The sequence below is a fragment of the Cucurbita pepo genome, chromosome 1, assembly GCF_057944985.1.
Source record: "Cucurbita pepo subsp. pepo isolate OVF chromosome 1, ASM5794498v1, whole genome shotgun sequence".
NCBI lineage: Eukaryota > Viridiplantae > Streptophyta > Magnoliopsida > Cucurbitales > Cucurbitaceae > Cucurbita > Cucurbita pepo.
In genome coordinates this window covers 3,613,348-3,735,243 of record NC_141798.1, presented here as the reverse complement: position 1 = coordinate 3,735,243, position 121,896 = coordinate 3,613,348, and the positions used below count along the sequence as shown (strand labels likewise).

Below are 121,896 nucleotides of genomic sequence, written 5' to 3'. Positions count from 1 at the left end.
TTATTATTATTATTATTATTATTATTATTATTATTATTATTACAAAACTTGGGGGTTCTTTCTTCTTCTTCCTCCTCCTCCTGTTTCTTAATCACCCTTTTTCTTTTTAATTCATTTCTCTTTTCTCCTTGGAAGAATGTTCGTACCAATTATGCACTTTTTTTTTCTTCTTCCAACAAAACTCACATTCAATGGTACAAAATTATTACTCCATTTTAATACAAAAATTCTCTTCTCTTTTCTTTTGTTGGTGTTATGATTTTGATATGATGTAATGTTCTATTCATTTCTTTTTCTATGTATTAGTACCATATGTTTGATATGACGTTTAACGAGATAAGAAGTGTTTATTGTTCATAAAAAAGCATCTCTCTAATATATATATACATATATAGTTCGTGTTTTTATTACATTTTATATACATAAAAGAATAGAGTGAAGATAATATTGAGAATTTTTTTCATAGTCAAATCAGCTAAATTTGACAAAATAATAGTAAAAGGAAAACTCTAGAAGTGTTTGTAAATTTGGAAAAAATTAATCAATGTAAAATGACTAAAAACTCCTTCTATAACCGAGTGAAGTTTATTCGTGATAGAAGACCATCTCGAATAACAATAAGAAAAAAATAACATATTAGTTTGTCTTACGATATCAGTCAATCGTATTATTTTTTTTATAAATATTATGGATTCAAAGATTCATTCAACCATGAAAAAAAACAACCATGTCAAATTTATTAGAACATTTAACAATTTTTTTTAAAAAAAACATCTCTCTCCAATATTTCATAAATATTAATATTCATACATGTTAAAATAATAATAAAGTATGGAAATTAGAGGGAGATTTAAAAATAATAATAATAATTTTACGATAAAAAATCATTAAAGAGAACAAATAGGAAATAACATCTCTCTTGAAACTTCTATGATGAAATAATTTTTGAAAATGATTTGAAATTTGTCTTGTAGTTGTTTTTTCTTTATTTTTGCTAAATTATATCTATATATATATATATATATATATATAATAACCGTTATTTTTAAAGTTTCAATAATAGTTAATTTTGTTAAGCATTTTTGTCCCCCGGTTTATGTTTTTCTCTCTAATAAAAACACTTTAAATGAAATTAAAATCTCTTTTACAACCTTAATATAATGGTGATACATCTATTCACTCAATTTAAAAAAAGTGGAGGAATAAATATTGATGGAATAAAAGAAATGAAGAGTCGAGAGTAGCCAATAGCACGTCTCAATAAAGCAAAGCATTTTGAGTTTGTTTCTTCAAAATATGCTAAATTAGTACTTTCACAATATGAATCAAGGTACCATTTCATTTTTTTTTTCTTCAAATTATGCCACTTTAGTACTTATGAAACTATTACGCACCTCTTATTCCCTTCGTTCATTCCATTTTTTTTCATTCTCTATTTTCCATCGCTTCCAATTATTCTTTTTTTGGTATAAATAACTATTGAATCTTTTTTTTTTATATATATATAATTGATGATCGTCATCAAATGCAATTTCTTCCAATGATTCAATTGCGTGAAATTCATACTTGTTTTATGAAGGAAGTTTCTTGCACTTTGGTTATTCTTTTTTAATTATAATAATGTTTATAGTATGGATCTAAGTCGATCAAATCGAAGCATATTTCTTAAAAAAACTAATCAAATCCTAATTAGTTTGGTTTCTTTGAAAAAAGACCATATCTAACCTAACTCAACCGGACATGGTTTGATTTTGGTCCAAAACATGTCGAGTTGGGTCAGTTCACATTCGTGTTTTTAGGGACTCCTATACCATAGGTTTCAACAATTCTTAAATTAAATGAATGTGTAGAGCCGACAGTTTTCATTTTACACTCTACGGGCCCATTTAGCTCATGGTCTTGTGGGCTTGTGGGCTTGTGGAAGGAGTTGATATGGGCCTATAAAGCCCATGTTTGGTGGGATAGATTTCTTTTTTATTGTTATTATTTTTAAGAAAACTCTTTCTTTTTAAAAGCTCACAGTTATTTTTTTTTTTAATTATTTCTCCCTCCACTTCCTTATTTTTCTATTATTATTCTTTTGGCCTTCTTTTTTCTTTTAATATTTATATTGTGTTTTTGTTTTTGTTGTTTTTTTTTTTTATTATTATTTGTATTTTAAATTCTTTTTCTTTTTTCAATTATTTTGTATTTTATACGTGATTTTGTTGTTTTTTTTCGTTATTTATTTTTTATTTTAGTTTTTCTTGAAATAAATAAATTTTTATCTATGAATCATTTTCAAATAGTTTATAAAAGGTCTAGAAAGAAGAAATGACAATAAATTAAAATAAATATATTTTATATTGAGGGGAGGGAGATAAATTGATTATATTTGCTTTTTGGAATATGACAGGTATATTAATTCTTCAATATAATTTTATTAAATTCATTTATTTGAGATTAATTATTAAGATTTATTACTAAATAAACACAAAAACCTAAAAACCTAAAATTTAAAGCATAAGGTATTTTAACAAATGAAAGTTAAATTAAAATTAAATTGATTAAATATATTTAATAATTTTTTTAATAAAAATAAATTAATTATAATTAATATAATAAAATGGTTAGAAGTAAGTCCGATAACAAATAAAAATATTATTTATTTGCCTAAAATAGCATTCTCGCTTTATCTAATTGTCTAACATCTTATTCTTAAACATCGTATTTCTAGATATCATAAACAAAATGTTCAACTAAACACTCTAAATGAAGAAAAAAAAAAACAAACAAATAATGCCATATAGAAGGCATTTTCAAAGTGAACTATAATTTTTCTTTTTTTGAGGAAATCCACGAGATTAACCATTATGTTTTACCACTATATATCAGCTCCTAATGCTTAATTAGAATCAAACCAAGCCTAACTGGTCAGTGAAATATATTAATGATTCATGGTTACTTAAGCACAACCAATTCAACCCTACTTTACTTTCAAGATTATTAATATATTAATGATTCATGGTTACTTAAGCACAACCAATTCAACCCTACTTTACTTTCAAGATTATGTAATAGCATGTAATCATTCAAACATGTAGCGTCTATCTTAAAACATATAAGGCCTTTTAGGATTCGAATTGGATTTATGGAGTTATATTTAAAATTATTTTAAATAACATGAATGTTCCATCAAGACTCTAATCTAACTTCAATAGAATTTCTATACATTCTTGGTAAGTTTAATTATTCTAATTTTGTGAAGGCGACGGTGAAGGAGCAAAGCTGACCGTTCGTTTGAAAATATTTTTGAGATCCTGAGGCCCCCTGGAGAACGAGTCTCCCGCCCTCCCCCTTTTTCTGCTCCTTCTTCAACAACTTCTTTTCAAACCTCAAATTACACAGCTTTCAATTCATAACAAAACCCCCTTTCCATTACGCCTTTCGTTTTTTTCCCCCCTTCCCATTAACTCTCAGTTTTTCTTCTCTCCCTTTTTCGGAAAACAGAGAGGGACTCTGTTTGAAGGAGCTATGCAAATCACCTCCTGGGGTTACGCCCACTCTCTATATTGTTTATCTTACTTCTTCCATTACAAACAGATGTTTTTTTTTCCAACTTTCAAATGGTGGGTCTCAAATTAAAGCTCCATTGGAAATGGAAGACTCTGTAAATTTTTGATCTTCTTTCCGAAGAACTTGGAGGCGGTGTCGAAAATGGAAGACGACATGGACAAGAAATCAAGTTGTGGCCTTTTGAACGCTGTGTTTGGCCGCCGTGGATTTTGGATGAGACGAACTGCCTCAAGTGCTTCATTGCCAACAATTGATCCAATTAACGACCTCGCTAAAGTCGTGAGCAGCTGCAGTTCGAGGCGCCGGCGAGGCGGCTCCGATCAGCCGTTGTTCATCCATGTTCCGGAGGAGTCCAAACCAGCGAACAGGGTGGGTCCGAACCAGCAGAGTCAACAGAGGACAATGCATTCGAATCAGCAGAAGGGAGTTCCAATGAGCAAACAGAATGCGGGTTGTAAAGTAGCGCCGCCGCCGAACAAAGTGGCAGCGACGGGAAATGGGTATGTGGAACAAGGAAGAAAGGTGCCGAAGGAAGCCATTGGCATCTCCGGCGAGCTCGAGCTCATGATCAACGATCATCAAAAATCGAAGGGAATTAATGGGTCGCTTCTTCGAGCCTCCTCCAGCAATTTCATGCTCTTTGGAAATTTGGGTAATCTCATCACTACTCTGACTTGTTTCTTAATCAAAGTTGGATTTCTAGAAGGAAAAAAAAAAAGATTGAAGTTGTTTGAAACGATGAGACATAAATTGGCGGTTCTTTTTGTAATTGTTTCACAGTTTGAGATTTATACAACAAGAAGAACGGTGTATGATATGAATTTAGCATGATTAATGGTTTTTTTGTTGGAAAAAGATTGATTCTTTTTTAAGGATGAATGTGACTATGATCACAGGTAACTTGAGACAAGGAGGGGGTGGAGGAGGAAATGCACACAATGTGGTTGATTATGCGCCCAATATAGGTAGAGAAGAGACTCAAGTAACAAATGATAAATACCCAAATGGTGGGATGGGGAATATAGCCGAGCCTCAACCGAAACTAAGTGCCGAACAGTCGAGTTCTCTTTGTCGAGCGTTGTCAACTCGAATGGATCCCGAGCAACTGAAGATCATGGGGAATGAAGATTACAAGAATGGAAGATTTGCAGAAGCCTTAACTTTGTATGAAGCTGCAATTGCGATCGACCCGAAAAAAGCATCGTACCGAAGCAATAAAAGTGCAGCTTTAACAGCTCTTGGCATGCTTCTTGATGCAGTTTTTGAGTGCAGAGAAGCCATTCGGATCGAACCGCATTACCACCGAGCTCATCATCGACTTGCGACATTGTATCTTAGGTATTGGTATCACCTTAAAACATCATTTACCTGTAAGAACACATTAAGTCTTGTACATTTTTTTAAATTGAGAGTACTACAGATTAGGAGAGGTAGAGAAGGCAATGTATCATTACAGACAATCGGGGCCCGAGGCCGATCACGAGCACTTAGCAAAAGCCAAAGCTGTTCAAGCTCATTTGAACAAATGCACCGAAGCACGACGATTACGAGATTGGAACACCCTGATTAAGGAGACTGGCTTTGCAATAACATCCGGGGCTGATTCTGCACCACAGGTGCTTGGCTTAGTTATGAGTTGTTTACGATACCAAAGCCCCGTTTGATAATGATTTCGTTTCTAGTTTCTATTGTTCGTTTACTGATTGATTGTTGTGAATTATTTGCAAAAAGATATTTGCTTTGCAAGCCGAAGCCTTTTTGAAGCTTCACAAGCACCAAGATGCTGATGAAGCCATATCAAGAGGTCCAAGCTTTGAGGTGGATGCCTGTACTAAGTTCCTTGGTCCTGTTGGTAATGCCAATTTACTGCTGATTCGTGCTCAGGTCGACTTGGTTGCAGGCAGGTTCGTGTTTTAGACATTCAACTGCAACTAGCTGCACTAAATGTCAGAACGAAATAACTTTACGACTAAAATTAATACGAAAAAAGGTTGACAGGTCAAAAGTTTGAATCTCACTTAATCGTACTCAATGGTGTATATCTGCAGATTCGATGATGCACTGGAGGCAGCACAACGAGCTTCTCGGCTCGACACAAACAACCGAGAGACTAACGTAGTAATGAGGCGTGCTCAAGCAGTTACAGCTGCTCGATGGAATGGCAATGAGCTATTCAAAACATCAAGGTTCTCAGAGGCCTGTCTAGCATATGGAGAGGGACTTGAGCATGATCCATACAATTCTGTGCTGCTGTGCAATCGAGCTACATGTCGGTCCAAACTCGGACAGTTCGAAAAAGCAGTTGAAGATTGCACAGCAGCCCTTAACGTTCGCCCGTCCTACAGCAAGGCTAGACTGAGACGAGCAGATTGCAATGCCAAGGTAGCTCATATAATCTTCCAGCATTTGTTTCATGATGTGTACAAGTTCCTCTAATGTGATATCATGCAGTTGGGAAAATGGGAAGCATCAATACAAGACTACGAGTTCTTACTCAGAGAAACTCCCCACAACGGGGAAGTCAGTGAAGCTCTCGCCAATGCCCGGATGCAGTTAAAGAAGCAGCAATCGTAAACTACAGGGGACCAAATTGATATATCGCCATAATCATGCATCAATGAGCACAACCCACGTTGAAAAAGGCCACCATTGTGGCCAAGAACCACCAGGAGCTGAAAATTTTTAGTGTAAAATCCTGGTTTTTTAAAGAGAAATGAAAGACCATAGTGTAATGTTGTATATGACCTGTAATTTCTCAGCAGAAGTTGGTGCCTAAGGATCTGGCTTTGACCAACTTATTTATGTATAGAACTCTACTTACATTTTTCAATTTGAAACCACAGATATTTATTGATTTCCTTTTAAGATTAAGATTGAAAGATAACACGAAAAACAGAGAAAAACAGAGCTAATTGTTGTCCTTTGAGAGCAAATGCATAGCCTTCATGTGGTGAATGGCACCGGAAGGATCAAGGCTTTTGGGGCAGTTGGCTGTGCAATTCTGTACAGTTCTACATCTATACAGCTTCGTCTTGTCTTCAGCTATTGCTTGCAGTCGTTCCTTCTCGAACTCGTCTCGACTATCAGAGATCCATCGACAGGCATGAAGCAAGGCAGCAGGGCCAAGAAACTCCTCTGGATTCCACCAATATGGAGGGCATGAAGCACTGCAACAAGCGCACAGAATACACTCATACAACCCATCCAGCTTCCTTCTCTCCGCTGGTGATTGCCTGAACTCTCGCCCATCCTTCGGCAACCTTTTGGTCTTCAACCATGGCTCGATCGACCTATACATAAAGGGTAATGCTTGTATTAGATCACTTGTATTTGTGTTCCATATAGAACAAAAAATTGGATGACATTACTTGTATTGCTGATAGAAATTAGTGAGATCAACAGCAAGATCTTTGATGACAAACATATGGGGAAGGGGCGTTATAATGGTGGGTTTGGAAGTGTCAGTATCAATAGGTTTGAGGCAAGCCACAGTGTTGGCTCCATCGATGTTCATAGCACATGATCCGCATATACCTTCCCTACAAGACCTTCTGTAGCTCAAGCTTGAGTCTTCCTCTGCTTTTATCTTCTGTAAGGCATCTAATACCTAAAATAAAGCTACCCAATAAATCAAACAACCAACCAAGCTTAGTGATTATGAAGATTAAATGATGCAATACCATTGAGCCACATTTAGAGAGATCAATGAAGAAAGACTGAAGGAAAGGCTTGTGGTTGGGATGCTCAGGACTCCACCGATACACTCTGAACTCCTTTTGATTGGATTTAAATTTGATATGGGCTTCCATGGCTTCTTGTGCATGTTGCTGAGCCGCAGGATGGCCGTCCAGTACTCCAAACTTTTGGTTTGCCGGCGGCTTAGGGAGGGCCTTGTTGTAGGCATTGCGGAACCAGGTTCTCAACATATTCTCTGTTTTGTGAATTTGTCTGGAGAGGTTGGGGTTGAAGAGGGTTGTGGCTGTGCATTGACGGTGTGTTTATTGGTTGAATTACACGTGGTAGCTTTGTGAATATGATGTGTCTGTTTGAAATTTGAACACAATATGGAGCTATAAATGGAGTTGGGCCTGGTGTGTAATGCTTACATGGACTATAATACTATTGAAATGGATCTCTAAAGGAGGGCTCAATTCAATCTAAATACTTTTTCATATTTGGTCAAATTTTATAGATCTTCCTGACCATTATCATATTGAAGAGGCTAATGCCTCCTATTTTTTTTAATTATGTTGATCTTATTAGAGTTCATGTTGAGTAAATAATAGAGTGAAATGAGTGAACTTTTCAGGAGATTTAGAATTATTCATCATATTCAATCAAAACTAAGCTCAAATCATAACAATTTAAAGAGAGTTATATATAATTTTTGGAATTTAAAGTGTAATTGGCATTTAAAATCTGAATTCAACATCTTATTCAAATTCTGGGCATGAGTCGTTACTAATGGTATCTCTCTCAGTAATTTGACATATAAAGAAGGGGTATATAAATGAACGGAGACCACATCTAAATGAAAGAACCCTAAGAATAAAGATGTCTCAAAAAATGCTTGAAGGAAATAAAAGTTATTACTTTTATCAATAAGATGCACCTTCCTATTTGGTGGTTCAACCATAGGAATCCAAGGGTTAAGCGTGTTTTACTTGGAGTAATTATATGTTGGATGATCTTCTAAGAATTTTTTCGAGTTGCATGTGAGTGAGGACAAAACATGCTAGAATCATTTGTGTTGGTATGTACGATAATTTTCACACTTAAAAAGCAACAAATAGGTAATGTGACCATATTGCACGAAAATGTCAGAATCATCGATTAAAACTTTAATTTTAATTAATTAAATTATATTTATGCTTGGTTATCATATATTATAATATATTTTCCACTTTCTTAATATAAAAAATGTGTATGCAGCTATTTAAAAAATAAAAATAAAAAAGATAAATAAAAAAAGCATTTAAATTTTCCTTTATTTTCCGTACAACAGCTTTTACATGCTTTCAAGTTTTCTTTTTCTTTATTTTCTTTTTACATAAACGAATATGTACTTTTAGATTACTAAAATTATGAAGCAACGTGATAGAGAGATCTACACCAATAATGGAACATACTCTCACAACAATCACAATAAACTCATTTAATTCAATTTCTATCGGAATTAAATATTCTTTAAATAATATATAAAATGAATAATATCACACTCGGGGAAGAATAAAAAAAAAACGGGTGAACCTAACACAAAAACTACGAAACATGTACGTTTTTTAAAAGAAAGAAATTAGAGAATTGACAAAATATTTGTAAGTTCCTTTTTGGGATTTGGGGAGTGGAGAAAAAAAGAGTGGAATAAAATCCAAAATTGGAATTGAATAATGGAGGTAATATGTATATGACCAAAACATTGAATTGTTTCAATCAGAAACGCAATTAGGGAAACAAAATACCCAATAACATATGGCTCACCACTTTGTCTTATTTGATTGTTTTTTGGGCAAAGTATTTTGGCCTATTTCCTTTGCTTTTTTTCTTTTTTTTTTTTTCTTTTTTTTTTTTTTAACCTCACACTTCCCCATGACAATAATGCTTTGCCAAATTCAACGCCTCATGGCGAAATTGCATCAAATTACACCCACACACAAAAATATATATATTATTTTTTCTTTTATATATATATATATATTTTTTTTTTATTTTTCCCAAAAAGAAAAATAACTAAGAAGTAAATTTGAAAATAAAAAAAGATTTGGTTTTTGAAAAGGAGAACTTTATTTTTTTATTTTTTATTTTTGATTTTTTAAATGGGCAATGACCGGTTCTTGAGGGAAGGGGGACCTAGGGGGTGGCGCGGATCTGATCTAATTATTCTCTCCTTTTTTTTACTCCTTTATTATTTTTTTATTATTTTTTTTTATTATTATTTTTTAATTATTTTATTATTATTATTATGGGACGGCAACGTGTTTTCACTTTTTTTTTTTTATTTATTTAATTAATCGATCCAATTTTATTAAAATGTATTATATATATATAATATCTTAATTTTAACCAAAGTAAATTCAAAATTTTCAACTAGTCTAAACAATTAAACATTCTGGTCAAATATATATATATTTTTTTTTTTTTGTTTTAAACAAATTATTTCTAACATATCTTTATAAATATAATTTTTTGTCTTCCAAAGATTGGATGTCTATTTCTATTTCTAAAATTTTACTTTTCTATAATATAACTCCTTTTATCTCTTGATATTTTTTAAAATAATAAACAAAAAGAAAAAATTGTAAATAAAAAATATTATATCGAAAATGAAAACACAATTATTTTTAACTTAACCATTAAAAAGAACATTAGACCCACAAAAATATAAAATTTCACAGCTGCCTCCCATAGGAGTCTAGGTCGTGTCTCAGTCCCAGTGTGGTTGATCATTCTCTTGGACCAGTAATTGATCATTGCCTTGATAAGCTATTGTCTCACCAACTAAATAAATAGAAGTGAGCCCCTTCTCGAGCAGATTTCTCCTTTTGCTCCTTAGCGTATGGGATATTAGCAACCGTTTCCAGCAGTTGTTCCCCTTCCAATGGCAGATTGTTACGCATTCCTCACTCGTCTGCCACTAGAACCATCACTTCCGGTCCGAATTTATAAACAAAATATTTAAATTTTAGACCACTAAAATAAACCAAGGGATAGAGATTCAAAACCTTCTACTTGAATAGGGAAAAGATTAAAATCCTACTCTTCGAAAGTTATCAACGTCATAACATACCGAGTTGATTTTGGTCGTTTCTGTAATAATTCAAGCCCACCACTGGCACTGCAGATATTATTCTCTTTCGGTTTTCCCTTTTGTGTTTCCCCTTAACGTTTTCAAAACATGTCTACTAGGGAGAGGTTTCCACACCCTTATAAAGAACTCTTCATCCTCCTCTCCCACCGATGTGAGATCTCACAAAGAATGTATCGTTCCTCTCTCCAATTAATGTGAGATCTCACTGTACACCCCCTTTCTAAGCCCAGTGTCCTCGCTGACACTCGTTCCTCTCTCCAATTGACGTAGGAACTCATAGTTTTTGCCTCTAAATTTCGTTGATATGATTGTGAAGCAATGATTAAGAAATAATTTGGAGAGACAAATAGAAAATGGACGAAATCAGCTTAATTTAATCAAACCCCTTTCATTTAATCAATTTCAAAACATTTTGAAAGGGTTAGCTTTAGATCTTAAGGTGTTTTGACTTAACACAAGGGTAATGATTGAAAGAGTTGAAACTTTTGAAGAAGGAGTCGAGAACGGAAAAAGGAAAAAAAAGTCTACTGAAAACGACATGTATGACCCAATATAAAGCTCATTGATAGAGCCAAGGAGGGTGCCTCGTAAGAAAAAAAAAATAAAAAAACAATTAATGCATAGCAAATGCATGTTATTGTGTTATATTGTGTCCGAAGGAAGTGACTTATCATCGACATGATTAAAGTGAAAACTATGCGTTGAAAAACATGTAAAGTCCAAGAACAAAGAAAGAAAGAATAATATAATAGCATAAAATAATTTCCCCATCCCTCTTGAAAAGTTCGTTCATTGCCCCTACTCCAAAGAAACTAATCTCCTGGTTTCCCAACTCAAATGATAATCTATAAAATGTAACGTGATGGCGATGCCACATGGTTTTCAAACACCTACCTTGCTACCTTAGTTTTGTCAAACTAAGGTGGTCGTGGTGAGTAAGAAATGATATCAACTGCTGTTACAGTTTTTAGAGGACTTTATCCATTTTAAACTTTGAGCTTTTTGGACATTTGTGAATGCTACTACTAATATCCTTCACCATCAATAATCATTTCGCTCTAGAACGAAGAATCTGCCATCAATTGGAGCTTTGAAGAATCGAAAATGTTAAAGATCTAATTCTAAGTGGTTTAATCAAAATGAAGTTGTTGTTTGAAAGTTTGATATATTCCCTTCTTCTTTAACACTTTAATTGGTTTGAAAATATGGAGTTGGGGAATGGATTGATGCCATCTTCTATGTCGTTTTTTTCAAACATTGCTTTGTGTTTGTTTTGTTTCCAACAATGCTTTCTGGACCATGCCTATGACCTACAATTTGGTTCCAACACAAGACACAATTACCTAAAAAGCTTCTTATCAACTCATCCAAAAAAAAATAATAATCTATGCATGGGAGTTTCGATGCATAACTTCATTTTTTTTATATATAATATTTGTGGGTTCTGTTGGTTCATAATTTGAATTCAATCAAATCTTCATAAAACTATTATTAAAGCAATTTTCATCGTACTTAATGGAGAGAAAACTAGATTTTTCTGGTTGGGTCACGTCATAATCTGACTCTCCATGCATTAACTTAGGTAGTTTACTTAGGTAGGAACTAAAGGTGGTTAGAATATACATGACGAGACTTCTAGAGGCACAATTTGAATGAGAATGTCATGTATCATGTGAAAAACTACTAAAAATACCTATAAGATTTGAGATTAATGTTGTTTTGAATGTATTATGTGTTCACGCATGATTAATAGGATTGAATTTGGATCGAATTTTGAATTAAGGACTAGAAGTTGACAAATAATATGGTTTAATCTTGTGTGGAAAACAAATTTAGAAGCTACAAGAATGGTAAAGTCAAGATGTGGGGTATGGTTAAATTAGATGTCCCATGACAACTTAAACTATTCCATAAACAAACTAAAAGCCAAACTAGGTTATGGTCCACTATTATTATTATTATTATATATTAGTAAAGACCAAAGTTTCATAATAATCACAAAACCCACTAGTGCCACATCACCTTCTTTGAAACAAGAAATCTTAAACTTCTCCTCCACCCCACCAACTATACCATAAACCATAATTTGTGTAACAATTTTCAACCCTCTCCCAACACACCAACAACTCCCTCCCTTTTTTAAATGTACAACTCGCAAGTCAATTCTCAAACCTAAATGAAGTCACAATGCTCTTGTAGAGTTAGGGAATGTGTTTTGATCGATAAAAAAGAAGAACCTATTTCAACCGATATAAATCTAATTGTTGCCTTCAAATCCGATTTTGCATGCTTCTTGGTTGTTTTAGTAGGGGTATTTTGAGCGTCTCCTTCAAAGCTTCAATTCCCAACCGTGATTGACTTATTGGTGATAAAGGGTTTTAAAAGTTTAGGAAGGAATATATGGAACCAAGATTATAATAAGTTAACGTGTATGGAAGAAAAGTGAAACTTGTAAGGGTTAGGGTTAGGGTTTGGTTTGGTAGATAGAGCTAAATAGAAACAGATGTTATTAGCTTCTTTATGGTTCTCATGGTTGCAACAACCTCAAAATTCATGTCAATATGAATTAAGTTGATATTTAATAATATGAACTAAATTGCAATAAATACAAAGTTAGTATATGTGGGCTATCATTAGCCTAATCTTAGCTTCTTTATGTTTCGCATTTAGTTACTTCATTCATATTAATATTAATATAGTATTTATAAGATGAATAATGAATTTTTAATAATAAAATCAAAATAGATATTTTATATATAGAATATGTAACACCTCACCCATGTTGTATTGTACTATTTTGTTGCGTTCACATAGGAAATCATAATCCCTAAACTTCTTAGATTCACCAATTGATTGTTCTCTCTCTTCCATGGCTACCCCACAACCATCCTTAATTATCTTTTCTTTTTATAAAATATAAATATTTTTAATTCTTTTTTTTTTTTTTTTTTTTTTTTTTTTTTTTTGTCTTAAATCGAGTGATGAAAAGCCTACAACACAACACTGTCTCTTTTATTTATTTATTTATTTTATTTTATTTTATTTCCATATTCTGTCTCTCTCTGTCACAGAGGAAACCCTAAATCCTAAACTTTGGTGGGCATAAAAAGCACAAGAGTTGAAGGAAGTTGTAAGGTTGTTGAAGGTTATGCCACATTTTTTGTTCAATTCCCACTTCCCCTTTCTTCTCTATTTTCCTCTGTTTTCAACCAAACCACAAACTCACCGCCTCCTCCTTCCATGGATTCCGGCAATAGTGGGAGTATGCAGTCCTCTAGTGGCGGCGATGAGGAGTATGAGTCACGCGCCCACACCATCCCGACTACGTTTTTCACCAACCCACCAACCCACGCGGCTTCTTTCCCTGCAAACTTCCATCCACCTCCGCCTCCTCAATCCTCCTCCACCTCCTCCTCCTCTGCCGCCATGTTTGATCATTTGTCTACTTTATTTGATCCAAGATCTTCCCTTTCAAACCAAAACCCACTTCTCAATCTCGATATGTTTTGGTCCCGGACTATGAGATCTGATCAGGTTTCGCCGGATCTCCCTGGCCCACCTCCTGATTCCTCTGCCACCGCCGATCAAAATTTATCCTCTATCTCTAATTTCTCCGGTGTTCAGACTTTTTCTCAACCATCTGACGCTACTAATTCCTTCCAACCCACCCACCAGTCTGAATTGCAGAATATTCCCAACAATTGTGGCGGTGGTGCCAACGTGGCTCGGAGCTCGAAGAAAAGGCCGAGGGCCTCTCGACGAGCTCCGACGACGGTGTTAACAACAGATACTACCAATTTCCGCGCCATGGTCCAGGAATTCACTGGGATACCGGCACCGCCATTCACAGCCGCTTCCTCCTCCCCTTTTACAAGAAACGCTGCCAGGTTCGATCTGTTTGGCGGCGGGGGAGGCGCCGCCAGATCAGCCGCACATTTGGACGTTGTACCATCCACGCAGACTTACCTTTTGCGGCCACTTCCACAAAAACCGCCGTTTCTGTCTCCGTCACAGTCCACCTTCCTCGCCGGTACCAATTTGCAAAACCCAATTTTTGACATCCACAACATGTTTCAATCCAACCCCAAATTCATCCCTTCCTCCAATGATCAAAATCTCAAAATGGGTCTTTTCGACGAGTTCGGTCTCAACAACCACAGCCATGACCTCCCACCCGCCGCCCAAACCTTACAATCGAACAACAACGCCCACAACCCACCTCCGGCGACATGGGTCGGCGGCGGCGGTGGAGAATCAAATCAACAAGGTGTTAATTTAAGATCTGGCAATGGAAATATCAACGGAAAACTGATCCGGTACGCCGCCGGCGCTGCATATTCAACCGGATTTCTCGGCGATAAAGCGGCGGAGAATTTAAGAGCTAGAAATGAAGGTATGGTGGAACCATGGATTTGTTCTTCTGATTAGATGCAAAAAAAAAAAAAAAAAAAAAAAAAAAAAAAAAAAAAAAAAAAGGGAAAATTATGAGAGAGAATTACAGTAGAGAACGAATGATCGTCCTTAATTAACCCTCGCCATTATCAAACATAATCGAAACACCTCATTTTCTTGGTTAACTATCATTATTGTGTAAATAAAACATATCTATTTTCAATTATTCCCTCATAATTCTTATTATACACCAAATTAGTTGGAAATTGAAATTAAATTAACCCTCCATTTCCTTTTTCTCTCTCCTCTTCTTAAGAAAAGAGTAATTAAAGGCGAGATTTTTGGGGATGCCTCAGCCGCCACAATCCATTCACAGTTTGATTATCATATTCTATTAATTTTCATGTTTGTATGATCCCAATTTTTCCTTTTATGCAAAATTCATCATTTCTTATTCTTTTTTCTTAAAAGATATACAAACAATCGGACACCTTTTTTCTTGTCTTTTCTTCTTGTTATTTTGCATCAAAATATGTCAATTTTTTTACATGCTTCTCTAGGTAGTAGTGTTCTTAATTTCTTTGGTATCAACCCAAGTTCATGATTGTGTCACGTATCATATCTTTCTTTCATCGTGCGATATTGATCTAATGGGTCTTTTTTATTTTATTTTATTATTATTATGCTTGGTTGGGATTTAGAGCATTGGGAATGGAGAGGACCCCATATGTCCCTCCATCTGAAATTCAAATGTTAAAAGAATGGAAGGTGAGATAAAAGTAAAAAGGGGTTTTGTGCAGGCAGTACTCTTTCTCTCTTTTGAGAACTGTTGCTGTTTCAAACCTTTATTTGTTTGCATGAAATGGAGGGATACCCAACAAAACCCTTTAATCTCTCCCCTTTCCATATCAATATCAAAAACACAAACACATTGATTGATATATCATTATCTTTTTCACTTCAATCATACCCATCCTCACAACCTTTCATTTTAAATTACCCACAAATCCCTTTTCCTTTTACCCAACAAACTTCCATCCTTTCTCGTTCATACCCAGTTCCCAAGTTAAGCAAAGACATATAAGATCGTGTTTTCAACCATACTCAAAACATGTGAGATCTCATCTTGGTTGGAGAGAGAAACAAAACATTCCTCATAAAGGTGTGGAAACATCTCCTTAATACACGCGTTTTAAAACCGTGAGACTGATAACCATATATAATGGGAAATTTGTGGAGTTAGTAGAAAAGGATGTGACCTTTTGATCAGCCACTTTGGTTAAGAAATGGGAAGCCACGTTTTGTGGTGTTGAAAACTAATGGGAAGTGTTAGACATAGGAAATGGGTAGAGAAAGAAAGAGAGAGGGTGTAATAATGGTGATAGCAATGATGGTGTCTTCTTCTGTTTGTATAAACCCACAACATAATTAAAGAGAGAAAGAGAGAGAGAGAGAGAGATGAAGACGATAATGTCAAAGGGTGAAACAGTGAAAAGGCAAAGGGCAAGGCCAAAGGGCATCTCAAAAGAAACTCTCCAATTTTGAGCCTAAGTTTGAAAAGATACACAACTTTTGTTTGTCCCCACTCCAATGCATGCCCCTCTTAATCCCAAACCAAACAAACAAGCTGACAAAGTTTTGAGATTAACTAAGGAAATTAAACTTATCCCTATAAATAAATTATTCAAAACATAATAATAATAATAAAAATAAAAGACAGAGAGAGAAAGTCAATTATGGCCTTATATTCCCCTCCTCCACGTATATATATATATATATATATATATCTAATATTCTCAGATTTTCTTGTCTGCAATCACCCAATTTTGTTCTAAAATAATCTTTTCTTTCCTTTCCTTTCCTTTCCTTTCCCACACTGTTCCTTTTATAAATAAAAAAATGAGAGAAATTTGTTAATTTTTTAATTAAAAAAGTACTTTTCAAGTCCATTCATGATCACCATCATGATTAACAGCTTGTTTTAAATATAATTCAAGACGTTGAGATTAATTGAATCGCTTTAAGGATGGAATATTTAATATTTTATTCATATTTGTATGATACCATACAGAATTATTGGTTTGTCTCCAATATCAATGCAAAATTCACAATAACAAATTAATGACATTTGAAATTAGAGTTGTTGAGAATCCCAAATTAACAAGGCAGAGGGATATGAGTGCAAAATTTATGTCTATAACCTAAATATGGGTAAGGACAAGGAATATTCCTTGTCCCCGCCACATTTGCTTTATATGTTTTTTTTAAACAATAAATTCATATAATATAGTATTTTAGTTGTATTAGGAAGCATAGGAATATTCACTTTTAATTTAATTTTTTTTTTTTTAAGATTCTTTTTTATAAAAAGACTAAACATGTTTTTTTTTTTTTTTTTTTTTTTTTTTTTTGTGAATTTCTCAGAGGTAAAAAAAAAAAAAAAAAAAAAAAAAAAAAAAAAAAAATCTTTAACTTTTGAGGAAATGGAAAATCAAATGAAAATATCGTGAGGATTTTTTTAATTAAATTATAAAATTTATCAAACTAAAAAAAGAAAAGAATGCTCAAAGATCTAACTCCATAACCATAACTTTATATGTTTAGCTTATCAACCACTAAAGTTTTAGAATTTTTTTTTTCAAATTTTGATGAAAATTACAAAAGTATGATTTAAGGGAAAAAAAAAATGAAAGAGGAAAGAAAGGGCAAGTAAACGACAAAACTTTATAAAACAAAATAGTCAAACACAAAATTATGTTTAAGAATCTTAATTATTGAAGCCTTTTTAGAGTTAGGGTGAGCTAGCATGAGTGATTTGATGTAGGTGGTTTGTCCATGGCTTTAGGTTAACCTTTTTTATTCACCCATATGCAAAATAACTCAAATATAAACTAATATTATCATACTCAAAAATAGCCCACCAAAAGTTAGTAAAACAGATGTAAAAACAAACCCGCCTAGCTCGCCCAAACATGTACGCTACCCGTCGTCTAAACCTAGTATCGCTCGAACCAATTGGACAACCTGTCGTCTAAGCCAAACTATAATTATGAATGTTAGGTAGATAAGGTCGATTAATGACTTCGACATAAGCTATTTAGGCCGTGTGTAGATGAGTACTATATATCCAATTTTTAGTTCAAACTGGAAAACAAAGTTCAAAGCTCCCGAATGAAATGATTTTTATAAAAGAGGGCCAAGAATTTATTTTATTATTCATATAATATATTTATAAATATATTCCAAATCAGGATTTCTCGAAGCACCACTCAGAAGAATATATTATTTTTCTTCTCCTCTCTTTTGTTAAAATGTTTTTATTATTATTATTATTATTATTATTATTATTATTCTATATTCCAATAATTTAGCATCCAAACAAGCTAAAATATTTGTACGAACTTAAATTTCAAATTATATACATGGGCTGTATATCATTATTTTGAGATGCGTATTGTAAAAGAAAGCATCAAATAGTTTTGAGAATAATATACAACCATATCTCAATCGAGCTAGATATATGCTGTCGAGTACAATGCCAAGATAGAACCGAATATCAAATATATATTGTACTTTTATAAATAGTAACGTCGTTGAGTTGGAAAAAGTACAAACCAATCTCGTTATCTAAATCCAACTTTGCATCTGGGTGACACAACGTCTTCTATCTAAAAAAAAAAGGTGGGATGAAATGTTTAACTAGTTTTAGCTAGTGATCTCGATGGCTATGGGATAAAAGAATCTCGAATAACAAAACTTCTTTATGCACTATCAATTTATTGTCGACTAAAGATACTCAAATTAATATCGCATATTATGATCTAACATATTAATTAAAGTAGTGTCGAGTGAGATGAATGATGAATTTGTCTATTAATATGTTTTCTCAATGTTCTAGGGTTATAATACTACTGGACATGACAACGAGAGTTAGAAACTACTAGTAAGTTATTGTTCGCTTTGACTTATTATAGTATCGTCGTCAGCCTCATAGTTTTAAAATACGTCTATTATGGAGAGAGTCTAGGCTTCCTCCGGCAAGTGTCTTGTTGACGGGGTTGATGGAGAGGGGAACTTAGTAATCCTTATTTCATTTTTAGCGAAAAGAGTTCGTGGGTCCACGAGAAACGAAATGATATTTTGGTTGACAAGAAGTGGAATGGCATTGTTGGGAAGATGATGAGATGGGGGAGAAAGAGCAGGTATGACAGAAAAGTAGTATTGTATGTGACATTTGCAAGCAACGTGGAGGTTTGGGATTTAAATTAAAAAAAAATTGGTCAAAATTAAAACAGAAGATGACACAAAAGTAAAGACAGGGAAGTCCGTCCAAGCTCCCAGTGGTCCTTAAAACAACAGAATTTGGGGTATTATGAAGGAAGCGAGTGGCAATGTTTTGATGGGCTTTATCCATTTTTCTTCTGCACCTCATGCTTTCAGCTGCAACCGCCAAGTTGGACCGTAAGTACATCATCATCATCATCATCATCAGACCTCTCCCTTTTGTTCTTGAAGTTTGTTCTTGTTCACGTAGAATTTGAAAAGGAATGATGAGTGGATCCACCAGTTTGGAGTCAAATAAAGAAGAAACGGAAGATTCCGCCATTGGAAACATCGACCAGCAACCTGCCAACTGTGATGGGGAAGTTTGGTTTGAATGTACCTAGCAGAGAATGATCGCATGAAATTATAGTCCACCAAGAAATAAACCGTGCCTCAGACAAAGAGCTTCCATTTCTCTCATGCCTCATCTTAGTGCGTTTGCCAGATTTATTGGAAAATGCACTTAAAACATCAAATGTTTTGTGTCGGCTTTGGACTAAAATTCTGACTTTCTTTATTTATGCATCAACTCAACCTTCCTATTTCTTTCATGCTAACTTCAAAGTAGTTTTACTTTGAGTCGTCATAAATGGTATAAATTGTGTACATTCGTTTTCCGCAACTCAATCATAGAAATTTCATGGTTAAGTGTGTTCTATTTAAAGCAATTGTATGTTGGGTGATTTTCTAAAAAATTTCTTAGGATGCATGCGGAAAGAACTCGTGTTGGTCTGTGAAGAGTATATAACATGACTATGTCATAGAGGAATGTCGAGGTTATCTGAATTTTGGAAGCCCTCATTCATGGAGCAAAAGCAAAGGCGGTTAATGGGCCTATTTTGTTGTTCACTATGAAAGCCTAGTCCAATTGAACCTAATTTTGGGCCTCCTTTTTACACGAATTTATGGATCTAAATGTTTTGAAGTTTTTAGTGCAACCAAGAACATGGATGTTTGTGTGGCCTCCTATCTTCAAAATTTCAATGTGAATTGGACCTTATCAGTTATGGTTTTAATTAGTCCAACCAAGAACACGTTAGGCGTTAGCGTTCACTTGTCCACATGACCGAAGCGTGTAGGTTGGATTTGAGCGCTTTTTCAAATTTGCCCCAACCTCCTCACCCCAACTCTCCAACATCGTTAACTCCTCTTGCTTTGAACTCTCCGCTCACAGTTTCCTCTCATCCCCATCAATGGCTGCCACCTCCAATTCGCTCATCTCCTTCACCAATACACCATCCCTGAACAAACCCAGATGCCTCCTTCCTCCACCAACCTCTGTTTCCTTCTTCAGATCTCCTTCTCTTTCTTTTCCTTCCAATAAGCTTCCCACTGTCCGCTGCTCTCTCAATGCCGACGTCCACGCCGATCCCATTGAAGGGAAACTAGATGTTCCCATTGAAAAGAGTGAGCTCTCTTTCTAATTTGAAATTGAGGGTTTTTCTTGTTTTTTTCTTATCTGATTTGATTCTCTCCTCAGGGTTTCCTGCTTTTCCTACTGTCATGGATATCAATGAGATTCGCAATATCTTGCCCCACAGGTATTCGTTAAAATTCCTTGTGTGTTTGTGAGTGTATGGGGTTTTGAAGATTCTTGTATTTCTTTCTTATGCATTGTGTTTTGTTCTGCTGTAGGTTCCCGTTTCTTTTAGTGGATAGAGTGATTGAATACAATCCTGGGGTTTCGGCTGTTGCTATAAAGAATGTTACTATTAATGATAACTTTTTTCCTGGGCACTTCCCCGAAAGACCCATCATGCCCGGTGTTCTCATGGTTGAGGTAATTTCTAAAGCTTTAAACTGAAATTGTGGGATTAAGTGGAATTGTTGATCTGTTTACTCTCTGTGAAATGAACTCTTTTTGAATTTATGAATTATAATTACAAACAGCAAAAACTTTTAATATTTGGATAGAAATGGAGTGGTGAGTGATACTAAGACTGGGGTTTGGATGTCAGTGAAGTATGCACCCCGCCTTCATGGAGTAAAAGGGAATCACTATTTTGTTCCCTACTCTGATTGGAGACAAGTAGTTGGGTGCAGTTTTTAATTAGCTTTTGTAGTTGGGTTTCTCTTTGTTCAGTAATTTGTAGTTGGGTTTCTAGTTGACCAATAAATCTTTGATCGAAAATTAATTGGATTTTGCATTTGTTTCTTGAAACATGATCCTTATTTGTTAGTTGTTAATTTTTTTAATGATAAAGAAACTAACCCTTCACTGATAAAGGAGGCTAGCCAAATAACGAAAACCAACTATGAAAACCAAAAATGAAACCGTGCGAACTCTATTTCATGATAGACTTTCAAGAAACAAATGTATGGAAGGCGTGAAGATTAAAAAACATTGGATCAAAGAGAATTCAAAGAAAAATCAGTTGAGGAACTTTTTGGAAATTGACTTGCACCATTTCTGTGTCACTGTGTATTCAACAACCTCTCCATTCAGAGATAACCTGCATGAGTCTGCCTTGTTTCAAGGACAAGCTCAGAAATGTTTCCTAGTGTTGAACACGAACCAATTTCTCTTCTGATTAGTACCTAAAGATGGTAATAGATTGTGGCAATCAGGAATTTTTGGAGTCAGAACTTCGAAAACGTGGTTTACCTATGGAAGGATTTTTTTTGCTGGTTTCCATGTCCTATTCATAGGAGGAAACTTCTCGCACAAGGTTGGAAATTGGAAGGTTTCTTTCTCAGTTTAGTTGATGATCATTTAGGACCTAAGAACATGAAGGATGAATTCCTTTAGCGTTGATGAAGAGGATGAAATCCTATTTTGCTTGAGAATCTTTTCACTCATCTGCGAAATGTTTCATTTACTGTTTCTTTTGATGAATATTCTGTGAACTGTTTTGAGAAATTACTAATTGTTTGAGAACAGTTATCTTTGCACTTGGTTGCAGTTTTGCCACAAATGAAAATTAGGGTGGATTGGTTGACTGTGAAGAGAGGTTTTTTCTTTTTTTGATAAATTAGTGTCTGTATAGAGGATTTGCAGCTTATTAGTATATAGTTGGGATATCAGTGTTAATACTCTGATGAGGCATTTAGAGAATAGGGTAGATCAGTTATTTCGGCCATTTCAAAGTTTATAGCCCCGCTGTTCAGGTACGTGCGCATCATTTCGTAAATGTTTTAGAGGTGGTTGTGACCACCATCTTATTGCCAACTGAATGAAACGTTCTTTTGTTCTCTACCGAATTGAGTAGCTTAGGACATATGATTTGGTATCTGTAGACCCTTCCGACATTAAGGCAATGGTAAAGTGACCCTCACCTAAGTCATCTTGAACGGATGCTAGCTTTTTTGACCTTATAGGCTAGTCCTGCAAGTTTGTTGCCAAGAAGGGAACTTTGCTCTAGCCTTGACCAAACAGGTTAAAAGGGATAGTTTTCACCAAAATCATGAAGTTGAAACTGTCACTTAGAATTTGAAGGTTGCTATGAGCCTATGATTGCATCTTTGGAGCTTGATATCCCTCTCCTATTTAGTTTTTAAAATGGGTTATCTTATTTGTAACTACTTGAAGTCATTTGTAAGTAAACTCTATTTGCCGTGGAGTTTTGCATTTCGGTGTCTCCATGTATATTTCTCCTTGCATCTCCTCGATTTTGTTTTTCATGCTCTTCATATAGATCGAGTGTGTGAGTTGAGTGATCCTAACCGGGGCACTGTTGATGCGAGGAGAAGACCTTAACATATTATAGTCACTCTCCCATTGAAATGAGACATCACTGTCGGAACAGGGGACTTGTGTATCCATCCTTCATTCATTAATATCCCTAGATATGATGTCCTTGTTGTTATGGTACATAAAGCTCTCTCAATGCTCGGTTTGCAGGCAATGGCTCAAGTAGGTGGTCTGGTTATGCTGCAACCAGAAGTAGGAGGCTCTCGCGACAATTTCTTCTTTGCTGGAATTGACAAAGTAAGGTTCCGCAAACCCGTGATCGCGGGGGACACATTGGTCATGCGAATGACTCTTGTTAAGTTGCAGAAGAAGTTTGGAATTGCGAAAATGGAAGGGAAGGCATATGTCGGAGGCGAAGTCGTGTGTGAAGGAGAGTTCTTGATGGCCATGGGCAAGGAAGAATGACCATTTCTCCCGACTACCTCGGTTCGGTATGTACCAATGCTTGTAGTTTCGATTTGGTTCTTTTGTTTGAGATAAGAATTTGAGAGTTAGGATTGTTCCCTTGAAGGAATATAACTGTGTGAGATCCCATTGAAAGCTATAACATTATGGACTTCTTCAAATCTATTGTTTCAAACTTCATCCTAAAATTACTGCAAAAGAAAGATGAATAATATACAAATTAATATCAAGATATCAAAGTCGAGTAGTTAGGCCTATCCAATGTAATTATCTTAAGTGAAACATTGGAATGATTATCAAATCAATTTATTCAAATTTATTAAATTTCAAACATTACTTGTATCTTCCTTCAATAATTCAATTCATTTTAAACTCTAAATAATAAATTGCTTCAATCATTTAATAAATATATATAAATATCCTATCCACACAAGGAAAATAGTATAAAATTGTTTTCTTATATATCAAATACTATATAATCATGTAGCATAAGATTAAGATGTGGACTTGTCTTCTTCCATCTCATCATCCATCCAACGGCCCACATTTGTTCACTCCCTTTCTCTCATGAACCCTTCAAATTATCATATCAGTTTTTAAAAAAAAAAAATTAATAAACTAACTTCAAAGACTATACATTTAGATACATTTTGATTTAAAATTATATTTTTTGAAAAAAAAAACACAAACTTGTAACATACCCTTTTTTGTTTGTTTATAATGATTCATTCCCCTTCATCTTCTTATTCCATCCCCTGCCTCTGTCTCTGTCTGTGTGTGAAGATGTTACTAGGGAACCCACGGCCGCAGATTAAGAGAACGGCGAGTGTATCGAGAATCACGGTGGATGTCAGGCAGGAAAAGGGTCAACAGCCGTACGATGATCAAAATCCGGACACCAGAGAAATTTCTGGTCTTGAGCATGATGTGATGAATTACACCTTTGCCTTCGCGTCACCGAGAGGCCGGAGAAGTCTCTCCCACAATTCTTCTCTTCACTTTCTACGTACTTGCTCCTTCTGTCAACGCCGTCTCTCACCCGCCCGTGACATTTACATGTACATGTATGTATGAATCAATTATATCCATTTTTCTTATGTAACCCTCCATAAACTTGATTTTTAGTTGTTGATATGCAGGGGAGATACTGCTTTTTGCAGCATGGAGTGCAGACAGCAGAGTATGGAACAAGAGAAGTGCACTACTGCCGGCGGCGGTGGCAGCCGAGCTAAAGAAAGATGAGACTGTGGCGGCGCTTTAAAAGTATTGTATTTGTTTGAATGTAAAAAAGAAAACGTGCAAGTTTGTGCCATCACAAAAACAAGGAACTTATTATGAATCTTGCTTCTCGAACTTGTGAATTTCATATACATAAACTTAAAAGCTGACTAACGTTTTTTTTATTTTTTTGTTCCTTTTCATTCCATCTTTTATGTTCGAGTTAAAAAATACGTTTGAGTGTGTAACAGCTCAAGCCCGAATTAGTTTTTTTTTAGATTTTGCTTTAAAAATAATTTAAAACTGATCTAGTAGGAAAAGTTTTAAAAAAATGGGATAGAATTTTTCAATTTTTCAATATGACCAGTAGAACCAAAAAGTTGAAAATGGAAGTGGACTCGGGCCTAAATAGGCCTCGAGCTTACCAGGTTAAGGCTAACCCAACCTTGAGCCTAGCTACACACTTGGATCTGGAGTCCAATCCAACCATACTTAGGGCTCAAATAGGCCTTAAGGAAGCCACATCTTGGGCCAATCCGACCCACACACTTATGCATCAAAGCGTTTATGATAAACAGTGTGCAATTTCCCCCTATCTTCTTAAGTAAGTAAATTGGTAAACGAACAACATGCATCACGGATACAATCATTACAAAATTCCAAACGTTTTGGAAGAAATTTTTAAAGTCACTATCAAGCAAGTGGTACTGGTAAGGAATCCTTTTACCATTGTGTTTGGGCATCAAAAGGTATAGCATTTGGCCATGGACCACTTCTATTGTCTTCTTCACTCAAATTATTGGTCACATTTTGTGGTGTCAGATGTAAAGCCCATTTGGATTCCTTGGAAGTATAGGTTCCTTATGAAGAACACAAGAACATAAAAAACACAAAAACCTATTTATTTATAAATATCAGTAATTCCATTACAGACATGGCTTCCCCAAAAGCCCAAACTAATTGCATACTTTTCACAAACTTATACACCAGAAAATCAATTAGCCTATCAAACTCAAACTTCCTCCCACTTCACTTGTACTCCAAAATCATGTTGTTCTCAGGTGCCAACCCAACACAAGCTCTCATTATATTCTCCAGCATCGCACGCTGCTTCGACAGAGCGTTCACCACGGGTGTGCCTGGTGGAACCTGTTATTGCCATTTTCGAGTCAGAAATACGTTCAACGATGAAAGTTCATGATTTCAGAAGGCAAGTGATTGTGTAAAAACTTACAAGAGGAGCCTTTGTAAGGTAACTGAGGATGGTGGCCACAGGGTGGAAAGAGTGAAACTTTCCCTACACAAACCCAATTCAGTTGCGTTTTAGAGTCATTTCAAAATGGCAAACAAAAATGGCTTAGAGAATCAAAACTGACCTCTCCTTCAGCCTTGAATTGAATACGAGTGCTGAGTTCAGCAAGAAGAACCAAATCGAGTATGATAGGAGCGGCTAAGAGAGAATCCTCGCAAGTGTTGTGCAACACTATGGTGCTTTTCCCACCCATGAATATCTCCGAGGTGTACTCATCCATGGCCCTCTTACTGTCCCCCACGTAAGGAACATACTGAAAATTTCCATTCCAAAACCAGGGAGGATTTAACAAAATTTCATAACTTTCAACAGTTCATAAGATATTCATGTCTGTATTCACAAATCTTCGGAAATCTTAAGGATTATACCTTGATGACCACCACATGGTCAGGGTGCTCGCCAGGCTCAAAGAGGATGCCATTGCTGGAGACCATGTCATCCACAACATTACTCTTTGAGATCTCCTTGGATCTGAATGTTTGAGGGGCTGATAGGTTCATTCCATCGTTGTTTCCCAGATGGTTGTAGCTCACTATAGATGTTGGCTGACGACAACAAAGTCCACAACATATTTTTAAGAACACCCAAATTTTTATGACATGATCAGATCACAAAGTTCAATTAACAGAATCCAGGTACCTTAATACCAGCACCAACAAGAAAATCTACAAGCACAGATTTCATCTTGGTCTGACCACTCTTAAAATCATCCCCTCCAATCAAACTATTTCTATGAATGGCTAAGTCAATCAACCCTGTTAACAAGATCCCATGAATTTCAGTGAATTCGGCTCGAAAAGGAATTGAAAAAGGTAAAAAGTAGCAAGTTTTATGGAAGATTAAGAAAAAGGGGTACCTGGGACAAAAGTGTTCTGTGGGCTACCATTGATGAAAGGGACATTTTCAAGGACACAAGCAATTGCATAGAGGGTGGAAGGAGATATCTCCGACTCGTTTTTGTCCACAGAAGCCATAAGATTTTCTATTGTGTCATTTAGCCCCACAATCACATTACTGTACCTCTCTGTGTTGGCAGTCCACAGCACTACAACTCTGTCCACTTTACTCTTCTCCTTGAATTCCCTAATAAATTAGAACACAATCAGCTTATTATTATGAAAAACTTCAAATTTAAGATTTTGAACTGACATATACTAAAAAGGTATATATTACCTAATATCCTTAATGATTTGCTGGACTTGTTCTTTCTTGGTGCCTTTTATAACGTTATTGGCTCGTGAGGTCTGATTCGCAGCAACAAAATCAGGATCAAAGATTCCAGGTAGAGGAACCATGGACTCCATGTAGGGTCTCAATTGCTTTTGCAGATCAATATCAAGGACCTTAGATCTGGCCATGGCGTCAGCCAAGTTCATGTCACTTATGTCCCACCCTCCAAACACAATATCATCAGGATTAACCTGCCACATATTTAAAGCATAAAACAATTACTATAACCTCCAATGTTTTTGTTTTAAAAGCAGATATTGAATGTTCTGATGTAATTACCATGGGTAGGAGGCTCTTAAATGGAGCATAAATCTCCTCGCCATCAATAGAGCCAACTCTGATGGATGATGCTTGCGTTAAAGAGCCAAAATAATTGGCTTGTTGAACTTTATCCTTGGTTGCCCAAGAGATTCCTCTGAAAAATAGGACCCATCATCCACAATATTATATTAAAACTATTTTTATATAAAATTGAAGACCAAAATCGAAAAGGAAAGCTTACTCCCGGTTGGCTATGATGCCTGCAGTAAGAGTAGAGCCATTATTTCCACCCCATCCAACGAGCATCATCCTATCAAATTCATAAGTAAGAACACAAAGAAAAGGAAGAACACAAGAAAAACAGAGAGAGAGAGAGAGAGAGAGAGAGAGGTTAAAGAAAAGCAAACCCTAATTTGGGGACACGGATATCGGTTTTGAATTCATATTGAACAGATTTGGGCTTAACGATCCACTGATAAGTCCCGCTTCTGTTCTCATGAAGGAGCTCAGTAGTTTCGTAATTGTACACGGAATGAATCTCATCATGGGTGTACTTAACATTGGGGGATTCAACCTTAAAGCTGTCGATAAACATTATAGCCGACCGAACAAAACTCAGTTAGGGCAAAGAAGAACAGAAAGAGAAGGAAGAAGAAGAAGAAAGAAGAAGGTGTGTTCCCTTTTTCTCGGCTGTTAACACCTCCTGTTTCTTTCTTTCTTTCTTTTTTCTCAATCGCTCAACGAAGCCTCGAGAATGTTGGTGCGGTGCTCCCCGCTTGAAGCGGGAGCTCCGGATTTATAGAGGAATTAGGAAGGGCGGAATGGACACGCGTCGAAAGATGTGGTGGCGGGGGGGGGGGGGGGGGAAGAGAGAAAGAGACACCCCAGTAGTGAATGGTGATGATGTTGTGGGTCGTCGCGCTCCATGAGAACGGAACAGAGCGTGAAAATGGCGGAATATGCGAATGAAGGAGATAACTGTAAAAAGGTACTTTTTTTTTTTTTTTTTTTTCTTTTTCTTGGGTTAGGGGTCCCGTATGGGTTACACGTCGATGAAGAAGAAGAAAGAAGGTGTGGAAGATGACGTTTAGGAATGGACTACAGGAGGAGGTTGTGGACCTCAAAGCTGCCGGAATGGAACAACCCATCGTCTTCATGTGATAGGAGGTTAGCCTCCTCATCCAGCATTACTCAATTATGCTTAAATTCACTCGTTAAAATATAAAATTATTTATGAGGTTACTCCGATTATCTCTATTTTTTATGGAAACTCGAAGAGAATTTTATTAGAATAGAAATTGAAACTGGAGATAGGAACAATTACGAACTATCTCTTATAAAACTTATATTCTATCCAATTAAAAATTACATAATTATTTTTTTATTACCATTTTTAAGCATATTCTTTTCTATCCAAAATCACAATTTTTGAAAAACTTTACTTTGACCATAGAAAAAAAAAACTAACAAAAATAAAACATTGAATGTCACATAATATTATCATATAATTTTGTAGAAAAGAAAAAGAACCGTAAGGTCCCTATCCCAAAATTGAAATTGGAAAAAAGTTTTTTTTGGATGGAAATAGAAATTTCGTCTTATTTTTAAAAGTCCCTACATGAATTTTCTTTTACACCTTACCATCCACGTCTCATCTAAACAAAATTTTGAAACTTTTTTTTTATTTTTTTTATTTTAGTAAAAGCAGTAAACTCTATTGAAAGTTAGACAGATTGAGCTGGGGAATCAAGATAAACACAGTGTAATGCCTTATGCTCAACCCAAACTCAACAAGTGAGTCGGGAATTGAAACCCAAATTCTATACATCGTGACTTATTACATAATCATATTATTTACTTGTCTCAAATTACTCACAAGAGTGAAGACTATTTTCATAAACCAATATGGGTCATTTTAGCATGTTTGTCCTCACTCAACATGAAATTGTTTTAGTTAAACCACCTCATTCGTATAAGTAATAGCTATTCATATCACTCTCATTTGCACGTAAGAGTAGAATGATTATCATTTACAAGTTTAAAGACAAACGGGTATTTTGAAAATTCAAAAAAAAAAAAAATTGGTCCAAATTTCCATGTCCACTTATATTCTATAATAAAAAAATCAATTTATTTTTACTTTAAAAAAGAAAAAGAAAAAGAAAGGAGTGAATATACATAAATGCCCCCGAAGAAGGAAGTTATCATCTGGTATGTGCCACTGCCTTTCAACCTCAAGTGGTCACACCCTCCTGTCCTGAGTTGTCTTTTCGATCATAAATTGCATCAAGTGGAGTTCCAATAAAGCCTAATTGCTTAATGGTGAAGCCCTTCTACTACTACTTGTTGATTGGCCATGCATGGGGGCGTCCCATTCATCTTCAACTTATGGTGCTGTTTAATTCTTGAAGATGGTATACAAATCAATTTTGAATAGCATCCCCCCTCTTGCATTCTTCTTAATCTTCTCTTTCATTTCTAATATTGACTAAGAGTAAGAACATAAAATGTTTAACTCAAGGGTATTTTTGGGTTTTTAAGTTTTTGAACCATTAACCAATGCAATGTCATTGTGTTGGTTGAAATCACAAATCAACCCAACATCAAAACGTAAAAAGAGTAATTTTTTTAAGAAAGAATTCCCTCTTCTTTTTGTCTCTCACTTTCTCTCACGTCTCAAACCTTCTCCTTACTTCATCCATGGCTCCACCAAAATTAAAAAAAGTGTAAATGATAGTTGGGAAGACAGAGAGAGTGAAGAGGACTGTGGGTACCAATTGCCTCTTGGCAAACTCTCCGCCATGCCCTTTGAGTGGCCACCAAATGTTTCATTTCATTTTCTTCTAATCCACCCCCACCTATTCCACGTCACTCTCGAGTCCCTACCCCGACACCCTACATACCATCCACAGTATTTCTCGTAATTTTCATACGCACACATATATAGTTACCACGACTTCTATGCATACAAATAAATAATCGTCTCAAGTCTAAATGGTTACAAAAGGTCCCACAATGCTTCAGACAAGAATATTCGGAACACACCCAACCCGGGCTGGTGAGCTATGAATGGATTGAGTTGGGTTGGGTTGGGTGAATAGATGAGCTTCTGGATTGTTGGGCTTCTAAATATATTACACACTCAATTATCTCAATCCTCAAAAAGTTCAATAAAGATGAATAAAACTAATGCTTCCCATTTCAATGGGTTGGCATTTTTTCGAACAAATGTTATTGATTTGCATTGCTTTATTTCAACACAAACACTAGAATACAAATCTCAGCAGATAAAATTATCAAACTGAATAGAAACTAACCATTGAAGGGCTTGTCGCATTATGTTCCTTACATTAGTAATTGTTAAACAGGAACAGCAGGCCTCACTGCTTCAAGTGCTTTCTTGATTCTCTCCACAGCATCCTGCAATATACTGAGGGATTCAGCGTATGAGATTCGAATGCAGGTGTCGTCACCGAATGCATCCCCCGGAACTAGAGCAACCTGAAAAAACAGCAGCAGATAATGATATTACACTGAAACAAATGGTATTAGAAACAAATGAACTGATACACAAATTTTATCAAGAAGCCACCCGATTGGAAATTTGGATCAATTCAATCTCCAACTAAGATGGGTTTGAATTTTGGAAGAACAATGACAAAAATGATAATGAAAGATGTGATGATTTCTGATGAACTTTACCTGGCCCTTCTCAAGCAGATATCGGCAAAGTGACTCTGAATTGTTGATTACACCAAATCCTTCAGCTTCAGCTCCGTAGTAAGAGCTGAAATCTAGGAAGAGGTAGAAAGCTCCCTACAAAGAGTTATAGAATCTTCAGACATTACAATAACAACATCAATTATAAAAGACAAGATCGAGAAGGGTCGACAAGGAATGCGCGAAACAAGAAAATGTTGAAGTTGGCACCTGAGGTTCTGAAATCTTGACACCTGCAAGTTCACCAAAGCTTTTGACCAAATAATCACGACGTTCTCGGAATGCTTTCACCATTGTAGCAACAGCTTCACCCCCAGCATAACCCATTCCTAGAGCTGCAACGGCTGCTTTTTGGGATATGCTACTGGCTCCTGAAGTAGACTATCATAACAAATATACAGAGTAAGCTGAAGATGGAAAGAAACGTTCTGACATTTAACAATTCCATCAACAGATTGCAGCAAATTTTCTAAAAAGAGGAAGTGAAATTATTGCATAAACATGTTGGTTCTTGTGGCTGAGTGACATAATTCAATGTCTCAAGTAAAAGCTAAAAGATTTCCACTAGGCATTCATCCTTTACACTTTATGTTGCCTAGAGGCTTCAACACAATAAGCAAGAATTGAAGAACAATTGAAGATTGCCTTACCAAGCTAAAAGATGTAAGAGATTAGAAATACTAAAGTTTTAACATACCTGACTCTGGATTTTTCCACATGCAGAAACAAAGTGCTTAGGACCAGCAATATATCCAAGTCGCCAACCAGTCATTGCAAAGGCCTAAAACATTACATCTTCAAATGTTAAGCAATCGTGTTGCAAAAATATGGAAATCAGAAACGAAGTTTGACATAGCTGGTAGTAATAAAGATCAGAAAACAAAATTTCATTTACCTTAGAGAACCCATTAACAGTCAAAGTCCGTTCCCACATGCCTGGTAGAGATGCAAAGCTTGTATGAGTTGCTGGAGCATAAATTATGTGTTCATAGATTTCATCAGACAACACCTGCAAGAAAGTAAAGATGATTTAAGACAAACAGTCCAATAAGTGAAATTCAACACAGCTAAAGAAACCTCACCAGAAGTCTAGGATGTTTAGCGACAATTTCAGCAATCTTTTCCAGCAATTCCTTTGGGTAAACTGATCCTGTTGGGTTGGAGGGAGAACAAAGAATAAGCAGCCTCGACTTCTCCGTGATCTTTGCTTCAAGAAGCTTTGGATCCAAGAGAAAGTTAGCCTCAATACTCGTTGGAAGAATCACAGGAGTTGCATCAGCCAGCCTTGCCATTTCTGGGTAACTTACCCAAAATGGAGCTGGAATTATAACCTGAGGGGAAAAGGATAGAGTAAATACATCACAGACATGGCCACAATAAAAGCCAAATGAACAATTCTACAAATGGATCGAGCCCCATTACACTATATTGGTATTGGTATTGGTAAAACATGGCTTATTGCCTCAATATTTCCCCAAGAATAAGCACGTTGAATCTAGATTGAACTATAACCTCCTGTCAGATTGGCATGGAGCTATTACATTCATCACAAGATCAAGAAAACCTTTACCTCATCCCCTGGAGAACAAACAGCAACGACGGCTTGCAGAATACTTTGTTTGGCTCCATTACTGACCAATATTTGATCTGGTGTATATGAAATCCCATTCTCCTCTAGAGACATAAAGAGAACCAAGAGCTTGCATCATAGATATGAAGCTAGTATACAACTCAACCACATCTATAAAAACTTGTCCTATAAACACAACTAACCTTTCAGCTTATGGCAAATTGCTTGGCGGACTTCCAACGTTCCTGCATTGGGCGTGTATCGAGTGTATCCATCCCTAATTGCATTGATTCCAGCCTAACATTCAATTGGCGGTAACAAAATCAACTACCACATGTAGAAATGTGAAAACATACAAGCATCAAAAGAAAGTTAGAACAACAAACAAGGAAGTTGTAGGTTAAGATAATACCTCAACAATTGGGGCAGGTGTATCAAAATCAGGTTCACCGGCAGCTAACCGAATCACAGGTACACCAGCTTGCACAAGAGCTGTAGCCTGATCGGTTATAGCCACTGTCTTGGAAGGCTTTACAGAATTCACTCTTGGGCTCAAAGATATGTCCACGCTGACATTGTCAGAAACATGCCCAGCCATTACTGGCTTCACTTTCTTAGTATATTGCACAGACCTATTATCAAACGGAAAGCTGTAAGGGACAACGAAAAAGAGAGATAACAACACATTCCCAGCAGTTATAATGGCAGATAAAAATGACCCAACACAACGCAGCAGAAGAATTCAAATTACAAACTACAAAATCACACAAACACTTGGTCAATGAAACAATTTGATAAACCATCAATGGAAAGGGATAAAAAAAGAAGAAGACATAAGCAGGTAGAGCATACTTGAGGGACGGAGCAGGAAGCCGGGAGGGGAAAGAAATAGATCCAAAAGCAGTGTCTGAAGCAGAATCAGCTCCAGGAAATTGGTATCTGAATCCGAGACGAGAAGGATTAGGTAAAGTGTGGAGGGAATTAGCCATACCAAGAGGGAGGCGTCCCGATTCTGTAAGGAACAAGTAAAAGAAAAACTGGAAAGAGGAAGGGGGGAGAGAGAGATTTAAGTACCGAAAAGCCGCGATGAGAGATGAAGAAGATGAAGGAGGAGGAGAAAAATGAGTAGGTAGAGGAGAAGGGGAGTTGGTGGAAATGGCGGCTGTCGGAAATTTCGATCCAAAGGCGGAGTTAGGTAGCGCTGGGTAGTTGCCGTAGTTGAATTCAGACGTCAAAACGAACCCAATTTCTCAAATCGATTTTATATATATATATATTTTTTTTTAAGGGTTAAAATACGATGAAAATTGACATAAATGGGATAAAATATATATATATATATATTTGGTGTAATAATAGATAATACTACCAAGTCAATTTTTATCTTTTATTTTAATGAAAAACAATTTCAAAGAGTAAAAATATATTTTTAAAAATAGTAAAAATTAAAATTTTCAAAATCTACCTCCGTAATTGAGATCTACTTTAAAATTCGAGGGACATTTGTGTACTTTAACGTTAATTATAAATAATTTAGTCCAATTTGTAAAATTGTTTAAATATAAAAATAGAGAACAAACAAAACATGACGGTTTTCTCAAATACTAAATTAAAATAAAGAAAAAGAAAAAAAAAATGATTCCATTAGATTTCTCAATTTGGTATTTTTCAATCTCCACTATACTAAAAGTCAAATGATTATAATTTTATTTTTATAGTTTTAGAGGTTAAAATTGTATTCTTACAATTTGATAATTTTACAATATATATTTTTTTTTATCAAATTATATGAATTAATTATTGTGTTTTAATCTATATAGGTTAAATTTTAATTTTTCTAAATTCCCATTGTAGTTAAACTCAATACTAAAAAAAAATACAAAAATAGTTTAAAGCTCGGCATAACAAAAAGTATACATATATATAAAAATATATATTCTTGAGTGGGTGAGTAAGTATTACTATTTAAATGTTCTAACCAACGTCATTATTTTTTTTTTAATTTTTTTTCTACGTTAGTCTGGATTCAAATTCTTGACTTTTTAATAAAAAAATACATACCGATAGGGCTTTAACCTACCTTTTGGAATGCATGGATGCTATCAAAATAAATAAGCATGATCTCGATGCATCAGAAACATACTTCGAGCTATAATAACTTATGACGATGCAAGTATAAATAATAACCTAGTATTTTTAAAATACATATACATAAAAGTGATGTTTTTAGTATTTCTCCAATTTGGATCATAGAATCCGAAATAAAATTTCAAAAATATATTTGTCAACCTACATTCACTAAACTCGATAAATCCAAAAATATGGGTAAGTTTGAAAATAACAAAATAATTCAAATATTAAAAAAAACGATGGATTTATTTCTTCGTTGAAATAAATAATATTGTTAATATTGTAAAGGGGTGAAGGATATTATTAATTGACATAGATATAGTATTTAGAACATAGTATTAATTTATACATAATCCAAGTGTCGCATAAATATGAGGTTTGAAAAGTAAAGAATATAATTCAACCAATCAATTTCATAGCCTAAAATAATATAAATTTTTATTTTAAGAACACACTTTACGCTGCCTTAGATTTTGAGGAAAATGTCAGAAAATGCAAGAAAATAATAAAAAAAAAAAAACACACAAATAAAAAGTTCAAAAAGACCAAAAGAAGCCAAAAGTTTATTCTGCCGGTATCCTCACCCAGCCAGTGTAACAGACAAGAAAGCTTTGCTTTTTTTTTTTTTTTTTTTTTTTGCTTCAAATTTTTATTAAACTCTAAATAAAACAGAAAAAGATTGGTTTTTTTTTTGGCTACACGATGGAGCAGGCATTCGGGTTATCATCACTGAACATGGTGACAAAGGAAGGGTCTTCAAACTTGACAACAGAGGATGCCACAGCATTGTCCTCTACATTTCTGACATACCCAGGAGGGGCCTTCTTATCATAAGCTGGAGCAGCGTAGGGATGCGCCACTAAATTGTAGGGCACATATGGCCATATCTCTGCCTTTTTCCCTGTCGACTTTGCCTTCTTCAACACTTTGCTTGCTTCCACATACCCTGTCACTGTCACCTTCAGCTGCTTTCTGTTTATCTTCACCGATTTCACTCCTCGTAAGGAAGACAGGGCTTTCTTCACTTTAAGCTCACACCCATCGCAATCCATAGCCACCTTAAGCTCAACGGTCTGCAACTGGTGGTGCTTATTGTAGCGTTTATGGCTAATGCACATCAAGTAATGCTCGGATCCATACTCCAACGAACCCCCAACCCCCATTTTCAATCTCTCTGCCACCACACACTATGATTCATCCAATTTATATTACAACAGGAAAAGAAGAGGAAGCTTCGTGATTGGAGAGCTTTAGCATACAATCTGCTTTCCCTAAAGTGAGATTTTAAAAGCCTTTTCTCGTCGGCTTCTTTGCTTTCAGATACTAACTTGGAAATTGTTCAACTTTCGTCCAACAAGTAGAAGTGGAACATTTTTTATTTCTTTTAGTGATGGAGCGCATTGAAAATATGAACATAGATAATTTGCAATGAGTACGTCAAAGCTCTTGTGCTAGAGAAACCTCTCATTTTATATATATTTGGAATCTAATTCTTCATGTCCCCCACTATCTATTCTTCAACTTTCATTGTTTTTGTAGCTTCTCAATTTGATTTTGCCATTGATATTTATAATGATTGTAATAAATGCTCACAACATTTCGTATTTTAATTATACTGCTTCACACAAGCTTACAAATTAAAGAAGGCCTTCAATCAATTCATAAGTTATCTAGAATTATAATTGATAATTAGGAGAGATTGTTGAGGTTCATGTGAGCTTTCGGAGGAGCAAGAACATGTTCTGATCTACCCTGAATTTGGCACAGTGGAGGGGATCTCCCTTCAACATCATTTGAAGTCCTCCAAAAGATGCGTAAACCTCTCTGTAAAATACACCCAATTCCGACATCAAAATATGTTTTATGAATCGAGTTAGAATCATGCATAAAGTACTTCCACTTAAACTTTTAGGAAAATCAGCAGCAGAAATGGGTGAGCAAAATCATGGCAATTCACTTACACTTTCAAGTCTGATCCTGAGCCTTCATCTGCGAGTTTGTACAGCTTCCCATGCATGATATACTCGAACTTATCTGCTAGTGATTTCTTCCCTTCCTGCAAACTTAAGTTTAGTTCAAAAATATTACTCCTGCTACTACAGATTTCAATTATGTTCACAATCTTCACAGCTGAAGTTACGGGTTTTTGCTTGATATTAGTGCCTACTCGGCACTTCCCATACTAAGAAACATTTGCATAATTTTGTTTTTAGAACATAAAGCTGTTTGCTTGTAGTCACTGTTCTGTTATTTACTTTTTGAAAAGTTTATAGAAACGGTGAGATCCCACGTCGGTTGGATAGAGGAACGGAGCATTCCTTATAAGGGCGTGAAAACCTCTCCCTAGCATATGTGTTTAATCTCCCAAAAGGGGAAGCCCAAAGATGACAAAATCTGCTATCGGAGGGTTGGGCCATTACAAATGGTATCAAAGCCAGACATCGAGCGGTGTGCCAGCGAGGACACTGAGCCCCGAAGGGGGATGGACACCGGGTGGTGTGTCAGTGAGGACACTGAGCCCCGAAGGGGGGTGGACATTAGATAGTGTGTCAGTGAGGACGTTGGACCTCGAAGAGAGGTGGATTGTGAGATTCTACATCGATTGGAGAGTGGAACGAGTGCCAACAAGGACGTTGAGCCTCGAAGGGGGATGGATTGTGAGACCCCACATCAATTGGAGAGGAGAACAAAACATTCCTTATAAGGGTGTGGAAACCTTTCTCTAGGAGACATGTTTTACAAACCTCGAGGGGACGCCCGGAAGGGAAAATCCAAAGAGTACAACATCTGCTAGCAGTGAGCTTAGGCTATTACAGATCGTTACGTAAAGTCCTTCTAATTTCAGCATCAGAGAGATTATGAAATCATTGGTCATTTCTTTTAGAATCTGTAAGATACATATGGATGCAGATATCTAGCAGCAAGGTGTTTCCGAGTGTTCTTTTAAACAATGAAGAGACATGGAACGACTACCAGATAGCACCAAGATTGTATGAAATTCAATTAAACATTGAGGGGAGAAATATTACTTGACCACTATAGCTGGTAACAGGAGCTCCATCATAATTCAGCGTAGGAGACAGGACCATCAGAATCTTGTCACCTTCATCAATTGGATATATCTCTGTATTTACATCCAGCAGCATATACATGGAAAGCTTCTCACTCCGTGCTTCAATTCTAGAAACTATAAGAACAATTTTATGCACCCAATAAACATCATATCAAATCATTCACAGCAAAGTCAAGATGGTGCAGAAGTTACTGTCTACAAAAGAATGGAGAGCAGTTACAAGCTTCATGAAAGTACCTTTATCATACTTTTTACCATCTGGGTTGACGCACTTGACCTTGAAAATATCATCAAATAGAAGCTCCGCCATGTTTATGGAGAATTTACTCCTACAAATGCAAATCTGAAAGCCAGGGAAAGAAGCCGCCAACTAAAATTGGGAATGAAAAAACTCACTCAACAGAGACACAACATTACATTAGATGGAGATTTGGAGAATACCAATAACAACAAGAGAGTATAAAATCACTGCGATACCGCAAGGAGGCAAGCAGCTCCGGAACGGGCAGAACAAAGACGACGGCGGCGGCACTGAGCTGCTGAAAGGAATAAGGATGAGCCGGTGTGAAAAGACGAAGAAGGGGAGTTCGAGAGAGTGAGAATATTGAGTAAGATGAAAGGGTTTAGGGTTTAATGTATATTTTAATTTAATTATCTTGGAAAAGTTACTCTTGTCTGTCTCAATGATCAAGGACCTATGATCCTAACTTAAATCAGTTGATATGGATCTTTTATCATCAAACAATTTCACTAGTAGCACAATCATATAACATATACATGATAGAATAATACGCATATCCTTTTGATACTCATATTGTAGTCTATAAAAAAAAATTTGGTGGTGATATGAAATAATGTGATAGTTATTGAACGAGTAAATATAAAAAAAATGATATTTTTATAGAAATTTAATGTTTGTTTTTTTTTTTTTTAATAGTTTTGAAATGTATACAAAAGATGGCGTAATAAATAGATATATTTTTAAAAAATATAAAAAAGTTACATTTTCATTTTTAGTAATTTGGCCAAAAGAACCAGAAAAGGAAGCAGGAAGGAATAATGGCGCTTATAGTTTGTTTCACTGGCACAGAGGTGAAGGGGTATTTTCGACATTTCGGTAGCGAAATATTGGATTTCAATCGGACAGGTCTCTCCCATGCTTTGGATATCAATTTCACATCGAAGAAGCAAAAAACCCTAGAAGTCCCCAACCAACCCCTTCCTCGTCTCTCTGTTTTCACTTCTACGCCAAGATTTTACTGATGAACTTGTGTTAAAAACAACACATTTCCATTTTTCTTTTTCAAATTTCATTTTCTTCTTCTGTTTCTTCTCTCGTCTTCGTTTGTTTTCAGGTTGCAGCGACGAGTTGAGGCTGTGGTTTCGTGGACCTGTTTGCTTCTGTATTTTTTTTTTTTTTTTTGGGAGTTGTGATTGATATATTGCAGTTTTTTGGGTTTCCTTGAATGGTTGCTGTGCTTTTTCCCTTTTATTCTCTAATGGTGGGGTTTCTTTTATGGAATTAGGGTTACAATTTTCCTTTCATTTCCTCCTCTAAAGTAATTGCTGGCCTGTTCCTTTTCCCATCCGCAGCGTGAAGCTAATATTTCCGTGAGTCATTTTCAAGTTTGTTTCCCATTTTTTTTGTTCAAGTCTTCAATCATTTTTTCGCGTCATTGGGTATTTTTCGCCGATTCTTATCCCTCAGGGGTGTGTTTATTTAGCTCCTGCATGTTTTTTTTTTTATGAACTCTTTCTCGATGCTGACTTTGCTTCCTGACATTTGCCGTTCTTTCAGGTTTGAAATTGGTGTTGCTTCCTGACTTTTGCCATTATTTCAGGTCTAAAATTGGGGTTTTGGAATAGCAAGATGTCTTCCAAGTCGAAATATCCAATTCTCGAAAACCGACCGATTGATCAGTGGAGGGTAACGGAGTTGAAAGACGAGCTTAAGAGACGGAAATTGCCCATCAGAGGTCTGAAAGAAGATTTGATCAAACGGTTGGATGAATCACTTCGAATTGAAAGGGAAAATGCCGAGGAAACCAATGGTGTTGATGATGCCCCTCCAGTTACAGATACTGACAATAACCAAGAGCATGCATCTATTGTTTCTGAAACAACGAAAGAAACAAATGAAGATGCTACCGTGATTGAGAAGGTGGATGGTGATGAAGTTCAGGTTGAGAAGAATGGCAGTACTGCAGCTGTGGACGAAGGGATACTTCAAGATGGGGTTAGTCTCAATGGTTCACCTAGGGTGGAAGAGGGGTCGGCTGTCCATGTCACTACTCTGGAAACTAACGTTACCGTAGCTGAAACTGTGGCAACTGAAGGAGCGTTAAGTGTGGAAGGATTGCAAAACATGGAAACCAAGGATAACGAGGATTCAAAGCCCCAGTCGGAGGTTGAGGAATCCAAGTCCCAGCTGGATAGTAAGGATTCAAAGCTTCAGATGGAAATTGAAGATACACAGCCCCAGCTTGTTGATGTGAATATGGAGGCCCAGGTGAAGAATGAGAATTTGAAGTCTCAACATGCAAATCTCGGGCATGACTCTTCTGATCCAGACAACCAGGTATCTGAGGTCAGCCCTGTTATAGGGTCTCAAGTAAGAACTGATTCTATTTCTACTGATTCTGTGACAATTAATGAAATGATTGAACTAAAGGAAAATATATCTGCTGACCATGTAAAATTAGAACTAGATGTTAAGCAGGAGATGGTGGAACCACCATCCAGCATTGTTGTCCCAGATGCTGGCGAATCACATCCAATGGATGTTGAAGAGCCACCTGTGAACAAGAATGTTGAAGAGTCACCTGCAAACAGAGATGTTCTGGAGGCACCTGTGAACAAAGATGTTGTAGATTCTTTTGTGAAAGATGTTGTACAGCCCTTTGTGAAAGAAGATGTTGAGGAGAAACATGATATTAAGGACATGATTACTGATCTTCATGAAAAACATGATGATGTAGATGTGGGGTTATCTGAAAAGCTAAATTTAGATAGAAGTTCTGGGGATGATTCAATGGAAGATGCTATGGAGATTAAAACCGATTCAGGGAATAATCCTGAAGAAATGGGAGAGAAGAATGTAAAAATTGAGGGCCCTATATCCAAAGAGGAAAAGTTTGCAGACATTGCAGTGCGAGGCTCAACTGCAGACAAGAAGATTCTTGATATAGAGAGTGACGTTTCATCTTTGCCTGCTGAAAAAAGAAAGATACTTGGTAATGATTACTTCCACGCTCTCTCTCCTTTCCCCCAAGCCTGACCCAATCCTCCGAACTGAAAGAAAATAAATAAAATTATGAAGTTTTCTCAGCCTAATTAAATATTTAGGCATATAACATAAGCTCATTTTGTGAATTGTGATTTTCATTATAGATTCTCTGTCGTACATGAACTTTTCATCATTAAGATAAATTTATGTTTAGGAGCTTTGAATTAAATCTTTGCTTGTTTATAATGTTTTCTACTTATTCATATGCCAATTTAGTGGATGTTGCTTTAGTTGGGTATAATGAATTATTATTATAACCATTGACATTTATTATTTGTTCAAGAAATAATTCTGGTCAAGAACACTGCTAGCTTTCTAACAATGGAATTTACATATTTCTGGTTCTTTAGTTTTTGGATTTTTTCAGTTGATATTTAGTTTGCTGCAGTCTCTGCATTGGTTTTTCTGCAAGAATTAGGTAGCTAAATGATGTTAGATAATGACGGAGGAAAATTTGATTTGTGCTGCCTTTCAGTGTTTGTTTGGAGTATCTAATATCAGGCAGCTAAATTGGTTATTTGTTGGGAGTATCTAATATCATAATACGCTAATACTTTTGTTGTCAAGAGTCATTACTGTGCTATTTTTGTTAGTTTTTCTGCAATGTAGTAGTGATGAATAAAGTGTACAGTATATCGTTAATCTGGTTTAAAAAATATTGTCGGAAACAAATATGTAAATCATTTCTTTTCCTTTTCTTATTTGTACCTCTTTTGTTCATGAAGGTCTTCTGGTATGAATTCCTTAGACGACCTGCAAATATAATGGGTGAAAGGGTGTTTTATGTCTCTGAAATCTTGTTTTCACTTGAACTAGTATTTTCTCTGACTATAGTAGTAGAATAATCTCTCAGGGATATACATTCATTTCCAGCTTAATGGACTGGTTTCTGTCTCCATATCTGTCCATCTACAGATATCTCTTCCTCAGCACCTTTTGCTGAACATCTCATGAAGCATCAGTCAATATGAGTTTTGGTGATCGATTCTCCATAGTCATCCAAATTCTTCTCTCTATCCACGTTAAAATGCTCCTTTATGTTTAATTTTAGTCTCTTTAGCAAACTCCAAGTTCTGCCCAGAATGGATATCTGTATCTTAGTTTTATATATCCAAAAAAGTTGCTCATTATTGTAACGATTGAGACAAAGAATAGACCTACTATTAGCCTCCTTTTTTTTTTCTGGACAAGCATTGCATATAAATTTTCCTAGCTAACCTTGTAAGATGAATTTTTGTCGTCTTGCATACTCGTTGCTGCAAGATTTTTTTTGGGTATTCTAATCTCCTTAATCTTCCAAGCCAACTTCTGTCTGTAAATTCATTCATTAAAATCATGATTTTACTCGCCTAATCCAATGTTCTTTGATATATATGTCTAATGCAAGGAACAAAGGAAAATAAGTTCTGGTCATTCTTGTAATCATTCAGTTGTAGTGAGGGAAAGGTGTCTTGACAAATTACTTGGCAGGTAAGCTCTGATAGGAGGCTGTTTATAGAAAGAGAGATGGATTTATGGAGGGGGTGTTAAATTATTCGTGTTAATAATTCATTTACAAGCCCTTTTAGTATGTAGTGTTCTCTTTTATTCCAATGGGTTTTTTTTTTCCTTGAAAAAGAGATAGGTTACAACGGAGCCATTTTCATTTGCACCTTGAGGATAATGATTGTAGGAGGGTAAAAGGGTAACCCCTAGGCAGGTTAGCAAGGAAACAAGGAAGTTAGCCACGATAAAATTTCAGAAGTTATCACTATTCATCAAGTTACAACGTTTCGAATTTGTATTTCATCTGATGTGATACTGTTTAAGATCAGTTGAAAGTTAAACGTACACTTTTTGGTTCCCAAGTCTGTGTTGTATGACACACAGTGCCTCCTAGGTTTTTCCTGTTTAACAGAAAGAATGATCCTTCTCCCTTTTGCGCAAATATTTGTGTCTGGCTCAACAGTAATTTTGTTTTTTCTTTAAGGGGTTCGTAAATGGGGATGGGGCTTAAGTACTTGATGTGCTGTTTGATTGGGGGACATGAAATTCTTATTTATTATTGATTCAATTGAAGAACATTATAATGCATTGAATTTTCTTCAAATGTATATCAGTTGTCTTCGTTTTGTTATGTCTGATAAGATTGTTTGGCAGATCAAGTTGGGGCTGGAAATACTGAGTCCGTAAAGAGACATCGTAGGTGGAATGCCGAAAACCTCAAAATTCCAGAGCCCCAAAATGCTGTTCATACATCGACTAGTAATTCAAAGGACATTCTTCAATCCACTGCTCCAAAACGCACCTTTTCCAGATCTGACTCCACAGCTAGTGAAGATCCATCGAAGGAACGTGTTGGTGAGTTAAAATTTGAAGATTTAACTTTTTAGTTCTGGGCAACATCTGGTTCACTTGTCTCGTTTATGCCTTTTGTAGTTCTACCATCACCAAAACCTCCCACAAATTCACTAAGAATCGATCGTTTTCTGCGTCCATTTACCCTCAAAGCTGTGCAAGAACTTCTGAGTAAGACTGGTAGTATCACCAGTTTCTGGATGGATCACATCAAGACGCATTGCTATGTAACTGTAAGACTATTTGCTCCTAGTTGTCAGGATCTAATTCTTCCTGCTTATAAGAGCTGCATAGTTTTGAAATTTTATTATCGGACCCAATATCAAGTCTTCTACTTATTGCTTGTAAATGACTGTCATGATGCAGTACTCGTCGGTGGAAGAAGCCATGAAGACCAGAGATGCTGTTTACAATCTGCAATGGCCACCAAATGGTGGGCGCCTTCTTATAGCTGAGTTTGTTGATCCTCAAGAAGTAAAAATTCGAGTGGGAGCTCCACAGACTCCTACACCTGCAACAGTTGCTCCACCGGTCTCTACCATGCCCCCACCCAAGCAACCTGAGCCTTCTCCTCGTCTACCAAAGCAGCAACATGCTCCACCACCTTCTCTTCCACCACCCCCACCCACAAACAACCTTCCTCAATCAAGGGAGCAGCTTACACTCCCACCCCCGCCTGCCCTTCCTGATAAAGTTGACACTCCTATTGTCACCTTGGATGACCTCTTCAGGAAGACCAAAGCAACTCCTCGCATCTACTATTTACCTTTATCCGATGAACAGGTGCAGGGAAAACTTGCAGCAGGAAGGGGAAAGGACATTAAACAGTAAGCTGAGACAATGCCGGAGTTTAGGTGTTGTATTCTGGCTGGCTGTTGCAGCTGCCCTGTTGTTCGTTAGCGAGTTAGATTTTGCAAAGGTAAAAGGCATAGACTGGCATGTTCGAATGTCTTGAATGCTTGCAGTGGGAATTTCTTTCTGTTGAGCTGAAATTTTAGGGGGGGTCTGCAATCGAATCTGTTGAGAGGTGGCTAGTTTTTTTTTTTTTTTTTCTTGAATATTAATTTGTAGGATATTAAATTGACTTCAAAATTTGGATTACTTTGTATTTTGTTATGTAATCATGTTGTCCTATCGGAACAAAGGACCCAAGGATGAGATAGATTTGTAGAATCCATATAATGCCTCCCTCAAATTTCTGAAGCTAACCTCTTTGGATCTGATCGGCTACTTTGCTTTTGACTGTGTTATAAATTGACAGATTAATTGCCTTTTCTACCTCCACGGTATTTCATTTTTCGTCTTTACTGTTCAAATGGTATGTTCTTTCTTCTTGCACTTTCTTCCTAGTGTCTTTTTACTATGTAAAGGAAGAAAGAAATACATAAATATGTAACTTAAGTTAGTTTTGTGCGTTCGACACGAACCCTTGCCCTTGCCACGCTCAAGTTATGATCTAAAATGCCAAGAACTCCTTGTCTCATCATCGTTCTTCTTCCCTTGCTTGGTTGTTTTTATAGTGCAAAATCAATCTTAATTAGTGTTTGATTGATTCTTATGGTGCAAAATCAACTTTAATTAGCATTGTTTAAAACGAAATTCGTTTTAAGTTAATATTAAGTTATATTTGAAAATCCATATTGATATCTATTTTACTCGTTTTTGTATTAATATAATTAGCTTATCACATGCCTACATTATGCCTATTGTCACATAGCTTGCTATCGTCCATAAATTAAACAATTAATGATAGAATACTCACAAAAATTACCATAAATGATAGAATACTCACAAAAATTACCATAAATGATAGAATACTCACTAAAATTACCATAGTGTTTTGAAAGTCTAAAAATCAAAATAAAAAATAAAAATGAATGTTTTGAAAGCATGGCATGATTAATAATCTTTAGTAAAAGTGAATAAAGTTCATATTTAATCAAATTTTTTTTAAAGCAAATCTGAATTAAAAAAAAAATAAAAAAAAAATAAAAGAGTTAAAAAAAAAAAAAAAAAATGGCACCAACAAGGTGACTTTTATTTTTATACGTTTCTCATTAATAAAAAAAAAAAAAAAAAAAAAAAAAAAAAGAAAAGAAAAGAGGAAAGTGCCGTGAAGCGGCTTACATGAATCGCAGATGCGTTTTAAGAGTCCCAATATTTTCATTTGTTTGCGCCAAAAAACGTCCCCAAATTTGTTCCCTTTTTTCTCTAAAACCCCTTCTCTTCCTTCTTCCTCTGCAACTCTCTGTTTCCTTCCAAGCTTCAATTCCTCCTCCTCCAACACTCCCTTCTTCCGATTCCATTTCTTCCTTTCAACAATACCCACTACCTAATTTCCCCTTTCACTCTCATTCCGCCCTTCCATTTCCCTTTTCTCTGCATTCCCTCCACCCTCTCGCTCCTCAACCTTCCTCTCCTTCCATTTCTTCCGCTCCTACTTTCCTGGCTCCAATTGGGTTTTCTTCTCCTGCTTCTGGGGGTTCTTTTTTGGGCATCCGGAGGTCTTTGTTGCTGATTTCACTTTCCGGATCTTTCTTCTTTTGCTTGCTTGCTCTCTAGGGATTTCTACTGTTCGTTTTTGTGATTTGTTCCACGGCCTAGTTTCGTTGCTTCTGTACTGGAATGAATAGTGTGTTCAGTGAGCAAATACTTGCTGATAAGCTGTCGAAGCTCAATAGCACGCAGCAGTGTATTGAAAGTATCCTTTTTATTTCGTTCTTCTTCTGGAAACTAATGCTTTTACTGCCTTTTAGTTATTGTTGCATCGTTTCTTATCTGTTTCTAGATTGGAATATGACCTGGGTTCGAACGATTGTGTTTAATTTCCGTAGTTTTGGGTAATCAATTCTATCAATATGTTGAACTTTGAAGTTCTTATCTTCAAATCGATAATTTGCTGCTTATTTTGTGTTGTTTTGGCCAACCTTTTCCACTGCCTCTTATCTGCAGTGCTATATCTCCTTTTAAAATCTTTCCTAGCAGCATCCTTGTTTCATGTTTGCTTTTGAAAGCTTTAGTTTCAAGTCCGTTGAGATTTCCTTTTACCATTCAAAGGTTGGATGGGGATCTTATGGAAATTGCCTATCAGACTTCATACATCGTTTCTTCTTGAAACGCTATCAACAAGGGTTTTTATAATTAGTCTCTTTGGTGTTATTGCTTTCCTTATCCTGTTCTTTTTGGTGTTAGTTTGTGCCACCAATGTTGAATTAGCTACAAAAGCCTTTCTGTTTCCTTAACCATTTTCCTATAGCTTTGTCACATTGGTGTATATTTCATAGAGGCAAGGCTGAACTGGTAGTTGCAACATGGGATAAACAGTTTCATAATTCAGAAATGATTCAGAAAGTTCCTCTTTTGTATCTTGCAAATGACATCTTACAAAACAGTAAGCGTAAGGGAAATGAATTTGTCACTGAGTTCTGGAAGGTTCTTCCAGCAGCGCTCAAGAACGTCCTTGAGAACGGCGATAACCATGGAAAAACTGTAATTTCCAGATTGGTAAGTTGTTTTCTTTCCTCTTCATGGATTAATGGTCTCAACCTTCTTGTGTGTTGTTAGGTTTTCCTATGAACTTTGCTGGTGATAACTGATAAAAATCAAAGATGAAATTGTTGCAATTTAGCAGAAGAGGCGCTCCTTTTTGTTGGGTGTCTGCGATTGTTGTCAGTTATGTCTACTAAAAACGAAAACAAATTGCCGATTTCTTGAGCATTTAAACGGTTCTTAAAGTACTTCCAGGACCTCATTTTATGCATTTCTTCCTTCCTTTGAAAATGTCAATGAAATTGTGCTTGCGCATTCTTAGGTTGATATATGGGAACAAAGAAAGGTATTTGGATCTCGCACACGAAGCCTCAAAGATGTAATACTGGGGGAAGAGGCACCTCCACCTCTAGAGTTCAGTAAAAAACGTACTCGATCAGTCAGAATTGTCAAAAGAGATTCACGGTCGATTAGAACGGTGAGTTACCATTTTATCTTCAGCTTCTTTTTCCATTTTTGTTTCTTTTGTGTGCCACCAGGAATTATGGCAGACACTTGTTTGATTCTCCATGGCTGCTGTAAACCTTACAATGCCTTTGTAGTTGAGTTGACATTATACCATTAATTTTGGATGCAGAAATTGTGTATTGGAAGTGCAGCCGAAAAAATTGTATCGGCATTTCACCTGGTCCTAAGTGAATATGCTAATGAAGAAACCGAGATGACCAACTGTAATTCTGCGGTTCAACGTGTAAGGAAGATGGAAAGCGACGTTGATTTTGCTTGTTCCACGGGTATGACAACAATGATTTAATGTTATTCTGTCCTGTCCACATTTTTCCCAACTTCATGTTCTGTATCAATTTGTTTTGGAAGAAATTCAAAATTGTCTTTTTAGTTGAAATTTCCAAATTATATGGTCGCTGAGTTTCTACCACTATCCACCAGCAAAGAATCCCCAACGTAAAAAGTTGGCCAAAGAACTTGAAGAGGAAGAAAGTATTCTGAAACAGTGTATCGAGAAACTACAATCGGGTGAAGCCAGTCGGATGGCGCTTATATCTCAGTTAAAAGAAGCTCTGCACGTTCAGGTACCTCGATCTATCATTTCTCAATGCCCTTTGGAAGTTTGAACAAAATTCTATTTCTGTATTACATTATGGACTCACTGATAAATTCGGGAAACGGGACAATCCAATTGTAGGAATCGGAGCTGGAGAATATTCGAACTCAGATGCAGGTATTTTCTTGACAGAAATAACCTGTTTTGCTTCTGTATCAACTTTACATTTGATAGAACTTCAACATGAATATGTTGGATATCTCTATTTATGTATGAAAATGATGGGTGTTCGTTTATATGGAAAAATGATGAATATCTCTATTTATGTATGAAAATGATGGGTGCTGAAAATTGAAATCTTTTGGAATCATTATGTCATTTCAAACTTCAAAAACTACAGGTAGCTCAGGCGCAGGCAGAGGAGGCTAGAAATATGCAAAACCGGCTAAATGATGAAGGCTATGTATCAAAATCTTCCACCAGTGATTCAAAAGCAAAAGCAGGACAGACTCCTAAGAAGTCTGCTGCAGCCATTGCCGCAGAGGTTGCTGACAAGCTCGCAGCTTCTAGCTCCTCTCAAATGATCATGACATCAGTTCTCTCCACATTCGCAGCTGAAGAGGCAAAGAACACTGGTCTAACAAAGACCAACAATGGATTGACCGTGTTCACACAGAATCCCATGAGTTCCCCTGCTAATTCTATCTTAAAACCTGAGGCTGAAGACGCAAAGAACACTGGTCTAACAAAGACCAACAATGGATTGAATTCGTTCGCACCGAAGCCCATGAGTTCTTCGAACTCTATCTTAAAACCTGAAGCGTTGGCCATTGGTTCAGATCCTAATGTTTTCATGTCTATGCAGCCGCATCCTGCTCCCACTAACCATTCATATCAATCTGTTATGGTGCCCCAACCAACGATACAGAGCCAAGCCCATAATTCGCAAGCTCAATACCAGATGTTTCCAAACGCTCCTTCCCAGCAATATTTGCAGCTCTCAAATGGAGTCTTAACCCCATATGGTTATGGTAGTCTTCCAAGCTCAACTCCGATGCCACCACCACCTATGCCCCATATGGTTAGTCCGGTGGTGCCCTTGACCCAGCAGATGCTGCAACAGCCATCACCTATGATACAAACACAACAAGTTCCTTTCACGCAGCAACCTTTAGCCCCTAGCTTCCGACCGCTTCAGCCGCCTGGGATGGTGTACTATGGGCATCCTCCCCCTTCTCAGTGATAATTTTGTGCTAAAGGTATCTTCTCTTCTGCAGTTCTTGATTAGACAATGTCATTCAATGCCATTAAATTTTGTTCATGTACATTGGCACCAATGAAATTTCACATGGCCACAGATAGCATTCATGGGCCCTTTTTAGTTTAAGAAGGCCATTAGGTAATATGTAAACATCCTTGGATACTTGCATATGCTTTAGCCTCAGTAAGTTCAGTTTGATGCAATGAAGCTCATGTAAATTTAGCATCGTCAGAGTCGACTTACTGTACATTACTTTATCCTTTGAATGCCAGGTCAAGTTTTAGACGTACCACACCAGTCGTTGCACGTAGATTTCTGAATGTATGAACCTGCGAATGAAGCAAGAGCTAAATCATATTGAGCTGTGGTGGTAAGGACTTGCAATTTTTAGTACATATGTTATGATAATTACGTTAAGATCACTATCTTTCTCCCTCTACCCTACTTTGTGGGTGAAGATGTAGAAAGTATGGAAACGATGTTTACTGGTATGAAGCTACACTTCTTGGAGATCACTCAGCCCTATGATTTCTTAAATAGGTTCCATATGGTTCAGCTCAATTTTATGAGTTGAAATCGACGACAAACCATTGTACTGGTAAAAGAAAGAGCAGACGACAGACGACGAGCTAGTCCCCACGAACATCTGTGTTCTTCATCGTTGAAGATGTGGAAGTGCTGCTAGCAAAGGCTAGTAGGTTCCCTGAATACTGTGGCAGCCTGCCTTCATGAAAGTGTTCTGAAAGAGAGGTTCTTTAGCAATCAATAGGGTTTCTCTCTATGAAAAGATATGAATGAAAATTCAAAGGCTCAAAACATTGATTCTGAGAGCTTGTGAAGCTCCGGAGACATAATGGGCAAACTAAAGGAAAATGAATGAACTTAGAAGACTTGATATTCACACATAATTAATTATCAAAGTAGTTTAATTAATCACAATAGGTACAGATTTTACCAATTTTTCTTTTTTCATATATTATGTTCAACTTTTTTTTTTTTTTTCTTCAAGGAAAAATAAATTAATACTCATTCATAATTATTCTTCTCAATCATTAGATTTCCATTTCCATTTTTAATTTATTGTTCTTTTCTTAAGAACAAGGAAAAACAAAATTGATAACTATTTTCCAGCTGAGCTGAATTAGGTTAATAAGCAAAGCTAATTTGTGATAACCTTAAAGTAATCAAACAACTCCACATTTAATAAACGATTAACTTTGCTGTAGCCAATGGATTCTACATAAATCATAATCCCTTTAATAATAACCCATTAAGGAAAAGCTTAGTTTATTTAACTATATCTTGTTCATTGTAGTAAATAGACCCCACAACCACTAATGTGCACACCTTACATATTTTATATACTTCAAAGAATATGGATCAATAATTCTTTGATAAAAACATCCATCAACGTAACTTCGGTACAAAGGAATGCACTTCATAATTCAACATTAGAGTTGTACTCGAAAGGAAAAAAGTATGCACATAATTGTAGTGGGTACCACACGCGCTCTCAAGCTTATATCAAGTTACTTCAATGACGTTTTTCACAATCTATTTTAATCGATGTATTAAAATTTAACCATTTATCGAGTTGAATCGAAAGGACCCAATCCAATCGTTGTAGTCAATGTTGTAAGCGTAGTGTGATTGAGATGTGTTATTTAAGAGTTGGGCGGTGGAGGGACCTCACAACACAAAGAAGGAGAGCCACAAAGGTAGCTTTTTTTGGTTTGGTGGGTGGCTTCAATTCATATGATAATTAATAATAATGAAATATACATTATTCTAACATAGCTTCACATGCAAGAACAAGCCCATTGGTTTTGAAACCAAAAGGAAAAGAGAAAGGAAGGAAATGGGTAATGAAACTCTGTCAACCACAAATGTTTTTGAGACAACTTGTAGGGTTATTATGCAGCAATGTGTCAATTACAAACCCTTTTTCTTCGTTTTTGTTTATGAACATTATTTAATCAACTGCCGAAAGTGAATGGTGATTTGTATTTGGCTTACCATTTTGTTCATATGGAAGAACATGGTGGGTCTTCATGTTTCACTTCTTTCTCCTTACAATAAGACATGTTTTTGAGTTCAATCAACACCATGTTTCAATTATTTTCATTAAGAAAGTTGAAAGTTATTATCTTTATTATTATTTTCATTCAGAAAGTTTAAAGTTATTATCTATATTAACAATGTGCATCATCCTTTTCCATGGTTCAATCATAGGAGCTTCATCATTGAGCGTGCTTTACTTAGTAATTTTATGTTGGGTTCTCTCTTGGAAATTTTCATGAGATGCATGTGAGCGAAAATTAATATACCAGAATGACCATATCGTGAGAGAGACAGGAAGATGTCACGACTATCAAGTACCGAAATTCAAATTTAATTATTAATTCGACTTCTAGGTATGATCGATTGCAACTTTTAACAACTATATTTCAAACAAATTACTGTAAAATGTAAAATAAAATTGGAATTGAGTGATAAAAGTATAAAAATAGACATAAAGTAGATCCAAATTGGATTAATTTGACTTTTCATACAAAAAATTATAAATTGTTTTTAGTGGGTGGCACTATGGCTACTACTCCCACTTTTTAAGTCAACTTATAAAACGAATGTTCCAAACAAAGAACTAATGGAAGACATCATTAAAACTTGAGACATTTCACATGGTTGCCTTCTAAATGCATCTAAAATTGTCTAAAAATCTCAATCGGTTAGCTCCTTCGAGATAGAACGATAAATTTCTTTTCAAAAAAATATAATCAAACCCGTCATATTTCAATCTCTCTTCAACTATTCTAAATGAAATCCATCGTATGATTCTGAATCTTTTCTTTTTACAGCGAGAAACGACGAATTTAAATAAAAGTTATCGATATCTTTACAAAGCGGACTATATATTTGTTGTAGTCGAAGATTAGTTCATAAAAACTCTCCTAACCAACTTTTACGTTTACATTTGCATGGATAATTTTAGGACAGAGGAAAAATAAAGTGACATGATGTTGCTATGTTATTATATATACAAAGCATCAACCACAACATTCCTTTAATTATGGCATCGAACATTGGAAAGTACAAACTATACCATGAAAGAGAAGACACCAAAAGACACGCTATTCCTATTCTCTTTTGGTTTTTGGACACACATTTTAAAACACATGTACACAAACACCAAGATAAAAAAAAAAAAAAAAAAAAAAAAAAAAAAAAAAAAAAAAAACAAGCTTTTCAATTTTATACACACTTCATGTCCTGTTTTTGTAGCTGTCGGCAGCAGCTGCCGGAGCAATGCTTCCCGGGTGAACTTTGTTCTTCCTTGCAAGCAAAGAACCGCCACCGGAGCTGGCGGCAGTGACGTCCTCGCCCCGGGGATATTCGATCCGCTTCCATCCTCTCGAGCTTCTCCTTCTGTTGCTTCTGTAGAAGGTGAATTTTGGCGTAGGAAGCTCCGATGGATGACATGGTTTTGGAAATGGAAGAAGAAGAAGAAGAAGAAGAAGAAGAAGAAGAAGAAGAAGAAGGTTGTTTTGGTTTTGGTGTGCTTAGAAGCTTTGAACTTGGTTGTATTTATAGAGCATGCATGCTTTGGTTAGGGTCGCTCTAAATAAATAAAACCCCATGCTTCAAACCCAATATGGCTTCTTTCATTTTCTTAATCAATTCAACCGTCTTTGTCACAAAAGAAGAAATGACTTTTTTAAATCTCCATTTCTTTATTTCTCTAAATAAAAAATTTCTAACCCTCGACCGAAACCTGCCACTAAAAGACTATGAGCAGCCCAAAAAGTAAAGAAGGTAGGGTAGTTGGTCATATCCGAATATGAATCGTACATGAACCGTAGTTAGAGTCAGTGGCTCTCTTAGGATTCCCTCTTCTAAGATCCCCAAGAAAGAGGATCAAGTTAGTTGTAGCCGCTTTCTATGTCTTGAAATACTTTACCTCTACTGATGGGAATTGGCACCAACTAAAATAGTTGGGCATCACTTATCATAGCTTCTCGTGATATTAAATAGGTAATTGTTATCGTACATTCATGTACAACGGCACATATCTAACTTTTCTTACATGCACTAACATCACATGCACAACATATATAAAAAAAAAAAATGGTAACAAACATACCAAATTTAGTTCTAAGATGATGGATAAGAAGAACTACTTATCCTAAAAGAAAAATGGTAACAAATTTAAGTCCACCGCTAGTAGATATTGTTCGTTTTAGCCTTTTACGTATTGCTGTCAGGCTCATAATTTAAAAATTCGTATGTTAAGGAGAGGTTTCTCCATGTTTATAAGAAATGTTTTGTTCTCCTCTTTAATCAACGTTATCGTGTGTTACATAAAAACCCTAACTTTTAAAAAAGAGTTAGAGATGGTTTTTGGAAAAGGAGGAATGAGAAGGAAGAGTGGTGCGTAGGAGGAGAAAGGCATTTTTGAGGTCACCAAATTGAAGTGGAAGGAGCACACACAGACTCAGAAAATAACATGAATAACTAATGGCTTAGCCTTTATCTGAGTGGCAGTACAATGGCATAACTATTAAATAGTAACCACAAATGATGCCACCTCAGATGCAGTTTATTCAAATGGAAGCTGCCTATCTGGACATTCTAATCTAATCACTGCTTAAAATTTTCTAATTAACACACACACACACACCCCATAATAAAGGGTCTTATCTCCTTAATTATCAGCCACGCTGTTGTTGGTATCCAAGTTGGATTGCTCACCTTTATAACCCAACTCAGTATTACTAAATGATATTCAATAATATGGTGGTGTCGCAGTCCTCTTATCATTTTATAACTTTTATTTCGCTTTCGGTTTATTTTAGTCCTTACCATTTAAATCAAATTAATCTCGTAAAATTGTCTTTTCTATTACATAAGGAAGTGAGCTAACATTATTTATTTAATCGATTATATTTGGTCATTGTTTTAAGATATTAGCTAAAAAAAAATAAAGTTTTTAGATAGAATAAGACATTCCTTTCAGACTCGTGATCAAATCCAAACTTTTAAATTTGGTAGTGACCAAATTGAAACTAAAACTCAAAAATAAAATCAAAATTAAAAATTTTAAAATTATTAGCTATTAAGAGAGTGTGTTTGGATGATATAAAAGGTTTAATATTTTTCTAAATGGGCCCAAAATTAACTAAACAGTTGGGCCCAAAATTAACTAAGCCCAAACTTACACAATTCCCGTGAGACGCTTAAGTAATACAATAATTGTTCCTTTATTTTAAAGCATTTAGTGAAGAAGGAAGTAGAGGATTAACAAAATGAAATCTAAATTAAAACTAAATTTTATAAAATCTTGACGTAGACAATTTCTTATTTCTTAAAAAAAAAAAAAAAAAAAAAAAAAAAAAAAAAAAAAATTAAAAATTAAAAATTCATTTACATCGTGATATTTTTTTATGGTATTTCTATTGATAATAATATGTTAACATGTCTATCAAAATTTATACCTTTCCACGATTAATTTTCTTTTAAAATATTTTTGAAACAAGGTAATGATTTTGTTTTTTTCTCCTAAAAGTTTTTAGGTATTTTTGAAAATATTTTATAGTATTTTTTGTATTTTTATTTAAAAAATTTGAGAATAAAATTATTATGATTATTATTTAACTCATTTAGATAAATATCAATTTCAAGTAAATATTACGTAAACTAAATTTAGAAATTCAAAAGTAATATAATTAATAGTATACTAGAAGAAATCGGATGGTTACTATATTTGTAATAAATATTTATATTTAATAATTAAAAAAAAAACAAATATTTATGTTGAAATTCCAATTTTTTTCAGACCGCGTCGACGCAAAGTTTTGATTCTTCTTCTCAAAGAGTTGGTTCTGTTCTATTGAAGGGACTCGGTAGTTCACCAATGGAGGGAACCAGCAAAACCACCAAAAGAAAGCTGGTCAAGAAATCTGACAACAAGGTCGATAAGAAACTCAAGAAGGAGCTTGATGATCCCGTTTCCTCTCAGCCACACGACGATGCCTCCGACTCCGATTTGGACGATCTTCCCAAACTCCTCGAGCCCTTCTCCAAGACACAACTAATCGAACTCATCTGCACCACTGCTCTCAAAGATGCTAATCTCGAAGCCCAAATTCGAGCTGCTGCCGACCGTGATGTCACGCACCGCAAGATTTTCGTCCATGGCCTCGGTTGGGACACCACCAAAGAAACCCTAACTTCGGTTTTTGAATCATTTGGTGAAATTGAAGACTGCAATGTGGTTTTGGATAAGAATACAGGGAAGGCTAAGGGCTACGGGTTTATTTTGTTCAAATCCCGTCAGGGTGCGACTAAGGCGTTGAAGGAACCTAGGAAGAAGATTAATAACAGGATGGCTTCGTGTCAATTGGCTTCTGTGGGTTCAGTGCCGCCGCCTCAAAGTCAGGAGGTTGGGCCGCGGAAGATTTATGTGGCGAATGTGCACCATAACGTGGATGCTGAGAGGCTTAGGACGTTCTTTGCGAAGTTTGGGGAATTGGAGATGGGTCCGATTGGGTTCGATCCCGAAACAGGGAAATCGAGGGGTTATGCTATTTTTATTTACAGAACAAATGAAGGTGCGAGGAGGGCTCTTGAGGAGCCACACAAAGTATTCGAAGGGAACAAATTGCATTGCCAGAGGGCGGCTGAGGGGAAGAACAAGAATCAGAATTCGACGCAGGCAGTGCAAAGCTTGGCGCAGACTCAGCCGCCGATGATGGCGGCCATGGCTACAGCTTCAAATTTGCCATTGTTTGCTCAACATCCGAGCCTCAATCCTGTGTGCGGTGGATTTGGGAACCCAGCTTTGGGAGGTGGAATGTTGAACCAGGGAGTAGTTCCCATGAGTCAAGTGGGTCTGGTTGGTAGTTCAGTTGGGGCTGGGATAGGCTTGAGTGGTTACAGTGGGGGTTCATATGGCTTAAGCCAATTAAGTGCCGGTGGTTCGTCAATGCTAGGCTCTTACGGGTCCGATTCTTCATCACTGAAGGGGTTGCCGCACATTTATTCGAGCACAATGCTTGGCAAGGCCGTATCGGATCGGGGTCCGGCGGCTTCTGGTGGGTCTCTCGGAGGATACACATCATATTTATGGTATGAGATGTTTCTTATTCTTTTTACTTGCCGCACTTTAAGCCTTCCATTTATATGTTTCAACTATCCATTCGTGCTTAGCATTAATTATAGTGACAGGTAGAATGTATTAATAATTAATGGGTGCTATTAGTACTGGCATCATCAGCAGCCTGTGTGTATAATTATTATTTAGGTAATTGGTCCGTATAATCCCTAAGGCTACCACTAGTTTGTAATTTTAAGAGTTTCTAATTATTGTATACCTCTTAGTAATAAGGTGGTTAAAGATGCCCTTCTCGGAAGGTAGTCAGGAACACTTGCCAAGACAACTCTATTTAATACTCCCAACGTCTTGTCTATCTATATTTAGGATGCCTTGTAGAGTCGTGAGAGTGAAGTGGGCGAAAAAGAATTATAGACTTCTCGGAAAGATTGAGGTAAGAAAGGAGGGTTATAAATTGCATCTAGTGAATTAGAGGAGAATGGCCTTGTCTCTGTGGTATGCAAGAGGTTTTAGGAGAGGTAATATCTACAGGGTGTAGGTTGATGCGACTCCAATTAGAGTTAAAATTTATGCCCAACGGGCCTATCAATTTGAGAAAAACGAGTTCGAAATCGACTTGTTGTAAAACCGAACTGTCTGCTTGACCAAAAAACATCCCCAATGGACTACCAAGCGTACAAGAATCTAATCAAATTTGACCAAATCAACCCAAATTCTAATACCAAACTAATTTTTCTGGTTATGAAATTGTACCCGCCAATCAATTTACTTGCTTTGGTTGGCTCTTTTAGTTTCATGTTGGCCGCATAGTTACCGTAAAAAAAGGGTATAGAAAAGTATTTATGTGTTTTAGATACTTTTAGGCTTTTCTTGTTGGCATGCAACAAAGGAGCAGATATTCGCTTAAAAGCTGATTTCATGGCAGTTGAGGTGAGGTCTAAGTAAATTCGCAATGAAGCTTGCTGACATCTTTAATAGGTATAAAAGCAATACTATTTAGAGCTACTTTAATAATTTGCATGGAGCTCATCAGGCATCTATCTGTGTCGAGGGTCTTAGACTGGATGCTTACATAGCCAACATAGGGATCTGGCTCACAATTCATTTTCAACACCAAAGCAATTAAGATTAACAAGTCCTGGAGTTTTCTTATTCATGATAGTTCAACGAATTTGTGATAGAGCCCTCTATTGTTACTATATTAATAGGGTGAAGGCTTTTTAAATCTCTAAAGATGTCAAGAGTGTTTCGATAAACGTATCCTAGCTAGTGAATTACCTTTTACCTGGGATATGTGCCAAAACATCTACGGATAGTTGTTTCTTTTGGTTGTATCTTGGGTGTTGATGTTTGAATTCGAGATCACTGACAAATTATCCGTTCCTATACTCTTCCTATCTTGGGGTAGAGGAACGGATATTTCAAGATAGGAAGAGTATAGGGAGGAGGTTCAAAGGGGGCTCACATTAATGACTCTCCCTTGTATTTCTTCTAATAAGTTTTTTCAGTGATTTTCCTACATTTTGTTTAATGTGTATTTCTATTATCAACAGTCGGAGCTCTTTTTTCCAAGTGTTGTTATGACGGCCCCTTTTTGATTGGTTTGACCTTGTTCGTCCTTTCCTTTTTTCTCTTCTTTTTTAATTATTATTTTTGGGTTTGTATTGCCCCTACATGTTGTTCCTGCAATTTTCTTAATGAAGTCTCTTGTGTGTTTCTACGTATGGCCCCTACTTACGTACATATAAACCACTTATGTGTTGGTTGCATTACTTCTCAAAGTGATTCTACAAATGCAGATTACCATATATTATTTTAAAACGACTTTTTGGATAACTAACTTCCAAATGTTTCTTAAAAAAAGTACTTATAAACCAATTTGATTTTTTTAGAATGATTTTTATTGATCACCAAATAGTGCAAATGTTAGGAAAAACACTTCTAGCCATCTAATCACTAAGATATCAAACTCACACCAACTATCTCCAACTTTTAATGATAGCTCTACTCTAACTTCACCCCGCCCAAACCTAAATTAAGAAAGAAAGTTCTTCCGCGGGCCACAATTGTTTTTAGCTTTCTGTTCTAATTTGATTTATTTCTTGTTTTCATTTATTTTCCTTCAGATTTTTCATGGTCTTCCGATGATTTGAAAAGTGATATTTTATTGTAAAATTTCATTCTTTTTGACTTCTTCATCAAAAGTTTATTTTATTATTATTATTAATAATAATATTATTGTATTTCCTTGTGATCACGAATTCTTAAATCGATCCCATTAGATGTTGCTTTTCTTTTAATTTTGAGCCTACTTGGTTTGGTCTTCATCTTTTTTAAGTATTACTTTCGGATTACTTTAATCACACTTAATTAAAATGGTTTTTATGCTCCCCTTTGATGATCTTTTCCTTTTCTTCTTTTTTTTCCCCCTTTGCTATGCTTCTTCTGATTGTATTTATTTTGGAAACTGCTGATTTTGTTGTATTTCAGTTATTAGTAATATTGTGGATGTATTTTTGGTTTCTAATATTTTCTTCTCTTTTTTTTCTCTTTCGGATTTCTTGGTTTCATTTTTCTTATTTAAATCTTCAACTTCATTGTTTTGATGGGAGTCTTCATTTGACAGGCCAGATTATTAGTTTGCATTGTCTTATTTCTCTTAGATGCTTGGGAATCCATATTTGCGTTTGAGGTGCTGCCGAACTTGTGGATGAATGAACCTGTACTTTTGGGAAAGTTTATGTTAAGAGCTTCATTTGGGCTGATATGGATTTGATACCTTTTTCCTACAACTCCTTTTGTTTCCTTTTTTTGTTTTCCCTTCTTTCTCCTTTTATTCTGTCCTCCCCTCTCTTAATTTCTTTTATGTAGTAAGAACCTGCTGACGGGCACTAGTCATCCTATGTTTTATAATTCTACTCTGTTGATATCACTTTTAATCTTTTAAAAGTTTTTTATATTTATTGTTGAGTATTACTTTTTCTGGTGTAATTTCTTTTTCCTCCAGTACCTTCGTCTCTTAATCTTGGGCTTCTTAGTTATTATCTTTCCTGACTAATAATAATAAATAGAGGTTACCTTCGTGTGCTCTTGGATGTGTTAATTAAGTTCCTTTTAAAGTATGAGTTCAATCTTTAGGACTAATTAATCTTGTTAGGCAATCCCTTTCTTAAAAGATTCAGAAGGGGGTGATGAGATAAGAAGTTCATTATCTGGCTAAGTTTAAAACTGTTCTTCGGTCCTACTGTTCTGTTAATTTTCTAGACTGTGAATATAATATTATGTTCTTGTGATGCTGGTTCAGGATTAGTAGTGGAGGATCTTTCCTTTGCTTTGGTAGCAGTGCTCACTGCTTGTTTGCCTTCATCCTCATTCTCACTCACTCTCATCATTTTTGCCTCTACTTCCATTCTCATGTTCTTCCCTGTTCATCGCCTTCATTGTTGTCATTGCCTGTTCATATTTTCCATGTTCTTGTTTCCCTAGTTTTCATCGAATTGGTTCTTACAATTGAACTGTGAATTGGGTTGTTTGATTGTCAAAGTTTTTCAGTTGGTAACAAGTGATACTGAAACGGGATTTGAGAAGGTTGTACAGAAGAAAGCAAGCTGGTGTTGATGATGGACGGAGCAGAATGAGGTAATATGGGATAAGATTAGATCAGCATCATTCTAATTGAGATGCTTAAGGTATGGACACACTTTTTTGTTCATTCAAATTAAAGCTTCGTTTGATGCCATCACTCCAAATCACATCATCTTTCTTCTTTTTCTTTTTCAGTTGATTTTACTGGAAAATGATACATTCAGAATAAATCACGCATACCATTTTGGAAAAGAAAAATAAGCTATTGCTTGATTTTGTAAAATGTTCAAAATTATTTTTATAATGTAAAGATATAAAGAGGAGCTAAAAAAATAGGCAAATTTGAGCTACTAAATTCCATGTTTTGAATTTGCATTAAACTTCCCATTGATTAATTTTCTTGATTTACTTCTTTAATAATAATAATTATTATTATTATTATTCTTCGTGACTTGCTTTATGATTCTGGCTTTGTTGTGAGGCAAAATGGCCGTTTGGGCCTCAGGCAAGCACTACGCTACCAAGGAAGTGTACGGTGGCTAAGGACCAAGGAGGGTGGCTGAAAGTGAATCATATGGAACCACACGTCCGATGGCATCTTCTTCTTTACAAATCTTGTTACTTATTTTTGTTTCTATTAAATTTTATTTTAATTTCATTTATTAATAAGTATAATATGAATTATATGCCTTAAATTTCAGGGTTTTGAATTTATTTAGCAAATCATCTTAATAAATATCTCTAAATAGATAGAATTTAGTAAAATCATGTAAACTTTTGTTTATAAATGATAGGAAAAAAAAACTAAATTATGTAAGAAAAAAAAAAAGAAGAATAAGAAATGAGGAAGAATAAAATATGAAAAATAATGAAGTGGGAGGAGGAATAAACACAACAAAGGAGAGAAAAAAAAAAAAAAACAAGAACATAACACCATTCGATCCAATTTGGTTCATTTTTAACCTAATTTAAATATGTTTTTTTGACTTTCTATTATTAATATCATTACTTAAATAGCATAATTCTTTTAATTAACTTTAAATCCTTATAGTATTTTCCCCCATTTAAGTTTTTTTTTTCCCCTTCTTTTAGATGCAAATTATGTAAATTACAAAATGTGTGAAAATATTCTAAAAGACCAAAAATTATTGAAATGACATTTATGGCCAAAATTTGTCCAATAGCAAGGGCTTTTTTTTTTTTCTTTTTCCCATTACAAACTGGAATTTTTGCGTTCTCCGCAGACCGGAACTCAAATTTCCTTGAATGGAAATCAATATTTTCCTCTCAAGTCCGAATACTCGCCGACAACGCAACGAATTTTCCTTTTAAATTTAAAACATCTTTATGGGAACGCAAAATGAAATTAAATAAATTTACAGAAACTGCTTTGACTTATGGGTTGACCAATATGCTACAAATAATATGTTAAAATATTGTTTTATTTTTTTTAATTAATTTTTATTAAAATTGATTAAATAATTATTATTATTATAATAATTCGCATGCAACCAAAGACTTTGGTTACGAACATATCTCAAAATTTATAGAAGAAAAATTAATAGATACTCATTTATATTTGTATGCAAACTAACTTTTATCACATTTTCACTATAATTAAAATCAGTTGAGCCATCTCTCCATCAACATTCTTTTATTATATATATATATATACATACATTATGGAGGGATGTGCCACGTTCAAATTACTAAGATTCATTTTCGACCCTATTCGATGGGTACGTCTTGCAAGTCAAGCTTCCTTCAATCTCTATATTTGATGGACCATCATAATTTGACTCAAAAAAAAACTTTTGCATATTTTCTTACCTTTTAGGAGGTGTACGCACAACAAACTTCAATTTATTATCATTATTTTAACCTATGAATCTGTTGTGAGCATCTTCATAACTTTATGGGATTCTTTATAGGCCACGTCCTCCAAATTAATTTTACTTATACATGTGTAGGTCAAATACATTGTCCGGTTTAGATTTTGTCAACAACAATAAAGATTTATTTTCCTGAAACACTTTTTATTATTAAAAAAAGTTACGAATTAATATCTTAACAAATTGAACCATATTAATATACCAAACTTAAAATAATAATGGACCACCTCTTTAAGCAAAACACCACTTTCACAACAACAACCAAACACCAAAATTGAAACTTTGATATAACAAAATTACAAACTTAGCTTAGAATTAAGCTAAGTTATATAAAAAATTAGAAGAAAAAAAAAAGGCATAACTAGCGAAGTTGAAAGTGATTTGGAATCTAAATTCTCATTATTGTTCATGAATCTAGGAAAGTAAGAGAGTTGAATGAGAGAGGAACAAGTCATTGCAAGTGGGAAGCCACTTTAGAAACCCACTTACAGAGTAATAACAAAATAAAATTATGTCAAAAAAAAAAAATCCAATGAAATCCGAACACTCAACCTAATTTAACCCAGACCTTTTATTAAATAAATCTTAATTGTCTTTTCCTTTCCGTTTCTTTACTTTATATACATATCATTCTTCTCTCACGACTATTTTATTTTTTCCTTCTATTTTCTTTAATATGTTATCAATATCTTTACGTGTGAAAAACTGGTTAAGTTGTTCTAGATAACCAGTAAACATCTGAGAAGAGATTATTATTTTGAGAAGGGCTTCCAAATAAATAAAATAAAATAAAAGGTTATACGGTTGTTATTATTATTATTATGTATAGGGATATTGATATTACAATAATTTAGGTGGCAAACCGAATCAAGGTGGGAGATGCTATTACGGAAATTGGTTGGTTGGTTGGGTGGCCCCAATCTCCACATTCTTGGACAACTTTAGAGAACTCATATATATCTTTATCTTTGTCTTATCTCCCTTAACCTTAATTATATACCCTTTATAATTAAGATTAATTAATGTTATTTATTTTAATTTTGTCTAATTTTATTTATATTAAAAATAAAAATTTATAATTTGAATAACTAATTTTGATTGTAACCCATGAACAGTATGACATGACATGACATGGGTAAGACTAAAACTAATAATTTGGGAGTAGAGCCCTCTGCTTCAAACACCCACACCCATGAAAATCCAATCAGATTCAACTTTGACCCATTTCAATATATATATATATATATATGCTTTTTAGAGAGAGAAAGAAGAAAGAGATAGCAATTGATCCAAAGAAGAAGAAGAAGAAGAAGCAGCAGATGAGAGACTTTGAAGCCTTTTCCTTTTAGGCTATGTTGTTTCTGTTCAACGCTCATAATTTTGTGCTTCCAACTCCAAACATCTCGACCTCGACCTCGTCCTCGTCCTCGCTCTATTCTTCCAGGTTCGTTCTTCAAACTTTCTCCAGGCGAACATCCGATCCCTCGCCCCTCGAATACTTCGTGACGATTACGTTGTTTTTCTTTTCAATTTTGATCCAAATAAGATTAGTTTGGACTTCAATTTGTGAATTTATGAATTTGTGATGCCATAAGTTTAGAAGATTAATTATTAACGTCTTATCTAACTATGTTGAAAGATTTTCTAAATTAGGAGTGTTTGGTTGGAGGGAAACGTTAGCTGAGCTTTCCATTTTCCGGGAAAATATTGCCTTTTTCTTTCATCTAACTGTTTGCCCACTTGTCAAGAATATGTGCGCTTCTTTATTTTAATATTAATTAAATTAATGGGCATTATTTCTTATCTTCTTTATATAATATGTATATATATATTATATAAAGAAAAATTATATTAAAAAAATATTCTCAAACGTGATAATATATATATTTCTTTCAAAAATTTAAACCCTTTTACTTTACAGTTATTTTTGTAATTTTTTTTTTAACTTTTTAAGAAAAGTATTACTTTTAGACGGTGATCGTCTCAAATCATCATTTCAGTTGTTTTCAAAAAAAAGAAAAAAAAACATTGAAAATAACTATTTTGTTTTTAATAAATATTCTAATGATTAGGAAGATTTAATAGTTAATGACGATGTATTATGAGTGGCTAAAAGGATTCGATATAATGAACTCATGATCCACTAAATATAACGGTATAGGGAGAATGGGATTGTACGAACCTGTCAACAAGCTTGGAATGTGGGGGAACACTTTTAGAAGCAATGCCAATTTAGATGTACCATCATCAACTCTCATTATGGAAGCGGATACCAAACTCGAGAATCAGGTAACTCTTTGCATTTTTTTTTCATTTAGTTTATAAAGGAATATTTGAATTTCTAGCTTTTGATCGAAAATATATGCTTTAACAAGCGAAAGTTGATTCTTTTATATTAAAAAAACTTAAAAGGTTTAAAAACATTTTAAGCCACATGTGATAACATTTTTTTAAATAAAAATTGTTTTTTTCTCACAATTTCTTTGAAGAAAATTAAAATTAAGTTTTAAAAATTAAATTTAGGTCGGGATAATACCTCATATTTAAGAAAAACAATTTTATATCTAAACTTTCTCAAAATCATTTGGATTAAATTTATAATTTAACATTTCAAATATTCTTTAGTCAGATGATGCTTCACTTGGCTCGTTGGGAGATCCTCACATTTATGATCAAGAAGATACTAAACGTATTGATAAGGTACGACCAAAAAATTTTATTGTATACAATTTATCTCTAAGATAAAGTTAACTTTTAAGAGAAAATAGTTAAATGAACAATCTTTTTAGTCAACTCGAGCCTAACTCAAATAATTAAGATAATAGTAGCATCTTGTTCGAACAGAGTATTTTACATTTTAAAAATAAATAAATAAAATATATTAATCGAGAAGAGATCTTTAAGAAAGAACATCTACATCTCTTTCGGTTGAGAATATGTGTGTGCTCAAATTAGTAGATAAGTTCTAAGTTTAATGGTTAAAATATTGTTACTATAAAATTATATTATATTGTTTTTATTAGCTTATTTTAATAATAATAATAAATATTTGGAGTATGGAAATATTTATTTTGTTCCTTTAAAATCAAGTTTTTTACAATGTTTTTAAAACTTGTAGCTCTAAAAAAAAAAAAAAAAACTTTGATTTTGTTCTTCATGAAAGTGAGAAGCATACAAGAACCATGAATATGATAGTTGAAACTCGATTGCAGATTCAAAGACGGCTCGCCCAAAATCGGGAAGCAGCCCGCAAAAGTCGCATACGAAAGAAGGTATGAATCGAAATTCTACATTCAATTGAAATCACAAAACAGTGTAATGGGTTTCTGAAGCAAATCCCTTCGCAGGCCTATATTAAGCAACTGGAAACGAGCCGTTTGAGACTTATTCGCTTAGAGCAAGAGCTTGAAAAAGCAAGGCAACAAGTACGAACGATAATTGCTCCTGATTGATTTTACTTACCCCTTGATTTAACTTTTCGTGGAACTCTATCTATCTTCAGGATCTGTTTGCTGGATCTCGATTTGATCATTATCAGATGGGCTTATCTGGAACCACAAATTCTGGTTTGTTTTTTGGTTTCCCAATCGTTCTTCGATTTTGCCCTTATCTTTGATTCTCCAATGTCTTGTCAATATTGCATAGATCCTTCATTCATTATTTTTTGGTGGTGTGATAACTGAGATTTGGAAGCTACAGGATGTGAGATTTATTTGAGAGCGTAAAATTAGGGGAAGTGATAAGTGGCCAAAGTTTTTGCAGGTCAAGTGTTTGTCGTAATGTCTGATGAATATAAAGTCCACAATCTGAATCCAGCATGTGGGTCATCGTAAACTGTAAAGGTTGGGATGTGTCTGAGCTTTTTCTTCTAGTCAAGTACTTGATGTGTGGTAAAGCCAGTTTCTCCCATTGGAGGTGGTTGCATGTTTCATCGCTGCTTTAGGAAAAGTTTTCTTATCTTTGCCTTTTAGTTTTCATATCTTTATATCAAGATTGACTGGTCTCCCAGCAACTTTTGATTATTTTCCTTGAGGATCACCTGCTTTCTAGGGCTTGGTGTTAAGACTTTGGAATTTTTGGTACCTACAACGCTGATATTCTAGTGATGTAGTGATGTTGGATGCCTCGGTTTTAAGAGATTGAAACTTTTGGAGATGTCCTTCGAGGTACTAAGTGAAGCCTCCAAATTGGAAATTTTGACTTGGTATTTTTGTCGTCTCCCAAAGCTAGCTTTTGATAGTTGAAACGTCCTTCTAAGTTAGTTGTGAGGTCCCACATCGGTTGGAGAGAGGAACAAAACATTCCTGATCAGGGTGTGGATACCTCTTCCTAATAGACACGTTTTAAAACTATGAGGTCGACGGCGATACGTAACAGGCTAAAGTGGACAATATCGACTAGCAGTGGGATTGTGATGTTTACATTAGTGGAAGCTAAGCCATAGCTTTAACACAACGAGTGAGTTCCCGACACTCAAGTTTTCAGAAAACGGGAGAAAAACAAAAATGCTTGTGAAGTTGCAAGGTAGAGAACAGTTAAGAATTTGTCTATTCTATAGACAGTACTTTTTGTCTACTTGCATCCTTCGACAAATTTGTTTCTTGTGCTATTTTTAAGCCTCATTGAGTATTTATGAGCCATGTACCTTTTTTTCCCCTTCGAACCTTCTTCTTTTTACTTGCAATCTACCTCAATCTTTAGTATGCATATCTTTTGAATAATCCTCACTATTTGTTTTGTAGTCATCTCTGCATTTGAATCAGAGTACGAGCAATGGGTAGAAGAGCAGAACAAGCAGATTTGTGATCTAAGGAATGTTGTGCATGCTGATATCACTGATATTGAGCTTCGAATACTTGTAGAAAATGCAATGAGACACTACTTCAAATTTTTTCACATGAAAGCCAAAGCTGCAAAAACCGATGTTTTTTACATTATGTCAGGCATGTGGAAAACTTCAGCCGAAAGACTTTTCTTATGGATAGGAGGAATTCGCCCTTCAGAACTTCTCAAGGTATGTTCTCATTTAATGTAACTGGCAAATCATAGTAAAATGTTGACATCAAAGAAAACAAAGCATATGCTGTTTTTTAATGTAACTGGCCAATCTTCCAATTAGATTAGACCTTGGTTCTAGTTATGAATAACAAACATGGCTTAATATAAAGTGGATAATTGAAGATACCTCCTCCAATTGTCTTGTTTACTTCATCTATTGTAGTCAAATCTATGTTAGAGACAAAATTTAACAAGTTATCAGTCCCCCACCTCTACATTTTTCTACATTAGAGAATCACTTGGTTTCTATGTGTATATTATTACAAAATACTAGACCACTACATGAGCCTTCAATATTTGATATCATGAAATTTGAAATTCGAAATTCGAAAAGTCTTTTCAATATTCAAGAACGAGAACACGAAGTAGATATATAATGAACTCATAGCCCCTTCAGTTTAATGTTGATCACAAAGTGTGTGATCTGCAGGTTTTGATACCTCAACTGGAGACACTGACTGATCAACAAATTTCGGAAACTAGTAGCCTTAGGAAATCATGTCTACAAGCAGAAGATGCTTTAAGACAAGGTATGGAAAAACTACAACAAAACCTATTTGAGAGCATAGTGGCTAGTCAGCTCGATGAAGGAAGTTATCCCCTACAGATGACCGCTGCAATCGAAAGATTAGAAGCACTCATTAGCTTTGTGAATCAGGTAACATTTAATCTCAAGTTCATGAACTGTGTTATTTTAACATTCTCTTTGGTCATCTTAACCTTCCATGGCCCAAGTCCAAGCCCTGATGATATCTACCTCTTAATGTCTCCTAAAGTTGGCCTTAGGGCAGCTTTGGCTTCCTAGAGATTAGTGATCATCTCGATTGTTCTAATAGAATCTGAATAGCTCAAACAATATTGAATGATAAAGATGAAATCTTTAGTATTCGTACTCATGCCTAAAGCAGCTAAATAATTGCCTACCTTCATTCTTTCTCCCTCACTTCATTTATAGCAAATCGCCACTGACAACTCTTTAGCTAAATACATAATAATATTCCCACTTCTATCAGAGCAGCATTCCTATCTCATTAAGAATCAAATTCAATTGACTTAGATTATAACTTGTACACTTATGATCTAGAGTTTTGTTCAGTCTTCTTCAGCATTTCATCAACATCGTCTACCTTTTTCTTCTCTCTTTTCCAATGTCCAAATAGGCTGACCATCTACGGCAGGAAACATTACAACAGATGTACAAAATTCTAACAACTCGGCAATCTGCTCAAGGTCTTCTTACTCTAGGGGAGTTTTTCCAACGACTCCGAGCGTTGAGCTCACTTTGGGCTAACCGTCCTTGTGGGCCTGTATAGTTTATCATCAAAAAAATTTAAGCTCAAAGTTGCCACACCCATTTGAATATTAAGAATCTTACTAGGGAAATTTTGTAAATATGATTAATTTTTTAACTATATAGTAATGCCATGTTGTCTTGAAAATAATCTATTTCGTGTCAAATATAATCCATCTTCTTAATTCTTCTGGTGTAAATGTATGTGCTTTGTGAAGGTACTAGTCCTTTATTTTCTATGAGTTGATTCAAATTGGAACTTCTGGGTTAAAAGTGTCTTTTTTGAATCCTTCATGCTATGGGAAAAGTATCTTCAGTTCTTGCTAAGATTTCTTCAGTTCGTGCTAAGATTTCTGTTTTCGTTAAATTCATACAATAAATAGCAATTTCATGAGTAGAATTTTTTAGTTTCATATAATTAAGTATTAAAGTTAGGCTTTGGGCTTCTCAAATTAGTCAATGGTGAGGATTCTTTACCTTCAGATGTTTAACAAACATTGATATCATCAAATAATTCTATTGATTTTCTTTTTGTCCCAGTCAAAATAATTGTATTTATTTTCTTAAAATCCCAAATTTATAAATAGTAGTTTAAGTTTATTCTTTCCAAACTAATCTAGTCATCGGTTAAAAATGTATATTATCACGTCATCAATTTTGATCGTAAGCTGTTAAATTTAAGGCATTTGATAGACAGTAGGCTAAAGCGAGAAACGTGTGCAGCTTCCAATTGTTTGTTCTTGGACGTTTCGAAGTCTTAATGAACAATACAAGTAGCAGCTACTACAAATATCTTATTTTGATACATACAACAACATTGCATCTGGCTTCTGTACCTCCTTTACAGTTTTGACATGGCATAGTCCAAAGCATCAACAAGAAAGTCTGCACATTTTGAAAGGAGTATGAGTGTAAGACATCTTTCCTTCACAAACTCCATAAGTATTCATTTCTAGAATACACACTATCCCAAAATGTTGCTTCATTATTTGTAATCAGAATTTTACTATATGCTGTTAGAAGATATAACCATACCTGCATCATCTTTGGTGAAACACATGGGGGGCTTTATTCGAAATACATTGCCATGCAGACCTCCTTTCCCGACGAGAACGCCCAGTTCTTCAATCAGGACGAAACGGGTCATTAGAACAACAGCCTAAGGTACTCTCAGTTGATCTTTACTTTCTTTGGAAAATAGAGAAGAGTGTACCTCTTAGTTTCTCGAACAATACTGCAGTTTCGGTCTTTGCTGGGGTTTTGTCCTTCCGGTCGGTAACGAGCTCTACACCTACCATTAATCCCCTTCCCCGTACATCTCCTATGACTGGAAAATATACATTAATCAGATGAGGTGATGATTTCCTCTCCAAGGGAAAAGAATGCAAGAAATGTCATCCCAAGAAGTATTAAGATGGAAGTAGATTAGTTAGAAAGGTAAAGTTTTAAAAGAGACCAAGTCCAAGAGAACTTACTTTCATATTTTTCCTGGAGAGATCTCAATCGCTTCAGCAAGTGTGAACCGACATCGGCGCAATGTGCTTGACGCCTCTCTTTGTCGATAACTCTTAGAACTGCAAGTCCCCCAGCAGAGCAAACTGGGTTCCCTCCAAAAGTGTTGAACTGAATTTTTTGAGCCATTGTGCTCGCTATTTCAGGCGTTGTCACCACTGCTCCCAATGGTAAACCATTGCCAATACCCTGAAAAGTTCATTACTTAGGACTTCTGGGGATGAGTTTCAAGATATGAACTGTTCCAACACGGATGGAAAAGGGGAAATACCTTTGCCATGGTTACTATATCAGGAATCACACCCTGTGTTTCAAAGCCCCAATAATGGCTTCCTGTACGACCAAAGCCAGTTTGAACTTCATCCGCAATGCAAACACCACCAGCCTTGCGAACAATGTCATAAACATGTTTCAAGTATCCAGGTGCTAATTCAACAGCCCCTCCAACACCCTGAGATAACCAAAAACCAAATGAATCTTCAATTTCATGTAGAAGTGGTTATCAAGATCAACAGATATCAGAAAAACAAACCTGAATTGTTTCGGCTATAAATCCAGCAACTCTTCCTGAAGTACCATAATCTATATGATCTTGAACATCTTTGACATAGCTAGAAGCATCTGACCCAAAGACTCCTCGATATGGATCGGGATTTACAACGTGATGAATTTCTCCCTGCAAGGTGTCACAAGTTGCAGAATATAATTGAGTTGACAGGCAAATCATAGGAATTATAACACTGGAGATTAAACTCTGGGAGAAACCTGAGGTATTGGGTACTTCCATGTGTTCAAAGCTGTTAGACCAATTGTGTTGGAACTTCCTCCATGGTATGCATTTCTCAATGCAATCATACCAAGATTACCACTGTATAGACGGGCCATAAGCATGGCTAATTCATTTGCTTCTGTCCCAGAGTTCACAAAATATACAACCTGCAAAATCAAATGAGCAGAAGTTTGAAGCAATGCAAAAGTAGGATGTTCTTTGATAAGGAGAACCAAGAAGTGATGAAATAATAATTCAATCACCAAAGTTGAGAAAGATGAAAAATGTGAGATCCCCACGTCGATCGGAGAAGGGAACGAGTGCCAGCGAGGATGTTGGACTCCGAAGGGAGGTGGATTGTGAGATCCCACATCGGTTGGAGAGGAGAACGAAGCATTCTTTATAAGGGTGTGGAAACCTCCCCTAGCAGACGTGTTTTAAAACCTTGAGGGGAAGCCCGAAAGGGAAAGCTCAAAGAGGACAATATGTGCTAGTGGTGGGCTTGGGTTGTTATAAATGATATCAGAGCCAGACACCGGGCGGTGTGTTAGTGAGAACGCTAGGCGCCCAAGGGGAGTGGATTATGAGATCTCACATCGATTGGAGAGAAGAACGAGTGCCAGCGAGGACCTGGGCCTCGAAGGTGAGTGGATTGTGAGATCTCATATCAATTGGAGAGGGGAACGAGTGCCAGCGAGAATGTTGGACCCCGAAGGAGGGTGGATTGTGAGATCTCATGTTGGTTGGGGAGTAGAACGAAATATTCTTTATAAGGGTGTAGAAACCTCCCCTCGCAGGAGCGATTTAAAACATTGAAGGGAAGCCCGAAAGAGAAACCTCAAAGAGGACAATATCGACTAGCGGTTAGGAGCTTGGGGCATTACAGAAAAAATTCCCACAAGTAAAAAAAATACCCATCACCGTCTCTAAATGAAGGTCCTAACATTTACAAGATGCTGAGCTTCATAATCAATCATCCATTGGTAAAATAAATTAATATGATTTAAAAGTTCAGAAAGAAAAAAGACCTTCAAGTTTCCAGGCATTTTTGCTGCCAATGCTTCGGCAAAATCCGCGATTGCATGGTGTAGGTATATAGTTGTAGCATGCTGTAGAAGTTTGTTCTGCTCATTCACTGCGGCTAAAACATCGGGATGGCAATGCCCACAAGACACAGTAACTATTCCAGCAAAAGCATCAAGGTAACGCCTTCCATTTTCATCAAACAAATATTGCATTTTTCCTTCTACAATATTGAGCTGTTGAAGTAAGAAGGTAAGAGCAACAGAAGAATCAGTTTCAGAAGAAAATCGAGGGCATCCACACAGAAAGAAATTTCACATGAAAATTTAGGAGGGCAAAATTATTGAGAAAAGCGTCAAAAATCAATTATCAAGTAACAAGAAGTCGAAATCAGAGACATCACCGGCTTCTGGTAGTAGTGGAAAAGCGAAGGGCCAAGAAACTTCTTCCGCTTCTGGAAAATTTCATCGGTGAGAGGTCCGTTATAAGGCTTCGGCTCGTAATCAAACGGCGGAAGCAGAGGTTTGAGGTCGGCAGCCGCCGTAGCAGAGGAAGCAGAATGAACCGAAGAGGAAAAACGATAACGGCCATTGAACGCCTTCGAGTTCGCCTCTCGTAGAGCGTTCTTCAAGATTTGCCTCTGAAACGCCATGGGCGATCCCTCTGAGCTCCGAAATGAAGAGAGATTTTGGCGTTTGTGCCAGAAATGGCGGCTCTGTGCGTTGTTATGTCGGCTTTTTGTGTATTTAAAAGCATATTGATGACTAGATGCTTCATCACGTTGATGTCGACGGTGTAATCCGCTTTAGATCAAGGGATTAATTATGGTTCAAACTACCGAACAAGATAATGGCAAATAAAGATTAAATATTAGTAGTGGCCATTACCTAAATAATTTCCCACATGGGTTTAATAAATTTATTAATTAATAGGAATCTAAATTTTAAAATATATTTCATTATTCTTTAATTTTTTATTTTGTCTCTTATTTTTTCTTTGTTCTAACGCTCTCTCGTCTCTCGACTCCTGTGCCATTTCTAGGCCCTCTCGTTCTCTCCCTCTCCTTTTGATTTAATTTCACTCTTCAACTTCCACTATCAATCGCCATCTCTAACATCTCAAATATGTATGTCAATAACAGTGTTTTATACGAACAGGGATAGAAAACGAGTCAAACAGCAGAAACCCCACCAATCTCAATGTTCAATTGAAAAGTTATATTATTATTATTATTATTTATTTTTATTTTTTGGAGTATTGATGTAATAATTGTGATTATAATATATATTAATGGGGTTAGAGATTTGAGAAGATGCAATTAATTTCTAACTTCTAAGAAAAGTACAAATTAAGAATCTTAGAGAACAACAAATTCAAAGATTCCTCTTCAATAATTCAATCCTGCTTCCACCATTACCAATTTTAAATAATTCAACTTAGTTGCGTGGAAGTTCAAATTTTGTGTATTAATTTTTTTTTTTTTTTTTTAATTTGAGAAATGTTATTTGCAAAATAAAATCATACATAATTTAGAGAAACAAATATAAAAAAAAAAAAATGAATAAAATCAAAACAAATTAAAAAAAAAAATGAAGAATAACCTTAAGGAATTGATTTTAATAATCATACCAATAATTTATATAAATTAAACAACAAAGATTGATTTGCAAATTATTCATAGGCTAAAAGGTGAAGATGAAAACTGGAAATAAGGAAAAATAGAATAAAATTTGAAAAACTCGAGAAAGGAAAATCGGAAAGCTTTCTTAAAAAATGAGTTTAAAAGAACGAAAAAGTGAACCCGACGTGAATCGAACACGCAACCTTCTGATCTGGAGTCAGACGCGCTACCATTGCGCCACGGATCCGTTGGATGATAAAATTGCTATTTTAATAAATATTCAGATATTTTATCTATTATCTTAATTAATTAAATTATGCTTAAAATTAGCAACTTGATTCTCACATTTAGTTTCTCCTTTATTTCCTTTCTTATAGATTTATATCAAATATACATTCAGCTTTTCGAATGTTTTATTAAGAAACTTTTATTTATATTTGTAATTTTTCCTCTTTAAAATAAAAGACAATGGCTTTCCAATTCTTTACAAATTTTATTTATATATTTTAGAATTAAATTCTAACGCGAACGTTAAAAAAATGATTATTTTATCATTCTTCACTTGTAAAACGTGTAATAAAGATCTAAAAATATATCAATAAAATTTAAAGTAGGACAAATTATTCAATGATACCGTCACAATAAGACTACCTCTTTAAAATTATCGAATATAGATTTTAGTGTAATAATATAATGCAAAAGTGAGATGCTTCCACAATTTATCATTATACATTCAATAATTATGTAAAACTGTCAGTCTCATGGCTACGACCTCCTCAAATAATTTTTCTAAACCGTAAAAAAACACCTATAATAAACTATAATCAAAGAGAATTAGATAAAACAGTTCAGAAAATTCAGCTATGTGTAGACATATTTTTCTATAAGTAGGTTCATATACACAGGTTTTGTGAAGCAAAAAAGTGAGCACTCTAAATCAAAGAAGAAATAAGAAATGATGAACCTTTAAGTTACCTAGGACCTGATAATTCGAAAGCACGAACATTTTCGGTTGAATCGACCATCCATTCAGAAGTTTGAGAAGATGCCAATTCGGTTTCGTGGTAGACTACCTCGACTCGCTGCCATTCCTCCCATCGCTCCGTTAAGCCATCACCTTCAAGCATTCTGACCACCTCACACATTTTTGGTCGTTCCATGGGTGAGCTCTGTGTGCAGAGAAGTGCTACTTGGATGATTTGCTCAACTTCTATTTCATCATAATTGTCCCTCAGATCAGGATCAACCAACATCTTCAACTTTTTCTCTTTCAGAAGGCCTTTTACCTGAAAACATCCACAGTTTTTGTAATCAAAATAAGAGAGGTTAGTCAAGGCTATTGAGAGCACGACTCCGTACCCAATCAAGCAGCATAACATCTTCATCGTTCGCAAGTCGAGCAAGATCGAACGCCCTCTGCCCGGTTATGAGCTCCAACAGCATAATGCCATAACCAAAAACATCAGTCTTTTCAGATGACTTCCCAGTTGAGAGATACTCCGGAGCTATATGTCCAATAGTACCTCTTACTGCTGTTGTAACATGAGTGTCCTTGTAGTCCATCAGCTTTGCGAGACCGAAATCACCGACGACAGCCTCGAACTCCTCATCCAGTAAAATGTTCGCAGCTTTCACGTCACGATGGATGATTTTCGGATCGCATCCATCGTGTAAGTAAGAAAGACCCCTTGCAGAGCCTAATGCAACTTTCTTTCGAGTTGGCCAGTCAAGAGGAGCTTCGGATTGTGGACGTTCTATGAAACATATACAAGCTACATTGTGAGTTCATAATAAAGGTGCCTTTTCCAATTAACAAAGAGATTGCTCGAGCTTGACACTGTTAACATTAACAAGGAAAAACAAGGAACCGAACCTCTTAAGCATGATGCAACACTTCCGTTAGCCATATAAGGATAAACAAGGAGGCGTTCGGTTGTCGTTGTACAAAATCCATGTAGTCGCAAGAGATTTCGATGCACGGCCATGCTAATCATCTCTACTTCTGTTTGGAACTGTAACTCTCCACCCGGAGTACGCTCTTCTTTGAGCCGTTTTACTGCTACTAACGAGCCATCAGCCAGGCGTCCCCTGTAAACTTTACCGAATCCACCTCGACCAAGAATATTTTTGTTGCTGAAGTTATCTGTGGCAACTTGTAAGTCTCTCAGTGAAAATCTTTTCAGCTGCCCCAAGTTGAGCTCTGAATCTTCTTCCGCTGCATAAGCAAACGCCTCGGTGACTCGCAAGTTAAATAAGGTAAGAGTTAGCGAATACGTTGCAACAGAAACAAACCAGGAACATCAAAGAATATCTCTCGTGATCTCCGTCGATGCCAATAGACGAATATGATAGCTGGAGTTGCAAAAAGTAAAGCAGCACCAGCGGCCACTCCTCCAACAATTGCTCCATTGGGATTGTTTACCTCTAAAGAATAATCACTCATGTTTTAAGATTTCTCAAATATATGCTGAATGCTACTATGGAGAAGTTGTCTATTTCTATAATCTTTCTAAACATATAATACCATAGGAAGAAAACGTCGACTGTGGAACAAATGGTGGCGGAGGAGAAAAAGGAGGATCCCCGGGGCAGGGCTTCCCGGTAACCAGACCGCATAGATTCAAGTTAGTTGCAAAACTACAAACATAACAGTAGCAGATCAGCTAACATGGATGAGGAAAAAAGTTGTGTGTGATTTATTTATCAGCAAAGTACCTAATGGGAGTAAAGAGTGAAAATGAGCCATTATTTGGAACCCTTCCAGATAAAAGGTTGTTCGATAGATCCCTGCGAGCGATGTTTAAACTACGTTATAACCGAGTTCTATAATCTTCTTCACTAATAATGAATTTGAAGTTGAAGGCAATGAGATATAGAATGTAGAGACTTACAAGACTTGCAGAGTGGAAATATTAGTCAAGGACATCGGTATCGATCCCGATAGTTTGTTGTCATTTAGCCGACTATCCTTACAAAGATACACCAAGAGAAAGCATCCATAAGTAACATAAAAGGGTAGCATGAAGTGAATTTCATGAACACACATTAAGTAAAACCACAAAAGATGTGAACTAATTGTTCATACAGTAAAGGATGAATGTTCATACAGGAAACGCAATTGTGTGAGCTTGCCAAACGTGTCGGGAATCGGACCAGTTAACGCATTCAAGTATAGGTCTAGGCTCACCAAGTTTTCCAGATTCCCAAGATCAAATGGAATGTCTCCACTTATGTTGTTGCCATAAAGCTCCCTACAATCCATAACATAGAACCCGTTTGGAATGAACAATAAGTATCAAAATGGTTAAGAAAAGAGCAGAACAGCAGATGGCTTACAAGTATTGAAGGCTTTTAAGTTGACCAAGCTGCGGAACTAATCTACCAGACAATCCAGCATTTCCAAGGTCACTGCAGAGAATGCGGAAATGGGTAAATTTTGTGTAACATTGTCGACTAAGTTTCAGGAAAAGGAAGAGGAAATTGTTTACACTCTTATGATGTTATTTTCATTGTTGCAAGTGACATGAAACCAAGTGCAGGGGTTCACAAGGGTGGGATCCCAACTCTGCAGAACATTGTTTGGATCTTCCAAATTGGATCGAAATACATGAAGTGCAGTAGCTGCTTACAATAGAAAGAACAACACACAGTCAAATTTAACCACAACAGAAGAAGAAAAATTACAAAAATGGAGATCACCTTCTACAGTAGCAGAGACATTTGCACAGAATTTCCCAACAGAGATGAACAAAAGCAAGCCCAAAACCCAATTCAGCCGCTTCTTCATCTCCGCCGTGAGGCGATTTCACCAAACTTCAAAGCTTGGAGCCGCCACACCCACATTACAGAAAAGCAGGAAATGTAGTAACCCTCATTAAGGGGGGTTTTTTACATTTGGTTTGGTTTGATTTGTGTTGAACGAACGAATGAAGGAAGTGCTTTTTGAGAATCAAAGTGAAAGGGAGAGTGAGTGAGGAGTGGAAAAGGAAATTGCTTTTGGCAGGTGTGATTTTGGTTAGGGGTACAGGGACCCACCTGCCCAACCCAAGACACCACACCCATAAACAAAAGAAAAGAAAACACAAATTTTGTTTTTTAGTCAACGGTGAAGGAGGGGTCAGTGGAGCCCACTTTGCCACCTCGGATTCTGTTTGTTTACATGTTATGCCCACCACTATTTTGGTTTTGGATATATTTGTAGGTATAATGTTAAAAAAAATTAAAAAAAAAACAAATTATGTTAATTTTTAATATTTAAATTTAGTATAATTTTGGTGTGTATATTAATAATAAAAATTTTGTAAAACCTTCTATAGAAGTTAAATGGGTTAATAGTATTTTTAGAATATTTTTTAAATTTTTATTAATTAATCGAGAAAAATATAAAAAAAAAATAGTAATAATTTTTTAAAAGAATGTAAGCATGCTCTACAAATATTTGAAAAAGCTTATTAATATTTTTATTTAAAAAATAATAATAATGATGGTTTCCAATCATGGCGACCTTAAGTGGGACCCTCAGTTTGTAGTGGTTTGGCTCCACTTTTGCTTCAAATCTTCACGCCTAACCCCTAATCACTCCTTTCATTATTAAATTCCTTTTTTCTTTATTATTATTATTATTATTATTATTTTATATTATATAATATATGAAAAGAAGAAGAAAATGAGTGGAAAGCTATACATAGGATAGCACCTTACTTAAAATAGGACGGGTCCGACACATCTTTCTTGTCGTTCATTTATTTGTTTTTTTTTTTTTTTTTTTTTTTTTTTTTTCTCTACCATGTTCTTCAATTCTATGCACTCCAAACACCCATCAAATTTATTCGTTTTAATTTATCTTGGTGTCTTACTTCTTTTTGTCATTTGTTTGCTTAAATTGAACCATCTTATTAATTATTTATTTGTAATCATTTTAAAATTTTTAAATAATAATAATAACTCGAGCAAACCCCAACTAGATAAAGAATTTATTTTTGCTATTATTTCTTTCAATTTCATTGCAAAGCAAAAGACTCTTGCGTTTGATCTCTCTTCGTAATTGTGTTGGGTCCTCTCACAATTTAGGACATAGTATGCTATTTACTATTTGTTGGACTAAGCTAAGTAATTTACCTATTATATTAACCTTTTGTTTTGAGATGTTAGGTAGGTATGCATTATTTGTTACGTGATTGTTATAATGATTGTGCATACATTAAAATGATGTTTTGAAACATTTTATGGGACCTTGCAAATGTTGATCGATATGAACTAAGTGAAATGGTTTATGGTAATTATTCATCTATGTGCATGAAAAATGTTCCACTAGAAAACTATAACTGTTAATTTTGTCCATAAGCTTTATAGGCTATAGGGTCTCTATGAAAGTTGTTTCAAAAAATACTTATTTGTGTTCATGAAAATTAGTGCAATTTTTAAACGGTTTTACGTTCTTTAGTTTTACGATACATTTTTGTTGTATTATGGATATCTAATCACAACAATGAGGTTATGTATTAGGTATATGTTTATACTCATCTTTTCAAAAACCTTTTTATAAAGTCAAGGATGTATTGAGAACATAATGATGAAGGTCGTTGGCTTGCCATGACTCTAATACCTCGTTTAACTACGTTTCTTTGAAAGACATATTTTGTAAAACGACAAGAATATACATTATTTTATTAAATTGTTTCAAATCATACTAAAATTTTCCTTTAAAAAAAAAAACTATAATAATCTACCCCTTTTATTAAAAAGAATGAGTTAAAGTAAATTTACAATTTAACTTAATTATTTATATTAAAAAAAATGAAGGTATGAATTCAATTTTTTTTTTTTTTTTTTTATTTTGGACCAGTTCTCAATCATTATTATATAAAGACTGAAAAAAAACATTAGGTTGTGTTTGGGTCAACCCATGGGCCTCCATCCTTTTGACTTGGATGAACAACGTAAAACAGTGAATGGTGGGCAATGATGATGTCAGCCAGTTTTTTCCCACTTTTACTTTTTTATATAAATACCTTTTCATATTTCTATAAAATATTATCTAAGGTTTATTCTACCGTCACAAAGTTTATAAATTTTTATATACGTATTTATTTAATTTTTTTGTGTCAAATTTGAGTAAAGGAGTTATATGTCACAATATTTTTATAGTAGATACTAAATTATTATAAATTTTAAAATACGAAAGTTAAGTTATTACGTATTAAAATTAAAAGAGTAAATGATATAAGAACTAAATTGTTAAATGTGTCTCACTTTAATTATAAAATTAAAAATAGAACACTAAATTAATACAAATTAATATAAAGTTTAAAACTTTGTTTGTGTTATGGGCCAAAGAATAATAGCTTGTTAAAAGCTCGTGAGGCCCGATCAAGGAGCTGGATTGATCGATCCAGATAGGAATGCGCCTCTGAGTTGGACTAAGAGCCAAGGCCAATGCACCTACAAGTTAGAATAGTTTTCTTTTTTAGTAATTATTATTTTTATTCAAAGTTTATGGCTATAAAAGCTTTTTTAAAACCATAAATAAATATTGGAGAATCGTAGAAAAAAATAATAATAATAATGAAGCGTTGAATTGATGGTTGATTATGGAACAAATATTATTTTATTCTCTTTCTTTCGTAAAGGTATCTGTCTTAATTTTCGAAATAAAAATAATGAAGCTTTGTTTACACATATCTCTAATTTCAACTTGCATGAAGAATTTTAAATTATAAATAAAATAAAAATAAAATAAGAAAATAGAGGAAGGCCTGCAATTGTTTACCCCTTTAAATAATTTATTTTATTTTTATCAATATTTTTAGAGATTGAAAATTGAAGAGTCGAACATGCCTCTTCACGCCAAATGGCAAATGCACAAACAAATCAGTAGATGACGTGGAAATATATATATATATATATATATATATATATATATATATATATATATATATATATATATATATATTTATTTATTTAATTTTGCTAATAATTGAATATAACAGGTAGGATAAAAAGAAAATTAAAATGATAAAAAGAGGAATTGTCATTTCAAAGCTTGGGTGTATAAATAATACCCAAGAAATTCAAAGCTAAGGCAACCATTTAATTTGAACATAAGAATTTTCGGCCCCCACCAATTTGGATGAACAATTTACACCCATCAAACTTGTCACCAAAAAGTGAATCCTTTTGACATTTCTCTTTTTACTTAACCCAAATCTCACATTCTCACTCTTTCTATCTCAACGATACATGCACGAACCCAAATCTGAACCTCTTGTTATTATAATATGTGATATTTGAGTAAAAAAAGAGGTATACGAATGAAACAATATTACATTTGAATGAAAGTGATTTTGGACGGCACTTTTTCGTTTTGATGGCTTTATCATAAAAACTCTAAAATTAAATATCCCCTCAATTCAAGCAATCTTATGCTATGTGACTGCTTAATTTTTTTTTTTTTCTAAGAAGCATAAATATGTATTCACTCTTGAAAGTAGATCGAGAAATGCTGAGATCAATCTTGATTTGCAAGTTTATTGAAATGACATATGATAATTTAGTATAATCGAGTTTAAAAATTTATGCTAATTAGATTAAAGAACCGCCTAAATAGTTTAAAACTTTGATGGGACGAACCGATATTATTGACAGGAAAGGAGTTGGAATTTGAAGAGATAAAAGGAGAAGTGGACGTGAAGAGGCGAGGTTTTGGTCAAAAGAAAGCCTTTTAATTATTCCAAGTGACTTCCTTTGATTTACTTTCTTCGTCTCATTGAAAAGAATAGTTTATATCTATTTTTACTTAATTTTACAAGCATTCATGAACTTTCAAAAATAATAAAAGAAACGTTTAAACTATTGTGGTCAATCGTACGTTAACATAAAAACGGTTCATTTATACTTCAACGATCAAATTCTTATTTGATTTCTTCTCTCTCTTTTAATTTCACGTGATTTCTATACTGCCTTATCCCCTTTATTTCATTTCGAACCCTCTCATTTACGAGTAAGTAGAAATTTTAAATTAAATTTTTCTTCAACTTAAGATAATTTTAAAGAAATTGTCTGATATGAAGTTTTATAATTAGCCAGAGAGAAATTTTTTAAAGATATTAATAAAATAGTATAAATTTTTAAATTTTTTAAAGATATTAATAAAACATTTAAAAATTAAAAGTATTTTTTAAAACAAAATACTAATATTTTTATAGGAGAAGGTGAGATCATTTTTATTTTTTATTTTTTAAAATTTATAAATTTAGAGGTATGAAATTTTTGGAAGTTCATAAATAATTTCAAATGATATTTTTTTTAAATTTCATTTCTAATAATATTTTCAACTAAAAAGTGAAAGGCTGTATGATGTTCTCAATAATAATAATAATAATTATAAAAAAAAAAGGGAAAATTAAAAGGAAAGAAATTAAAGAAACATTCCTTATATTTCTTTTTCTTTCTCCATTTTCTGTCAAAATCAAACCGCCTTTCCTATTAATTTAATTTTCTCCTCTCTTTCCTTCCTCCACCTTTAAAATCCCCACTGTAAACCGACCTTCCACCACCACCACCACGAAAACCCCCCCTCCGCCTTCAAATTCCGGCCAAACTCTACCGCCATGAACGGCCACAAGCGAAACCCCACCACCGCCACCAACAGCAGTCCCGTCGGCAGCCCCACCTCTGGCAACATCTCAGACAGCTCCACGAAAGAACAAGACCGTTTCCTTCCGATCGCAAACGTGAGCCGAATAATGAAAAAATCCCTTCCGCCGAACGCGAAAATCTCGAAAGAGGCGAAAGAGACCGTACAAGAATGCGTGTCGGAGTTCATCAGCTTCATCACCGGTGAGGCCTCGGACAAGTGCCAAAGGGAAAAACGGAAGACGATCAACGGCGACGATTTGCTCTGGGCCATGACCACTCTGGGATTCGAAAATTATGTCACCACTTTGAAGACTTACCTCAACAAATACAGAGAAACAGAGGAGGAGAAGCATTCTTTGGCCAGACAGGACGATCACTCCCCGTCTCCTGCAAAATCCACGGCGGCGGTCTGTCCAGCCGAACCGATTATTGGCGGGAAATCCGCCAATTCCGTGTTGGATTTTCAGAATTTAAATTCTGGGTTTTATTCACTCGAGGCTCATAATCATAATCACAACCATCATCAAGGAAATCAAAAGAGTTACCATATAATCGATGGCGTTGGATTTGGGGAAAATTTAAGGGGTTTCAATTTGAGTGCAGTCCATGAAAATGAAGGAAATCGAGGTCGAGCTATGGCGGCTCATCTTCAACAGAGCTCTGGTTGGTGATTTGATTATATATATTTATATATACTCGAAAGAAGAACAAAATGAAAAATCTTTTTTTTTTTTTTTTTTTTTTTTGAATTTCCATGTCAAATTTAGAATATATTAATGAGAATTTATCATAGTCTAATAAATAAATTGGAATTGATGGTAGGATTTAAAGAGTTAAAAGAGTATGGTTTTATGGAGAGATTTTAGAGAGAATTATATTTAAATTTTATTGTTATAAAAGTGATGGGATGTGGGATTTGAATCTATAATGAATAGTTTAAAGTAAGAGTGGTAATGTCATAATATATTATGCTATTTGACCTTTATTCTAATCACATTCACATTGAATTTCTTGGTCTCTAGGAAATTACTTTGCTTGCCTTGTTGCACTACTTTTCTTATCAAAAATATTCCAGATATATTATAATAGTTTGTTGATTTAAATATAGCTAAACTGTAAAAATATTACTAATAAAAAAAAATTATAGTGAATAATTAGCAATGAAAATCCTTAACTTGAGAACAAGTCCTCAGCACAGTTCTAAAAAAGTAACATAATTTATTCAATAGATATGAACATAATTAAATTATTTGACAAATGGAATGATATAAGTCTTCCGAAACTGAAAAATGTGTAATGACATTTCAAGCACAATGAAATAGGTAACATAATTTGTTCTCGGAGGATGAAGAACTCGAACTATGGTTACACAAACAAAACTGACGAGATGAAATAATTAACACAACTACATCGACATATTCCAACTAAGAGTAAGTGAGGTTCTATGCCCTTTTGTTTGCTAATGAAAAGAAGTTTAGAAAAAGAAGGAACAAAAGAAAAAAGAAAAAACGATTGAAGAACAAAAGCATGACCCTAAATAATACAGCAGGCTATCTTCTACAGATTTTGAAGGCTACTGTTCTTTCTAGATCCCGTCATTTTTCTCGCTCGATTGATGAAATCAGTTGAAAGGCATTGGCGTCACCATTTTCGGGATTCAACAGAAGCAGTACCTTTACATGTTGAGCAAAATTTGGACCTGAAAGGAGCTTCATATAAATTTCTATCTCGAGACAGCCGTGGTTTGAGATCACAGAACTTCGTGAGCCTTTCCATAGTACCTATTAATAAATGAAGCCTGGAAAGCCCAAAGATATTATGTGAGAGAAAATAACCTTTTAAGATTTGGAGGAATATATCAGTGAAATAATGAGTGAAGTTGATATACATGATTTTCAGGTCAACTAATCTCAGGGGACAATTACCTTACCCCTCCCCTACATATGGTTATCACAAAAACTCCCAAGTTTTCTCAACTACTGAATCTTATTCCGCAACAGGTTAGCCATCAATGATTTGAATCTTTTCCTTTAAGCCATTTTATTATTGACAATGAACTACATTAACCATTAGGTCAAGAGGTCAATCCATGCTGGTTATATATATAGCCTTGAGTCTAAATAAGTAAGGAGGGGAAGCACTTAGGTTACTAAGAGGTACCAACTTTATAGCTATAGAATGTTATCTAATAAGGAGTAGGCGTTTGGTCACCTTCCTTCAATTTGGTATTGGGAGAGATGGGAAGCTCTCTAATAATTTGTAGTCCCATAGCCATTATTGATAAATAAGATCGAGGTTTATCAAAAATTCAGTTCAAGTTCAAACACTTTTCACTCATCATTAACCAAGACGCTTAAAAGCTGAGTTAATCCTACCTTGACATTGGATATGTCGGGTGTATCGGATGTTTGTACAGGGTAAAACTTGTAAAATTTCATCTTCTCGAATGCTTCTTTAGTTTCCTTGCTCATTTCCTCGATCGCCTTTTTACGTGCTTCCCTAGCCTGAAAGAAAACCGAATATAAGACCTTGACGTAATTGTTACTTATTACAAACGTAATTATAACAATATAACTAACGATGTTTACCTCCCTATTAGCTTTTTTGGCCTCTCTTACTTTCTCCTTCACGAAAGCCTAAAAAATCAAGCATAATCATTTATGGTTTTATAAGGATAAAATAGCTTCCTTGGCTGCAACACTTGACAAACTAATACCTTGAAAGCATCCTTTTGATTTTCTGGTAACTCTTCCTCCTCAATCAACTTATCCGTGAACTCCTGAAGATTTGTGAAAACAATGCATAAACATAAAATTCTATGGGAATTTCCCTCAAGAAAGTTCTCAGAAACGAACAGCAACCTAAACTATTGAAAGATAATAACCAAGACAGTCATTTGAATTAATATCTTGTACCTCGAGTTCATCTAATTCCCAATCAAACTCACAGAAAACCTGCAGATAACAAAAGAGTTAAACTTACATATAGATTTGCAGTTCCCCTGCATGATCATCCTAATCCAAATGGGCATCAAAATCTGAAAATATAAGCATATAATTTCAGATTGTAAACAAGAATGCTCAACTAATCTTTTCCCTACACACTACGCATTCATGAGCCTTTTTAAAACAGCAAGAATTAAAAACCTTACTGGTTTCGGGTCGATTGGAAAAATAATTGGAACCTCGGTGCTTTGTTCAATTTCATCTTCCTTAAAGGGCTGGTAAAAATCTGCCAGAAAAGTAAATGCATGAGATATGACAAACTTGTATAGACTTCAATGATAACCATTAGCCGGATTATCTTGATGACACCAAATATCAGTGGTACTAAAAGTGTGGGGTAGAAAACTACAACTAGATATCACTAATCCTCTTTAGAAAGCATTTCACTTTCTCCTCCCAAGAGCTTTCAGCTCTTCCCTTCTCATCGAATAAAAAGCCAATCATATAATTAACTACCTAATTAATCAAAAACTTACAGGGTAAGCAATACTCGTATTTCTTGACACGATCTATTTTCAAATGCTTCAAAGCAGCTCTGCAGAAACAATTCGCACAAGCATCACACCATGTCCAAATTTTTGTTGAAGAGTAGTATATAAAAGATACAAGGGATTGTGAAATTGTAAGTGGCTGCAAAATAGAAGTGGAAGGTCATTCATATTCGTACCTTCTCTGAGTGCAACTGAGGATGAATATTTGAGATTTCAACTTATCGACTTGGCTATCTCTGAAGAGGAATCAGATTTCATGGTCAAATATAAACCAGAGTTGGAATCTAAAAGATGCTAAGAAAGATTCACAAATTAACACCTTTTCTCCAGAGGAATATAAGGAACCCAGTCCATCTTCATTTGTTTCATGGGTACTATCTCTTCAGCCTCTCTTTGAACAGAGTTGATGCCAATTTTATCAGAAGGTGGGAAAGGAGATACAACCTGTACAACCAGAAAAACCACTACTTTAATTCCAATTCCATGGTAATGCGGTGAATGTTAACAAATGAGAAAAGTAATAATAAGTCAACAACTTCTTTAATTTGGTATTTGTAATATGGTGGTCGGTCAATTAACATGGCAACTAACAAAAACCATGGAAAAGGCCAGTGGTATTGAATAAAGCAAAATGAAAACATTGTAAACACCATGTACAATGAAGAAGAAAATAAAAGAGGCAAAAAAATTTAAGGCTGTCTTAATACCTAGATCAAAACCCACTAACTAGTCATTTCTAGAAGCCTTTGTCTTTGAATAAAAACAAATAACAATCAACACCATATACAAAAATTAATAAATATAATGACTTACAGCCACCACAGCAGGTATGACAGTAACTTTATTTTCACCCTTGTAAGGAACCAATTGAGCTGCACAAACAGGAATCAGCATAATTAGACTACAAACAAAAAAAAAAAAAGAGGCAAGGAAAAAGAAGCTTTTAAAGGGTTGGAACAATATACTAGACCCTAATGAAATCGACTTGCTTATGTTAAAAAATATAGAATAAGATTCTTTTATCAGTTAAGCTACTTACGCTCTGTACAGCCGAAAAGATAAACTTTCTCACCGTACAACTTTCCTCCCTCTTCAAATGCATCCTAACAATAATTGCAATTGTTATATCACCAATTCTAATAAATAACTTTTGTAAAAAATAAACCAAAATTGAACCTTGAGAGGTTCTCAAACTCACTTCTAAATTTGAGAAATTCCAGTTAAATTGATAAACGGAGTCCAATTGATCCCACTGAAATAAAAGAACGTGTATATGTATAAGCAACAGAACAATAAGAGATATGATAAAAAGAAACCAGCACTGTGGTTTATGCCAAACCTCTGTCCCAACAGGAAATGCTGCTTTCCACAGATCTTCCTGCATTTAATAATAGTTCTTCGTAAATCAGAAGAAGCAACAAACTACCAATTGGCAATCCACATACACTCAAAAAGCTCCAAAAAGTCCCCCAATTCAGGTATTGTCAAATTACATAATAATAGTAATAATAAAATAAGCATCTGATTCCAATAGCTTATGAAATAAAAACCAAGCTGCAATACAGAAGTTGATTTTAGGTGGCTACGCCGCAGCATACGAGATTATTCAAGAAACCAAAAGAGCAAACGAAACCATCCCCACACAAAAATCATACAGCTCAAATTTTCAGGAAATAAAAAAAAAAAAAAAAAAAAAAAAAAGCGGGGAATGTAATAACTGATGATAGTGAAAATTGAAAACCCAGGAAAGAGATACAATAAATCCCATAACATAACAACCAAGACTAACGCAAGACTCGATAGAGGCAGAGAACAAGAGGTAGAGCAGTAGCAGAAATGGTGTAGAATATAGAATACCAAGTTGCGTTGGTCCTCGAAGTATTCGGGTTCGGATTCGGGTTTGGGGACCTTGATCCGCTTGGTTCGAGAAGGAACTTCTTTGGGCTTAGGTTGAGCGGGTTTATGGTCTTCCTTCCGAGTTGCCTTCCTCTTAGTACCTTTCCTCATTTCGTTGGGAGCTCAGCTGGAAAACAGAAGAGAGTGCGAAGAAGAAGAAGAAGAAGAAGAAGGAAGTGGGCGGTGCGGCCGATTGAAAGCGAAGGATCCGGATTCGAAATTGGGAATGAAGAGGGAGAAGAAAGATGGAGGGAGAAAGATAGGGTTTTGGAATTAGGGATTACTGAGCGTAAGATCAACGCGGATGGTCCCTTCCTTTCTGCCGCAGATAGGCGGGACGTCTATAGCTTCAAATCCAAAATTATTTCAAAACGTTTCTTCAATTTCCATTTTCACTCTTCACACACATAAAAACAGAGACCGCCTACACACTCTCTCAATTCTTTTTTTTTTTTTTTTTTTTTTTTTTCCATTTCAATTACTTTGTATTCCTTTTAAATTACAAATAACTTTTTCTATAAGATATCAAATTTAAATTTATTTCTAATAAATTAATTCATTTTAAAAATTTTAAATTTGTTAAAAATATTTATTTTAAATACTATTCTTACAATTATTAATTTAACTTTTAAACAGCATTCAATTTTAGAAATTTGGCGAAAAAAATACACATTCATCAACAAATTTTGAAAACAAAATTGTGGGCCTAGGCCCAACAGTAGGCGTCCAAATCCAGGCCCAAAAACGAGGTCCGGCATAGCTGGCGCCAATTTGGGCGCGTGATTCAGCCTCCGCATACGTGAGTATACATACAGTTTGTGGTAACATCTAAAGTTGCCTTACCCTTCTTCCATTTCTCCATGGACTCCCCAACCCACGTCGCTCTCATCTCAAGCCCCGGGATGGGCCACCTCTTCCCCTCTCTCGAGCTCGCCACGCGACTCTCCACGCGCCACCACCTCACCCTCACTGTTTTCCTCGTCACCTCCCACTCCTCCTCCGCCGAAAATAACGTCGTTGCCGCCGCCGAGGCTACTGGCCTCTTTACTGTCGTCGAACTCCCACCGGCTGACATGTCCGACGTCACTGATTCCACTGTCGTTGGCCGCCTTGCCATCACCATGCGCCGCCACGTCCCGGCTCTCCGATCGGCCATCTCTGCTCTCACCTCCCGCCCATCCGCCCTCATTGCAGACATCTTCTCCACCGAGGCCTTCGCCGTCGCCGACGAGTTCCACATGGCCAAATACGTCTTCGTCGCCTCTAATGCATGGTTTTTAGCCTTGACCATTTACGCCCAGGTTCTCGACAAGCAAATCGTCGGGCAGTACGTGGACCAGAAAAAACCGCTTCAAATCCCTGGATGCGAACCGGTCCGGCCATGCGACGTCGTAGACCCGATGCTGGACCGGACCGAATCCCAGTACTATGAGTACGTCAAAGTGGGGATGGCAATAGCGTCGAGCCACGGCGTTTTGGTTAATTCGTGGGATGAGTTGCAAGGTCGCACACTCGCATCGTTCAAAGATCGGAGTCTGTTGGGTCGAGTGATGAAGGCGCCGGTTTACTCGATCGGACCGATCGTGCGGCATTTCGGCTCTGGGAAAGACGGCTCGAGCGAGCTGTTCAACTGGTTGAGGAAGCAGCCCGGGAAGTCGGTGATTTACGTGTCGTTCGGCAGCGGCGGAACGTTGTCGTTTGAGCAAATGACGGAAATGGCTCATGGCTTGGAGTTGAGTCGGCAGAGATTTGTTTGGGTGGTCCGGCCGCCCACGGTAAACGTTAATCAGCTTTCGATCTTGGAGTAAAAAAAAAAAAAAAAAAATCCAAACTTATTTATTTGAAGGAATATAGTTTAATTAGTCCATTCATTATAATCTCAAAAAAAAAAAAAAAAAAAAAAAAAAAAAAACCAAAATTAAAATTTTTACTATGTGTTAATAAACCAAACAAGAAATTTATGCTTATTAGTATTAATTAAAATTTGAATTATTTAAAATATCCTAAACTTTGTAAAATTTCATTTTTATTTGGATTTTTTTTATTAAAATAGAAGATGAAAAATAATTTGATGGGTGATTTTAAAAAATTAGAAAGAGTAAAAAAGATTATTTAGGACTATATAAAATATTAATATCCTTGTTTTCAATTAATTTTATGTTTATATAAAAATTTTAAAGTTCCAACGAAAAAAAGTGAAAATTTGAAGTGTTGGGCATAATTATTCAATATTTTATCTTACAGGTGAGGTCGGATGCGATGTTTTTCACGACAGGGGATGGGAGTGAGGACCAATCAGAGGCGAGATATTTGCCGGAGGGGTTTTTGGAGCGGACTAGCGAGGTGGGGTTTCTGGTGTCGATGTGGGCGGAGCAGACGGCGGTGCTGGGGAGTCCGGCAGTGGGGGGATTTTTCACGCACGGCGGATGGAACTCATCATTGGAAGGGATTACGAAGGGAGTTCCGATGATAGTGTGGCCGTTGTACGCGGAGCAGAGGATGAACGCCACGATGCTGGCGGATGAGATGGGGGTAGCGGTGCGGCCGAAGGAGCTGCCAGGGAATGCGGTGATCGGGAGGGAGGAGATTGCGGCGATGGTGAGGAAGATAATGGCGGAGGAGGATGAAGAAGGGAAAGCCATAAGAGAGAAGGTTAAGGAACTTCAACGAAGCGCAGAAAAGGCCTGTGCGCAAGGAGGCTCGTCGTACGAGAACTTTGCTCGAGTTGTGAAACTTTTTGGCCGTACGGGATAAGTTTAAAACCTTTTTTTTTTTTTTTTTTTTTTTGTACTTTTTTTTCTTTTTTAAGAAAAAATTATAATTCTATGATATGAATAATGCACGATGTTATAATTATAAGATGTGGAGAAATTATGTAACCTAATTTATTCTTATGATTTGGGTTATATTGTTATAATTATAATTCAACGGCCAGGATTGAATTATAGACGCATCGCGAAGCTTGCAGGCTCGTAACTAAACGTGGCAGATGGTCAGGTAAGTTATTTCACCTCTAATAATGTGAAAACGAAAATGACAAACAAGGAGAATGCATGAAGGATACCAACTGACAGAAAATTATTTTTCAAAAAAAATTAAAATAACCTTTTGATGTTATTAAAAAATAATTAAAATAATGAATCTATAAGCCAAAAATTAATTTACACCGTCTATTAAATTCTTATACTTTTATAAGGGAATTAATTTAGGTATTTCGTTCAATTAATCGTTGATTCACTAATGGCACATAGACTTATCTCATAAAGTTGAAATAATACAAAATAAGACATTCCATAATACAGATAATAATGATAACAACCCCAAATTATTTGAACTAAGTACAAGAAATTGAATAACCCATTTATTAGTGTCCGACTGCTAATACCCTCTCATAAAATGTTCATTTTTTTTAGTAGCTGACTTCAAATATTTTCTACAAAAAAATTTCATTATTTCATTATTTTATATGTTGGCATTTTTTATTTAATAAAAGAAAATAAAATCAGTTCATAATATACTAAAAAAATTTAGAAATTCTACCATGTGAAGTAACTTTTTCGTCTAAATTTTACTCGTAGGTTTATCAACAGCCAGCTGTAGCCTTCACCAATAAATTTGATTAGTTTGGAACTAGTTAAAAAAAAAAAAAAAAGAAAAAAAAAGAAAAAAGATAGCATTTTAAACAATAGAGACTTTAACAAAAACATTCCAAGATTAAAACTAAAACATATATTTAATCATAGAATTATTTAATAATAATTTATTGCTTCATTAAAAAAACGATATTTTTGCTTAAATAAAGCAATTACTTGATTACATGACATTTATCACAGTAAAATTAGGATTTTGTGCTCTTTCATTCAAGGCATAATCAAAACCCTCATATAAATACAACCTCCCATTCTTCACCCAATTGAAGAAAAAAACTATAATATATAAATGCACCCAAAAAACCAATCCCATGAATGGCAAATAAACACTCTCCAAGCCACTTTCCAAGTTCTCCACACCAGCAGTCACCCTCCTTGACGCCTGAGTTTGTTAGATAACCTGTTAGAGCTTCATTTTGTTATTGATAGCTAAAAAGGGAGAAGCCCTTGCATCACTATGTACGCTTCCTTATTGGCGAACCTTTGGACACAGCCTTCATGCTCTGTGAGTCTCTAAAGCAGACAAAATGTACAAGGGTTATCCCAGTTGGATAGACCGCGAAAACGCTCGTCCCTATTTTCTTATTGCAAAGGGAGCACACGCTATTGCTGGTTACTTTTATTTCGGGTTTCCTTTGTTCATAGAGATCGTCCCTCACCTGTTCAGAATTTTATTCCACATCAAAATTACCTTAGAATACGAGGCACAAACTATAACACCTGAATCAAATTGTTTCACATGAAGTATGGTAAGAATAGGTCAGATATGATACAATATAATGAAACAATATGGTATTATATGTTCGAACTCCAGATCAACTATTCAATATCACTGAGGAAGAATCTCAATTTAGAGAGTGGCTGACACTGACCCTGATCCATTTCATGTCACTTAGTTGCGGGAGTAAATGTGTTATAGCAACATATTGGGATGATCGTTGGGGGTGAACGGGGAAGGAAGGCGAGAACGAGAGTAATCAACAACTCTACATGGAACATAAAATCGATATGTTTAAAACATATATCCTTGATTAAAAGAACAAAAGTTTAAATCCCCCACACCACATTGTTGAAAAAAAAAATCAGGATAATAAAAAAAAAGTTTGAGAAAACCAAAACAGGTCGGATTGGAAGAGGCAGAGGATCAGTTCAAAGTACTGTTTAGATTAAAAGGAGTGCACCTAAACTTAATGGGGTTTAGGCATTATACCTTCTACCAAAAAGTTAGAACTTTGAATCCAAAGGATAGATGTCCAACCGTGGGAGGATGTAGAAGATCTAAGAGAATAATCCCATTAAAGAGGAAGCAAAAACTAGAAGTACGACTATGACACTTGAACATAGAATTTGAGCGGTTGAGATGAATAGTTGGAGAGGGGTGGGAGAAAGTAGTTTCGAGTCCATTTTACATTTTTAGCCAATAATTGACATGAAAGATTGAGAGGGAGAGGGAGAGGGAGAGGCAGACGCTAAAAGTGTTGAAAATCTTGTAGAAGTTAGATCAACAGATAGGGATGGCAGCACCTCTAAATGTCTTCTAAAAGCACCTGTCATGGGGGAAGTTTGAGGTTCCTTTCTTGTAAAATTTCCCTTTCGCCTCTAAATAGAAGGATCTACCGTGTTAAGATACTATTCGATAGATTACCACACGACTGACATTTGGAAGATTTGAGGTTAATTTCTTGTAGCGTTTCTTCTTATCATCTAAATGAAAGCACTTATCATGTTAAGATACGCGATCAAGTTCAACAGATTACCATGTGATTAGAAAGGTAACAAGCCAATCAAACAATGCAAGAATATATACAAATAGTGAAATCAAGATGTCCAATCTGGGATGAGAACTGTGATATGATGCGCAATGGCATCATTCAAAAACTAATTTTGCTTCTTGTGGTGCATACCTGTAAGTTTTCACTCTGTCGCAAACTCTTTATCACTGAAGAGTTCCTGTACGCCTCACTCGATTTCCTCAAAAGTGGTCCAAGAAATTGAAGCAAGTTCTGCATTTTAGGGTGAAAGAAAGCTAGTGATGAAACTACAAAGAATGAAGTTTGGAAACCTCGTTCTGTATTAGATATAAAAGTTTTAAGAAGAGAAATTTAGATTTCTTTTCAAACTTCTTTTAGTTCTAACCAATTACAAACATAGTATTTAATTAATTCAAATTTTTATGTGAAGTTGTAAAAATATTGTTAAATTACAATCTATATCTATGGTCTATAACATGAAGAAGGCTTAAAGGAAAGAAACTGTGTAGTCCCTCTCAACCTCTTGTAACCTTGATATATAAAATCAGTCATTTAAGATTTTCTTATTTTCTACATATCTATGTTCTTCTAAACCAATTTTCAACTATAGAATATTATTGGTAAACTAATACATGAAATCAATGTGTAAATTTTTTTTTATACGAGTTCATTATTATTTAATTATTGGTGCGTTAAAAAGAAGAAACAATTTTGGCTAAATTATCTTTTTCAACTTGAAAGATACAGATCGGCAGGGATTAGGTTGAGAACTGTTTAAAATGGTTTGATTTAAATCAGAGACAGTTACATCCAAAAATAATTTGAGCTAAGATGAAATCAATTAGGCTCACAATCATAAGCATGGGGTGAGTCCTAGTACTTTTTCTAGTTAATCTTTTCGTAAGATGTCTAACGACAGAATGCGTACCTGTAACTTTGTTTCCTTTGGTAGAAGTTTGAGTGCCTGCGCTCCATTAATTCTGTCCCATCTTTGGCTCAACAAATCCAAAGCCTCATCAAGCATAATTGGTGAACTACCTTCTTCACAAGTTTCATCTGTGTCGCCATCAGTCCTGCCACTGTCAGTTTTACTAAGGCTAATTTTCGTGTTTTCTGCACCTTCTATTGCTACAATTTTTTTTGCTGCACGGCCTCCTTTAACCTTGAATGAAGGACCTGACCCGATTTTGGGAGTGCCCATATTTTGAGGAGATGTTAAGTTAGTAATTCTCTTTTCGAAATTTTTTGTTGTTCTACGGGGGTTGAGGTATATTTGTAGAAGAATCAGGTATATATTGCCAGAAGATTTTGTTGATTGCTGGTAAGCTACAGATTCATAAACTCGATCACAGTAGGACAGTGCCAACTCAGGAACATGGATCTAGAATAAATGAAGAAAAATACTTTACTGTTTTGAATTAGTATAAAAGACATGGTAGATAACAGAACTACAGAAACAAAAAAATGAAAGCTATTTGCAACTGCTGCTAACTGCAACAAAGAGAGAGTCTACGATGCAAATCTAGTTCAAACAGTCGAAGGTACCTTGTGAACATATAGAGATAAGGCAAGCTCATGTTGGTTCATTTTCCCTAATAAGATTGCTCGCTCTTCATATAATGCATCTGAAGGAAGACGTTTCAATAGAACCTCCGGATGATACCCTGAGATTGTCTCCAAAGCAGACAACAACTTCTTTCTAGTGGAGGAGTAAGTTTTTTCATCCCATTTATGTTGAGCAGTTAAATCTGCATACCATTCAAGAACTTCTGAAAGATATATTTGAAGCTGCAAGGCATAATTTTGACCATTAGTACCATTTGGAATTAATGAAAGGCTGCCATTAGATCCAATTAACAGAAAGTACAAAAGATCAGCTTGGGTTGCTTGCACGTACTGTTTTGGTAACTCTTATATCATGAATGGAAAATGGTAACGTCATGTGTAAGGACATGAAATAAAGTCCTATCAAACTCACAAAGCAGCTCTACATGTGCTTACCATTTCATTTTGGAGATTTCCAGAAATAGAACTCTCGTTCATTGCAAGCATAAGTTCCAAATATCTTCCCTGCAAGTTAGGAGCATGCTGCTTCAAATAGGAATTGACCAAGTCTGCAGGAATATTTCCTGAAAGAAAGAGCTCAATAGTTTGTGTGGGACAGCTTTCGAGAATGGGCATCGAGAATTCTAGAACCAGCATGGGATCAGTTCCACAAAGTGTCTGTATGAAAAATTGTGTCAAACAAAATTAGATACTATAGCTAATGCCAGAGAAAAAGAATTTTTTTTTTCTTTTTTGCCCTAAAATAATAAGTTCAATAGTAGTTAATAGAGAAGAATCTTCCACTAATCAATTAAAAAAATTATGGCATATCATACAGCCTTGGGACAGGTAAACTTGAGGAGTTGGGGGTTGGGTACAGAAAAACGCCTAAGGTGGTTCTAGATTCAGATCATAAAGATTTAGTAACAGTTTTATCTTCGTAGGCCATAGGGATATGGAATCACTGTCTCACTAGAAGCTCACAACCGAATCGTATATCCAAATTATAAATCACAAAACCCTTTAAAACATTAAAATAATCTACAATCTAAATCCAGCCACTATAGTTACCTAATGAAAATATCGTGCATTTGACACTAAAAAATCCATCAAAAGTAAGCGTCTTCTTCAAGTGGTTATGAAAACTTACCTTAAGATAGTCAATGATCATTTCAGGTTTGAACATTTGGATAGGTTCAGGTTGAGATTTGTTGGCTTTTGACTCTTCCACTAATTGATGCAAAATTTTTAGAGCTTCACGATGCATGGAATTGCACTTATACAGCTCTAACAGAGCGGAATAATGATTATTTTCCTGAAGGATCTCTTCACATATTTTAATGTCACAGTAATTTGGGCCTTTTAATAATTCCAAAGCCGCGAATGATTGTCCAGTAAAAAGCAGAGCTTGAAGTAGCGCTGTATCTAGTATTGCTGCCATCTCCCTAGCACCTGAGCTGATAGGGACGTTCGCTCGTGCCTGCAAACCAACGTTAATTTATGATCATTAAATTTGAGTCATTGACATGTATTTTATAAAACCTATCAACATTAAATTCACAAAAATGTCTTCTCATGACAAATTTATCTAGATCACCAGTTTATATGACCAACATACTTTTTCTCTTGACATCTTCCATAGACAAGGGAAAACAGCATAAATATAAGATCCAAACATTTGAAATCATCTTAATACGCTTTTATCTAAAGGAATCTCAACCACTTTACAGGACTAAGAAAATGAAATCACAGATTCACAATCAAAAGTCATACCAGAACATGGTGTCACAGTCAAAAATAAATAAATAGACGCAACATACATCAGGACTTCACCTTGTAAGATTTCTTATACCGGTCTCCAACAGCATCTAAAACTACCTCTTCTGTCCCTTCAGCAGTGGCCTTTTCGATAATATTGTGCCTTTTCTTCTGCAAGAACTTGATTAAAGCCATGAGAGTATTATGGTTCATTTTTTTTGACTCCAATGTCGAGTGCTCATCAGATTCCAGTAGCTGGTGTGGAGGTGACTCCATGTCGTCAGAAAAATCTGAAGAAACTCTTGAAAGATGAGGATCATCCAAAGTCATATCCATCAATTTCTCTGTTTCAGTGATCAAAGTTGTCTTAGGAAGTACAAGTGAAGGATAAAAGGGAAGCACATAGGTTATATCAACTTGAGATGCCAAAAAATGTTCCATTGCCTCCTCATAGCTCCCATTATCAAAAAGATAGTGAGCATATCTGAAATATAAGACAAAATATATTTAAAATAATTTCTAACAGAAGTTATTGGAAACAACATTGAAAGGTCTTGTAAAGTTCTCTTAGAAGTAACTAAATACTAACAGCAATAAGGCAATGTAGCATGTTCCAAACTATGCTCATATAGCATAAAAGTAAAGTAACATGATATCAAAAAACTTTGCTGTCTGCAATGTGGCAGGAGGATGGCGGGTTGCTGCTGCCTGCTGCAGGTTTGAAAAAATTTGAATGATGAAGGAAGATTGATATGCTTCAAACAAGCACATAATAAATACTACATGGGTCAACCAAAAGGAGGAGATCTTCATTTCAACATTTTAAGTAACAAGTTTCAATTGTATTATAGTTTTATTGGTGCCTTTGAATTTGTATCATTTGATTTTAGAACTTCCTCGGTACCTTTGATTTTGTATCAAAGATGATTAATGATATTCAGCTCATCAACAAAAGGGGCATTGGAAGATGGAGTACAAAAGGGTCAAGTACCTTCTTCCGCAAATCTGCAATCCACACCTTACTACTAACACTAGCGTCTCGTAAAGCTACTTGACTAAGTCTAGTTGGAAACAAGAGAACCCTAAACATATAAATTCTTTTATGGTCAGCCAATTAGGGTGGAGTTAATAGAGCTGAAAGAATGTGGCAGAAAAAAGAACATCATCCTAAGGTGCCTTTACTCCAAACATGTGTATAATTGGCAGGAGAAAGGAATGGAATCCAAAGAATAATTTTGGTCAGTGCTCCTCAGCTAAAAATGTTGAAAAAAAATTACTCAATCTTTTGGGCTGAAATGGTGTTTCCCTTGGGTGACCAAAGAGTTACATGAGAATAAGTGATGCTGCGTGGACATAAGTTTTTAAGCTAAATTTTCCATGGACTATATATATCTTTTACATCCGCTAGTGTCTGTTGTGGGCACTTTGTTATTATAGGAAACTGCTTGATCCTAGTGTGTTTGGTTGTCAAGGAAACTCGTAAGATATTAAATCATAGGTAAAAGACTACCGTGACTTGAATCAACTTCCTTTAAGCCCTTTATTATCTACATTGACCCTTATTGACCACTTGGCTAACTAGTGATGATTCAAAGTTTCCATGGACTATTGTAGTCATAGTTGTGCTTTGAGATGTTTGGTTAGATAGAAATAAGAGAATTTTTAATGATGTACAGAGAATGGAGATTGGGAGAAAATCAGGGATACACCTGAAACGTTTTTCCTCTGCTTAACATACACTGTCTATAATTGGTAACTACAACTTTTTATTGGTTTGTTCCAATTTGAGCTCCTCATTTAAGCTTTGGTGTTTGGGTATTTGGACCAGGTCCTTTTGTACTTTTCAAATGTGGAATAAAAAACTAATAACGTTTCCTATCAAAAAAGAAAAAGAAAAATTAAGATGAGAATTACCAAACATGCTGCCACTGCTAAAATGGGAAAAAGAAAAATCACAACTGTAGGTATTAGATTAAGTTTTTGAATTAATAGGTGATTTAATGCGGTTTTAAAACAGGAGGTCCCATGTTCAAACCACTGTAAAGTCATTTCCTCCCCCAATTAAATGGAATTCCACTTGCTAGATGTTCAATAAATTTTCAAGCCCACAAGTGCGGGGACGTATTAGAGTGTTGATATAATATTAAATTTATTGTAACCTATCAGCTTAAGCTTTTGGGCTAATATGTGATTTAACATGATATTAAAGCAGGAGGTCCTGTATTGGAACCACTATAAAGTAATTTCTTCTCCCAATTAATATTGAATTTGAGAGTATTAGAGTGTTGATATAATATTAAATTTACCGTAACATATCAGCTTAAGCTTTGAGTTAATTGGTGATTTGTCTTACTAACCTAATATGAATTGAACTCTCCTTGGCCGATCGGAGGATTGAATCTTCAGGTGGAAGCAATTTGCACAAAGCCAACGCTTCCTCAAAGTTGCCAGATGCTGTTAATTGTACAATCTGCAGCCCAAAAGACAGCTTCTTAAACATAAACCTCTGAGCAAGATGTTTGTGCTATATCCAGATTTTGGAGCACATAAACTAAATAATAATCCTTTAAATCTATTTAATAACACAATGTAGATGAAAGTGCCAAAAATACTGAAACTACTTTATCTACTCAAATCATAAAACAATCTAATTTTGTACATATTTTTTCCCTTTTGACAATCAACATGGACACAGACACCCAAAACTACAATTAACACAATCTTGTACATGAGCTGAAGCTCACCTGTGCACCAAGAGGCACAGGAAAGAGGCCGTAGGCAGAATTGTCTAATCCAACAACCGAAGCATGCTTACTGTCAATAAGGTGCCGACCATTTCGAAGGACAATGGTTTGTATCAATGAGTATGGCGACCGGAGAGACCGAATCTGCAAATTTAAATAACGGAAGCATATGTAAAGATTTCAATAATGAAGTGTTTTAAATTGCTCACAGTGGATCAAAGATACCTCAATATATCTTGGCAACAAAGCAACTGCATAGGGATTCTGTATGACAACGACAGAAGGTGCCTCTGACCAACAAATACGACCTTCTTGAAGAAGTTTCCCATTTTGGTCCACGAAAACACCAATATTATCCTAAAAGTGAGACATAAAGCATCTATTCCATAAATGTGTAAGGAAAATTACTACGAATGTTATACAATATTATTTTTGTTTTCAAGTTTGAAATATGAGCTAACTGCTGGACTAGAATTAGCATAGCAGCAAACAAGCCCACTTGTCTGCTACAAAAAGTGCATCTCAAGCATGAATAATTTGTATAGGAGTATCATTTGGTGCAGCGCAGCAGTATACTTATTCTGATTTCCAGATTTTAAAAACTTCATTTCACTCTACCTCTCATTCTACTTTGGCTTTCTGTAAAAATATAAATATATATTATATATGAAATACAACTGTGATGAAAAGACTTCCATTCTCCCAACCTTTACTGCATGATCCTCCATTCTCTTCTCATAAGTCATCTTTCAAATGCATCACAATCATACTCGTAAGCATTATTTAATTGATATGAATGTCACGGCGGCACCCTACCATCTGGGTGGTTTATATGCAAAAAGTAATAAGGGATTCAAAAGGCATCTCCTTTTTTCCTGCCCCTCTTCTGCTCAGTTCTGGAACCACATTGCCCTTCCTTTTAATTGGCAAATTTTCCACCCCAGGAGCATCAATCAACTCATTTTTATTTACTATTGTAGGTCACCCTTTCAGCTGGTTTCTTCTTTTTTTTTCTTTTTTTTCTTTTTTTTTTCTTTCTTTTTTTTCTTTTTTTTTTTACAAACTGTAGCTAATTAGAACTTTTTGCTAATCATTTGATTAAAAAAAATGGAAGAATAATTAATAGTGAAGAGAAATCTTTTTTATCTTTCAAAATGAAGAGAAACCTTTTGGGGATTTTTTTTTTTTTGGAAATTGTAATCTTGCTTGATTTGAGTTGAGGCTCCCTGCCTCCTTGAAATTTCATATGTTCAGTGAAACCTGTTTCCTACAAAGGCATGTACTTTTGGTTCTTTTCAGTTCCATTCCAAATGCACCTCCATCAGTCGCTTATGCAGTCATCATAGCATTATACATATATTTTCATTGTCTCCTCTCTTCCACATATTACCAAAGATCACCTTCAGCGAACTAACTAAACTGAGAAGTTTAAAATATAATAATATTTCTTTTCGTATATACAAACAATAAAGTCGCACAGAGAAATATGCGAGTGGCTGGCATAGAAATGTGGCATTAAGGGACCAAGAGAGGCCCATAATTCAAGCGTTTCTGAAGAGAGTATCGAGTTCAAAGCCGCAATTCTAAGGAGGTATAAGATTTCATGTTTCATCACTTAAACTGATCCCTTCTATTCTATGGTTATCGGTGCTTTAATTCTCCACTTTGTATAGCATAAACTTTCTTTTTTTTTTTTTTTTCAGAGAAAACACCTAAGCAGCGGAATTTAAAGTGTGAATTACAGGATCAATACATACCTTTCCAAGGAGAAGTTCTCCAGAAGGTAGCGAGACTACCAAAGGCGGGGCCAACCTCCCAGAAGGAAATACATCAGTCAATGTGCCGCTGGTAGCATTTAATATCACGTATTCTCTTTTAATTCCCAAACATATATTTTCTCCACACCAAGACATTGACTTCACTGTGTCAGGGACACCAAATTCTTTAACCTCCACGAATCCCCGTCCCCCTACAATGCCAAAAGTATCTAAACATCCTTGCCAAAAACTCTAATTATAACTCCAAAATGAGTAACTTTTATATTGAAATCTTGGCAAATGTTCCTTCAAACTGCCGAGTAACCGAACAAACGTAAAAGATCACGAATTGAGACTCCATGACTAGAAACTGTGAAAGGTTAAATCTATTCCACGAACTAAAATATCAAAAGCTGAAATGCCGCTTTTTCTAAGCTAAATTCAATTCAAACTCGAAGTCTACGAACTGGCTGGAAAAAGAAAAAAAAAACATTGAGTGCATAGATAATTACCGTCATGCCTGAAAATACAGACCCTCTTTTGCCTCGCGAAGCACAAGAAGCCTCGACGATCGTCCCAGGAATACGTATTGGCACCCTTGGCCTTGGTTATTACGGCAAGAGTCTCCAAATTGGGAAGTTTGTGAAACGCGATTGATTCAGAGAGAGTCAAAAGGAGCTCCCTCGAATCAATGACCTTCATCGACACCAAAGATCTCCGGGAAAATCCCTTCACGTTCTTCTCCAGTACATAAGGTTCCTTTTGCAGCTCCATCGACATCGAGTGGAAATCAGACGACAGAGAACGGTCGGGGCCGGAGGATACCGGGGAGTAAATACGAAGAGATCCATCTGAGCAACCGATGAAAAGCTTGGAGCCGTAAGACTCGATCGATTCGATCTTCGAAGGATTATCCTTGAATAGCTCGAAGGAATCGTAAGCACTATGCACCATCTCGTCTTGTCAATTAGAACATCTTCGATTGTCGTTCTCAACAAATCAAATACACCTGAGTTCATTTTCTTTCCTTTTCTTTTGGCAAATAATCCCGCGAAATGAAGGCGAAAAATCAATTTAGACATTTTCGAGGGACTGTTTAAAATTTATAATTTTAATAAATCATATAGATTACTTTTAATATTTTAAATTATAAAGATAAAATTCTAATTTTTGTAAACTGTAGGGACTAATTTGTAATTTAACTCAAAACAATCCTAAGCTCAGTGTCCTGAATAGACAGACTTCCGAGTTTCCACGGCATCCCGAGATTCTCCTGAAAACCCTCGTCTCTTCTCCACCGTACTTGGGGCAGTAACAGGTAACTGCAAATCTTCGCTCAATCGCCCTCCATCATCAGCGTTTTACTTGTAGCTCAACGGTTGAAGGTCAAGCGCTCTTTCAAGGTAATTCAATATCTCGTGTTTCTTTCATTATCTTGCAGTATTTTATGGTTCAAATACCTCATGCCTTGGTCACACTTTCCTTCGGTCTCTCACGGCGGTTGTACAGCCCTAGATTTCTGTCTTAAGGCGTTCTTGATTTCTATTTCGAGGTTTTTTCTTGGTTGACTCTCCTTGAGTTTTTGGAAGATAGTCATGGCAGTCTTATAGCTCTAAATATTGAGGATTTTCTTTTTAAAACTTGAACTTCTAGGCTTAACTTGTGAGGTTCCCTAAGTTTGATTTGTGTGAACATGGCTCTCGATCTTGCTATGTGTGTGTGTGTGTGTGTGTGGCTATGTTCTGCTGTACTCTGCTGTATGTTTAAAGTTTTTATATTTTCTTGTTTGGGACCGTGGTTTTGGTTGCTATACTCCGGGCAAATATGGTTTCTGTCGATTTTATTGTTAATAGTAAATTGATGAAGCTTTGAGACTTGTAATGGTTGCAATATTGATTGTGTTTTGGGGAGGCATTAATTTATAAATATTAAACTACGCAAAAATTAGCTTTCAAAGTGATAATTTTACAGGTCTCGGACATATTTTACAAACCCTTGACCTGAGTTGGGACCCGACTCAACCCAAACCCATGAATCTTGTTGGGGTTAAGTTGGAGGCTTTATAACTCCCTCTGATAGTTTCATGAGATAAAACTCGTATTCATTTAATATCTTTTTTCTTTAATCTTATCTTAGTTCTATACCCACTGCTATCATATGGCTTTCCATTGTTAGGATGAACAAGGAAAAATTAGGGACAAAGTGAGCGATTAAGATTTATCTGCTCAAGGTGCAGGGCTTCGTGATACAAATTTTGGGTGCAACACCATGCTCTCGTGAGAAAATATTTAAACTGTCAAGGGATAAGGGAAGGAAACCAAGGCGATGAATCTATTTCCCCCCCTTATGCTATGGTTATGACTGTGAGAGGTTGGGGGCCTAGTGGTGGATGGTGGTGCTGTCTTTTTTACCTCTTGTGGAATTTGATGACTGAAGACGCATTGACTGCCTAAGAGTTGTGGAAAATTATAATATTATGTTCACCATTCGTGAGGATGATGTGAAAACCTTACCTCTTATGGATGAGTAATGTTCGCCATCTAAGGCAGTAGTATGAGTTAGTTCATTAAAACAAGTGGTAGGAGTAACTTGTTGAGGTAGCTATTGTAGTCAGTTATTAGTGGCAACTATGAGTATGAAAGAGAAGTTTGTTATATTAGCCTTGGCAGGAAGTTATAATTACAAATATAGTAAGGTGGTGAGAAATTTGGGAGATTTTGAGATTAGTTTGTGGTAGAGAGATATCCTCGTAACTTAAAGAACCTATGTTCCGACTCAGCCCAACTATTGTGCTGCTCTAATTCTTCGTCAATTGATTTAAGACTATTCATTGAATTTTTACTTGAGTAATCTTGAGGAGGGGGAGAACTTCTCATAACTGCTGATGAAATTCTACTGCCAATCTCTTAATGAGTTGTTCAGCTTCCAGTTGTAAATTACACTTTCTCAGTTTTTTTGGGGGTAGTATGTGTTTCATGGAGATGTGGAGGGTGGCTTGTGTTTCCTTCAAACATCTTGATGGTATTATTTTATAGCATTCCCTGGTTTGCAAGGTGTTAAATATGGATTTTGACTACTAAAGAATAGCACAAATTTGAGCCTTATATATAGTTTTTCTACTTTTTCAGGACAGGAGGGAAAGTCACAGAAGTCACAGATTTTGGTGTCAGAGGCTGTGATATGGCAGATCTAGAAAATTTACTTCTGGAGGCTGCTGGAAGAACTAATGCAGCAGGGAGGAATCGACACTCTCATCCACCATCTCGAAGACAGCGTGAGGGGTCATATTCTGATGCTGGAAGTGACTCTAGGGATGATGACTCAGATGATGATCGTGGTTATGCTAGCAGGAAGCCTTCTGGATCTCAGGTTCCTCTGAAGAAGAGGCTAGATCCTCCTGAAAGAGATGATGATGCGGGCAGCCAAGAAGAAGGGGACAACGAAGATGTTGGTTCAGATCGTGAGGGTGACAGCAGTAATGAATCTGACGTTGGGGATGATCTTTATAAAGATGATGATGACAGGCGCAAGCTTGCTGGTATGTCTGAACTTCAAAGGGAGATGATTCTTTCAGACAGAGCGTCAAAGAAGAATGATAAGCATTTATATGAAAGCTTAAGAGCTAAGAAGGATAAAGGGAAGACTGCTCCATCTCGGAAAGAGACCTCACCTCTCCCATCATCGCGTATTAGATCGTCTGCTAGATCTGCTGATAGAGCAGCTGCGAAAGATGATGCTTTAAATGAATTGCGTGCAAAAAGGTTGAAACAGCAGGATCCAGAAGCTCATCGTAAATTGAGAGATGCATCTAGAGGGAATGCAAATAATCGAAGGTTGTCACCGACAAAACGAAAGCCCTTCACTGCTCCTAGTTTGAGTAGCTCAAGTGAAAGTGAAAGTAGGTTTCAAAGTGAAGATGAAGCGTCTACAGGAGATGGCGGAATGACTGACAGTGATGATGAAAGATCCATGTCTGGTCTAAAAGGGCCAACATTTGAGGATATCAAGGAAATTACTATTCGTAGATCAAAGCTTGCAAAATGGTTAATGGAACCATTCTTTGAGGAGTTGATAGTTGGGTGCTTTGTGAGAGTTGGAATCGGGAGATCAAGATCCGGGTCTATCTACCGGCTCTGCTTGGTGCGCAATGTTGATGCAACAGAACCTGATCGTCAGTATAAGCTAGAGAACAAAATCACACATAAATATCTTAATGTTATTTGGGGAAACGAAAGTTCTGCTGCCAGGTGGCAGATGGCTATGGTATCGGACTCTGCACCACTTGAGGATGAATATAAACAGTGGCTTAAGGAGGTAGAGCGAACTAATGGTCGGATGCTGAGCAAGCAGGATGTATTGGAAAAGAAGGAAGCTATACAGAAAGCCAACAACTTTGTCTACTCAGCGGCCACAGTGAAGCAGATGTTGCGAGAGAAAAAATCTGCTTCATCAAGGCCATTAAATATTGCAGCTGAGAAGGACCGGCTGAGGAGAGAGATGGACGTAGCACTAAGCAAAAATGATGAATCTGAGGTTGAGAGGATCAAGGCAAGGCTGCAGCAATTAGAGGCATCCAGGAGGTTGCAGATGAAAGATACCAAGGCAATTAGGTTAGTTGAGATGAACAGGAAGAACAGGGTGGAGAACTTCAAAAATGCATCAGAACTAAGACCCTTGAAAGACTTGAAAGCTGGAGAGGCCGGTTACGATCCCTTCTCAAGGAGATGGACCAGGTCAAGGAATTACTATGTTGGAAACGCTGGTGAAGCCAATGGGGCTGCGGAAGCAGGTGGCAACAGTGATAACGCAATGCCTGCATCAGAGACTAATAGAACAGGATCTGGTCGGACTGCAGAAGCTGGCATGGCAGCTACAGCAGCGGCTTTGGAAGCTGCTGCTGGGGCTGGAAAGTTGGTTGATACTAATGCTCCTGTAGATGGAGGTACAGAATCAAACTCGCTGCACAACTTTGAGCTGCCTATATCATTGGCTGTGCTTCAGAAATTTGGTGGACCCATGGGAGCTCAGGCTGGGTTCTTAGCAAGGAAACAGCAGATAGAAGCCACAGTTGGACGTCAAGTCCCTGAGAACGATGGGAGGCGGCATGCACTGACACTGACTGTTAGTGACTACAAGAGAAGAAGAGGGCTTCTTTGAAACTCGATGGCTGCAACTAAATAGTACTGCATTCGATAATACTGCTCCGACATAGCGTGTTCTGGTCTTCGAGGATTTGCCATATAAACAATTATCGAGTTGGTAAGGTAACTGTTAGAAGCGCCCTTAATTTGAGCAAGAAATGCTTCCTGATTGTGGTAAATCTTTTGAGTTAGTTCTGATTAATTTTGCCTCATTACCACTGCTGTTGCCCCTTGTGTTCATTGATTTGCCAGATCTGAAACAGTTGAGAGTCGTCTATGGTTCGAGTTTTCTTTTGTGTATGAAATTTGTGTATGTTTCAAGATTTGTAAGTGAAGATTAAATCCATCCAGTCACGGTGAAAACTCCTGTTACTTCTTAGGGTTATTTATACATGATTTTCAGAATTGTTTTGCCTTGCTTTCTACCGTTCAAGCTCGGATCTTGTGTATGAGTTTTCGTCTTTTTGTCTTAATTTTAACAAAACATGTTTAAAAGTGTCTTATGAGTTTTGGAATTTGAAACATGTTTCTTATTTCTCATATTTGTTTATAGAAAATATTAATGAAATTGTTCTTCTCATCACCCCCACTGGTTCCGCTTTCCATTTTGAAAATGAGTACTAATAAATAAAAATTAATTAAGCCAATGGGCGGCTAAATTATAGCCTTTTTCTGAACCTTCATTGACCGTTCTGTCACCAATTAATTAAACCCAAGATTCCAACAAATCATTATACGTGCTTCTCTCCTACTGGACCGTGACGCGTTCTTCCGCGGTGACCAATGTGTTTACGCCCTTTAAACCATTTTAGACTCGTAATTAAAAGTTCGCACAGTCACGGACACAGGAAGAAGAAGGAGGATGACGCTGGGGCTGATCAATGCGAACCCCGTGGTTCACGCCAAGAAAGAGCGGATCGCTCGCTCCGAGGATCTCAATGGTGACGACTCCGTTGATCCTCTCGAAATCTATGATATCCTTTTCTCAGTTGTTTGTGTTTTGACCGATTTTCAATTCTTCTTTTATTTTCTTTTTAGGTCAAATTTCAAGCTGAATTCTAATTAGAAAATTAGTTTTTTTCGCAAGTTCTTAGTGACCGAATGGATAGTTTTTGCTTATTTTGAGGAAATTGGCTTTTCTCGTTTCTCGTGGAATTTGTTACTTGATAGTAAATTTGCTAACTTATTATCCTTGACTCGAATTTTGACACATTTCGTGAGGGATATTAGAGATCCGGAACATCCGTATTCGTTAGAGCAGCTAAGTGTTCTCTCGGAGGAATCGATCACCGTCGATGACAAGCTAGGGCGTATCCTGTAAGCAGAGTCGAAGCAACTCCGCTAATTCTTCCTCATTGATTTTGAGAAACAATTTGAAATTATTGATTTATAATTATATGCTCTAACAAACACATTATCAAGATTCATACTCTAGCAAAGTATCCTAAATCCTTTACTGAATTAGTGTTTATTATATAGGATAACCTTCACTCCGACTATCCAGCATTGTAGCATGGCAACTGTGATTGGTCTCTGTCTGCGGGTGAAACTTAAACATTTCTTTCCCCCAAATTACAAGGTCAGTGTACTTTCCTTTCCTTCGAAATAGTCCTGAAATGTTGGGAGTACTGTTTGTTCGATTTCAGTTCTCCACTATACTTGTTGCAATCACCAGATACTGATGAAATTTGTGATTTGTGGCTGGGTATTAAATTAATTTTGGAGAAGTTTGTAGGTTCTTGAAGGAAACGATCATGATAATAGTGCGTTGGCTGTATTTTTAAGATATTGTCTGGGGAATATTTTGATGAACTGTTTTTTTAATTGTTTTTCTTACTGGATTGTACTTAATCGGTAATCATTTACAAAACTAAGGAAGAACTTAGAGAACAGAAAAATGAACTTTTTCAAGATTTGTTTCAATATAAAAAACAATTTAGTTTAAAGAATATTTTGGAAACAATTTATCTTGCTTTTCTTTCAAGTTATACCTTAAAATATTTAATAATTTTTTTATGAACAGTTAATTTATAAAATATAATGGAAAAATATGCTATTATGTTTATTTTTTGTTTCTGCAATTTACGATCTCAAATCTCATAAAAAAAATTCTAAAAACACACATTAAATAAAACCCAACCTTTGTATTTATAGGATTTCAATGTTATATTTGAATTTTGTTAAATGTTCATTTAATGTTATATTTGAGTATATGATGGAAATAGACTGAATAAATTTACTAAACCTACTCCCGCAAATGCACCACCATCGAAAGATTTCCAGGAGTATGGAAATATGTTACTTACTCCATTTGAATCTGGTCTTCTTGAAATAGCCTTAGGGATTCTAATAGCCTTGAAAATCACAAATCAAACAATTTTGAATCTGGCTCGAGTTTAGGTCGTCCACTAAGTCTGGTTGTGGATTTTGCAGGTTGACATCAAAGTATTTCCAGGATCCCACGCTAATGAAGAATCAGGTGAGATTAAGACATTCTGTTTTAATAGATCAAGAAGAAAAGAATCATGAAATCAAAGATTGAACTTGTTAGAGCCGTGATAGTTAATACTTCTAATTAAGGGACTGTGTTCAATATCCTTTTAGTTACCACTTGCAGATGCTAATGCAGAATGTTTTCATCTTTAAATTTGTCTTTGTTTGGGAAAAAGAACAGTTAATAAGCAACTAAACGATAAAGAAAGAGTGGCAGCGGCAATGGAAAATCCAAATTTGCGTCAGCTTGTAGATGAATGCCTGTATTCCAGCGAGCTCTGAACAAATTATATATCAACGTACAGAGTGGAAAAAGGTAGTCTGTGAATGTAATATAGAAATATTAATATATGTGATTTTATTTACTTCTGTATTGGACCCTTCATCGGCTTCCAGCCTTGGATATTTCAGTTGGTTCTACAAAATATCTCTAAATTCAAGAGTTGATTTTAATTGTGTCCTTAGATTACAAGTTTTTTTTTCTTTTTTTATCTAACCCCTAAATTTGGAAATTGTGACTAATGTGTGTGGATGAAGTCGTAAATTAATGTGGCAACTTAAGAATAAAAATTGGTTGTGTGAATAATATTTTGTTTAAGATGAAAATGAAAATTCTAAAAATAAGAACCCTAAGAATCATATATATATATATATATAAGTGTTGTGTTAAAAATACTATCAAATTGAAATAATATTTCTATTTTGTTTCGGCATGTAATTCCAACAAATTTATTACACTTATCATTGTGTCTTTATTGGAGGGTTTCTTTTTGGTGGTGAGCCGTTTCATTTTTGGGCTTCTTTGTCTTCTACCCAATTTATGTAGGGTCAAGGCCTACAGACTATATCCTCCCCTTCAAGGGACAGGACTTGGGCTGTTCCTTCGCTGTGTCAGACCTTTTGAGCATTGGGGTGAGTTTCCTAGAGGGTTTGTCTTCTTAAAGCCTGCATTCTTGCCTTCTCTCGAGCTGGACGTTTTTCCCTTGGTGGTGTGGTGGTTTGCCACACTCGATCTTAGATCGTGAGTTTTCTTGTTGGTACAAGTTCTTTACCTTTGTTGTTGGAGCATTTACTCGAGTCTGCAAACTCAAATGCCATCTCCAATTATTTAATGGGTCTTTGGTATAATGATGGAAAATGTGTGCTTAAATGCAAAAATCAAACAACATAGTACATAGCAAGCCATGGATCACTTACGCATCGCCAGGGGTCGAAGGAGGTCGGGCTCCAAATCTGAACATGGGAAGATAAAAGGACAACTTCAGCGTATAGAAGAAGATCAATCTTTTCGGAGTTATGGATATTGGAGAACTGCAGAGCCTGGTTCAAAGTCATTTAAGACACACCAAAGTTGGTCGTAATGCAGTGCACGTAGAAAATAATAATCCTATACATAGCCAACCAGCCATCCACACAATTAACACTAAAACCTTACATCTCACCTTTCCACCGCCATTGATTTTTTTTTATTCAATTAAAATTTAAAGCATATTTTGATTATCATCTACCATGAAGTAAAAGGTGCAGATTTAGAAGTTTTCCTTGGTATGAAAAATAAAGAATCGACTTATGTTTGACCATCGTGTCTAAAAAAAGTAAATTCTTGCAAAACAAAAAGGAAAAAAGAAACACACACGACCAACGAAAAGATGACCATCACAAATATTCAATTCACTATTCATTACAGAAAATAGTCGAGATCTGGACGGATTTGAACCATCAACCTCTCAAATTCTAGGAAGAAATTGAGCGCTCTACCTCTTTGAGCTTACAGATCTAATATAGTGAAGAAGCGGAAAATTACTCCCAAAATTTAATCCAATCAAAGAATATTAAAATTTAATTACCATGTATACTCTGAGCACCCCCATTTCTTCAGATGAATTTCGAAGTACACAATATAATTTTAAAAAATACGATTCCATTTACAAACATAAAATGACCACCAGAGATACTCGTATCAAATTCTCCCTAACCACACATCAGAAAACGTACAAGGTATTTGAGAAAGTAACATGCTAAATTCAAAACGGGGGTCCATATTAGTAGTCTAGAGGATGAGATGATCTAGCCAATGTTATTTTATCCCAAAATCAAAAAACATAATTATTTTAAACAATGAAGAATCAGTAAGAGATCAGTCCAAGTACGCAGTGAAATATATTTTTATCACCGACGATAAAAATAAAAAAAAATAATAAAAAAAAAAAACTTGCTGCTAAAAACTATAAGAGCATAGAGAATTCAATTACCAACAAAAAAAATGGCAGCTCAATTTTGTGGAAAATGCAACAAAAAAGAGTTTAGGACTTCATAGAATAAATTTAAAATTATGGGCTACGAAGGGAAATACAAACAATAAACTATAAGAGCATAAAACATTTTTTTTAAAAAGTAAAACATTTAAAAGTTACTTCTAAAGTTCAAATTAATACTTGACACGAAAATTTAAACAATTCAACTTCGCAATTAAAAACCAGGCAGATGAACTTTTGTTCTTCACACGACTCCGGATCAATCGCCCTAGATGATAGATTAGACCAGACGAAAAATCTACTGAATTAGGAGATTTCTTCAATCGGATGGAAATTAATACACGTTCATTTTCCACATTATACTCGACGGCATTCGTAACAAAACACATAAATGTATCCTGGGGTCTTTCACAAGATTAAAAAAAGTAAGAACAAAAAGTACATAAGGTCTCGAAAAATAAATTAACAAGCCCTTTTGAAGAGATAATTTCTATACGAGAACCAAATCTAACAAAGAATTAGAAAGCCTAGTGGAAGCATAATCAGTAACAGTAAGACTCGACTGACAAATAGTAAAAGAATATTGCAATTGACAAATCTAGAGAATTTAAACAAACTTACGACATGCGCAGCAGAAATAAATATACAATAAACAAGTTCCAAAATAACTTACAAAATAGTATATTAATAGAGAGACCATGGATGAAAGTAGGATCCAAGAAGTACCAGCCGATGAGATGATGACAGGATTCACGATAGAGCCATGCTGCTGATTGTTGTGCCTCCATTGATCGCAAAATAATTCTTCAATTGAATGCACTCAAGTGCCGTTTGGACGCATCTTCTTCACTATCTAACAATCAAATAGCTAGGAAGACAAGGACTAGTTCTAACATACTATGCAAAACGTACAAAAATACACGTTGGGTATACCCTAAAGATCAAATGTGACAACTATTACATAAAAAAATATTAAATAACTATATAGCTAATGGAAGGGGAGAACAGCAAACCCAATTATATCACAACAATGTCGAAACATTGTTTTAGTTAGACAACGAGTGGAAACTATAAAATGGAAGAAATACGAATGGGGAAAGAACATCGTCGTAATAACATTGTTTTACTCGAATTCGATGAAACCCCCCCATAGCAAAGACCGTCATTGACAAATCCCCAAAATGCTTAATTATTATTGGTACAAAAATAAATAAAAAATTTATTAAATAGGAGGGATGGATGGAAACAAGCGGATGCCAACCGGAAAATGCTACTGTTTTTAAATATAAACAAGAATATTCAACAATGATAAAAAAAAAAAAAAATGAAAGCCTTCGTAATTTTTTTTACTACCATTTCACGATTGTTCGGAAATTTAAATTAAAAAATCGGTAGAGTACCTTTGCATGTCGCGAGTTCGATCAGGTCAAAGGCTATGACCAAAGAAGCGGTTCCGTCGGTTGAAGTTGATGAAACGAACGGAGAGAAATAGAGAGCAAGAGGAAAACAGACCAGCGAGAGAAGACCCCGGGCAATCCCCGTGCGATCTTCCCTCAAAACGAAAACATGCTTTTTTTTATTATGAATGACCTGCCATGCAAGCGCACCTGTCATGGCAAAGGCCGGATGACAAAGAGCTACCAGAATTCATCCTCCTAAAAAAAAGAGGCTAAATCCCGATATCTTTACATCCACAATCACTCATCTACTTTTTCTGATGCTTTCATAATTATGTACAAGATATAGCTTCCATCGAATAGTGGTCCACAGCTTTGATACGTTGAACCGACGAACAGATCGGACGAAATCATCTTGATCCGCAGCAACCAACCGCCTCATCGTCCGAAAACACGGAGTCTCCAAGCACGACTGGAAGCGTTACTGCCTCCATAAACATCCCACGCCAAACCAAATTCCATACCTGTTCGAATAGACCGAAACGGCTTTTGTTGCACAATAATAATCAAAGAAAATACCGAAATCAAGAATCAAACTCTGGATTGGCGCGTATAGGAAGGGTACTCCACCGATCGTCGCAGATACCAAACGAAGCCAAAAGAAAGAACAATAGAACAATCCAAGAATCGCGATCAGAACATAAACAGAAAAGAAAAAAAAACCAGATCTGATGCTGAACCTGTAAATAAGCAACCGACGCCCGTCAACGGAGGCCGAATCCGTAAGAAACCGCCATCAACGCGTAGATCAACACCAGATCTACCGATCTACAACGATCAGAACGGCGACAGAGAAGACGACGGAGACAGATCTGCAAAACAAATAAACGTAGAAAAAATAGGGTTTGCAATGGAGGCAGATGAAAGGCAGATGAGGATTTTATCTTTTTAAAGAGGGAGAATATGAACTGGGCGGCTAGGATTAGGAAGCGGCAAAAACAATCGACGGATGATATTGAGTGACGTGGTTGAATTAATCAATAAGGCGGAGGAATAAATGCGAAAAATACGTGGAAATTGGGTGGTTGGGAATTTCACAGCTAATCAAAGGAGCGATCAACTTTAAGCAAATAATGTTATTATTTTATTTATATATTATTTAATAAAATTTTGTTTTCAGAATATTTGAAAAATATTTGTCTATGGCTTTGGAGACGTCAAGGTGGAAGCGCAGAACGGCAGCCCTAAATTAAAGGCAAAATTTATAAAATATCTTAACGCGTGCTGGGTAGATTTGTAAATTTAATATATTGCTTTCACACATTAAATTTAATTAATATAATCTATTTTTGTTTGATAATAAATGTAAATATGGAAACCTCAAATGCTTTTTCGAAGTTCAAATATATAATTAAAATCATATTAAAGTCGATATAAACATGAAGCAAGTGTACAATGTTAGTTCGAAATTATTATTATTATTATTATTTTTGGGTTACTAATGAAATGTTAGTTCGAAATTATGTTATTTTTCCATAACAATAAATCTTTTAATTAATCTTAGATTATAAATTAATTTAAAAAATAATAAATTTACATTTTAACTACGTCATTTATATAGTAATTTTGAAAATTATATCCCAGTTTCAAAAGTTGATCAGATGTATTAAATAATATAAAATTTCAAATATTGTCGTTAAATTTATGAACATTTTTTATTTTATAAATTTTGTACAATTATTGTTTAGTAATTTTGAAAATTATATCCCAGTTTTAAAAGTTGGATCAAATGTATTGAAGAATATAAAATTTCAAATATTGTTGTTAAATTTAAACCTTTTTTATTTTATAAATTTTGTACAATTATTGTTTGAAAATATTGTGATATACATTGATACATGTTTTAATTCCTTACCATTTATTATGGTTTTATCCTTAAAAAAAAAAAAACAAATAATCCAGAGAAACAAAACTATTTTTAAAATCTTTTTTTAAACTTACTTCGGTTGAAAGTAGATAATGAAACAAATAAACACAAAAATGGATTGAATATTTATATGTTTAATTTTTAAAATAAAAATAAAAATTTACAACCTCATTTGATAACATTTTTTGTTTTTTAATTTTGAAATTTGTATTTGTTTTCTTGTCGTTTCTCTCTTCTTTTTTTTTTTTTTTAATAAATAAATTCAAAATTGTAGCAAACTTTACAGAACAAAAACAAATTCTTAAAAGCTATTTTTTTAATTGTAAATTCTGACTAGCTTTTTTTTAAGTACATAATTTTTTAAAAGCTAAACCCTTCTACATAATTTTTAAGTTGTTGTGATAATTACAAATATTAAAATTATAGTAAATTATGTTGAATCTAAATGTACAGTAATTTTATATTTATAGAATGTTTTGTTTCAATTAATTAATTAAATCGAAACTATTTTAGTGAAAACATTTATTTATTTATAAATACGTATATAAACCAACGCATATTTAACTAATTTGGTAAAAAGTAATTTATAAATTTCGTCGCTCGCCTTTAAAAAAATTAGATTTTAGTCTCTATAATTTTTAATATTATAATTAACCATGATAGTTTGACATATAGATGTGAATTTTAATTTTCTTTTAAAGGACACAATTTGTAAATGTTTCATAATCCCTCCAATCTTAAAGTCCATCCAAATATTTTGAATAAATGATTTAATTGATGGGCCAAACATGACTTAGTCAAGGACGTGGGCTTATACTTGATTAAAAATAAATATTGTCTATTCACCACTTTTATTTAAGAACAGTTTATTGGTAATATCTTAGTACTATAACAAAAACAATAATTAACATATCAATGATTCAAAAATTTATACTTCCAACTTTCAAGATATATATAATATATACACAACATATTTGTGTCATCTTAGGTTGTTGGGTAAGATATAAAGTATTCAATATTTATGTATAAATATAGTTATTACGGTTAATTATTCATTTGGATACAGTTTAATTAGTTAAAACATATATCATCTCATAAGGTTAAAAGTTTGAATCCTCACTCATAAATTGATGAACGGTTTGAATGTAAGGTAAAAATCAATTAAACTTGTAAGCTTTCCAAGTATTGTCTCGGATCATTATGACTATAGCTTAGCTCAATAGGCTATCTCTAGGGGTAGTACAAAATAATCATGGCGTATGAACGAGTCAAAATAGTTGTCATGAGACAAAGACACGAACCTACATTCACGTTAAGAGATTTGAAATTCATCATAATTAATTAAAGTCGTATCTTTGTAGATTAATTTGCTTGTCTAAAATATTTTGATGTGATTATGATTATGTCGAACGTGCAATCAATCTTTATTTATTTTTATTCTTTTTCATTTTAACCATGCCTAAAGAGATAAATGGTAACTTTTGATGTTTTAGTCTATTATAATGTTTTAACTAAAACTACTATGGTTGAGCTAGCTGTAATGATTTTTTTCTCTATGGAGTCTTATTTTTGCACCTTTTTTTCGTTGTTATTTGCTTAAATAGAAAAAACAATAGTGCCTTACAAAATGTCTAAAATATTATTCATAAAATATATATTTTACCTAAATAATAATAATTATAAAAGAAATGAAAGCTATATTATAAATAAATAATAATAATAATAAAACTTGACAGACAAACATTACTGTGATTCACTACGAAAGAACAAAGTGGGGAGCCAATCAATGGTCCATAGGTACTATATTCTATTTTATTACATTAAAAAAATATACAAATTCCCATCCCTTAATATTTATAATTAAATAAATGAAAAGGAGAAGGTAAAAAAAAAAAAAAAAAAAAAGTAAAAAAAGTAAAAAAGTTAATAGTTCTTGGCGCCTAGCCTAATTACTATTATTATTTTATAATTGATTCATTTAGTAATTAAAATATACATATTAAATGGGAAGGAATACAAAAATAAGAAGCAAATATTTAAACCCGAAAATGGTTTTGTGAAGAGGTCGGCAATGGCGCCCACTGAATAATCCTCGTGATTGCGACAAATTATGGTTTGAAATAAAAAAAAAATTATAAAGAGGCAGTGGTTTCTTTTCCAGATTTTGAACAGAAGAGCTTTTGAAAATGTGTAGCAATGGCGTCATCCATACTGCAATTTGATATTTGTTTCGCTTTCGTTTTCAGTCTCATACCATACCAGTGAAAAAGACCTGGCTGATCGACACTGATTTTCACCAACAACGAAAAGAAGAAGAAGAAGAAGAAGAAGAAGAAGAAGAAGAAGAAGAAGAAGAAGAAAAATTGTAGGCAATCGATCAACGCCAGGAAGATACAGTTAAGAGAGGTACGTCGTTCCATGCGAGAGAAAGAAATTCCGGTGCCGATTCGATCAGAGAGTAGAGAGAATTGTAATTGTAGTTCCATAGAAGTATTTTGGCCTGACTAATGGCGTAATGGCTGAGTGCTACAGGTTCGAATCCGGAGCTCTCCATCAAATTCTTCCATTCTTCTTTGTCTTCCATGCGTACTCTTCTCTTGCTTCCTGATTCTTCTTCCGTTCCAATCACGCCGGCAATTCGACGACCGATCAACAGTTTCTCTAATTGGAGCCTTTCCGGCGAGTCTCGAGGCAGGTTTGGCTCTAGCGATTCGAAAATGGCGGAGTAGTATTTCAATGCGTTTTTGAAGCGATTGTAGAATCCAGTCCGGTTCAAACTCGCCTCGTACTCGCCGAGAGTCACAATTTTAGGGCTTAGAGATTTCGCTAATCGGAGAGCATTATGAACACCAACCGGAACCTCGTCGAGGAGACCGTACAATTGAAGCATGAAATTCACTGCCAATACCTCGTCCGATTGGATGCTGAAGCTCGATTTGTTCAGATTCTCAATCGGCGTTAGAATCGGTTCGAACTCGAAATTCAGTTCCAGAAGCTTTGCGAACTCAGAGAGTCTATTGCCGGTGGCGTACAGCGATGCCGCTGGAGACTCCCCGAGCGATGGTGCAGGTATTCCGGAGATACGAACTTTGATAGGCTTTCCGGTGGCTCGCGTGGTCAAAGCTTGCAGAAGCGCCGCCCATTGAACGCCCTGAACGATTCCGAAGTCGACAATGTGAATTTTACTGGCTCTCTGTGTAGCTTCCAGAATTGCTTGGTTCGCCGTGAGATGCGCGAACTTGGAGTAAGGACAAGCGTCGTTCAGAGCTTTGTACGAGAGCAAGAAATCTTCGGAATTAGCATCGGTCTCAATTGAATCCAAGAAATTGTTCCTCGCCGCCGGGGATAATCTGTTCCGAAGAGCTTCGCCGAAGTAAAACGCCACTCGCTCAATCGGATCTCCATGTTCTAGCAACGATTTACCAATCCGATCGAGAGTTTTTACGGCTCTGTCGGGCTCAGAATCACAGAGCCGCGCACAATCCAGCAAGACTTTAAGAAGCGGCGGTGGCGGCGACGGCAACGGCAACACCTCTTCAGGCGCGCTCGACGAGGCTTCTACAACGTCGTTCGTCTGCAACTTCTCCGCCGGTGGATTGGCTACTCCAGCATCCTTTACTGATGGTGGAGGAGAACTCCACGGCGGCGGCGGAACGGTACTCGTGTTGCACGAACTTTCCGGTAGAACAGCTCGGTTAAAATCAGACGGCGGAGAGCAAGCGACAACGAGTCTATTCGGAGAGCCATTTAAGAGATCCACACCAAAGAGACCATACTCGGTATAAGCATCACAACCAGACGGCAGAGTAGAGCTATCCGTCGAATCTCCACCGCCGACCAAACTATCCATCCACTCATCAGAGTCGAACTCCCCACCGCCGAAGTTAGGGAAGAACCTAAACCCAGCAGATGGATGCTCCAAATTGGGAAAATGAAAAGCCGGCTCAGCAGAATCCGCATCTCCGGCGACCTGGAAGGGGTCAGCGAAGGCAGAACCAGAAACCCCAAAGGATAAATTAGGAGAAGAAGAAGAAGAAGCCATTGTTGGAGAAGAATTGGTAGTAGTCCAAGGAAGAAGCGAAAAGGGGGTAAGCGGACAAAGCTGCTGCTGCTGCTGTTGCTGCTGCTGCTCCTGCTGTTGTTTCTGCTTGATGACTTGTTGGGCAATTGCCATTAGATTGCCACTGTCCGCGCACATATACGCCATTAACCTGAAACAGTAAAACCTTGCTCTCCCAAAACCAGAGAGAAAGGAGCGAGTTACATTACCGGAACAAGAAAGAAGAAGAAAGCAGAGAGAGAGAGATGGAAAGTGGGAAAAATTGGGGGAAACAAAAACACAAAGCAGAGAGTGTGGAACAGAAGGGAAGAACAAGTCCGTTGGAGGAGAGAGAGAATGAGAGAGAGAGAGAGAGAGAGAGAGAAGAGGGGGAGTTGGGCAATGGCGTTTGGAATGGCATAAATAAATTTAGGGGCAGAGCGATGGAAGTCAAGTCCGTTGAAGGAAGCAGCGGACCCCACTTTCCCCATTCAGAACAAATTTTGAAGAGGAGAGAGAGATTTTTAAGAGTCCTTTTCGAGTCCTAAAAATTGCTTTTTTTCCAAAAATCCAAAAAACCACTATTTGGGTAATTGCTCTTTATATTTCAAATACCATTTTATCAAATAGATCTAATTTTTATAAATGTGACTCAAATCTTTATTAAAAATGTGAGAGTATTAACTAATAACAATTTAAACGACTTGATTCATTATAAATTTTAAATTTTAAGATTGAGATTAAGATCAGATTAACTTAAGCCATGTTTTGCTGTCATTTTTGGTATAAACCCATAGTATTATATTGGTTATTTTATTGATTATTATTATTTGTTTGTTTTAGAAAAGAAATTTAGTTTTATTCCGAGTTCTTAGGTTCAACAAATTCACATTCAATAAAGTGAGCCAAATACCAAATACCCTCTTAAATAGTAGAACGATGGCTTTTGTAATTTTCTTTTACTCAACATGTCACATTAAATAAATAAATAATATATATATATATATATCACAAGGTGGGGTGTGAATGGAATAAATATCTTGTAGTAGAAATTTTAAAATAAGAAAAAAAAGAAGGAAAAAAAAGGTCCAATCTCTCTCAAGGCAAGCTGTGTGTGCGGCTGGGTTACGTGGCAGTGATGCGACGGTGGGCCCTGATTGGCCCGATATGACAACACCAACTCATGAACGTCCACATTCCGCTTTTTTTTCTTTTTTTCTTTTATTTAATCAAACATTTATTATTATTATTATTATTATTATTATTATTATTTTTCATCTCTCTCGGTGGGGTCCGTGACGATGACCTAAGCCCATGGGCCCACTTCTTAGCCTCATGAACGACACGTCGAATTAGGGCGAAATGGTGTCTGCTTCTTCTTTGATGTCGACCTTATGTTTATATTACAACACCACGCTCTCTACTACCTCTACCAGAGCTAACAAACAAAAAAAACCCTAATAAACAAAAATCTCTTCTCTTTCCATACTCGTTTTATTTTATTTTTTCTTTTCGATTGAGAAGAGGATACTTTATGGACGGCAAGTGGGCCCAATGGGCCAGGGAATGGGCCCGGAAAAGATGGGAAAAGGGGCAATTAGGGTGGGGCCGATAGGAGTGATCTTCGACCAACTGAAATGGGACAGCTCGAAAAAGCAACGGTGAAGGGCACTCCCCACAGTCGCACTTTGACAAGGGACCCCTAATTCCACGTTGGCAAATTAGACCATTTCAATTTCCATTTCCTAGTGGCGCTCCCACTCACTCTCACTCGAGTCAACTCACAAATACCTCTTCCTATTTATCGACTCGACATTAATAAAATTGAGCTTTAAAGATCGTTTTTAGTCACGCGCTCAAACTTTTACTCTACATTATTAATTTTCTAAAATTACAATCATACCATTAGAGTTGACAACTCTACATTATATAAATTATCTAGTTGAATTATACCCAAGTTGATAAAAGTAGTACGTCGTGATTTAATTGCAAGGATTACTAATATTGAAAGTGGGCCGAACTCAATGGTTGAAGTAGTTTATGGTAATATTATTTTCCTTAATTTCCGTAACACCGTTGTGTTGGGTGCTATAATTTGCCTGTCCAAATTGGGGTCTCCTCCACTTGGTGCAACACACTATATGTAAGCCAATGCTCAAGAAATCCGAATAAAGAAAAAAAAAAAAAAAAAGGGTCCAATTGCTTGTAATAATAGAGTTTGGAGGAATGGGGTTCCCATCAGAGCCTTATAATTAATTGATTTAATGAATAAATCAATAATATTAGAAAGATTGGTAAAAAAGTATTAGGGAAATTTAAAATGTAAAAACGGCAGAAAAAAGGGAAAGAGATTAGACAAGAAATCAAAGCAATCAATTCAAAGACGACCTTTCCTTTTTTATTAAATTTAGGAAGACCCCACTTTCGAACCTTATCTAAACAACCTTTCCCTCTATTTTCTTTTCACATTCACTACCTTTCTCTTTTTCTTTTTCTTTTTTTTTTTACTCTTGATGTTCTTCTTTTTACTACTATTCGATTTCACGCGCCGGGGTTGATTTGATTTTTCTTTTACAGAACATATATTTAGATCATATATATATATATATATATATATCCGAGTTCAACATTTAGATCTATGTTGATTAATACAATTTAATACATTATTTGTCAATTCAACTTCAATCTATTCGATTGATCATTCATTAATTCAATCAATTTACACCTAGCCTCTATATATAAACAAATTATCTTTAATTTTTCCCCTATGGCCTACTGATATATATATATATATTTTTTCTTGCCAGAAATTGAACCAAACCAAAGCACACAAAACATAAGACAATATATAGACTGTGAGAAGTCTAAGACCAACAATTTATTTCATGAAAAAAAAAAATCATCCACAGAAATTAAAAGATAATTATAGCCAATTGGGGAATCCCATAATCTATAACAATATCAAAAAATTTGGCAATGGTTATGTGACATAAAGCAGTCGATGTGTGGTAAATAATATCTACAACTCATGTCAATGAATGGTTGAGATTGAATTATAAGCATTAATGTTGTAGGATTGGTATTTCAGGTCAAATCTGAAATGGAAATGCTACAGAAGAAGCAACTACTTTGTTGGAATTTAGTACTAAAATATAAAGCTAAAGTGGGAGAAACTGTCACTACAGAAGATCAAATACACACCACTCAAGTTTTTCCCCCCTCCTAAATGCATCAATTCAATCAAATGAAAATTTTTCTCATCATTGTAGCGGAAGAAAAAGATGATATACAGACTCCCCAACTTGGCAGATATGATAAATCCAACTTTAATCAGAAACAGTGGTATTGGTGTGGTTGGGGCACATGTGACTACGACTAATGACTCGGATCGATTGATACTTCCAAACCAACTAAGATCTCATTCGTATATTTGTAACTATGCAGTTGCCAATTATGAAATAGTTCATAGAAAAAAAGAAATTACTAGAGAAGGAAAAGTTACCTCAAGCAATTTATTGAGTTTACCGTGACATCTCCTACTTGAATGATTCATGCTTGTAGCTTATAAACGTCCATCTCCTTTCAAATCGGTAATATCATGTGGTAGGCCATGCCAATGAAAAAGGCAGAAAACTATAAAGACAAGGCATATTTTGCATGCGGATTGAATTTATGCATGAGCTTGATGACATGATTTACTTGTAAAAATAAAAACGACCTGCTTAAAATGGTAGATACCACCACCAAACATTAAATAATTACCGTCCACATGGCTTGCCTACAGTGATTTATTGCAGTCTTCTTTCATCTATTATTGTAAATAAACTACCAGAGTCTTTGATGATCAGTATACACGGGCCTCCACTGTGTTCATGAGGAGGGAATGATTCGACCTCATCGTCCAATGTGTTCATGTGCACTGGCCTATAGTCCAGTCTGACCTTCTCATTCTCCCAGAATCTGCAAAATCAACCACATTATCAAACATACAGAAGATGTTAATTGATTGAAGTCATAGGCGCCCTAGTAAGTTGTTGGGATTGATTTTGGTTAATCTAGTTGATCTAGGGGGCAATGATGGGCCGAGAGCCCAAAGACGTGAAAAGGTGACAGACCAAGAATAAGAAGCGTCTTATTAATTAAAAACAGGTCAATCTTGTTCTTTTACAGTGTCAGACACCAGAGTTACTCCAACGTGAGCTTCATCCAGTTCTCATCATCTCTTTTCTGCATAAGCAGAGTATAACAAAGTTACAGAAATAAAGTTGGAGGAAAGTGTTACTATCAATAGAAGAAAATAAAACTAACTGTGAAATCTTCACGAGCATGTGCTCCTCTGCTCTCTTTCCTGGCTTCCGCAGAGTGCATGGTAATGCAGGCATTTATCAAAAGATTTTCCAATTCAATTGTCTCTATGGAATCAG

The 121,896-nt window shown here is 35.5% G+C and overlaps 20 protein-coding genes, 2 long non-coding RNA genes, 1 other non-coding gene and 2 pseudogenes across 35 annotated transcripts in view; 12 read left to right on the top strand and 13 right to left on the bottom strand.

Moving 5' to 3' along the window:
• Positions 1-3,312: 3,312 nt before the first annotated feature.
• Positions 3,313-6,414, top strand: LOC111791576 (inactive TPR repeat-containing thioredoxin TTL3). Its single transcript, XM_023672970.2, has 6 exons — positions 3,313-4,207; positions 4,452-4,893; positions 4,976-5,171; positions 5,287-5,459; positions 5,604-5,937; positions 6,007-6,414. The coding sequence occupies exons 1-6, from the start codon at positions 3,697-3,699 to the stop codon at positions 6,127-6,129; spliced, it is 1,779 nt and encodes a 592-aa protein (XP_023528738.2). The 5' UTR covers positions 3,313-3,696; the 3' UTR covers positions 6,130-6,414.
• SDH2-3 (succinate dehydrogenase 2-3) lies at positions 6,402-7,593 on the bottom strand. Its single transcript, XM_023672980.2, has 3 exons — positions 7,236-7,593; positions 6,924-7,162; positions 6,402-6,845 (listed from the first exon to the last, which is right to left on the bottom strand). Exons 1-3 carry the CDS (start codon positions 7,479-7,481, stop codon positions 6,464-6,466), a joined length of 867 nt encoding a protein of 288 aa, XP_023528748.2. The 5' UTR covers positions 7,482-7,593; the 3' UTR covers positions 6,402-6,463.
• A 5,952-nt stretch (positions 7,594-13,545) lies between these two features.
• Positions 13,546-14,981, top strand: LOC111787762 (uncharacterized). The gene has a single exon (XM_023667810.2). The coding sequence runs from the start codon at positions 13,604-13,606 to the stop codon at positions 14,789-14,791; it is 1,188 nt and encodes a 395-aa protein (XP_023523578.2). The 5' UTR covers positions 13,546-13,603; the 3' UTR covers positions 14,792-14,981.
• A 3,951-nt stretch (positions 14,982-18,932) lies between these two features.
• Positions 18,933-19,623, top strand: LOC147793780 (uncharacterized). The gene is made up of 2 exons (XR_015412179.1): positions 18,933-19,216; positions 19,290-19,623. It is a non-coding gene; the product is annotated as an uncharacterized LOC147793780 (long non-coding RNA).
• A 519-nt stretch (positions 19,624-20,142) lies between these two features.
• On the top strand, positions 20,143-23,335 carry LOC111778171 (uncharacterized). Its single transcript, XM_023657856.2, has 4 exons — positions 20,143-20,485; positions 20,559-20,619; positions 20,714-20,858; positions 22,920-23,335. The coding sequence occupies exons 1-4, from the start codon at positions 20,272-20,274 to the stop codon at positions 23,172-23,174; spliced, it is 675 nt and encodes a 224-aa protein (XP_023513624.1). The 5' UTR covers positions 20,143-20,271; the 3' UTR covers positions 23,175-23,335.
• A 1,938-nt stretch (positions 23,336-25,273) lies between these two features.
• MIPS2 (myo-inositol-1-phosphate synthase 2) lies at positions 25,274-28,047 on the bottom strand. Its single transcript, XM_023687902.2, has 10 exons — positions 27,603-28,047; positions 27,437-27,505; positions 27,214-27,349; positions 26,878-27,125; positions 26,561-26,787; positions 26,344-26,459; positions 26,073-26,249; positions 25,769-25,957; positions 25,627-25,689; positions 25,274-25,541 (listed from the first exon to the last, which is right to left on the bottom strand). The coding sequence occupies exons 1-10, from the start codon at positions 27,788-27,790 to the stop codon at positions 25,422-25,424; spliced, it is 1,533 nt and encodes a 510-aa protein (XP_023543670.2). The 5' UTR covers positions 27,791-28,047; the 3' UTR covers positions 25,274-25,421.
• Positions 28,048-30,372: 2,325 nt separating this feature from the next.
• On the bottom strand, positions 30,373-33,734 carry AAT (aspartate aminotransferase). Its single transcript, XM_023695325.2, has 10 exons — positions 33,338-33,734; positions 32,898-33,117; positions 32,689-32,782; positions 32,486-32,589; positions 31,998-32,246; positions 31,811-31,924; positions 31,613-31,696; positions 31,126-31,296; positions 30,898-31,011; positions 30,373-30,696 (listed from the first exon to the last, which is right to left on the bottom strand). Exons 1-10 carry the CDS (start codon positions 33,472-33,474, stop codon positions 30,556-30,558), a joined length of 1,428 nt encoding a protein of 475 aa, XP_023551093.1. The 5' UTR covers positions 33,475-33,734; the 3' UTR covers positions 30,373-30,555.
• A 1,322-nt stretch (positions 33,735-35,056) lies between these two features.
• Positions 35,057-36,058, bottom strand: LOC111776826 (heavy metal-associated isoprenylated plant protein 23). Its single transcript, XM_023656212.2, has one exon. It carries the CDS (start codon positions 35,776-35,778, stop codon positions 35,311-35,313), a length of 468 nt encoding a protein of 155 aa, XP_023511980.2. The 5' UTR covers positions 35,779-36,058; the 3' UTR covers positions 35,057-35,310.
• A 133-nt stretch (positions 36,059-36,191) lies between these two features.
• LOC111810776 (DNA-directed RNA polymerases II, IV and V subunit 8B-like) lies at positions 36,192-38,313 on the bottom strand. 3 transcript variants are annotated; one of them, XM_087121818.1, is made up of 5 exons: positions 38,130-38,313; positions 37,926-38,058; positions 37,645-37,802; positions 36,577-36,671; positions 36,192-36,439 (listed from the first exon to the last, which is right to left on the bottom strand). In XM_087121818.1, the coding sequence occupies exons 2-5, from the start codon at positions 37,996-37,998 to the stop codon at positions 36,325-36,327; spliced, it is 441 nt and encodes a 146-aa protein (XP_086977944.1). In that variant the 5' UTR covers positions 37,999-38,058; positions 38,130-38,313; the 3' UTR covers positions 36,192-36,324. The 3 variants fall into 3 exon arrangements, with proteins under 3 accessions (XP_086977944.1, XP_086977938.1, XP_086977945.1); XM_087121812.1 differs by having other exon boundaries at positions 37,926-38,031; positions 38,130-38,312; XM_087121819.1 differs by having other exon boundaries at positions 38,166-38,300.
• A 511-nt stretch (positions 38,314-38,824) lies between these two features.
• LOC111794288 (uncharacterized) lies at positions 38,825-44,589 on the top strand. Of its 2 annotated transcripts, none has more exons than XM_023676275.2 (5): positions 38,825-39,299; positions 39,487-40,921; positions 43,114-43,314; positions 43,393-43,544; positions 43,678-44,589. In XM_023676275.2, exons 2-5 carry the CDS (start codon positions 39,559-39,561, stop codon positions 44,140-44,142), a joined length of 2,181 nt encoding a protein of 726 aa, XP_023532043.2. In that variant the 5' UTR covers positions 38,825-39,299; positions 39,487-39,558; the 3' UTR covers positions 44,143-44,589. The 2 variants fall into 2 exon arrangements, with proteins under 2 accessions (XP_023532043.2, XP_023532042.2); XM_023676274.2 differs by having other exon boundaries at positions 38,826-39,299; positions 39,530-40,921.
• Positions 44,590-45,473: 884 nt separating this feature from the next.
• Positions 45,474-50,160, top strand: LOC111806517 (uncharacterized). Of its 2 annotated transcripts, XR_002816818.2 has the most exons (9): positions 45,474-46,012; positions 46,568-46,815; positions 47,123-47,278; positions 47,438-47,594; positions 47,749-47,891; positions 48,005-48,040; positions 48,264-49,122; positions 49,397-49,494; positions 49,665-50,160. XR_002816818.2 is itself a non-coding variant. In XM_023691875.2 (8 exons), the coding sequence occupies exons 1-7, from the start codon at positions 45,937-45,939 to the stop codon at positions 49,104-49,106; spliced, it is 1,659 nt and encodes a 552-aa protein (XP_023547643.1). In that variant the 5' UTR covers positions 45,474-45,936; the 3' UTR covers positions 49,107-49,122; positions 49,397-49,634. The 2 variants fall into 2 exon arrangements, 1 of the variants encoding a protein (XP_023547643.1); XM_023691875.2 differs by lacking the exon at positions 49,665-50,160 and having other exon boundaries at positions 49,397-49,634.
• A 4,782-nt stretch (positions 50,161-54,942) lies between these two features.
• LOC111805812 (UBP1-associated protein 2B) lies at positions 54,943-60,556 on the top strand. Of its 4 annotated transcripts, none has more exons than XM_023691049.2 (2): positions 54,943-56,249; positions 59,780-60,556. In XM_023691049.2, exons 1-2 carry the CDS (start codon positions 55,036-55,038, stop codon positions 59,799-59,801), a joined length of 1,236 nt encoding a protein of 411 aa, XP_023546817.1. In that variant the 5' UTR covers positions 54,943-55,035; the 3' UTR covers positions 59,802-60,556. The 4 variants fall into 4 exon arrangements, with proteins under 4 accessions (XP_023546817.1, XP_023546832.1, XP_023546825.1 ...); XM_023691064.2 differs by lacking the exon at positions 59,780-60,556 and adding an exon at positions 58,899-59,226; XM_023691057.2 differs by lacking the exon at positions 59,780-60,556 and adding an exon at positions 58,862-59,226.
• Positions 60,557-62,932: 2,376 nt separating this feature from the next.
• LOC111801660 (transcription factor TGA1) lies at positions 62,933-68,212 on the top strand. Its single transcript, XM_023685733.2, has 9 exons — positions 62,933-63,156; positions 63,874-64,001; positions 64,338-64,412; positions 64,925-64,984; positions 65,060-65,137; positions 65,215-65,278; positions 66,455-66,726; positions 67,201-67,428; positions 67,931-68,212. The coding sequence occupies exons 2-9, from the start codon at positions 63,879-63,881 to the stop codon at positions 68,081-68,083; spliced, it is 1,053 nt and encodes a 350-aa protein (XP_023541501.2). The 5' UTR covers positions 62,933-63,156; positions 63,874-63,878; the 3' UTR covers positions 68,084-68,212.
• A 551-nt stretch (positions 68,213-68,763) lies between these two features.
• LOC111801654 (alanine--glyoxylate aminotransferase 2 homolog 1, mitochondrial) lies at positions 68,764-72,099 on the bottom strand. The gene is made up of 9 exons (XM_023685721.2): positions 71,769-72,099; positions 71,371-71,601; positions 70,339-70,509; positions 70,106-70,249; positions 69,845-70,024; positions 69,537-69,762; positions 69,275-69,388; positions 69,097-69,183; positions 68,764-68,946 (listed from the first exon to the last, which is right to left on the bottom strand). The coding sequence occupies exons 1-9, from the start codon at positions 72,015-72,017 to the stop codon at positions 68,903-68,905; spliced, it is 1,446 nt and encodes a 481-aa protein (XP_023541489.1). The 5' UTR covers positions 72,018-72,099; the 3' UTR covers positions 68,764-68,902.
• Positions 72,100-73,161: 1,062 nt separating this feature from the next.
• Positions 73,162-73,233, bottom strand: TRNAW-CCA (transfer RNA tryptophan (anticodon CCA)). The gene has a single exon. It is a non-coding gene; the product is annotated as a tRNA-Trp (tRNA).
• A 600-nt stretch (positions 73,234-73,833) lies between these two features.
• On the bottom strand, positions 73,834-76,956 carry LOC111810604 (somatic embryogenesis receptor kinase 2). Its single transcript, XM_023697371.2, has 11 exons — positions 76,686-76,956; positions 76,475-76,607; positions 76,323-76,394; positions 76,094-76,237; positions 75,878-75,949; positions 75,702-75,773; positions 75,511-75,623; positions 75,279-75,410; positions 74,860-75,201; positions 74,346-74,740; positions 73,834-74,272 (listed from the first exon to the last, which is right to left on the bottom strand). The coding sequence occupies exons 1-11, from the start codon at positions 76,771-76,773 to the stop codon at positions 73,958-73,960; spliced, it is 1,878 nt and encodes a 625-aa protein (XP_023553139.2). The 5' UTR covers positions 76,774-76,956; the 3' UTR covers positions 73,834-73,957.
• A 4,488-nt stretch (positions 76,957-81,444) lies between these two features.
• LOC111810177 (nuclear transcription factor Y subunit B-1 pseudogene) lies at positions 81,445-82,316 on the top strand (annotated as a pseudogene).
• A 590-nt stretch (positions 82,317-82,906) lies between these two features.
• Positions 82,907-87,388, bottom strand: LOC111811365 (protein HEAT INTOLERANT 4). Of its 2 annotated transcripts, none has more exons than XM_023698177.2 (14): positions 86,977-87,388; positions 86,459-86,497; positions 86,318-86,371; positions 86,159-86,222; positions 85,933-85,991; positions 85,439-85,563; positions 85,296-85,355; positions 85,105-85,163; positions 84,775-84,854; positions 84,539-84,577; positions 84,340-84,402; positions 84,212-84,259; positions 83,999-84,127; positions 82,907-83,421 (listed from the first exon to the last, which is right to left on the bottom strand). In XM_023698177.2, exons 1-14 carry the CDS (start codon positions 87,124-87,126, stop codon positions 83,374-83,376), a joined length of 1,017 nt encoding a protein of 338 aa, XP_023553945.1. In that variant the 5' UTR covers positions 87,127-87,388; the 3' UTR covers positions 82,907-83,373. The 2 variants fall into 2 exon arrangements, with proteins under 2 accessions (XP_023553945.1, XP_086979814.1); XM_087123688.1 differs by having other exon boundaries at positions 86,459-86,515; positions 86,977-87,102.
• A 319-nt stretch (positions 87,389-87,707) lies between these two features.
• LOC111808487 (anthocyanidin 3-O-glucosyltransferase 5) lies at positions 87,708-89,811 on the top strand. The gene is made up of 2 exons (XM_087123681.1): positions 87,708-88,790; positions 89,260-89,811. The coding sequence occupies exons 1-2, from the start codon at positions 87,876-87,878 to the stop codon at positions 89,767-89,769; spliced, it is 1,425 nt and encodes a 474-aa protein (XP_086979807.1). The 5' UTR covers positions 87,708-87,875; the 3' UTR covers positions 89,770-89,811.
• A 935-nt stretch (positions 89,812-90,746) lies between these two features.
• Positions 90,747-101,282, bottom strand: LOC111796537 (vacuolar sorting protein 39). Of its 2 annotated transcripts, none has more exons than XM_023679202.2 (12): positions 100,733-101,281; positions 100,221-100,432; positions 98,689-98,820; positions 98,464-98,607; positions 98,077-98,189; positions 95,795-96,203; positions 95,112-95,441; positions 94,418-94,639; positions 93,962-94,204; positions 93,345-93,797; positions 92,570-92,668; positions 90,747-91,324 (listed from the first exon to the last, which is right to left on the bottom strand). In XM_023679202.2, the coding sequence occupies exons 1-12, from the start codon at positions 101,172-101,174 to the stop codon at positions 91,121-91,123; spliced, it is 3,003 nt and encodes a 1,000-aa protein (XP_023534970.2). In that variant the 5' UTR covers positions 101,175-101,281; the 3' UTR covers positions 90,747-91,120. The 2 variants fall into 2 exon arrangements, with proteins under 2 accessions (XP_023534970.2, XP_086979779.1); XM_087123653.1 differs by having other exon boundaries at positions 91,248-91,385; positions 100,733-101,282.
• A 157-nt stretch (positions 101,283-101,439) lies between these two features.
• On the top strand, positions 101,440-105,766 carry LOC111796504 (protein RTF1 homolog). 2 transcript variants are annotated; one of them, XM_023679159.2, is made up of 3 exons: positions 101,440-101,623; positions 102,396-103,241; positions 103,349-105,766. In XM_023679159.2, the coding sequence occupies exon 3, from the start codon at positions 103,401-103,403 to the stop codon at positions 105,375-105,377; it is 1,977 nt and encodes a 658-aa protein (XP_023534927.2). In that variant the 5' UTR covers positions 101,440-101,623; positions 102,396-103,241; positions 103,349-103,400; the 3' UTR covers positions 105,378-105,766. The 2 variants fall into 2 exon arrangements, with proteins under 2 accessions (XP_023534927.2, XP_023534918.2); XM_023679150.2 differs by lacking the exon at positions 102,396-103,241.
• A 348-nt stretch (positions 105,767-106,114) lies between these two features.
• Positions 106,115-108,318, top strand: LOC111796513 (protein AE7-like 1). Of its 2 annotated transcripts, none has more exons than XM_087123699.1 (5): positions 106,115-106,337; positions 106,575-106,678; positions 106,841-106,940; positions 107,795-107,840; positions 108,031-108,318. In XM_087123699.1, the coding sequence occupies exons 1-5, from the start codon at positions 106,224-106,226 to the stop codon at positions 108,048-108,050; spliced, it is 384 nt and encodes a 127-aa protein (XP_086979825.1). In that variant the 5' UTR covers positions 106,115-106,223; the 3' UTR covers positions 108,051-108,318. The 2 variants fall into 2 exon arrangements, with proteins under 2 accessions (XP_086979825.1, XP_086979824.1); XM_087123698.1 differs by having other exon boundaries at positions 106,121-106,337; positions 108,036-108,318.
• Positions 108,319-110,679: 2,361 nt separating this feature from the next.
• LOC111796526 (uncharacterized) lies at positions 110,680-112,646 on the bottom strand. Its single transcript, XR_002815370.2, has 2 exons — positions 112,247-112,646; positions 110,680-112,030 (listed from the first exon to the last, which is right to left on the bottom strand). It is a non-coding gene; the product is annotated as an uncharacterized LOC111796526 (long non-coding RNA).
• Positions 112,647-115,622: 2,976 nt separating this feature from the next.
• On the bottom strand, positions 115,623-117,827 carry LOC111796488 (SCARECROW-LIKE protein 7). The gene has a single exon (XM_087123670.1). It carries the CDS (start codon positions 117,638-117,640, stop codon positions 115,811-115,813), a length of 1,830 nt encoding a protein of 609 aa, XP_086979796.1. The 5' UTR covers positions 117,641-117,827; the 3' UTR covers positions 115,623-115,810.
• A 3,953-nt stretch (positions 117,828-121,780) lies between these two features.
• The window catches only part of LOC111777297 (succinate dehydrogenase [ubiquinone] flavoprotein subunit 1, mitochondrial-like), a 4,909-nt pseudogene continuing 4,793 nt past the window's right edge, over positions 121,781-121,896 (bottom strand). The window contains exon 11 of the transcript XR_015422534.1: positions 121,781-121,896. This exon is cut by the window's right edge and continues 200 nt beyond it. The product of XR_015422534.1 is annotated as a succinate dehydrogenase [ubiquinone] flavoprotein subunit 1, mitochondrial-like (transcript).

Excerpts from the sequence above, each read along its gene's own strand:
- LOC111791576 (XM_023672970.2), top strand. The coding sequence starts at position 3,697 with ATGGAAGACGACATGGACAAGAAATCAAGTTGTGGCCTTTTGAACGCT. Across the intron at positions 5,460-5,603 it reads GTCGACTTGGTTGCAGGCAG|ATTCGATGATGCACTGGAGG; the intron begins GTTCGTGTTTTA and ends GTATATCTGCAG. Across the intron at positions 5,938-6,006 it reads GAGCAGATTGCAATGCCAAG|TTGGGAAAATGGGAAGCATC; the intron begins GTAGCTCATATA and ends GATATCATGCAG.
- SDH2-3 (XM_023672980.2), bottom strand. The coding sequence starts at position 7,481 with ATGTTGAGAACCTGGTTCCGCAATGCCTACAACAAGGCCCTCCCTAAG. Across the intron at positions 7,163-7,235 it reads TCTCTAAATGTGGCTCAATG|GTATTAGATGCCTTACAGAA; the intron begins GTATTGCATCAT and ends GCTTTATTTTAG. Across the intron at positions 6,846-6,923 it reads AATTTCTATCAGCAATACAA|GTCGATCGAGCCATGGTTGA; the intron begins GTAATGTCATCC and ends CTTTATGTATAG.
- LOC111787762 (XM_023667810.2), top strand. The coding sequence starts at position 13,604 with ATGGATTCCGGCAATAGTGGGAGTATGCAGTCCTCTAGTGGCGGCGAT.
- LOC111778171 (XM_023657856.2), top strand. The coding sequence starts at position 20,272 with ATGGCTGCCACCTCCAATTCGCTCATCTCCTTCACCAATACACCATCC. Across the intron at positions 20,486-20,558 it reads AGATGTTCCCATTGAAAAGA|GGTTTCCTGCTTTTCCTACT; the intron begins GTGAGCTCTCTT and ends TTCTCTCCTCAG. Across the intron at positions 20,859-22,919 it reads CCGGTGTTCTCATGGTTGAG|GCAATGGCTCAAGTAGGTGG; the intron begins GTAATTTCTAAA and ends CTCGGTTTGCAG.
- MIPS2 (XM_023687902.2), bottom strand. The coding sequence starts at position 27,790 with ATGTTTATCGACAGCTTTAAGGTTGAATCCCCCAATGTTAAGTACACC. Across the intron at positions 26,788-26,877 it reads CAAATCATTAAGGATATTAG|GGAATTCAAGGAGAAGAGTA; the intron begins GTAATATATACC and ends CTAATTTATTAG. Across the intron at positions 26,460-26,560 it reads ACAGAACACTTTTGTCCCAG|GGTTGATTGACTTAGCCATT; the intron begins GTACCCCTTTTT and ends TCTTGTTAACAG.
- AAT (XM_023695325.2), bottom strand. The coding sequence starts at position 33,474 with ATGGCTAATTCCCTCCACACTTTACCTAATCCTTCTCGTCTCGGATTC. Across the intron at positions 31,925-31,997 it reads CTAAACATCCTAGACTTCTG|GTGTTGTCTGATGAAATCTA; the intron begins GTGAGGTTTCTT and ends ACTTTCTTGCAG. Across the intron at positions 31,012-31,125 it reads TCAAGATTTCAGAACCTCAG|GGAGCTTTCTACCTCTTCCT; the intron begins GTGCCAACTTCA and ends AACTCTTTGTAG.
- LOC111776826 (XM_023656212.2), bottom strand. The coding sequence starts at position 35,778 with ATGGGGGTTGGGGGTTCGTTGGAGTATGGATCCGAGCATTACTTGATG.
- LOC111810776 (XM_087121818.1), bottom strand. The coding sequence starts at position 37,998 with ATGGCGGAGCTTCTATTTGATGATATTTTCAAGGTCAAGTGCGTCAAC. Across the intron at positions 37,803-37,925 it reads TGGTAAAAAGTATGATAAAG|TTTCTAGAATTGAAGCACGG; the intron begins GTACTTTCATGA and ends TTGTTCTTATAG. Across the intron at positions 36,440-36,576 it reads TCAGGATCAGACTTGAAAGT|AGAGGTTTACGCATCTTTTG; the intron begins GTAAGTGAATTG and ends TGTATTTTACAG.
- LOC111794288 (XM_023676275.2), top strand. The coding sequence starts at position 39,559 with ATGTCTTCCAAGTCGAAATATCCAATTCTCGAAAACCGACCGATTGAT. Across the intron at positions 43,315-43,392 it reads TCCATCGAAGGAACGTGTTG|TTCTACCATCACCAAAACCT; the intron begins GTGAGTTAAAAT and ends TGCCTTTTGTAG. Across the intron at positions 43,545-43,677 it reads AGACGCATTGCTATGTAACT|TACTCGTCGGTGGAAGAAGC; the intron begins GTAAGACTATTT and ends GTCATGATGCAG.
- LOC111806517 (XM_023691875.2), top strand. The coding sequence starts at position 45,937 with ATGAATAGTGTGTTCAGTGAGCAAATACTTGCTGATAAGCTGTCGAAG. Across the intron at positions 47,279-47,437 it reads ATTCACGGTCGATTAGAACG|AAATTGTGTATTGGAAGTGC; the intron begins GTGAGTTACCAT and ends TTTTGGATGCAG. Across the intron at positions 47,595-47,748 it reads TGATTTTGCTTGTTCCACGG|CAAAGAATCCCCAACGTAAA; the intron begins GTATGACAACAA and ends ACTATCCACCAG.
- LOC111805812 (XM_087125209.1), top strand. The coding sequence starts at position 55,036 with ATGGAGGGAACCAGCAAAACCACCAAAAGAAAGCTGGTCAAGAAATCT. Across the intron at positions 56,250-57,098 it reads GGATACACATCATATTTATG|GCTTTTCTTGTTGGCATGCA; the intron begins GTATGAGATGTT and ends AGATACTTTTAG.
- LOC111801660 (XM_023685733.2), top strand. The coding sequence starts at position 63,879 with ATGGGATTGTACGAACCTGTCAACAAGCTTGGAATGTGGGGGAACACT. Across the intron at positions 64,985-65,059 it reads AAAGTCGCATACGAAAGAAG|GCCTATATTAAGCAACTGGA; the intron begins GTATGAATCGAA and ends ATCCCTTCGCAG. Across the intron at positions 66,727-67,200 it reads GCCCTTCAGAACTTCTCAAG|GTTTTGATACCTCAACTGGA; the intron begins GTATGTTCTCAT and ends TGTGATCTGCAG.
- LOC111801654 (XM_023685721.2), bottom strand. The coding sequence starts at position 72,017 with ATGGCGTTTCAGAGGCAAATCTTGAAGAACGCTCTACGAGAGGCGAAC. Across the intron at positions 70,510-71,370 it reads AAATGCCTGGAAACTTGAAG|GTTGTATATTTTGTGAACTC; the intron begins GTCTTTTTTCTT and ends TTGATTTTGCAG. Across the intron at positions 68,947-69,096 it reads TTTCACCAAAGATGATGCAG|ACTTTCTTGTTGATGCTTTG; the intron begins GTATGGTTATAT and ends CAAAATGTGCAG.
- LOC111810604 (XM_023697371.2), bottom strand. The coding sequence starts at position 76,773 with ATGAAGAAGCGGCTGAATTGGGTTTTGGGCTTGCTTTTGTTCATCTCT. Across the intron at positions 75,774-75,877 it reads ATTTCCACTCTGCAAGTCTT|GGATCTATCGAACAACCTTT; the intron begins GTAAGTCTCTAC and ends CATCGCTCGCAG. Across the intron at positions 74,273-74,345 it reads ATGTTATGCTGCTTGATTGG|GTAAAAGGCCTTCTGAAAGA; the intron begins GTACGGAGTCGT and ends GGATGTTTTCAG.
- LOC111811365 (XM_023698177.2), bottom strand. The coding sequence starts at position 87,126 with ATGAGGAAAGGTACTAAGAGGAAGGCAACTCGGAAGGAAGACCATAAA. Across the intron at positions 86,372-86,458 it reads CATTTCCTGTTGGGACAGAG|TGGGATCAATTGGACTCCGT; the intron begins GTTTGGCATAAA and ends CTTTTATTTCAG. Across the intron at positions 84,128-84,211 it reads CCAAAAAAGCTAATAGGGAG|GCTAGGGAAGCACGTAAAAA; the intron begins GTAAACATCGTT and ends GTTTTCTTTCAG.
- LOC111808487 (XM_087123681.1), top strand. The coding sequence starts at position 87,876 with ATGGACTCCCCAACCCACGTCGCTCTCATCTCAAGCCCCGGGATGGGC. Across the intron at positions 88,791-89,259 it reads GGGTGGTCCGGCCGCCCACG|GTGAGGTCGGATGCGATGTT; the intron begins GTAAACGTTAAT and ends TTTATCTTACAG.
- LOC111796537 (XM_023679202.2), bottom strand. The coding sequence starts at position 101,174 with ATGGTGCATAGTGCTTACGATTCCTTCGAGCTATTCAAGGATAATCCT. Across the intron at positions 96,204-98,076 it reads GAGAGTTCAATTCATATTAG|ATATGCTCACTATCTTTTTG; the intron begins GTTAGTAAGACA and ends CTTATATTTCAG. Across the intron at positions 95,442-95,794 it reads GGTATAAGAAATCTTACAAG|GCACGAGCGAACGTCCCTAT; the intron begins GTGAAGTCCTGA and ends GTTGGTTTGCAG.
- LOC111796504 (XM_023679150.2), top strand. The coding sequence starts at position 103,401 with ATGGCAGATCTAGAAAATTTACTTCTGGAGGCTGCTGGAAGAACTAAT.
- LOC111796513 (XM_087123698.1), top strand. The coding sequence starts at position 106,224 with ATGACGCTGGGGCTGATCAATGCGAACCCCGTGGTTCACGCCAAGAAA. Across the intron at positions 106,338-106,574 it reads ATCCTCTCGAAATCTATGAT|TTCGTGAGGGATATTAGAGA; the intron begins ATCCTTTTCTCA and ends ATTTTGACACAT. Across the intron at positions 106,941-107,794 it reads TCTTTCCCCCAAATTACAAG|GTTGACATCAAAGTATTTCC; the intron begins GTCAGTGTACTT and ends TGGATTTTGCAG.
- LOC111796488 (XM_087123670.1), bottom strand. The coding sequence starts at position 117,640 with ATGGCGTATATGTGCGCGGACAGTGGCAATCTAATGGCAATTGCCCAA.